General features: G+C 46.1%; 5 protein-coding genes and 1 long non-coding RNA gene across 13 annotated transcripts in view; 4 read left to right on the forward strand and 2 right to left on the reverse strand.

Annotated features, from left to right (window-relative positions):
- Positions 1-21,876: 21,876 nt before the first annotated feature.
- On the forward strand, positions 21,877-29,211 carry LOC105923060. The gene is made up of 5 exons (XM_036131104.1): positions 21,877-22,596; positions 25,769-26,092; positions 27,214-27,543; positions 27,630-27,962; positions 28,443-29,211. Exons 1-5 carry the CDS (start codon positions 22,248-22,250, stop codon positions 28,508-28,510), a joined length of 1,404 nt encoding a protein of 467 aa, XP_035986997.1. The 5' UTR covers positions 21,877-22,247; the 3' UTR covers positions 28,511-29,211.
- A 2-nt stretch (positions 29,212-29,213) lies between these two features.
- On the reverse strand, positions 29,214-36,033 carry zgc:153012 (uncharacterized protein LOC777626 homolog). Of its 3 annotated transcripts, none has more exons than XM_036131115.1 (5): positions 35,543-36,033; positions 32,251-33,109; positions 30,353-30,462; positions 29,763-29,808; positions 29,214-29,654 (listed from the first exon to the last, which is right to left on the reverse strand). In XM_036131115.1, exons 2-5 carry the CDS (start codon positions 32,863-32,865, stop codon positions 29,490-29,492), a joined length of 936 nt encoding a protein of 311 aa, XP_035987008.1. In that variant the 5' UTR covers positions 32,866-33,109; positions 35,543-36,033; the 3' UTR covers positions 29,214-29,489. The 3 variants fall into 3 exon arrangements, with proteins under 3 accessions (XP_035987008.1, XP_035987009.1, XP_035987010.1); XM_036131116.1 differs by lacking the exon at positions 35,543-36,033 and having other exon boundaries at positions 32,251-32,892; positions 32,959-33,291; XM_036131117.1 differs by lacking the exon at positions 35,543-36,033 and having other exon boundaries at positions 29,214-29,633; positions 32,251-33,291.
- Positions 36,034-40,572: 4,539 nt separating this feature from the next.
- si:ch1073-157b13.1 (7SK snRNA methylphosphate capping enzyme) lies at positions 40,573-56,644 on the reverse strand. 2 transcript variants are annotated; one of them, XM_036131080.1, is made up of 8 exons: positions 56,046-56,644; positions 53,383-53,771; positions 52,519-52,769; positions 50,238-50,484; positions 49,662-50,163; positions 42,886-43,098; positions 40,828-40,962; positions 40,573-40,623 (listed from the first exon to the last, which is right to left on the reverse strand). In XM_036131080.1, the coding sequence occupies exons 2-8, from the start codon at positions 53,739-53,741 to the stop codon at positions 40,588-40,590; spliced, it is 1,743 nt and encodes a 580-aa protein (XP_035986973.1). In that variant the 5' UTR covers positions 53,742-53,771; positions 56,046-56,644; the 3' UTR covers positions 40,573-40,587. The 2 variants fall into 2 exon arrangements, with proteins under 2 accessions (XP_035986973.1, XP_035986972.1); XM_036131079.1 differs by lacking the exons at positions 52,519-52,769; positions 53,383-53,771; positions 56,046-56,644 and adding an exon at positions 50,759-52,300 and having other exon boundaries at positions 50,238-50,515.
- A 2,233-nt stretch (positions 56,645-58,877) lies between these two features.
- LOC105924211 lies at positions 58,878-76,778 on the forward strand. Its single transcript, XM_036131099.1, has 9 exons — positions 58,878-58,988; positions 62,173-62,520; positions 62,610-62,720; positions 67,194-67,529; positions 67,657-67,995; positions 70,809-71,147; positions 71,230-71,568; positions 74,925-75,000; positions 76,255-76,778. Exons 1-9 carry the CDS (start codon positions 58,943-58,945, stop codon positions 76,271-76,273), a joined length of 1,953 nt encoding a protein of 650 aa, XP_035986992.1. The 5' UTR covers positions 58,878-58,942; the 3' UTR covers positions 76,274-76,778.
- A 10,838-nt stretch (positions 76,779-87,616) lies between these two features.
- dlg4b (discs, large homolog 4b (Drosophila)) overlaps positions 87,617-130,625 on the forward strand; it is a 61,822-nt gene continuing 18,813 nt past the window's right edge. Inside the window, exons 1-4 of one of the 5 annotated variants that reach the window (XM_036131087.1) lie at positions 87,617-87,674; positions 98,685-98,804; positions 103,272-103,342; positions 112,008-112,133. In XM_036131087.1, coding sequence (XP_035986980.1) covers positions 87,656-87,674; positions 98,685-98,804; positions 103,272-103,342; positions 112,008-112,133 — 336 coding nt within the window. In that variant the 5' untranslated portion in view covers positions 87,617-87,655. Of the gene's footprint in view, positions 87,675-98,684; positions 98,805-103,271; positions 103,343-103,516; positions 103,739-103,978; positions 104,152-104,194; positions 105,954-112,007; positions 112,134-117,544; positions 117,928-130,625 lie in introns of those variants that run through there. The other 4 variants (XM_036131088.1, XM_036131091.1, XM_036131089.1 and 1 more) reach the window with 4 other exon arrangements.
- Positions 110,306-112,001, forward strand: LOC118560236. The gene is made up of 3 exons (XR_004929194.1): positions 110,306-110,966; positions 111,119-111,308; positions 111,613-112,001. It is a non-coding gene; the product is annotated as an uncharacterized LOC118560236 (long non-coding RNA).

A 130,625-nucleotide genomic window follows, 5' to 3' on the forward strand; every position in this document is an offset into this window, starting at 1 on the left:
CTATTACCACTAGGGGTCGAGTCCGATGGGTGATCTAACTCATCCTTTAAAGCCTCATCTAGAGCCTGAAAAAATACTGCCTTTAACGGCTTAGGTTGCCAACCTGATGCAGCGGCAAACGTGCGAAACTCCACAGAGAAGTCAGATACGCGTCAGCCGCGCTGTTTCAAAGAAAGGAGATTACGAGACTGTTGAGCCGAATCTAACTCAGCTGAAAAAACCGTCTTGAACTCAATAACGAATTCCTGAAAGGAACACCCGAATGACTGGCAATCAGGGAAACGAGCCTCAGCCCATCTGAGAGCTCTACCCGTTAAAAGTCGTAAAACATGTGATATTTTAACTTGATCTGAGGCAAATGTCAAATGAGGGGAACGGTTAAACACGAGTTTGCACTGAAATAAGAACCCGCCGCAATCCCCGCTGTCACCAGAGAATTTCTCTGGACAAGGTGACGCGCTCTCAGGAGGTGGAGTCTGAACATGACTCTCAATTCTCTGAGCGGCAGGAGGCGGGGTATTAGGGTCTTGAGTGACAGGCGGAGTCATCGCGGAAGTGACTGCGTCCGTCAACTGGCTAAACTGAGCGGCTAATCTCTGAAGCTGTTCCTGTGTCGAATTAACAGCTAACCCAAGCGACTGCATCTGTTCCTGCTGTGCGGCTAGCTGCCGCCCGAACGTATCCGCTGGACTTTGGTGGCCAGAGCCTTCTTCTGTCATGGTTTTCAGATGACGAGTCCACATGCAGATACGATCGGGAAACAAGGCACAGTTTTAAGATGTTTATTTAGGAAACAGGCCGGTATAACGGACGGGACTACAGGCAACTTCGACAGGGTCAGAACGTCACGGCTGGAGAGACATAAAGCTGGGCGGACCTAACCGGGGAGAAGTAGCGCCGAGGGAACTCTGTGATCCTACTCTGTTGGTGTTAGGCGGCTAGTGGCAGAGGGCGGCAGATGTAACTGGTGAGGGATCCAGAGCGGGCCTCCTCGGCAGTGGGTGACAGATGGATTGACCAGAGTGCGAGAAGAGCCAGCAGAATCCGGGAGGGGGAATCTCAGGCCCCGCTGGGTAACATCCAGGGAGTATGAGGGGAGCGCCAGAGCAAAATCTGAGCAGGAGGATTCTGCACGTCTGTCTCTTCGGACAAGACGTCAAGACGGGTGAGTGCATCCAAGCACCAAAAACACGACTGGTTAAGGCTCTGGCGTCTTCCATCTGTCAGCGCTCTGCTTAAGAAGCCAGAGGAAGCCGCCTGCAACAAGCTGCAGGTGTGGGCCACGCCCCCTCAGCCAACTAGGCACACCTGAGGAGTAGAATTAGAGCAGAACAACACAGACAACCCTGACAAACTTAAAGATTTCTCTTTTAACTAATAATTAAATTGCAGAATTCTGGGAGCTAAATAACTGTGGACAGAAATATCTTGAATGTGAAAGTGCTTGGAGAATATACATATATGTTCTGTAATTCACTGCAATATATATATGTACTGTAATTCACTGCAAGGTATCCTGTAGAGTTACTGCAATATTTCTGAGCTGTGTGAAAACGAAATTTCATTCTGTATGCACTCTGTGTATACAAAATGACAATAAAGAAAGTCTAAGTCTAAGTCTAAGAATGTTTTAATAAATGACACATGAAAGGGGTTTTGATAAGAACACTAATTACACCTTGTTTCTGTTCTCCAGTGGAAACAAGGACTCGTGTCTGCAGACCATCTTCACAAAGTGTTTTATTAGAGAGAAATGCAAAATAAAATGCTCAGTTCCCATCCAGAACTGAACACTTATTACCATCCAGCTCAATCGTCCAGCCTGCGAGGGGGAACCAAGAAGAGGACTGGGGATGAAGAAGCCAGAGAACTCTGATTCCTTATTCTTCAACGGGAGGAGTTGCCTGAAGAGACCCTAAGCGCGATTAGATTATTTTCTGCCTGGTGCCTGAAAGGCCTGAAGGCTTCCTTAACTTTGCGTTCTTGACGTTTCAGACTCTTCTCATATTGTGTTATTGTTTGTTTAACTGCTCTGTTCCACTGACTTACATGTTTGATTTTTTTTTGTGTTATGACATCTACACTGTGATGTCGCATTATGTTCAATATGGTTTTATGGTAAAGGATGGAAACTGTTTGCTTCAGACACACAAAGATCTATGGTTGATGCACCTTTTTGATTTGATATAGGAAGAACCAGGGTCGGATTGGCTCTAAAGATCCTTTAATATTAGCTGGTAACGTTAACACTTAGATTCAATACAGGGTTTTCAGGCTCAGATTGGCCGAGAGCAGATCTCCCTGGGAGGGGGGCTTGCCAGTTTTTACTACCCCCTGGGGGTAGCTTTTTCTGTTGTTCCCCTGCCCGCACTGAACCTCTCCTGCCTTTGCTCCTGGTGTTGTAAGTTTGGAGTGGTGGATTATTGTCCATCGGAGGGGTGAGTGGAGAAAGGAGTTGGAGGGTATTCAGGGTGGGGAAGAGTAGACGGATTTGACCTCGGTTACTGAACAGTTTTAGCTTACCTAGTCTAATGTAAATTTAAAATAATGTGCGCATAGGGACCTAAAACAGGCCTTACTTAATTAGATGAACCCTAAATTGTAAATAAAAGCTAAACCTTTCTTCTTGTGTGATACAACTCTATGAAGCATTCATGTTGATCTGTACTAAAAGTTACAGCACTGCCCGGTTCCAACACGGGAACCTTCAATGTTGTGGAAAATATTATTCAGCTGTATGGAAGATCGCGGTTGAACCAAAGGACTCTATTAATAAGCTGCTACTTTTTAAAAGAAAGAAAACATCATGAACGATTGAAGTGAGATGAGAAAAAGAGTATATTAAATGATAACAGGGGGGAATGATAGAATTATTCTTACTATTTTATGTTATTTACTATTTTCATTGCATTTATCATATATATGACTCTTTACTACTAAGAGGTTTTAAGGTTTTAGATCTCTCTCTTATAGTTGCAGAAGGCCTGCAGAAAGCACAGAAATATGTTGTGACTATGTGTCGGTTCGTGGCCTTTCGAGGCTGGAGTTTCAGCAGGAATGATGACGAAGCCGCAGCATGTGGAAGCAGTAATCTATTTATTTGTTGGTGGCAGCATTCACTCTGACAACCAACTGACAACCAACTAACAACTTGTTTTACAGACACAATCACTGCCTTAAATACCCTCTGCTGATTAAGGGTTAAACCATTCTGCACTATTTACCTATAAAATACAATATTTACATAATACAAATACACATATACACATTCCCACCTATTTTTTACAAATATTTTATCTTTTAAACCCACACCTAAAAAACCCTTAAAACAAACGTGCAATTCTTTTCACAGAGCCCACACCATTTCCCAATGAGGAGCAGCTGTGCAGAGCCTGAACAAAAGGCTACATGCTAATTATTAAAATATCCAATAAATATTCAATAAATAGTTAAAACTTCTTGTGTGCAAATGGTTATTTCTGTGCAAAGTCATGCTTAAATTGCTGTGCTAAACAAAGTGCTAATTAAGGTGCAAGTTTACAGTGCAAAAGTATTCTTAAAGTGCAATACCAGTTACTTTTCCTAAAAACAGTCCCAGTAATGAAGACCTCTTCATTACACTATGATAAGTGTTTTTATGAACTCTATTCAACCATCTGGAGTGTTGCACTGTGTGAACTGCTTGGTTTTATCTCCAAGGTCACATTTATTTTGCTTATCCCTACCACTTAGCTTGACAATGGAACCAGGGATTCCCTTTCCTAATAAATAGAGAGGAGGTGACGGATTTGCTTCAGATCAGATTTGGACATCTGTATTAAGCATCTCCGTTCGATCTCCTTGCAAGATTATTTGAAAACCAATCTCATTGTTGTCTCTCCTTCTTGTGTTGTTAATGAGTGTTTGAACCTGACAACAAACATCTGGCAGGCAGGACGGCTGTCATCAGGCCTCCAGCTGAAGAACTTCAGGGATAAACCATTTCCTCACCTTCCTAAAACATGAACTACGTCATTTGTTCAGGTTTTTCAGAAAATACACTAAATAAATACGGCCTAGGTCACACATGGGCCTCAGCAACAGGGATTATCATGATCTCCTCAACGAGAGGTGGCCCGCATGCTGAGGAGATGATTCAGTGAACAGCAGCCAGTTTCTACATAAACCTGGAGAACGCATAGAACGCCAACAAAGGTAGAAAAGTAGAAGTGATCAGATGTTTTCTAACCTGATTTATCTCTGAAGAAGAAAGCCAACTTTGAGGAGAGTTTATGGGGACTAACCCTGACCAGAGAGACCGTTACGTCTATCTAACTGGTTGACTGTGTCAGAAGCTTCTGACAGGTCTGAGAAAAGCCTGCAGAGCATCCAGAGCTGCCAGGATGTGGCTGACCAGGTCAACAGCAGCGTTATCTACTGCAGTGTTAACGAACACCAGACTGGAGAGGACATCATCGTCCAAAACGTCGTTCTCTGACCCTAAAACTAGAACTGTAGGGAGAACACAGAATGGACCAATCAGACCCGCACAGAACGGACCAATCAGACCCGCACAGAACGGACCAATCAGAACCGCACAGAACGGACCAATCAGAACCGCACAGAGCGGACCAATCAGAGAAACGTCTTCAACTACGGAAAACAAGTCCAGTTGTTTTGTTTTTTACTTTTTGTGGAATGACCATGACCTGATGACTGAGAATCTTCACCAGCACACACAGACTTCCATTTTCTCAGAATTCCGTCTTCAGAAACTGTGAAATTAAAACATGACGCTGAGGTTCTGCTGTACAATAATAATAATTTTAGCCAAACATGACCCTGACCATGATTGTGCTGCCCTGAGCCTTTATTAAGAGGACCTGGGAGGTCTGAGGTTGTAGTTCCTCAGGAGTCCAGCAGGTGTCCCCCTCTCCTGCTTCTCAGCCCGTCACCAGGTGAGGCTCACAGAGGAAGAGCGTTTTATTTAGTGATGAAGACTCCTGTGAGTGTTCCTGATGCGTCTCATTCATGCAGAACCATTCAGAAGAATTCAGAACCATTCAGCGGGTCAGAGGACCCAGAGGAAGGTAAACCAGTTCACCTGAGGCCTGGTTCACCTGAGGCCCGGTTCACCTGAGGCCCGGTTCACCTGAGGCCTGGTTTACCTGAGGCCTGGTTCACCTGAGGCCTGGTCCACCTGAGGCCCGGTTCACCTGAGGCCCGGTTCACCTGAGGCCTGGTTCACCTGAGGCCTGGTCCACCTGAGGCCCGGTTCACCTGAGGCCCGGTTCACCTGAACCCTGGTCCACCTGAGGCCTGGTTCACCTGAACCATGGTTTACCTGAACCCTGGTTCACCTGAGGCCTGGTTCACCTGAGGCCTGGTTCACCTGAGGCCTGGTCCACCTGAGGCCCGGTTCACCTGAACCCTGGTCCACCTGAGGCCTGGTTCACCTGAACCCTGGTTTACCTGAGGCCTGGTTCGCCTGAGGCCTGGTTCACCTGAACCCTGGTCCACCTGAGGCCTGGTTCACCTGAACCCTGGTCCACCTGAGGCCTGGTTCACCTGAGGCCTGGTTCACCTGAGGCCCGGTTCACCTGAGGCCTGGTCCACCTGAGGCCTGGTTCCCCTGAGGCCCGGTTCACCTGAGGCCCAGTCGACCTGAGGCCTGGTCCACCTGAGGCCCGGTCCACCTGAACCCTGGTTCACCTGAGGCCTGGTCCACCTGAGGCCTGGTTCACCTGAGGCCCGGTTCACCTGAGGCCTGGTCCACCTGAGGCCTGGTTCACCTGAGGCCCGGTTCACCTGAGGCCTGGTTCACCTGAGGCCTGGTTCACCTGTTCAGACATCAGACAGAGGATGATGAGGACGAAGGGGACCATGAGGACAATGGGGACTGTGAGGATTGTGAGGACAATGAGGACAATGATGACGAAGAGGACAGTGAGGATGGTGAGGACGCTGAGGACAATGAGGATGGTGAGGATGAAGCAGATGGGGGACGTTGAGGATGGCGAATACAGTAAGGACATTGATGAGGGTGAGGATGGTGAGGACGATGATGACGAAGAGGACGGTGAGGACAGTGACAATGATGAGGATGGTGGGGACGATGATGACGAAGAAGATGGTGAGGACGATGATGACGAAGAGGACAGTAAGGACGATGATGATGAAGAGGACGGTGAGGACAGTGACAATGATGAGGACGGGAGTTTCTCTCTGTTGAAGCTTTTTTTTATTTAGTAAATGAGTGGAGAACAGAAAGCTGACATGGAGGACATTACTTCTATAGAATATATACTGCTACTACTAATAATAATTATAATACTGCTGTTATTAATAATAATTACTATTTTATGTGTTTCTTGTGTTTTTATGTGTGAAGTGTGAATGTTTATTATTACTACTGCACAAAAATTGCCCATATTGGGATAAATAAAAGTTACTACTACTACTATACTGTTCCTGATTCTAATAACAACAATAACAATGATGACAGTAGTAACAGGAATGATCCACCCTGGTCCTATCAGCAGGTATCGACTATTAACGGCTCCAGTGACGGAGCGATGCCATCAAACCAGATCAACAGGTGAGAATTAAACTGTTGGTTCCACTTCCTGGTTGCTTTCCTCAGAACTGATCAGGACTGATCCTACAGAACCGGTTTAACAGCATCTGAAAGCAGCAGATGTCTCCAGGTGTCCTCCAGGTGTTCACCAGGTGTCCACCAGGTGTCCTCCAGGTGTCCACCAGGTGTCCACCAGGTGTCCTATAGGTGTCCTCCAGGTGTCCACCAGGTGTCCACCGGCTCCTTCACTCTCCACCGCTGCCAGCTGCCATCAGACAGAACCCCAATGTTAAATTAAAGGTTCTTTATGCAGATGATCTAGTACTCTTCCTCCAGAACCCACAGCTACCATCACACTCATAAAAACGTCCTGAGCTCTTTCTGGTGAGTCCATGAACAGGTCCAAGTCCGTGGTTCTGTCCACCAGCTGCAGACGTCCCACCACTGCAGTCAGGAAACACATCTCTCTGCATAGAAGGTACACCTGGTCTGGCTGTGACATCATCTGCTCTGGTTCTGCTGGAGGTTCTCCTCCCTGTTAAAGGGGAGTTTTCCTCTCCACTGTCGCTTCATGCATGCTCAGTATGAGGGATTGCTGCAAAGCCATCAACAATGCAGACGACTGTCCACTGTGGCTCTACGCTCTTTCAGGAGGAGTGAATGCTGCTTGGAGAGACTTGATGCAACCTGCTGGGTTTCCTTAGAGAGGAAACTTTCTGACTAATCTGTCTGTATGATTTGATTTTAATTTTACTTTGTAAAGAGCCTTAAGATGATGTGATGTTAATTGGTGTTTTATAAATAAAATGTAATTGTACAAACTGGACTCCACTGACTGATAACCAACTGGACTGGATGTACCTGACTAGGCACCTGCCTGGATGATGTCACTGAACATTCAGGTATTTCCTCAGAACTGATCTGGACTGGATCCATCAGAACCGGTTAAGCAGCACCTGAAGCAGCAGGGGTTCTGGTGGTGCTGTCAGGAGGAGTTCTCCTTCCAGGTTCAGGAGCAGAGCAGTGTTCAGAACCACTGGGCTCCTTCCTCCTCCTCCTCTTCCTCCTCCCTGGGTGTGTCTGTGAGAGCTGCTGGTTCCTGGAGGTGAAGAGAAGCTGAAGTGTTGGCAGAGAGGTTCTGAAGGTTCTCTGAGGAGGTTCTGGTTGCTCTCTGACAGAAGATGAAGGTTCTGCTGCTGCTGGCTGGGATCCTGCTGCACGGTAAGATCACCTTCCTCTCTCCTCATCCTCACTTCAGCCTCCTTTCTCTCTGCTGACTCTGCTCAGCTCAGCTGGAAGATGTTGTTAAAAAAAAAAATCTAGATCCTGGTGTTTTCTATGGAGGGCTAAAAGGGACAAAATTAAATAAAATATATATATCATGAAATAATTTAATGATTTAATATACATTCATAAAAAGGAATTTGTTTAAATGTACAATCAATAAGTTCTCTACATTTATTTAGCTCATGATGTCCGTGCAGCAGATCCATCATAAAATATTTAAACCATCAACTTCCCTCATAGAACTCAGTGGGCGGGGCCAGAGTGACTCACAGACAGATACTGACCTCTGATTGGCTGCTTGACACAGGAGGAAATGACAACTTCCTCTACGTTCACTCTGACTCTGAGGCAGAAATCTGCTCATAGCTTCAAGAGCTTATTCCACTTTATTCACCACAGAATCTAGCTCAGAGGCACTAGGGCAGTGAGAGTCAACTGGTGGCCTGCGGGCCACATCCGGCCCACCAGAGCTTTCCATTCTGGTCCCCAGAATATTTCTCAGTTCAGGCATGGCGTAGTGAAAGAGGAGATGACCTGAATGGTTTTTATCATGGTCTGGTTCAGATCAGCAGCTTATAGGCAGGAATCAGGACCACAGAGATGTGAAGAACTAAGGAGCTGCAGCAGCTTTATGCTGCTGGGATGTTACAGTAAACCTGATCTAATGAATTATTGTCTCTGGTTGGGAACTTAATGAATGTGTGGAACATGGTTTAGAACAGCCTTTAAATTAACACGGTTAAAGTCCCCAGAGATTATCACAGCTTCCTCTGGGTTACTGTTCATTTGGCCGGGAACTAAGCAGTACAGTTCCTCCAGAGCTAGCTTAGCGTTAGCTTTAGGCTGGATGTGAACTGCAGTGATTATCACAGATCTGAGCCCTCTGGACAATTTAAAGGTCAGCACTAGACTACAAGGTATTCTAGGTCAGGTGAGCAGAAGGTTCTGACTATTTTTGTCAAAGTGCAACAGGAAGTGTGATTATAGATCTCCAGACCTCCTCTTCTGCTTTTATTAGCATCCGCTGTACGATCAGCCCTGAGCAGCGTACGTTCCTCCAGTCCCACTTCGTCAGAGATGCTGCCGTCTGACCACGATTCTGTGAAAATCTCTTCACAGCTGTCCATCTTACGCTCAGCGGTTCTTAACGGGATCTGGTTTGGTGGTGAGGGATCGTACGTTGGTCAGAGTGAGGCGAGGGAGTGTTGGTCTGTGTGGGGTAGCTTTAGCCAGGCTAGCTTTAGCCAGGCTAGCGTTAGCCAGGCTAGCTTTAGCCAGGTTAGCTGTAGCCAGGGTAGCTTTAGCCAGGCTAGCTTTAGCCAGGCTAGCTTTAGCCAGGCTAGCGTTAGCCAGGTTAGCTTTAGCCAGGTTAGCTGTAGCCAGGGTAGCTTTAGCCAGGTTAGCTCTAGCCAGGCTAGCTTTAGCCAGGCTAGCTTTAGCCAGGGTAGCTTTAGCCAGGTTAGCTTTAGCCAGGTTAGCTTTAGCCAGGTTAGCTTTAGCCAGGCTAGCTTTAGCCAGGCTAGCTTTAGCCAGGTTAGCTTTAGCCAGGCTAGCTTTAGCCAGGGTAGCTTTAGCCAGGTTAGCTCTAGCCAGGCTAGCTTTAGCCAGGTTAGCTTTAGCCAGGGTAGCTTTAGCCAGGGTAGTTTAAGCCAGGTTAGCTTTAGCCAGGCTAGCTTTAGCCAGGGTAGCTTTAACCAGGTTAGCTCTAGCCAGGGTAGCTTTAGCCAGGGTAGCTTTAGCCAGGTTAGCTTTAGCCAGGTTAGCTTTAGCCAGGCTAGCTTCAGCCAGGCTAGCTTCAGCCAGGTTAGCTTTAGCCAGGTTACCAGGCCCACCAATAGCCTCACTGTCTCCCTCTTTGCTTACTCCGATCTCTGGACCTCCAGGGTGGGTAGAAGGGAGACTGTGTTGTCTGTAGCAAGTCAGGATAAAGAAAGTTCTTCTCTACTACGCTGATCAGAACCTGAAGAGGTGATGACATGAGTAAAAACAGGGAGACAAAGAAGTCCCTGAGCCGCTGCAGAACCCTGTCAGAACCAAGATGTCTGACCATCCTGTTGGACCTTTCAGTTCTTTAATGCTGCTATCAGAACTCTAGGAGTGTTCTAGATCGGGTCAGAGCAGCCGCCCGGTCCTGTAGCGGTCCAGTCCACCTTGATCTTGGACTAAATGGAGGTTCTGTAGTGTTCTGCAGGGTTCCAGTGACCCACCTCTGTGATGAAGCCAAACTGAAGACGTTGTTGTTTTCTGGTTCTGTGGTTCTGATCCGTTCCAGCCTTGTTTCCTGTATAACTTAACTCAGCAGACCCCCGGTACCTTCAGACCTTCAGGTCCGGTTCTGGTTCTGTCTCTGCTGATTATCCACGTCTCATCAGTCCTACCAGCAGATACGCTCTTTGGGCTTCACGGTCCGGTTCTGCTGGTTTGCAGCTTGTTTGCAGATAAGGCGTCTCTGTTTGTCCTTCAGCAGTTATTTCAAACATGCTGAGACTCATTTATCCAGAACCATGCAGTCTAAAACCAGAACCTGAAACCCAACCCGGTCCAGTTATCTGGGCTCAGACCCACATCCACCTCTGGTAGAAACCTAGACCCAGTGGGTCCCACAGAGTCCATTACCCTGTTGTCTGTGTGTACTCAGTTTCCCAGCATGCCTCAGCCTTGGTGGTGGACGAGGGGACCGAGGCGGTCCTGCTGCCCTGCCTGGTCTCTCAGAACCTGAAGCTCCCAGTGACGTGGAGCAACACGGCCCTCAGTCCTCCAACGGTCCACCAGTACAGTTCATCAGGAGACAAACTGACGGACCAGAACCGGCGGTACCAGAACCGGACCTCCATGAACAGGGACGCTCTGCTGACAGGAAACTTCAGCCTGACTCTGAGGAGACCTCAGCTCTGTGACACAGGAACCTACACCTGCTCCACCAGGTCACCTGACAGCCAGCCGCAGACTGTGGAGCTGCAGGTCAGAGGTATGCGACTCAGCCCACTGCCTCCGTGTGCTTTAATAATAATAATAATAATGATAATAATAGTGATAATGTTATTGTCTATCTTAGTAGATAGAGAATAATAATAATAATAATAATAATAATAACAATAATAAAACTACTACTACTACTACTACTACTATTAATAATAATCATTACAACAACAATAATTATAATTATTATTACTATTCAGAATCAGAATCAGAAATACTTTAATAATCCCAGAGGGAAATTACTGTTTCAGTACCATCACCATAATATAAACATCACAAACATTTCAGGGGGGAGACGGTTCTCTGAGGCTGTGCTGCCAAGGACAATACTGTCCACAAGGCGCTGCCCTTGATCTGTTGAATTATAGTAATATTAACAATTATAATAATAACAACAAAATAACATTAACAACTAGAATCGTTCAACTTCTGAAGAAGTTGAAGAAGGCGCCCGCCTGGTGGTGGGCATGACCGTCAAAGGCAAAGCTTCCGAGTTCCTTGGTCGTAGGCTCTCATCGCTTGGGGATTTTAAATCAAACCTTCTGAGTGAAAAGGATTTGTCTTTATCAAAACCTGCCGACCGGGAAAACTCTGCGTCTGCAGAGCTGCAAACTGCGTATTTCGATCTGAGACGCAGCTAATGAGCTAATTGGCGACAGCCGACGGTCAACGTTTCCCATTCATTTGCTACGGTAGTCCTAAACCATTACTGACATAATACACTTTTTGGCCACAAGCGTCATTTTGGGGGCGTTGTTTCCACCTCTTCTCTTAGAGCCGTTTTTAATAGAAAGAAGAAAAGGCAAAAACGGTCCAAACAAAAGGTTGAAACGTTTACATTTGTAACCTCTGCCTTACATAAACAGTAGCATTAAATCTTAATAAATAAAAGTATAGACAATTATTTCAGTAACTCAATTCAGTAAGTGAAATACAATATATAAAGGGGTTGGACAATGAAACTGAAACACCTCTCATTTTAGTGTGGGAGGTTTCATGGCTAAATTGGACCAGCCTGGTGGCCAATCATCATCAATGGGGTACCGCACGCGAGCTATTTTTAGAAACGTAACGTCACGATGACGTCACATCACGTGGTAAGCAGTGGGGCAAACTCCTGAAACCTGCCGCTGCTTTGCTTTAAAAGAGACGTGCGTTAGCCTAGGTTTTACTCGGTAAACGACTGCTTTTTCCAAATCTAAGACCATGGTTTTTAAACATTGTTGCTATGGAACGTGCAACAGCGACTCGAGGTACGCTGATCGGCCGCATATGAAGGATGTTTTCTTCAAGACTGCCAAGGAGAAATGTGTACGCTTGGAACACCGGGGCGGTCGGCCTACACAACAGTTCAACCCGGAAAAAGTTACCAAATTCAAGTACATATGTAGCAAGCATTTTGTTGGAGGAAAGGGCCCAACCGAAGAACATCCTGACCCAATTCCAGCGACATCAAGTCAAGGTAAGAGTATTTTGGTGGCCGACATGTTAATAAAGTAGCGCCTGCTACCATGACAGCATATAGGCTATCATGGTAGCAGGCGCTAACATGATAGCCTGCTACCAGGATAGCTTACTCAAAAACATTTCAAATGAGACAAACATTAAACATATACCCATTCCTGGACGGTGATTGCAAACAACAAAAAAAAAAAACGGCCGACGCTGCCATGATCGCCGCGCAGGAAAAAAAAACAAAGCTTACCGTTCATCAACTCGGCCAGTTTTCCAGTTTTTTTAAGCCCTCGAACCTCAAGCCATCATTTGAGCTGAAGGTTGGTGTGTTCTTCGACAGTGCGACCAGTAATCCGTGCGCCTGGGACATCGTCTTGGGAAAGTTTAACGGCTGTAAAGTCGGTCAGATCGCTGGTTCTGTTGCGCTTATAATAGCTGAGTTATCCGTGTGCTTTCTCTCCTGTATGCCCTACCTAAGCGGCAAAAGGGGCGTTGCTCTTGAGACGGTGACGTCACGTGCGCGGTACCGCATTGCACATTGAACCAATAAGAGCAGAGCGTGAAGGTCCAATTAGCAGGGTAAGAGCACAGTTTTGCTCAAAATATTGCAATGCACACAACATTATGGGTGACATAACAGAGTTCAAAGGAGGACAAATTGTTGGTGCACATCTTGCTGGATGTGTCAAAACTTTCTTCAATTGAATAAAAACAAAACTGAAGTAATAATATTTGGACCAATAGAGGAAAGATTAAAAGTTAGCACACAGCTTCAGTCGCTTCAGCTAAAAACCACTAATCAGGCCCGCAACCTGGGTGTAGTGATGGACTCAGACCTGAACCTTCAAAAGCATCTAAAGACAGTTACAAGGTCGGCTTTCTATCACTTGAAGAACATTTCTAGGATTAAAGGACTGATGTCTCAGCAGGATCTAGAAAAACTAATCCATGCGTTTATTTTTAGTAGAATTGATTACTGCAACGGTGTTTTTACAGGTCTGCCTAAAAAGTGGATCAGACAGCTGCAGCTGATCCAGAACGCTGCTGCCCGCGTTCTCACTAAGACTAAGAAAGTAGAGCACATAACCCCAGTTCTAAAGTCCTTACACTGGCTCCCTGTATCTCAGAGAATAGACTTTAAAATACTTCTGTTAGTCTATAAATCTCTAAATGGCTTAGCACCTAAATACATCACAGACTTGTTATCAGTGTATCAACCCTCCAGACCACTAAGGTCTTCTGGCTCCAGCCTGCTCTGCATACCTAGAACCAGAACTAAACATGGAGAAGCAGCATTTAGTTCCTATGCTCCACTTATCTGGAACAAACTTCCAGAAAACTGTAAAAGTGCGGAAAGCCTGAGTTCTTTTAAATCAAGATTAAAAACACATTTGTTTAAAATTGCCTTTGACTGTTCTAGTTAAACTGTTTTACTGTTTTTAATGTTCTTCTTTGTTTCTACATTCTATCTGTACTTGCTTTTATTCTATTTTCTATCTACATTTTATTCCTACTTGCGTTTATTTTGCTATATTTTAATCATGTAAAGCACTTTGTATTGTCTATGTACTGAATTGTGCTGTATATATAAATTTCCCTTGCCTTGCCTTGCATCTGTGACCAAGACAGCAAGTGTTTGTGATGTATCAAGAGCCACGGGGTCCAGGGTAATGTGGACGAACCACATCCAACAGGATTAATTGTGGATGCACGAGAAAGCTGTCTGAAAGGGATGTTCGGGTGCTAACCCGGATTGTATCCAGAAAACAAAAAACCACACACACACAGAACCTCAAAATCCCAGTAAAAATGCAAGGATCAATTCTCACAACCTAAGGATAGCAGTTTAACTTATGAATATGAAGCTTCATGCATGCTCAGTATGAGGGATTGCTGCAAAGCCATCAACAATGCAGACGACTGTCCACTGTGGCTCTACGCTCTTTCAGGAGGAGTGAATGCTGCTTGGAGAGACTTGATGCAACCTGCTGGGTTTCCTTAGAGAGGAAAACTTTCAGACCAACCTGTCTGGTCAGCACATATAACAATTGGCTGCAGTGTTTGAAATCAATAAAACTTTTAATGTGAAGTCCAAATATTTTTTAAACATCCTATTCTAATAAAATTGTAATATATTTTTAAACCACTACTGATATAACACTTTTTGTATTATGTTATTACAATATATTAAAATATATATAAAATATATTACAATATTATATATTGTAATATATTTTGAAACTCCTCATACTGTTCTTTTTTTTTAAAGCGACACATCTTGTTTTCTTAATATGGTTCTTGGCTGAATTAAAATATAATTAGATCTGATCATTTTGGCAGTAACTTTATTCTGTGTTCATTTGATCACACTTGGAATCAGCTTTATATAATCCATTCATGCGGGTCTATCCACACAAAAAAAACGAACAAGTAGACAGCTGTGATGGACTCAGGAAGGTGGGTTTTTAGTTTCAGCAGACAGACATGCAACAATCTAATGACATAATACTTTCGTGACACATCTGGAGATGACCATAGAGCCATTTACTTTATCAGAACGTGTTATACTGAGTGATCAGACTAGTTTTAACCGACATAGCAATCCCTTACGATCGTACTAACAAGTGTTACGTTTTCAATTGTAACCCATTAACTGAACAATAATCTAACGGCACTATTCCTATATTTCGCTAAGAGAAATAAAACATCTTGATTTTCACGCCGAATTGTCTGGAAATGAGGCGGAGTTTACTGCGTTCAGCAAGCTGAATGCGCGCTCCCGACGCAGTGGATACAAATCCTGGCGGGGATACCTAGTTTGGCACAACTGTCGCCAGCTTACCTCAAGTTCTTTCTGTAAAACTGGCAGACCGTAGTAGTCATGTTTCCTCAGCCATGTCTTTCTCCAAATACGTCGTCGCCTTTTCTTTTTAGGGCTTTCTGCACACAAAATTGCACATATTGCCAAAGCAGCACGTTTCTCTCCGGTAATGTTTACAGTAGCCATCGACACTTCCGTCTTCTTCTTCTTCTTCTTCTACAGTATGAGCACTCCGGTCGCGTCCGAGCGTTGCGCCCATAGACATAATATAAGAGTAGACGCGTCGTTGGGCGGGTTCTGCCTATGCTGCGATGCGTCAGAGCGTCCACCATCTTAAATGTGGCAAATCTGCAGTTACTCAGTCACTTAAACAGTATCAGAGGGACTTGAATCTCTGAATATACTTTGTATTCATAGTATTTTTTTTTTGTAATATTACAAGTTTATTTTCGTATCCCTTTAGCTTCATTCTCCTGAATTTATTCTCCTAAAAAATAAAAATATTTAAAATAATCTAACCTGGCCCTATTACTCCAGGAGTAAAATAATTCTGCAAACTGTGTGTATTCTGGAAATGTTCCCCCTTAATTCTCATGATATGATGTTTTTATCATAACATTATCACTTTTGTGTTTGTGTGTTTATTTTTACTTTATTGACCTAGGACTTTTTTCTCTCATTTTATTAATTTTACCTCTTTAATACTCACCCAAAAAGTCTGTTCCTAAAGGTTCACAAGTGACACGGTTTTATGAAATAATGAAGACAACAATGTTTAGATTTAACAAATCGATCCTCATAACATATACACACACAAATATAAAAAAAAAAAAAAATATATATATATATATATATATATATATATATATATATATATATATATATATATATATATATATATGTGTGTGTGTGTGTGTGTGTGTGTGTGTGTATGTGTGTGTTTATTGCAGCACAGTAATGAGGCATCTTCTCTGATCCACGTTCACAATAACAGAACTCAACTTTTTTCTGCCACATACAATATGGCGGTGACGTTGACGTGCGAACCTGCGCCCTATGACGCGTCTACGTATATGATGTCTGTAGTTGCGCCGTACACAGATCGTGAGCGGTGAACTTTTAAACCCGCGGTTCCGTCGCACAGTTTGAGACGATATAAGTACCACGACTGAAAAACTTGTACAGTGTATGCCGGCTTAACACACTTACCATAACAGCTCCGCATCACCGTTTATGACCACTTCTTCTTCTTCTGTTTTAAAAGCGGTGCGCCCTTCTTCTTCGTGTTTTAATGGGTGCTGACCACATCCAAAAGGATTATTAGCGCCCCTCTAGTGGTGCGCTGTGTTCCTCATCTTTATATTATCAGCAGCGCAACCAGCTACCGTAACACCTGTTAAATGTATCACTGTTATAGCTCCGAAGGTCCAGAAACTCATGTGTGCTATAGCGCAGCAACGCGGTGCAGTTTTGAAAGAAAAGATAGCCAGTGTGGTGTTAGCTTTAGCCTAGCACGCACCACCCTCCGCGGTTCACAGGCTTTGTTTATGCCGGCTGAGTTGCACTTCCGCCCGGCCGGGAGAAGTCGGCAGGTTCCAGTGTTCTGAAGAACTATAGGATGACGGGAATATCGGCGATAAATGTATCACTGTTATAGCTCCGAAGGTCCAGAAATTCATGTGTGCTATTGCGCAGCATATCAGTTGTTCAAATTATTTATTTGTTACTTGTAAAGAAAAAAATAAATATTGGGTACCCCCCGGCGGGTTGCGAACCTGCGACCTTTGGTGCACCAGCCCAACACCTAAACCACTGTACCGAAAAAAAGTGCCATGCTGAGCTATGCATTTTTGTGAGGTCAACTGTGTGTAGGAAGTGGTTTTGAGAAGTGGTTTTTGGTTAATTTTGTCACCACGGTAACTTTAAATGGCGTCAAGTACAAATAGCACACTTCGCACCGTCAAGACGCACGTTTTGATATATAGTTTGTGGGGGTACAGCCTACGGTTCGGGCTGTATTCACGGTGACGGAAGAATAAAAAGCTATAATATTAAAGAAACCCTTATTAGGTGCATAACATAAGGCCTCCGCCATGCATTTTCAATGCATAGGCGAGCGCCTAATAATAAAACTACTACTACTACTATTAATAATAATAATAATAATAATAATAATAATAATAATAATAATGGTATTGTCTATCTTAGTAGATAGAGAATAATAATAATAATATTAATAATAACAATAATAAAACTACTACTACTATTACTACTACTACTACAAATAATAATAATCATTATAACAATTATTATTATTATTATTATTAATATTATTATTATTATTATTATTATTATTATTATTACTATTATAGTAATATTAACAATAATAATAATAATAACAAAATAACATTAACAATAACAACAATAATAAAACTACTAATAATAATCATAATAATAGTGATAATGGTATTGTCTACCTTAGTAGATAGAGAATAATAATAATAATATTAATAATAATAATAAAACTACTAATACTATTACTACTACTACTACAAATAATAATCATAACAACAATAATAATAATTATTAATATTATAGTAATATTAACAATAATAATAATAATAACAACAACAAAATAACATTAACAATAGTAATAATAATAAAAATACTACTACTACTACTACTACTAATAATAATAATAATAATAATAATATTAGTAATAACAACAACAATATTACTACTAACAATAATAATTATTATTATTACTATTAATAGTAAATAATAATTCAAACATCTAAACAAAGCCGTCAATATGATCCTCAAGTATAAAAGAAGCATCAAACATGATGTTCCAGACGGTTCAGAGACAGAAGTGGACCTTGGTACGTTTCTTAAAACATCCGAGATCAAATGAGACATCCAAGATGATTTCATCCGGCTAATCATGATCCGGCTAATTGGGTTCTTCCAACACACCTGTTGTTTATGATTAGTATGGCTGGATTGAGTTATCTGAGACAACTGCGCGTTCATGCGTTTGTTTAAAAGGGGAAATGTATCGATAGTAGAAACAATGATCAGCAGCGCTGCTATTGGCTGTTCAGCATGGCCAAAGAACGCCCACAGTTTTTCTCCCAAGCAGAACACGAGCTTTAATGGAAGGTTATGATGAATTTGAGTCATTAATTAAAACACCTCAAAATCTGTCAAAGCCAGGAGAGAGGGCTGCAAAAAGCAGCAGATAAATTAATGCGTAAATACTGTCCATGGTAGATGTTTCTATCACTTTCTACAGTATGAATTTTGGCATTTTAATAATCTCATATTTACTTTGTTATTTTATATCAGAGCCTCCACGGGACCCACTAGAACATGGGGACAAGTAAAAGTGAAATACAAGAATATTCTATAAAATGGTAGCCTTTAATTATTATACTTTATTTTAAAAAGCCACTTGTTATGTCAAGAGATCCAAATTTCAGTGTCATTCCTTAGAGACGGGAAGTAAAGGACGTGTGCAAACTGGGAATTTTAACAAAAAAAAATCTTTATCCATAAAAAATGAAAATCTTCCTTTTCCAAGTCATCCACAGTTTACACGGTAAAACTGTATTGCTCCGTGTCTAGATAATCCATCCATAGTTTTTTCTAATACAATATACGGCTCGACAGGAAGCAAGCCTTTCAAAGTAAAACTAAACTTCACAATAAAATGGCCCGAACAAATCTTCTTACTGAATATGATAAAAATAAAAAGCATATAACTTAAATATTTTAGATTTATGGCTCTAACACCACTTTTTCCTCTTTAAAAGCCACTGTTAAATGATGTGTTTGTCTGTTTATAACAGCCACCAAGAAAAATCTCTCTACAATTACACTGTCGCGCTGCGCTAAAGGATCCTGTCTATTGCGCAATACGTGATTAATTCATAAAACTCTGAAATTATTCTTGCACCTTCAGCAACAGGTTGCTGTCGTAAAAATGAACATGGCTACGGCAGACTTCCCATCTCCTCCGCTTATACAGCCGTGATCTAATCCTGTTTACATGAAATAAGCCTGTTAGCGAGCAGGTTTAAGCTGGCACACATGTTGCTATGACAACAAGTGCAGGATGAGTTTAGAAGAACCAAACGATCCAAGATCATGCCAAACGGTCAACAATCAGATCCTGCTAACTGAGTTAGCGACGTACGAAGAACGGACCCCTGGTCAAAGTGCTTCACAGCAGAACCACCCTGACCCAGGTGCTTCACATCCATACAGCCAGTGCCTTGCCCAGGGGCACGCTGCCATGTGGAAGGGGGAGCTGGAATCAAACTCACAACTTCCCATTTAAAAAAAGCATCAGAAAGTATCTCATCCAGCATCCTGCCCAGAACACAGAGGAACTAAAAGCTGTGGAATTATTTTAATGCCATTAACTGATCAGTAGAACCTGCTTTCTGCCTCGGTTTGACAGGAACACAGCAGAACCGCATCGGTTCTCCCTTCCTCCTCACAGAACCTCACACATATCCAGCTGTCGCCCTGGTTCTGCTGCTGGTCCTGGTTCTGGGTGTCAGTCTGGCTGTTGGACTGAGTCTGAGGAGAAGATGCAACAAAGGTAAAGCTCTGTGTTTTCTGCCTCCACCCAGTACCCAGAGACATTTCAGAACCAGTCCACCATGTTGGACCTTCATCCAATCAGAGCTGCTGCTGCTGTCCAGCTCATCCTGTCCTCCGTTGTCCTCTCAGTCCAGCAGGTGGTGGTGGATTCAGACGTGGACTCTGTCCTGCTGCCCTGCAGAACCAGAGCCAAGCTGCCTGGAGGTTCCACGGTGGAGTGGAGGGACGTGTTCAGCAGAACGGTCCACCTGTACGAGAGAGGTTCTGATCAGCCCAAAGAACAGTCCCAGCTGTACAGGAACAGAACCCAGATGAACGGAGAACCTCTGAGAACCGGAGACCTCAGCCTGACCCTGATGCAGCCCACAGACCGAGACAGGAACGTCTTCACCTGCAGCGTCTTCAGCAGGGAGGGACACACCCTGGTGACCAGACACGTGGAGCTGCAGGTCAAAGGTCAGCACCGTAGAGCTGATCCAGTCAGACGCCTCATGGCTTTGTTCTTTTCTACGGTGGAGCCTGCTGGATGCTCCTCGGTTTGACTCTGAGGCAGAGAACGTTTATTTCTCTTTTATCTGGGATCCCATCGTCTGGGTCACCATCCTGGAGTCTAGGTTAATATTTACTTCTATAACACCAATGTGTCGTCTCAACGCTCTATCCAGAGCTGATCCAGTCAGACGCTTCATGTCTTTGTTCTTTTCTACTGTGGAAGCTGCAGGAACCTCCTCGGTGTGACTCTGAGGCAGAGAACGTTTATTTCTCTTTTATCTGGGATCCCATCGTCTGGGTCACCATCCTGGAGTCTAGGTTAATATTTACTTCTATAACACCAATGTGTCGTCTCAACGCTCTATCCAGAGCTGATCCAGTCAGACGCCTCATGGCTTTGTTCTTTTCTACGGTGGAGCCTGCAGGAAGCAGACTCTTGGTTTGACTCTTTAACATTTACTTCTGTAGCACCATTGGTCGTCTCATGGCTCCATCCAGAACTGATCCAGATCCTCCAGTCTGATTGGTTCAGAGTTTCTCTCAGGAAACCCAGCAGGTAGCATCCAGTCACTGACCTGCAGCGTTAACTCCTCCTGGAGGAACATGGAGCCACAGAGGACAGCTGCTGGCATTGAGTCATTGACTCTGCAGCAATCCCTCATACTGAGCATGCATGTGGCGACAGTGGACAATAGACGATCCAGTAAATCAGCTCACCTTGAGTCTGGGCCTGTTCCTGCTTTCCTTTACCAGTTAGCGGGATATTTTTCCAGAACCTTCATGGAGTTTCTGATTTAAAACAGAAGCCCTGGTCCTTAAGGCCAGCCATCACCACACAGCTCTTCCATCAGTCCCCAGGCAGAGGATAAAGGCTTCCTTCTCCTGCCTTCAGCTTCCACCTCTGCTGTTCACCAACCCTCCGTTGTACCGGCAGCACTGAGCTTCAGGCCGCTGTTCCTGGCAGCCGTTCAGCTTCCAGCTTCTCTCTGAAGAAGAGACAAACGCTGCTGGAGACCTGAGTTCAAGACAGGATCCTCTGGAACAGGTTCCCAGTCCTCCGTTGCCTCTGGTGTTGTTTCCCAGGTTGGTGCAGGTCTCTCAGCAGTAGAACAACAGAACACCCTTAGGGAACCATATCTCCATCTCTTCAGCCTTCTCAGACCCCTGGCGGGGGGAATCTACCTTCTCACTCAGCCATGGCCTCCTCCTGGACAACTCTGGAGGAGGACAGAGTCCATCCCTAAGCAATCTGCTGCAGTGGACAAGCTGTAGAAGGTAGTCCAACCATATCTAGCTGGTAATGCTGGCTGTCCCCCACCAGTCCGGTCCTCATGTTCAGGTTCACCAGGTAATCCTGCCCAGTTTCATTAAAACCTTTGAGTGTCTGCTGGTCATAAAATTCACTTGATGTAAGCTGGAAGAACCACACTAGGCTCTGAACGCCATCAGTTCTGAGTAATGTGTCCTCAGACTGAAAACACCTCCACCTGGTAACACCTGAGGTGTTGTGCAAAGCTTCAGGTGAAGACAGAGCCGGTTGTTGTTAGCATTTATCAGCTTTAGCTCCATTCAGTTCCTCTCAGAGGACCCTAGGTGGACATGAAGGGAGGCAGAGAAGGTGTTCCTGGTCCTCTGCAGATGCTTGAAGGCAGACATGAAGGAGAAAATGCTGCCTGCTCCAGATGCTAAGCTACCTACTCCCTGCTAAGCATTAGCATTAGCATTAGCATTAGCATCACGCCTCCAGTCACTGAGACCATGTCAGTGTGACCCGATGGCTCTGCTGACATCTTCTTACCAAACAGACCCTGGTCTGCACTGAACGAGTGGAAATAAAGACATAAAATAAACAATAAATGCAAATAAATAAAGGTTTACCAGTTAAAACAGGTCATTACCATTAAAACTGTCTGATTTTCAGCCATTTATTCAGGAATCTCAGGGTAGATTGTTCCTTGCTGGCGTCAGTCAGAGGAACAGACCCATCAAATATTCAGGCTGGTTCTAGATCTGGAGGAATCCTTGTAGTCTCTGCTCAGTGGAGACATGTTGTCCTCTGTTGTCCTCTCAGTCCCACAGGTGGAGGTGGACTCAGGGGTGGAGTCTGTCCTGCTGCCCTGCAGAACCACAGCTCACCTGCCTAAAGACGCTACGGTGGAGTGGAAGGACAGAGGAGACAAAAAGGTCCATGTGTTCAAGAACGGTTCTGATCAGCCGGACCAACAGGACCAGAGATACAGAACCAGGACCAAGATGAAGAAGAACCCGGTGAAGACCGGAGACCTGAGTGTGACTCTGAAGCACCCCACAGACACCGACAGCAGAGCCTTCACCTGCACCGTCTACAGCCGCTGGAGACGGATCCACAAGACGGTCGTCACTCTGCGGGTCAAAGGTCAGTGCTAACACGTCTTTACCTCACAGAGATTCGATTTTATGTTATTTATATAGCAACAATTCATGAAACATGTCATCTCAAGGCTCTTTCCAAAGTCAGAATCAGTCAGATTATACAGATTGGTCAAAAATGTCCTATATAAGGAAACCAGTTATTATGCACCAGAACACAGACTAACATACAATATTTTATTAGACAATTTTCTAAAACACATTTTTTTCTAAAAACCCAGGGCTTCAGGCCTATTACTTGGTCCCTGAAAAAAGTGAGTAGATGAAATAGTTTCAATTATTCCAAAGAAAAAAAAAAATGAACACACAAAACATGCCATGCAAAAGAAAACAAGTTAGTAAATCAAAAGAAAGCAAACACATTAATAATTTCAATAATAAACTGTAAAACACTAAACGGTGAAAGGCCTTCCTACAGGGCCAGAGGAGTCACGCCCACTCAGCCGGTCAGAGCAGCCAGTAGTTTCAACCAGAGCGACCCAAACAAACCGGCAAAACAAGACAGCAGAGCATCCAAAGCGCTGCAACACCAAACAATCTGGTGCCTAAAACACAACACTCATTTATCCTGGCTCCAGGTGAGGTAAATTAAAATGTAAATAACAGGTAGCTTACCCAGGAGTGGGACACAGCTGACCAGAGAGGAAGTACATCAGCAGGTGAGGGCTAGCAGCAGCCGCTAACAGCAGCAGAGCAACACTGCAGGAACACACAGCAGGTGTAGCACCAGAAGCCAACCACAGATGGCACAAATGTCACTCATGACTTCAGATGAGTGGATCCAGCCCACGGCCACTTGGCCAGCCGACGTAGTAGAGAAACAACGACACATGCACCTCACAGCGGCTATAAATCCTCTAACCCCCCCACCAATCAACAGCACCACATTCTGCACTTGGTACCGAGTAGGGAGGGTGGAACACCATCCCACCACACAAGCATGGAGCGACAGTGGAGAGGAAAACTCCCCATTAACGGGAGATAGACGTTAAGTACTCTGAACCCAGGTGTGATTCTAGTTCTGGTTCCTTAGTGGGTCTCCTTCTGATCCACATGCCACTCTGCTGTTTTAGCTAAATGTAGCAATAAATACAAAACTAAACAGTTTATTTTTAGCTATTTATTTATATAATCATTCATTTGTGTGTGTGTCCTGTCTGGCAGTGCAGCAATAATTGTTTAATGCCAAAAGAGTCCAACAGGTTTTACCTTCACCAGTGGAGCCTTACTGCTGTCACCATAGAGCTGTTTAATTTATACATGAAAGAAGCTTTATTAGATTTTATCCTGGGACTATTTCATGTTCAATGGACAGAGAAACAGCACATAGGAGAGGAAAAAGGACAGAAACAGATGAGACAAAATGCTAAAAGGGAGAAAAGGTGAAGTGCCAACTGAGACCAACACCTCCTCCACCAGTCCACCCTCTGGCCTGTAGGGGGAAGAAACAAAAAGAAAAGTCCCACTGTGGTCAGCCAGCCCACCAGAACCATGTGGATCCTGTTCCCCAGACAGAACCAGCACTAAACCCCCCACCGAGCAAAGAAGAAATTAATTAAACCAGACTCAAATTGGTAAACTTAGGAAGCTACGATGTGTCGGGTACTTCTGGGCCGTGGTTACATTAGCTTGGTGAGTCAAACACCATTAAATCAACATTAATGTTATTAATGCCCTACTAACGCTCATAGCAGTATGAAACGCTGGTGGAGCGAACAAAAGCAACCATTATGTTTGAAACAAACCGTAGTTACGTTTACTAGGGTTACAATCTAGTTACTGGAGTCTTCCCCAGGTCGTCAAGACTAGTTAAAGCGCAATACAAGTAAAAGCCATTTACCATTTACTGGAGAGGCTAACAGCGGCTAATGCTAACTCGGGCTAACTTACAGACACTTTAAGCCATATTCTGTTGTAATGAACACAAACATTAATGTGCCATCAGTGTATAAAACCCTTTATGGAAGTAAAGTCTGCTATAAGCGTGAAACACACCAGCTAAGCCTGGTTTCTAGCCTGCTAGCAGGAGCTTAGCCTGTTAGCTGCAGGTCTGTTTCCAGCCTGTGTCATCATGGCGGTGGGATGCTCAGGTTAGCTGCTGATGAAGGCAGGATGTACTTAGCTTCAGTTCCAGCCTGAGTCCATGTGGTGAGCCTCTGAACTCCATCCAGGTCCACCACAGAGGAGGAGAACGTCGCCCTGTGCTCTACAAGCAGCGGGTGAAAACAGAACCATTGTTCTGGGCGGTTGGGTCTGGGTTGGTTGGTGCTGTGGTTAGCACTCCTTCCTCACAGCAAGAAGGTCCCGGGTTCAAATCCCAGGCTTGTGTGGAGGTTCATGTTCTCCCCGTGTCTGCATGTTTGCCCTACCACTACAGACATGCTGGTCAGGTCAGCCACTAGTGGCAGACATGCTGGTCAGGTCAGTGGCAGACATGCTGGTCAGGTCGGCCATTAGTGGCAGACATGCTGGTCAGGTCGGCCATTAGTGGCAGACATGCTGGTCAGGTCAGTGGCAGACATGCTGGTCAGGTCGGCCATTAGTGGCAGACATGCTGGTCAGGTCGGCCATTAGTGGCAGACATGCTGGTCAGGTCAGTGGCAGACATGCTGGTCAGCCACTAGTGGCAGACATGCTGGTCAGGTCAGTGGCAGACATGCTGGTCAGCCACTAGTGGCAGACATGCTGGTCAGGTCAGTGGCAGACATGCTGGTCAGGTCAGTGGCAGACATGCTGGTCAGCCACTAGTGGCAGACATGCTGGTCAGGTCGGCCATTAGTGGCAGACATGCTGGTCAGGTCAGTGGCAGACATGCTGGTCAGGTCAGCCACTAGTGGCAGACATGCTGGTCAGGTCAGCCACTAGTGGCAGACATGCTGGTCAGGTTGGCCATTAGTGGCCGCAGCGGCTCAGGCTAAGCCTCCATCTGATCATTGGCTGTGTGACTAATAAACCTGACTAATAACCCTGAGGCTGTGTGAACCGTGTATGTATAATAACTAATAAAGGTCCTTATCTATGCTGGGGCCGTTCCTCAGGGGAGGTTTTTGCTGCTTCTTGTATCACTAGAGACCAACTTACAGTCAGATTTTATATTCTTTCTGCTGATTTCACAACATGTCACCTGTTCTACATGTTGTCCTCTGTTGTCCTCTCAGTCCCACAGGTGGAGGTGGACTCAGGGGCGGAGTCGGTCCTGCTGCCCTGCAGAGCCACAGGTAAACTGCCTGAAGATGTTACGGTGGAATGGATGGACAGAGGGGACAGGACGGTCCATGAGTATGAGAACGGCTTTGATCATCCTGAAGAACAGGACCAGTTCTACAGAGACAGAACCAAGATGAACGAAGACCCACTGAGAACTGGAGACCTCAGCCTGACCCTGAAGCTCCCCACAGACAGAGACGCTAACAGCTACACCTGCATCGTCTCCAGGGAGGGAAACGTCCTGATTCAGAAACAAGTTCATCTCCATGTCAAAGGTCTGTAGCATTTCTCCAATCAGCTACTGATCAGAGGCTCGTTAGCAGCTGGATGTGAAACGCAGAGCTCAGAAATGTAGGGTAGCTAAAGTCCTCCTAGCCCCGTCCACGGTCCACACCAACCGCTCTGGGTCTGTCCCCAGAACCAGCCGACTTCTCAACTTTACAAGAAGGAAAGGTGTTTCTGTTAAATATCCAGCAGAAACGGCTTTTCTACGTTTCTGAGGACATTGTGGTGTTTGCAGATACTCAGAGTATCATTTAAGTCTCGTTAGACCAGCTAACAGAACGCCAGACCAGGTGTACCTTCTATGAAGAGAAAAATGACAGAGAACAAAAAGTTAAAAGCTGAAATAACAACAAACAATTCAGACTGGAGAGCAGTAGGAGAACTCAGCAGAGAGAGAGAAATAGACCCTGATGTCCTCCAGCAGCCTAAGCCTATAGCAGCATAACTATAGAGGTAGCTCAGGGTAACATGAGCCACTCTGACTAGAAGCTTTGTCACAAAGGAAAGTTTTAAGATTAGTCTTAAAAGTGGGTTCTTCAAACTGTGCAGATTTGTTTGGTGCCTAAAGAACCTACAAGCTGCTTAAAGCTGTAGCTGCAGATAGATGCAGCCATGCTGGTAGGAAAGGCAGGAAACCAGAGGAGCTTTGTTCAGGCAGCACCAACAGAACCAGATCCTCCGTCAACCAGAACATGATAGAACCGAGCTTTTTATACCCAGTGGCTCTTACAGTCATAACGAGAACTGCATCAGGCCACCAATCCTGTCCCATGAAGATTTTATTTTTGTAGTCTATAGTTCAGGTGGGTTACCAGTCACCAACATGTCCAGCCACTAAGGAGTGTCACCATCACTGAGAACGTTGATGAGAGCAGAACCAAGCAGGAGGGCTTCATGATCCATCTGAGCTGAGAGCTGGACCTAAATCAATGAGAAAATGTCCTGAAGGTCCTGTAGAAGGAAAATTAAGAACCAGGGACCTGCTAAAGTCTGGAATACCGTGTGAAACCCTCCAGGTGTGCTGGGAGGTTCTGTATCTCTGCACAGGTAAACATGTTGGACCTTCATCCAGTCAGAGACGTGTCCTCAGAGCTGCTGTCTGTCCTCGCAGTGACACATCAGGTGGAGGTGGACTCAGGGGCGGAGTCTGTCCTGCTGCCCTGCAGAACCACCCTTCACCTGCCTGGAGACGCTTCGGTGGAGTGGACGGACAGAGACAGCAGGAAGGTCCATGTGTACCAGAACGGTTCTGATCATCCTGGAGAACAGGACCAGTTCTACAGAGACAGGACCAAGATGGACGGAGACCTGCTGAGAACCGGAGACCTCAGTCTGACGCTGGGACACCCCACAGACGGAGACAGTGACATCTACACCTGCAGCGTCTTCAGCAGAGAGGGACACATCCTGATGAAGAAGCAGGTCCGGCTGCAGGTCAAAGGTCAGTGGCTGATGGGTGTGGCAGATCCCCTCTCTCAGGTGCTATAGCTGCTGCTGCCTCTACAGCTGATGCTTCTTTGCTCTCAGGCCAACAGGTAGAAGTGGAGGAGGGGGCGGAGTCGGTCCTGCTGCTGTTCAGGACAACACCTGACCTGCCAGGAGACGCCAAGGTGGCGTGGGGTTGCAACAAACCCGAACAAGTATTGTTGGCCCATCTGTATGAGAAAGGCTCAGATCAGCCAAGCAAACAGCACCAGCTCTACAGAAACAGAACCAGGGTGAACGAAGACCTGCTGAAGTCTGGAGACCTCAGTCTGACCCTGAGTTACCCCACACAGAGGGACAGCGGGGCGTACAGGTGTGGCGTCTGGAGGGAGGACCAACTGCTGAGAGGCAAAACTGTTCGGCTCAAAGTCAAAGGTTGGTTGTTCAGGTGATGTGGGGTTGGTTGTTTGTCCGGTGGTTGGCTGGTTGAGGGGTTGTTTGGTTAGTTGGTTCATTGGGAAGTGTTTGGTTGGCTAGTTGTTAGGTTAGTTGGGAATTGTTGGGTTGAGTGTTTGGTTGGCTAGTTGTTTGGTTAGTTGGGTGTTTGGATGGTCAGGTGTGTGGCTGGTTAGTTGTTTGATTGGTTATTTGGTTCATTGGGTGTTGGTTGGTTGAGTGTTTGGTTAGTTGGGTGTTTGGTTGGATGGTGGTAGTTGGCTGTTTGGTTAGTTGGCTAGTTGTTTGTCGGGTGTTTGGTGGGGGCTCGGTCAGTGGTCTGGTTGGTTGGTTTGCTGGTTTGGGGGTTGGCTCTTTGGTTGTTTGGGTGTCTGTTTGGTGTTTGGTCAGTGGTTTGGTTGGTTGTTTAGTTTTTAAGTATTTGTTTGCCGGTCTGACTGTCTTCTGCATTGTCTACAGGGAGCGTTCCAGACCAGGATCAGGAGAAATCAGAAACTGATGTAGCTCCATTGATCCAACTCCTCTGATGATTGATCAGTCAGTCTGATCGATTTGTTGAAAGATCATCACTAAAACTGGACTTTGAACTGGAGAGCAAACTTCAGCCAGGACTGATCAATATGGGTCAGAACTGAATTATTCTCAGGTGTAATAACTAGACTGAGAGTCAAGGGAGACGGTACCAAAGACCATAGAACCACCTTGACTTACCTTGATCCTTGGGTGCTTTGACTTCCTGGATCATGAAATCTTTGGTTAGTTTTTCTTCAGAGTGTCTATTGGTTCTTACTTTTATTGACTTTTTGTAAATTTTTGTCACTTTTTGTCAGATTTTCTCCCTGCTCCTCCTGGATTGCCCCCACTAACCAGGAGGAACAGGGAGGAACCCGTCAGTATTCCCTCAGCGCTCATTGATCTCAGCTGCTCCTTATCACCTGTACCTGCCTTCCTCCTCGTGTCTCACCTGTACATACCTGGTCCCTCCTTTTCCTCCTCCTTCAGTTCCTGTGCTTCTCCTCCTTTTAAAATCCATCATGTCTGACCTGCGTCTCCACCTGGGTCTGTCCACGCCTAAAGGACGGCTGGAGATTCGGTGGACAAAGCCTTTACCCATGACTTGCTGGTCGTTTGGGGACGGACGGTGCTGAGTTCCCAGGACCGGGTCAGAACCAATCGGATCACTGAGCCTGCTTATACTGCTATATACTCATCAACACCATGGAAGGAGCCTTGTGGGGCGACTTTTACTTTAATCCAGGAAACCAAAACATTTACAGACCCTGTGGGCAGAAACTTGTTAACCTTTGACCCCAGCTGACCCTGCTTACTGTCCGTTGCTTCAAATAAAGACAATCTGGCAGATAAAGCCTGAAATCTGTGTGGCCTCTTCTTCCACAGATGTTCTGGCTAAGGTCCAGTTGCTGCTGCAGCGGCTGGTTGCTTCGTCCTGCAGGTGTCCCGCAGGTGTCCCGCAGGTGTTCCACAGGTGATGTCCCCGCGGTTCCATCACTCTGCGGCGTAATGCCGCTGCTTCAGCGCTCGGTTCTCCGTCTCTAGCTGCTGGTTCTTCTCCTGAAGATCTCGGATTTGTTCCCTCAGAAGCTCCACCTCATCACGCACCGCTAGCATCAGGTGAGTCTTGGCCAGGTCCTGGAGGAACAAGGGAGACGGCTGGAGACCAAAGACCCAACATGAGGACAACGTCCCCACGGGGACTGGTTGTCCCACAGGTAGACGTTACAGGTAGACAGCAGCAGGTGGACCCAGGGACGGACTCACCATGGCTTGTTCTATCTTACTGTCGATGGCTGGAACAGCGGCAGCACTGCAGACACACAGGTGAGACACAGGTGAGACACAGGTGAGACACACAGGCGAGACACACAGGTGAGATACAGGGGAGACATACAGGTGAGACATAGAGGTGAGACACACAGGTGAGATACAGGTGAGACAAAGGTGAGACACACAGGTGAGACACACAGGTGAGATACAGGTGAGATACAGGTGAGACATACAGGTGAGACACACAGGTGAGACACACAGGTGAGATACAGGGGAGACATACAGGTGAGACATACAGGTGAGATACACAGGTGAGACATAGAAATGAGATACACAGGTGAGACAAACAGGTGAGATACAGGTGAGACATACAGGTGAGACATACAGGTGAGACACAGAGGTGAGATACAGGTGAGACATACTGGTGAGACATACAGGTGAGACATAGAGATGAGATACACAGGTGAGACAAACAGGTGAGACACAGGTGAGACATTTGGTGCTGAAACACAATATTTACAAGGTGATGGATGGATGATGGATTGATAAATTAATGATGGATGGATGGATGTGAACGTCCTCACCTGGTGTCCAGACTGTCCCCCAGGCCGAAGGCTGAGGAGTGGACAGGTGTCAGGGTGGGACGTCCAGAGGGGGGAGAGCTGGGCAGAGACTGGGACGTCCTGAAGACACGCTGGACAGGGAGAGGACAGGTGAGACAGACAGGAGAGACCGAGACAGAGAGACAGACAGGAGAGACAGACAGGAGAGACCGAGAGGTGAGACAGACAGAGAGAGAGACAGACAGGGAGACAGACAGGAGAGACCGAGACAGAGAGACAGACAGGAGAGACAGACAGGAGAGACCGAGAGGTGAGACAGACAGAGAGAGAGACAGACAGGGAGACAGACAGGGGAGACAGACAGAGAGACAGACAGGAGAGACAGACAGGAGAGACCGAGACAGACAGAGAGACAGACAGGAGAGACAGACAGGAGAGACAGACAGGAGAGACAGACAGGAGAGACCGAGACAGACAGAGAGACAGACAGGAGAGACAGAAAGGTGAGACAGACAGAGAGACAGACAGGAGAGACAGACAGGAGAGACCGAGACAGACAGAGAGACAGACAGGAGAGACAGAAAGGTGAGACAGACAGGAGAGACCGAGACAGACAGAGAGACAGACAGGAGAGACAGACAGAGAGACAGGTGAGACAGACAGAGATACAGACAGGAGAGACAGACAGGAGAGACCGAGACAGACAGAGAGACAGACAGGAGAGACAGACAGGAGAGACAGACAGGAGAGACCGAGACAGACAGAGAGACAGACAGGAGAGACAGACAGGAGAGACCGAGACAGACAGAGAGACAGACAGGAGAGACAGAAAGGTGAGACAGACAGGAGAGACCGAGACAGACAGAGAGACAGACAGGAGAGACAGACAGGAGAGACCGAGACAGACAGAGAGACAGACAGGAGAGACAGAAAGGTGAGACAGACAGGAGAGACCGAGACAGACAGAGAGACAGAAAGGTGAGACAGACAGGAGAGACCGAGAGGTGAGACACACAGGAGAGACAGACAGACAGAGAGACAGACAGGAGAGACAGAAAGGTGAGACAGACAGGAGAGACCGAGACAGACAGAGAGACAGACAGGAGAGACAGAAACTGAGAACCAGAAACACGTCCAGAACCGACAGGAACCTTTGAGAACATCGAGCCTTTGGTCTGATGTTAATATCAGACAAAGTGGACTTTAGTAAAATAAATAAAAATGTCTATTAAAGTATTTATTAAGGAGCAAACGTCACACCCTGACACTGCTGACTGGGTGGTTCTGATACCTGGTTCTGGGTCTGTATCTTCACTGTGGAGGAACTTGGACCCGCTCTGCCTTCAGAACCATGGAGGCCAGCATGAACCTTAATAAGGTCACAGCCTCAGACTTTGACTAGGCCACTCCAGCTCCTTCATCTTCTGAACCCTGCTGGTGTTGTTGGACCGCTGTTCTGCAGCAGAACCAGAATCTGAGAGCAGATTTTAGGGTTCTGCCCGTTACAGCGAGTGGACCCAGACCCGGTTCTGGTTCTTTCCAACCTTCTGACTGGGTCCACAGTGGTTCTGGTGCTGGATCTCTCTCATGGAGAACATCTTTTCCCAGACTTTGTTCAATCAGAGCCAGAACCGGACCTGGAACCCTGCTGCTGGGTGATCTGTTCTGGAGTCTGGACCTGAATGGATCCAGAACCAGAGGCAGCACCTCACTGTTGTTCAGAACCTGCTGTTCTCTGCTGCTCCAGCAGGGGGCAGCAGAGAGCAGTTCCCTGTTAGGTTAGCAGAGGGTAGGGATCCACAGACTGAGGATTAGAACCCGTGACCAGCAGGTCGACCCGCAGGTCGATGGAGGCAGAACCAGCACCTGGAACCAGGTGTTCTGGTCCGGGTCATCTCTGAGCTCTGATTGGTGCCTACCTGTGCAGGGGGGCCAGGCTGTAACGGCTGGGGGAAGTGTTGTGGGCGGCGTGGAGCAGGTGAGGGGGCGGAGTCTGAACGCTGTCCTCTGGTTGGCTCTTTCAGGCCGTGTGGTTCTTGGTGTGTCGGTGACGGTGGTCCACTTCTGGAAACAAGCCCCGCCCCCTCCATTCCTCTTAGTGGCAGAGCCGACGGGTGGGAGGTGTCCTGGGAGATGACTCCACCCCTTTCTCTGTCCCAGCCAATCATGTCCAGGGAGTCCAGAGAATGGGCGTTCCTCATGCTGTCCATGACCCATCTTAGCCCCGCCCCCTCCACCCGCTCCCTGAACTCCGTGCAGGTCCACCTGCCCCGCCGGTACGGCTGGCCCCGCCCACCGCCACCGACCCCGCCCTCCCTCAGCCTCACCACCCTGAACCTGGAGCCGGCCCGCTGGCCCAATGCATCCTGGGAGATGTATTTCTTCTGCAGAGACGGCGTGTTTGGCTGAGAGGAGCTTCCCAGGGGCCGGCCGGTGGACGGGTCGCCTGATTGGTCGGTCGGGGAGGTCAGGTGGAGCAAGTCGCAGGTGACGCTGGTGATCTGGAAGCCGCTTCTCCTTTTAGCTGCGCTCATGGTCCCTGAAGCCGCGCTGCAGACGCTCTGAGAGACAGACAGCAGGTTAGACGTCCTCCAGGAAACATTCCTGCAGACACACCTTCCTCCTACCTGAGAACAGGTGAGACGGTCATTCCCAGCTGATGTTTGTCCACAAACAGAGGCAGGACGTCTCCCAGCATGCGTCCTCGCCGTCCTGTGAGGCTGCAGCTGTACTTCCTGTTTCCTGTCCTCGCTGCGCCGCTTGCTTCAGTTCCTGTTGCTAAACAAACACACCAGCGTCTCAGAGACAGACGTCCAGGACCGGTTCTGCAGGGGGACGGCTCCACGGGCCGGGACACGCTGCACACAGGTGTGTCTCACAGAGCTGCAGGTGCTGAGCTCTGATTGGAGCGTGGAGGGAGCAGCGACAATCATCTGTGGACGTAGCAGTGACGTCCTCACCTGCTCAGAGGACATGAACTCTGAGGACGGAGACAAGTCCTCTGATCACAGGAAGAGGTCTGCTGACAACCTGTAGCTGTACTACAGGTATTACAGCAGTATATATATATATATATATATATATATATATATATATATATATATTGATAGCAGTATCATGGTAGTACTATAACATTAACATTTACTACAGGTATATACACTACCGTTCAAAAGTTTGGGGTCACCCAAACAATTTTGTGTTTTTCATGAAAAGTCACACTTATTCACCAGCATACGTTGTGAAATGAATAGAAAATAGAGTCAAGACATTGACAAGGTTAGAAATAATGATTAATATTTGAAATAAGATTTTTTTTTACATCAAACTTTGCGTTCGTCAAAGAATCCTCCATTTGCAGCGATTACAGCATTGCAGACCTTTGTTATTCTAGCTGTTAATTTGTGGAGGTAATCTGGATAAATTGCTCCCCACGCTTCCAGAAGCTGCTCCCACAGGTGTGATTGGTTGGATGGGCTCTTCCTGCGTACCGTACGGTCAGATGCTCCCATAACAGCTCCATGGGTTCAGATCTGGTGACTGCTGGCCTCTCCATCACCCACAGAATACCAGCTGCCTGCTTCTGCATAATCTGGAGGTGTTTAGGGTCCTTGTCCTGTTGTACGATGAAACTGGCTCCAATCCAGCGCCGTCCACTGGGTACGGCATGGCGTTGCAAAATGGACTGATAGCCTTCCTTTTACTCTGGACAAATGTCCCACCTTAGCAGCACCAAAGCAACCCCAGACCATCACACTACCTCCACCATGCTTAGCAGACAGCGTCAGGCATTCTTCCAGCATCTTTTCATTTGTTCTGCGTCTCACAAGCGTTCTTCTTTGTGATCCAAACACCTCAAACTTGGATTCATCCGTCCACAACACTTTTTACTTCCTCTGTCCAATGTCTCTGTTCTTTTGCTTATCTTAATCTTTTTCTTTTATTGGCCAGTCTCAGATCTGGCTTTTTCTTTGCCACTCTGCCCTGAAGCCCAGAACCCTGCAGCCGCCTCTTCACTGTAGATGTTGACGCTGGTGTGTTGTGGGTAATATTTAATGAAGATGCCAGCTGGGGACCTGTGAGGCGTTTGTTTCTCAGACTAGAGACTCTAATGTACTTATCTTCTTGCTCAGTTGTGCAACACAGCCTCCCACTTCTTTTTCTACTCTGTTAGAGCCTCTTTGTGCTGTCCTCTGAAGGGAGTAGTACACACCGTTGTAGGAAATCATGGAATATCCTTCATTTCTAAGAACAAGAATAGACTGTCGAGTTTCAGATGAAAGTTCTCTATTTCTGGCCATTTTCAGCGTTTAATTGACCCCACAAATGTGATGCTCCAGAAAGTCAATCTGCTCAAAGGAAGGTGAGTTTTGTAGCTTCTGTAACGAGCTAAACTGTTTTAAGATGTGTGAACATGATTGAACAAGTGTTTTCTAATCATTAATTAGCCTTCTGAGCCAATGAGCAAACACATTGTACCATTAGAACACTGGAGTGATAGTTGCTGAAAATGGGCCTCTATACACCTATGTAGATACAAAAACCAGACATTTGCAGCTAGAATAGTCATTTACCACATTAGCAATGTATAGAATGTATTTCTTTAAAGTTAAGACCAGTTTAAAGTTATCTTCATTGAAAAGTTCAGTGCTTTTCCTTCAAAAATAAGGACATTTCAGTGTGACCCCAAACTTTTGAACGGTAGTGTATGCAGTATATATATATATATATATATATATATATATATATATATATATATATATTCATATCAGTATAATGGTAGTACTATAACATTTACTACAGGCGTTACAGCAGTATATATATATATATATATATATATATATATATATATATATATATATATATATATATATATATATATATATATATATATATATATATTGACAGCAGTATCATTGTAGTACTATAACGTTTACTACAAGGATATATATGCAGTATATATATAGTCATAGCAGTATGATGGTAGTAGTATAACATTTACTGCAGGCGTTACAGCAGTCTAAATATATTGATATCATTATGATGGTAGTAGTAAAAGTTGTACTACAGGCGTTATATCAGTATATATATCAGTATAATGTAGTACTATAACTTGTACTACAGGCGTTATATCAATATATATATATATATATATATATATATATATATATTGATAGCAGAATGATGGTAGTAGTAAAAGTTGTCCCACAGTACCTGGCAGCAGCAGAGCAGCGGTTCTCTGGTTCTGATCATCAGCAGAACATCATGGAGGTCAAACTCTTCCTGGTTCTCCGGGCCCAGGCGGCTCCGGTTCCTGCGGTTCCTGCTGAGCCGTGACGTGGCAGCAGAACAACGGGTCCATTGTTGGAGGGCTGCTGGTGAGGAGGAGGAGGAGGGAGGAGAGCAGGAGCAGCACAGCCAGGGAGAGCTTCTCTGGTTCCATGGAGGAACGTCAGAAGAACTGTGTTCCTCTCAGCAGCAGCAGAACCAGGAGAACCTCCTATACCTCGACCCACTGCAGCAGTCAGACCCGTCCTCGGTTCTACGGGTCAGAGTTCACAGGCTGACGAGGAACCGGAGGTTCTGATCCCAGAAACCTGTTCTGGCCTCCTGTGTTCTCCAGAGTTGTTCCTCTGTGTGTGGGAACGGTTCTAAGAGCAGAGAAACGTCCCACATCACTGAATTAATGTATCAGACTTCTGGGTTTCCATTCTCTGCAGCCAGAACCAGCAGAACCACCAGAACCAGAGACTCTTTGCCAGCGGAACATGAGTAATCTTGATTGCAAATATGAATGTCTTTGTTTTTCTGCACCAGAGGTTCTGGTTCTGAAATAATTATGGATCTAAAACTAAACAGAACTTTAATAAAGTTCTAAAGGAAACTAAAACAGGGCAGAATTTAAGCTTCATATTTAGTACCTAAAGTCAAATAACTCCTTATTTTTTTAAATCTGTGCTTCCTGATGAGAAGGTCCGGTTTGGACCGACCCAGCCCAGCCAGTTCTGTGGTGCCAGGTTCCGGTTCTGGATCCTGGCCCAGTTTTCTTCCAGACAGCACCAGATCTCATCAGGAAGACCAGCAGGCCACATAGCCACCAGGTTCTGCAGAGGTTCTGCAGAGGTTCTGGACTCTCAGCCGGGCTCATCAAGCTTAGAAGGTTTTTGGAGATTTTCAGAGTAAACCATGTTTCTCCAGGTCCAAACACAGAACCCTGTCGTGCTCTGTAGTGAGAAAGGGACCGGTTCTGAACCGTGTACTATTAAACCTCAGCTATGACTGATCAGAACCAAGTGGACCCCCCCCCCCCCGTGGAACTCGTTAGAACAGCGTAAACCGGGTCAGAACAATAAAACGGACCAGCACCAAGCAGCAGCTCTCTTCACTTTATTATAAAAAAATAACAAGAATTGGGTTTTATTTTGAAAAGCTCAGTCACTTCCTGTCTGTGTTTCCTGTCCAATCAGAGCGCGGTCACGTGACGCTTTCAGCTGTTCTCAGGTTTATGAGGTCGCTCCCACTGAGCATGCTCAGTTCAGTCTGACATCACTTCCTGTTTTCAGTGGGTCGCAGGTCTCCTGCCGTCCAATCAGGTCCTGGAGTGATGTCACTTCCTGTGGGCGGGGCTCTTGTGGAACAGGTAGATGGGTCTCTGGTTACCTGGAAACGGATCAGAAACAGGTGAGGTCACATGACGTTCCACTGAGGATTCTGGGTAACAGGATGGATCCACAATCTGGGTCATACAGAGATCCGGTTTCACTAGACCCAACACTCCTGGTTCTGAGATCCAGAACCAGGAACCCTGGGTTCCCTGAGCTGCCAGAACCAGGACCGGTTATCAGGGTTTTCCATTTGGACCTCAGAGCAGCGATCCGTTCTGGATCCAGTCCAGTAGGCGGCGCTGTTGGAGAGGATCACACTGGGTTCTGGACTCCCTCACGTCAGAGAAACGGGTTCTGGTCTGTTAGTGATTGTAAACAGGGCCGGACCAGAACCCAAAGCCCGGTAGGAAGTGAAGCAGCTTAGTGGTACCGAGGTCCCTGAAGAAGGTTCTGGTCCGCTCCGTGTTCCTGAGAGGCCTCCAGGTGGTTCTGGTTAGGGTTTATGACTGCTTCATGACCTAGAGGAGGAACAAGTTCTGGTTCTGACCCGGCTGGGTTTAGAAGATTTTCCTGCCTGATGTTGGTTCAACCCAGGAGGAACCGGTTCTATTTGGTCCAAATAAAGTCCTGATTATTATCATTTTTATAATAAAGGTTCTGTCTGGATGAAGAACAGCATCGCCGACCCAGAGAGAACCCAGCAAATCCACCTCCAGGTTCCTGGTGCCTCTGAATCACTTCCTGTTTCTATTAGAGGGGCTGGAAAAGATCCACCTGAGCTGAATCTGTTCGTTCAGACAGTGGAACTGATTCATCAGAACTGAATCTATTCAGCCAGTTTAACTGATTCATTGGAACTCAATCTGTTCAGACAGTGGAACTGATTCATTGGAACTCAATCTGTTCAGACAGTGGAACTGATTCATTTGAACTGAATCTGTTCGTTCAGACAGTTGAACTGATTCATCAGAACTGAATCCGTTCGTTCAGTTGAACGGATATTTTCATCCTGAAATGAATCAGTTCAACTGACTGAACAAGCAGATTCAGTTCCGATGAATCAGTTTAACTGACTGAAGAAGCAGATTGCTCTAAACTGAATCTGTTCGTTCAGACAGTTGAACTGATTCACTGGAACTGAATCAGTTTAACTGACTGAAGAAGCAGATTGCTCTAAACTGAATCAGTTACACTGACTGAACAAGCAGATTCAGTTCCGGTGAATCAGTTTAACTTACTGAAGAAGCATATTTCTCTAAACTGAATCTGTCCGTTCAGACAGTTGAACGGATTCACTGGAACTGAATCAGTTTAACTGACTGAAGAAGCAGATTGCTCTAAACTGAATCTGTTCGTTCAGACTGTTGAACGGATTCACTGGAACTGAATCAGTTTAACTGACTGAACAAGCAGATTGCTCTAAACTGAATCTGTTCGTTCAGTGAGCTGAATCATGGTACGGCTCCCAGTGAGTTTTTGTTCCACTCAGACGTTTAGGACCGTCATTGATCACTAGGGATGCAGGTTATGGATTAAGGTGATCTAGAGTTGATTGATCTTATTGATCGACTAACGATTAATTGATAATTTTCCTAAAAAACTAGTTTTCTCTTGTATCTAGAGGGTCTTTCCATAACATAAAGGGTTCATTTATTTTACAATATGCTGACTTTAAAGAGAGGCCCATCATATGAAACAGTTTATTGAGCTGCTTGTAATAAATACAAAATGTGTGGTTTTCTCTCACACATCTATTTTATTCTATTAGTTGGTGAATAGAATAAAATAGATGAAGCTGATAATCAGCAGGGCTTCATGTCTCCATCATCATTAACAGCGTAATGTCCTCCATCAAGGCCATGCATAGTAGTAGTGTAATGTCATATTACAGCGTAATGTCCTCCACCGATGCCTCCAGCCATGCAGCTGTAACTTAAGGAGCTTGTTGAGCGTTTATGTTTAAAACAGAACCACATAAAGAGCATTTTTATTAAAATGTGGTAAATAATCCCAGACTGGACCTCTGCAGGATTCATGCTGCCTCCACTGTTTTTATCTACTGCTTGTCTGGCTCCACTTTAGAGGACCTGCAGCGCCCTCTGCTGGACGGCAGCCACACTACAACACTCAGACTGAATGGACATGGGTTACCTGTGTGTGGGGTTACCTGTGTGTCAGGTTACCTGTGTGTGGGGTTACCTGTGTGTGAGGTTACCTGTGTGTGGGGTTACCTGTGTGTGGGGTTACCTGTTAATCACACTTTGATCCAATTAAGCAAAAAACAAAAGTCAATTATGACCTGCATCCCTAAGTATGATCCAATGAACAGAGAGCTTCACTCTGGCTGACAGGATAAAGCTGATATGTGGAGCCAGATCACCTGTGTCAGTTTACCTGTGTGTCAGGTTACCTGTGTGTCAGGTTACCTGTGTGTGAGGTTACCTGTGTGTGAGGTTACCTGTGTGTGAGGTTACCTGTGTGTGAGGTTACCTGTGTGTGAGGTTACCTGTGTGTGAGGTTACCTGTGTGTGAGGTTACCTGTGTGTGAGGTTACCTGTGTGTCAGGTTACCTGTGTGTCAGGTTACCTGAGTGTGAGGTTACCTGTGTGTCAGTTTACCTGTGTGTCAGTTTACCTGTGTGTGAGGTTACCTGTGTGTGAGGTTACCTGTGTGTCAGTTTACCTGTGTGCGGGTTACCTGTGTGTGAGGTTACCTGTGTGTGAGGTTACCTGTGTGTCAGTTTACCTGTGTGTGAGGTTACCTGTTAATCACACTTTGATCCAATTAAACAAAAAAAGTCAATTATGGCCTGCCTCCCTAATTATGATCCAATGAACAGAGAGCTTCACTCTGGCTGTTGTGAAGGACTAGAGACTTCCACATGACCAGGTAGACTTTTTGCTGACTGTCTATGCTTCTGTGCGTGCAACCCTCGTGGCTACACCTGTGGAGTTAACTGGGGGTGCGAGTCCGAGGGCGCATGCGCATGAGCCAGTGGACGGAGAGACGGAGAGGCGGAAGGATACCTTGCGTGCTGTGGAGTTATCGTGCCTTTCAGATGCTGTTGTGCGTTCATAAACCGTAAGTTTAGCATTTCTTGTTTTGCGTTAAGCTGTTAATGCGAGTTTGTGGAATAGCGGCATGAATATCCACGTATGTTGCCGAAGATTGCGTTTATAGCGTGTAACGCGCTTACCGCGAGCACCGCGAGTACCGCAATTAAGTAAACAACGGAGTTGTTAACCCTTTCCTGCCATGTAAAACGGAGATGAAGCTTGTAATTGGATAATATGTTTACTTTACGGCGTAGAATATATTTGTAGTAGTGTCTATTTAGCCATTGCCCATGTGGTTCTTATATGATTAGCCATATTTTGCTGTTAATGTTGCAGTCACAATGCATATGTATCTAAGAGGCACTGTTATATTCTGTTTACTTATAGAAACCACAATTTCATAACTTCAATAAAACTCTGGACCGGTTCATCATGTCTGCATTTTAATCAGATGCTCCACGGTGGCTCCTGCATAATTAATACTAGGATCAACGAAACACTGGCTGACAGGATAAAGCTGATATGTGGAGCCAGATCACCTGTGTGCGGGTTACCTGTGTGTGAGGTTACCTGTGTGTGAGGTTACCTGTGTGTGAGGTTACCTGTGTGTGAGGTTACCTGTGTGTGAGGTTACCTGTGTGAATTTAACTGTATGTATGTTTTACCTGTATGTGTGTGTGTGTGTCTGTGTTTGGTGGGGGGGTTACCAGTGTGTGTTACCTGCGTGGTGTGTGAGTTTACCTGTGTGTGGGCGGGCCGTAGGTTACCTGTGTGTAGGTTACCTGTGTGTGTGTTACCTGTGTGTGGGCGGGGCATAGGTTACCTGTGTGTACGTTACCTGTGTGTGGGCGGGGCATAGGTTACCTGTGTGCGTGAGCAGCCTGTAGGAGGTGAAGCCCACGCTGTCGGTGAGGAACGAGGTGAACTGTTCGGGTCGGATCCTCAGGGTTCTGAAGTTACGGAACGTCGTCTCCTGGGATGAAAACCAGGAGAACCATCAGAACATCCAGATGTTCTGTAGCCAGACAGAACATCTGGTATGGGTTCATCGTAAGCAGGAACCAGCCTCTGTCAGCGGTCGGTTCTGTCTGAAATGGACCAGGATCCTGGGGAGGGAGGAAATCTGGGGAACAACAAGGGTTCTGGGCGGGTTCTACCCTGGTTCTGTTTTCTGGATCTCCTTGCTGCCCATTTTGGAGGTCCATGGGTTTGGAGCGGGTTAGAAGTTCTGAAAAGTTCTGCTTTCCATCCAAGATTAATAACCAAGAACAAACCCGGTAAAACACAGAAACACCAGAACCTTCCTGATGAACCTCTGCTGGACTGCAGCTTATCAGCACCGACCCAACAGAACCTCCATGTGAGCTGGGTTCATTTAGCGGTGGATTCAGCACCATGGGGACGTTTCTGTCATTTCAGGGAGAAAATGTTCTGAAGGTCCGTTTCTGAACCTGGTTAGAAGGTTCTGATGGATTCATCTGAAGCCCGGCAGAACCGTTAATTCCCTTTACAACGAACAACAGTCCTGTTTCCTGTCTGCTGCTGTCCAGATGGTTAATTAATGCTGATTAATGATATTATTAATCCTGTTAATAATGTTAATGTTAAGATTAATGATCTTCTAGGCTCCGCCCCCTTTTTCTCACCATGAGGAGGAATAATCCTGTTAATAATGTTATTAACTGGTCAATATCGTCTAAATTAACATAATTAATGCTGATTAATGGTCCTCTAGGCTCTGCCCCCTTCTCTCACCATGAGGACTAATAATCCTGTTAATAGTGTTATTAACTGGTTAATATTGTCTAAATTAACATAATTAATGCTGATTAATGATATTATTAACAGGATTATTCCACCATCAGGAGGAATAATCCTGTTAATAATGTTATTAACTGGTCAATATCGTCTAAATTAATATAATTAATGCTGATTAATGGTCTTCTAGGCTCCGCCCCCTTTTTTCTCACCATCAGGAAGAATAATCCTGTTAATAATGTTATTAACCGGTCAATATCGTCTAAATTAACCTAATTAATGCTGATTAATGGTATTCTAGGCTCCGCCCCCTTCTCCTCTCACCATCAGGAGAAATAATCCTGTAAATAATGTTATTAACTGGTCAATATCGTCTAAATTAATATAATTAATGCTGATTAATGGTCTTCTAGGCTCCGCCCCCTTTTTATCACCATGAGGAGGAATAATCCTGTTAATAATGTTATTAACCGGTCAATATCGTCTAAATTAACCTAATTATTGCTGATTAATGGTATTCTAGGCTCCGCCTACTTCTCCTCTCACCATCAGGAGAAATAATCCTGTAAATAATGTTATTAACTGGTCAATATCGTCTAAATGAACATAATTAATGCTGATTAATGGTCTTATAGGTTTCGCCCCCTTTTTTCTCACCATCAGGAGGAATAATCCTGTTAATAATGTTATTAACTGGTCAATATCGTCTAAATTAACATAATTAATGCTGATTAATGGTCTTCTAGGCTCCGCCCCCTTTTTATCACCATGAGGAGGAATAATCCTGTTAATAATGTTATTAACCGGTCAATATCGTCTAAATTAACCTAATTATTGCTGATTAATGGTATTCTAGGCTCCGCACCCTTCTCCTCTCACCATCAGGACTAATAATCTTGTTAATAATGTTATTAACTGGTTAATATCGTCTAAATTAACATAATTATTGCTGATTAATGGTATTCTAGGCTCCGCCCCCTTCTCCTCTCACCATCAGGAGGAATAATCTTGTTAATAGTGTTATTAACTGGTTATTGTTATGTTATTAAATCTAAATTCTGCCCTCTCAGCTCCTTCTCCCCAGGTATCTACTGATCCTCAGGTAACGTCTGGGTCCAGGTGTACAGGTGGGCTTTACCGAGGCTCTCTTGCTGTGGACGTAGCTGCTCCACGGCTGCGGCTCCAGGATCAGCACTCCGCCCGGCGACAGGCTCTGATAGGCCCGTCTGAACAGCCTGACCACGCCCCTGTCGCCTGACTGCAGCTGCACCCACTTGGTGACCCCCAGACACACGATGACGTCATACTGGCCCCGCCCAGGCCACGCCTCTCTGTCCGTCAGGTAGTCGCCCTGTGGGAGGAGTCAACAGGTGATGCGGTTACCATGAAGGACTAAAACGACATTTAATCTCCTGCTGCTAAATGAACCAACAGCCGTGTCAGGTATTCATCCATCAGGTTCATAAAGGTAGAGGTGTTCAGGTGTTTCAGGAAGTGCTGACCAATCACGTGGCTGCTTTAGGAATGTAAACAGGACACTGACTATAGCTCCTTCTCTTCCATTAAATAATGGGAATAATAAAACCTTACATTACTGCCTTACAGAGCGTTTTCTGTTAATAGACGTTTCTAAATCTGACAACTACTTAGTGCAACATAGCAGAGCGCAATGCAACAGTGTCTAATTAATCAACAGTAACTGATTAACCAATAGTGTCTAATTAACCAACAGTGTCTAATTAACCCGCAGTGTCTAATTAACCAACAGTGTCTAAATAACCAACAGTGTCTAATTAACCAACAGTGTCTAAATAACCAACAGTGTCTAATTAACCAACAGTGTCTAATTAACCCACAGTGTCTAATTAACCCGCAGTGTCTAATTAACCAACAGTGTCTAAATAACCAACAGTGTCTAATTAACCAACAGTGTCTAAATAACCAACAGTGTCTAATTAACCAACAGTGTCTAATTAACCCACAGTGTCTAATTAACCCACAGTGTTTAAATAACCAACAGTGTCTAAATAACCAACAGTGCCTAAATAACCAACAGTGTCTAATTAACCCACAGTGTCTAATTAACCCACAGTGTCTAATTAACCCGCAGTGTCTAATTAACCAACAGTGTCTAAATAACCAACAGTGTCTAATTAACCAACAGTGTCTAAATAACCAACAGTGTCTAATTAACCAACAGTGTCTAATTAACCCACAGTGTCTAATTAACCCACAGTGTCTAAATAACCAACAGTGTCTAAATAACCAACAGTGTCTAATTAACCAACAGTGTCTAATTAACCAACAGTGTCTAATTAACCCACAGTGTCTAATTAACCAACAGTGTCTAAATAACCAACAGTGTCTAATTAACCAACAGTGTTTAAATAACCAACAGTGTTTAAATAACCAACAGTGTCTAATTAACCCACAGTGTTTAAATAACCAACAGTGTTTAAATAACCAACAGTGTCTAATTAACCCACAGTGTCTAAATAACCAACAGTGTCTAAATAACCAACAGTGTCTAAATAACCAACAGTGTCTAATTAACCAACAGTGTCTAATTAACCAACAGTGTCTAATTAACCAACAGTGTCTAATTAACCAACAGTGTCTAAATAACCAACAGTGTCTAATTAACCAACAGTGTCTAAATAACCAACAGTGTCTAAATAACCAACAGTGTCTAAATAACCAACAGTGTCTAATTAACCAACAGTGTCTAATTAACCCACTTTCTCTGTTAGAACATCATTAAATGGTTCTGAATTATTTTATAGGTACTGCCTGAGTCCTGTCGGTACTAAACGCATCACTGTGACACTGAGGGAGTGGAAGAGAGGGCGATTTTCCATGCTGGACCTGAACGCAGCATTGCAGAGCGTGATGACATCAGCAGCCGCTGGTCCAGTCAGCTAGCATAGCTGATAGAAAGTCTGCCTCAGCTTTTCTAAATGTGCCGATTACGCTGCAGTGATATCTGTGAGGCGAAGGCCAAGACCAGGGGTGTGAATACTTTTAATCTGAGGAAGCTCCTGGTCACTGCTGCCAGGTTAGTGAATTTCTCTCCATATTTAGCTCCGTTTCCTCTCTGCTGACGTTCACCGTGATGATTTACTAACTGGATAAAATTTGTTCTTAATCGCTTTTCATCTCTGAAACTGTAGGACTAAAACTATGCCCTGAATTTTATTCCCTTCATTCATTAATTCACCTCGTTCACTCTGTGGTTCTGATAACTGGAGTTCTGGTAAAATGGGCTTTATGTTCAGGCAACGTATTAAAATTAATAAACTGTTCAATAAGGTTCATTTCTAGATCAAAGCAACCTTATATGCTGAGAAATTAATGTGTTAAACTGAAAAATTTAGAGATTTTATTAATAAACTAACTTTTATCACTACATAAACACACATGTACTGAAAATAGGTACCGTTAAGTACCGGCTTCGGTTCCCATAGGTACCGTTAAGTACCGGCTTTGGTTCTCAGGTACCGTTAACACTGCAGCGCCATGTTGTCCTGATTTTATACTAAAACTGGATATTTTAGGTGGCCGTTGACACTAATATTAAATGTGAGCGCCATGTTGTCCTGATTTTATGCTAAAACTGGATATTTTAGGTGGTCGTTGACACTAATAATAAATGTGAGCGCCATGTTCTCCTGATTTTATGCTGAAATCAGATATTTTAGGTGGCCGTTGACACTAATATTAAATGTGAGCGCCATGTTGTCCTGATTTTATGCTGAAATCAGATATTTTAGGTGGTCGTTGACACTAATATTAAATGTGAGCGCCATGTTGTCCTGATTTTATGCTAAAACTGGATATTTTAGGTGGTCGTTGACACTAATAATAAATGTGAGCGCCATGTTCTCCTGATTTTATGCTGAAATCAGATATTTTAGGTGGCCGTTGACACTAATATTAAATGTGAGCGCCATGTTGTCCTGATTTTATGCTGAAATCAGATATTTTAGGTGGTCGTTGACACTAATATTAAATGTGAGCGCCATGTTGTCCTGATTTTATGCTGAAATCAGATATTTTAGGTGGTCGTTGACACTAATATTAAATGTGAGCGCCATCATCCTGCTATCTGGACGGTTCTGGACCTCAAAGCGACCCACATGATAACAGAAGAGGTCACCCATCAGCAGTGGCGTGCACAGACATTTTGGGGGGCAGGTGCTCAGGAGGGGGGGGGCACTTTTTAGCGCACGTGGAACACTTAATTATAAAAAAAATAATAATAAAATACACACGCATGTTGAATGAAATTTGACTTTTATTTGTAACATTCACTAAATGTGAGTTTTCAATGGAAAAAAGTCACACCACCAACAGAACAGACTAAAGTGTACTACTTTAAAGCAGCATCCTCCTTGGTGCCATGTCTTTAAAGATGTTGATGACCTCGCTGTGGTTTACCTCAATGTCTTTTTCAATGGTAAGCAGAAGAAGGTCAGAGAGCCTTTCTTCTCCACACAGGCTTCTTAGTTTAGTTTTGATGATTTTCAGCTTGGAAAATGATCTTTCAACTGAAACTGTCGTCATTGGTAATGTTGCATATATTTGGATCATTTTGACAAAGGCAGGAAAGATCAGCTGGCCATTGTTTTCCCTCAGTATTGAACATATTTCTTATAGGTTCTTTGAAGTAAAGCTGGAGTGGAAGACCTTTAGTTCTGTCTTAAGCTGCTCCTCATCTTCTCCATAGAAGATGCGGGCGACCGCGCGAGTTCACGTGACAAAGGAAGAGAGATAGGCTGGTCGGGTGTGCGCAAGGAGGTGGCTCATTTCGGGGCATTGTTTCAGTCGTTTTTAATGGCTCAGGTTTTCAAAAGATAATTTCAAAACCGACCTCAGTAAGATCTTAATAATATTCAGGGCAGTCAAACTTTTTTTACAGTAGCAGGCTACACACTACCAGGTAGGAGGGTGCACTTATATATATATATATATATATATATATATATATATATATATATATATATATATATATATATATATATATATATATATATATATATATATATATATATATATATATATATATACATACATACACACACACTTCAGACTGATCAGTGGCTCTGTGACTACTGTAACAAACAAATAGCAATAGTGTAGTCGGTGTTGCCAAATTAGGCAGGTTTCCAACCAATTAGGCTTTTGAACAAAAAAATTGCTTATGGGCAGATTGTAAAAAATTTCGGAAGCTTTTCATAACATTTGTTGGGCTTTTAGAAAGAATTACTAACAAAATATATCAAAATAGTCATTATTTATTTTTTAAATATGTTGAATCTGTCGATCTAACATCGTCAATGAAAATTAGCTATAATGAATAATATTGATTGTTATAATAAAACAAGAAAAGAATAATGGTTAATCAAGTGTTTGGTCAATGTAAACGCCCAAGAGGGGTTGAGTTCTACTTATCAACTTAAAAATATTTCATGACTGCGTGTAAGAGAAATGTTTGATTGAGCTATACTGAGAGAAATTAAGTTCATATTAAAGGTAGATTTACAACTCATGTTGGGAAGCTATTTATAATTTATTTTTTCTGGGTGAAATATCCTGATTGTTAAAGAGATCTTGTGTTATTTGGTTGTCTGATTGTACATTTTGTTTGGAGCCCATATGCACAGTTTTTTTTTTCTTTGCTTCAGCTCAGTTGTGTGCTAATGGCATGTTCTTATGTGTTTAATAGTTTTTTTCTTTTAACATGAGAGAGTTTGAGATTTGGCCTTGTTTTTTCTTTTAAGTTGGGCAGGTTTTATGCTGGTTTGGGTTACTGGAAACTAACAGTGACATAGGGTAACCTGTAGCGCTGTGTCTTAACTCAAAAGTCCAGCATAAGCTACACGCTAATAAACATGAGTGCTGGTGTCAGGCTGAACACTGACTGAAGTAACAATTCTGACTAGAACAGGTTCTGTAATTACAGCAGCTATGAGAACAAGGATCAGAACAAAGCAGAGTTCCCTTCTACCTGCAAGGAACTCAAATCTCTTCAGTTTGGCAGTTTTAGTGCTTGGTTCTGCTCCTTGTGCTGCTAGCTGTCCCCTAGCTAACCCTCCTAGCTGTCCTAGCTAACCCTCCTAGCGTGAATGTTTACTCCAGTTTAGACTTCAGTGCTGGCATTTCAAACAGTAATTAATCGCGCTGCTTCCAGCTCGCTCTCTGCTTTGTTGTCACTTCTTGTAATTGTTTGGTAATCAGACCAAATTTCCATCCCGCTCTACCGACACCATCGGTGACCACAGCTGAACTGCGGCGGCGACTGAAGGCTATGATTCAGTGTCCCGCCCCTCTCCAGCTGTGATTGGCTAGCATGTTGCCTTCAGTCGTTGATTTGATTGGTTAAATTGTATGATTGACACATCAAAGATAGTACTAAAAGGACGATGGCCACTCCGAGGTAAAAAAAAAAGAAAAAAAAAAACGAGTTTCAAAAGGGCATTTTCGTTGATAAAGGGCAAACTTCCTAGTGCTTTAGCGCCACCTAGTGTCTATGTATGCACGCCCCTGCCTATCAGGGTGCTGTTTATGGAGTTAATGGTGATTGTAATGTTCCTGTTAAATAAAGGTCGGTGCTCCACAGCAGAGGTGAGAATAACAGCAGGTTCCCCTACAGGCCTGTAGGGGAACAGGCCCGGTTCTGGTTTCTTTCATTAGTGCAACAAAAACAGGGGACTAAAATATGACATGTTTCTGGAAATTAACTGCTGCATTCTTCATTTTATCTGAATAGTGTTTATCTTCTATTAATAATCAGTTTTATCCTGTTTCTGATGAACCTTCTGCTGACCAGCGTAACTTTAAAAGCAGCTTTTTTCTCATTAATTACCTAGATTATTAGTCATCTGTCTACATGAAGACATTTCTATTCTACTCTATTTAACAATAATTAAGTTAAAATGCTGGATGTATCCAGTCTGGACTTAAATGAGGCGTTCTGATGAATGTGGAGTTATTTATTCTGTTTTAGATTAAAGCATCTAAAATGCTGTTTAATGTGAATTAATGCAGAACAGGAGACAGAAGCTTTATGTGTTTGTAGTTAGAACGTTTCCAGAGGCAGCAGAACCAGCCGGGTTCTAATAGGATGCTGGTAGAACCTTATTTAGCTGCACATGCAGCGCTATATTCTTCAGGAAAGGAATTATTTTCAGTTATTTCTATAACTCAGAACCTTTAACTAATGATTACTAAATAAGTCATCTGAATAAATCAATAGATTAATATATTACTAAAACAATCAAGGCGGCAGCTGAAGGTCCAGTTGGACCTGAGGAAGACTCTCAGCTCTTCATCATCGCTCAGCTCCACCTGGTCAGACCAGAACCCATCAGAGCAGAACCTCCCCTCCACCACCAGAACGTCACGTTTGGACCGAGCTGAGCGGCTGGTGGACAGAACCTCTAACTGGATCTGGTTCCCTGACAGAACCAAAGTGTGATGTCAGAAACGTTCTGATCCACTTAGGGTTCTACAGGACGACCCGCTCAGGTCCCTCATGATGCCATAAGGATGTTATCCTGAGGCTCTGGAGGTGGAACTGGACCAGAACCGGGTCCAGAACCGGGTCCAGAACCGGACCAGAGCCGGACCAGAGCCGGGCCAGAACCGGGTCCAGAACAGGACCAGAACCGGACCAGAACAGGACCAGAACCGGACCAGGACCAGACCAGGACCAGACCAGGACCAGACCAGAACCGGACCAGAACCAGACCAGAACCGGACCAGAACAGGACCAGAACCGGACCCGGACCGGAACCGGACCAGAGCCGGACCAGAACAGGACCAGAACCGGACCAGAACCGGGTCCAGTTCAGATGTAACATGGAGCATTGCCTGCATTCAGGTAGCGCTGGTTGTGGAGCACCTGGGACTCACCTGGATGAAGGTGACGTTGCTGGGGAACCTGGAGGAGGAGGAGGATGGAGGCAGGAGGGGAGGAGCAGACAGAGGACCCCGACTCACCCTGAAGGAGAGGGGGAGGGGGGTCAACAGCTGCAGCATCGCCTCCTCCCCCCTCCCCCCCCGCTCCTCCTCCACCAGGTCATGTGACAGGAAGTGTCTGATGTTCTGCCTGGCGGCGTGGACCAGTCGCCCGTCTAGCTCCACCCCCAGGATGTGGGAGGGGTCAAACCTCCTGGCGATGAACAGGGTCACGTGACCGGCGCCGCAGCCAATGTCCAGCACCGTCTTGTCTCTGAACCAATCAGCTTCTAGGAGGCGGAGCCGGGGGTCCTCCTCCGCTCCGACCCGCCCCTCGTGTTTGTCGCCATAGAAACCCTGGTAGCCGTAGTACTGGCAGTGGTTCCCGTACTGGTACCGCTGCTTGTCCTTCTTCTTCTCTGCAGGCAGGGCGGAGCCGAGCGTGGGACCTCCACACCTGCAGGGGGAGACACACAGGTACCATGACCCACCTGGCCCACCAGAACCCAGCGCTCTACCTAAAGCACCCACCTGCCGGCTTTAGCCCCTCCCACTAGTGGCGTCTGGAATTTAGTGGGCAGAGGCGTGGTTCTCACGGTGACGGCCCCGTCAGCGGACTGGGTGGAGGAGGTGCGCCGGCCCCGACGGTGGTGCCCGGGTTTGTGGGCGGGGCCAGGCAGGGGGTGGGTGTGTCTACGTGGCAGGATGGGGGGCGGAGCTACATCGTCTCGGCAAGTGATGGCGGTGTTGAGCTCACAGGACAGAGGAGACGCAGGAACTACAAGAGAAACAAAGTGAGACAACAGCACCCCCTGTGGAGGACACAGAAACTGCAGGAGACAACAGCACCCCCTGTGGAGGACACAAGAACCGCAGCAGGAGACAACAGCACCCCCTGTGGAGGACACAGAAACTGCAGGAGACAACAGCACCCCCTGTGGAGGACACAGAAAATGCAAGAGACAACAGCACCCCCTGTGGAGGACACAGAAAATGCAAGAGACAACAGCACCCCCTGTGGAGGACACAAGAACTGCAGCAGACAACAGCACCCCCTGTGGAGGACACAAGAACTGCAGGAGACAACAGCACCCCCTGTGGAGGACACAGAAACTGCAGCAGACAACAGCACCCCCTGTGGAGGACACAAGAACTGCAGGAGACAACAGCACCCCCTGTGGAGGACACAAGAACTGCAGGAGACAACAGCACCCCCTGTGGAGGACACAGAAACTGCAGGAGACAACAGCACCCCCTGTGGAGGACACAGAAACTGCAGGAGACAACAGCACCCCCTGTGGAGGACACAGAAACTGCAGGAGACAACAGCACCCCCTGTGGAGGACACAGAAACTGCAGCAGGAGACAACAGCACCCCCTGTGGAGGACACAGAATCTGCAGTAGGAGACAACAGCACCCCCTGTGGAGGACATAGAAACTGCAGGAGACAACAGCACCCCCTGTGGAGGACACAGAATCTGCAGTAGGAGACAACAGCACCCCCTGTGGAGGACACAGAAACTGCAGGAGACAACAGCACCCCCTGTGGAGGACACAAGAACCGCAGCAGGAGACAACAGCACCCCCTGTGGAGGACACAAGAACTGCAGGAGAAAACAGCACCCCCTGTGGAGGACACAGAAACTGCAGGAGACAACAGCACCCCCTGTGGAGGACACAAGAACTGCAGCAGGAGACAACAGCACCCCCTGTGGAGGACACAAGAACTGCAGGAGACAACAGCACCCCCTGTGGAGGACACAGAAACTGCAGGAGACAACAGCACCCCCTGTGGAGGACACAGAAACTGCAGGAGACAACAGCACCCCCTGTGGAGGACACAAGAACTGCAGGAGACAACAGCACCCCCTGTGGAGGACACAATAACTGCAGGAGAAAACAGCACCCCCTGTGGAGGACACAGAAACTGCAGGAGACAACAGCACCCCCTGTGGAGGACACAGAAACTGCAGGAGACAACAGCACCCCCTGTGGAGGACACAAGAACTGCAGCATGAGACAACAGCACCCCCTGTGGAGGACACAAGAACCGCAGCAGGAGACAACAGCACCCCCTGTGGAGGACACAAGAACTGCAGGAGAAAACAGCACCCCCTGTGGAGGACACAGAAACTGCAGGAGACAACAGCACCCCCTGTGGAGGACACAAGAACTGCAGCAGGAGACAACAGCACCCCCTGTGGAGGACACAAGAACTGCAGGAGACAACAGCACCCCCTGTGGAGGACACAGAAACTGCAGGAGACAACAGCACCCCCTGTGGAGGACACAAGAACTGCAGGAGACAACAGCACCCCCTGTGGAGGACACAGAAACTGCAGGAGACAACAGCACCCCCTGTGGAGGACACAAGAACTGCAGGAGACAACAGCACCCCCTGTGGAGGACACAAGAACCGCAGCAGGAGACAACAGCACCCCCTGTGGAGGACACAAGAACTGCAGGAGAAAACAGCACCCCCTGTGGAGGACACAGAAACTGCAGGAGACAACAGCACCCCCTGTGGAGGACACAAGAACTGCAGCATGAGACAACAGCACCCCCTGTGGAGGACAGAGAAACTGCAGCAGACAACAGCACCCCCTGTGGAGGACAGAGAAACTGCAGCAGACAACAGCACCCCCTGTGGAGGACACAAGAACTGCAGGAGGAGACAACAGCACCCCCTGTGGAGGACACAAGAACTGCAGCAGACAACAGCACCCCCTGTGGAGGACACAAGAACTGCAGCAGACAACAGCACCCCCTGTGGAGGACACAGAAACTGCAGCAGAGAACCAAGAGGCTCACCTGAAAGTCCAGTTGAGGTGGGGAACAGGCGGGCGGGGATCCCCTCCTTGTCTCCTCCTCCTCCATGGTGTCTGTAGCGGTGCCTCCTCCTGGATTTCAGGGGGGACACCAGTACTGGTGCTGCGTCCCCGTCCTCCCCCCCCGCCTTCAGGTTCAGAGGGTCCGTGATGTCCCGGGGGACCAGGATCTCCACGGCGTCTCTGCTGCGTGACGGCAGGGGGGAGCTCCTGGGTGTCTCCTGATTGGTCACCCTGAGGAGGGGAGGGGACAACACCGTTTCAGGAGGTTGTGACCCTCAGGTCTCAGTGGAGCTCTGTTCGTGCCTGACTTAGATAATCAGCTATAACGAGGGCTCTATGACGGAATCACAGGGTTTAGCAAATAAGATGGAATCTATTACAAAACGTAGAATCTCAGGGAACTCGCTGATTTGGGCGAGACGTAGTATGTGAGGTATGTTGTCCACTGCCTACTAGGGCTGCCACGGTTCCTCAAATGATTCGAGGACCTTGAATCATGAAATTCATCAAGGCTAAATTATGTGCCAGGCGGCTAACGCTAATGCTAGCCTAGCCTGATACAGAGAGGCTGAGTGTGGAAGTCTCTATGGCCCCCACCTGTCCTCTCTCACCTGAGCTCGTTTTGATTGGTCAACATGTGGTCAGCAGTGAGGGTGAGTTTGTTAGGCGGTCCTGTAAACGAACAATGAGGGACAGGAGAAACCAAAGCCTCTGGCTGCCGTTTAAAGATGTTGGAGAGAACAAAGCAGAGCTGCTGCTCTGCAGAAGGAAGATAACTTTAAGAAGAGCTTCCTCCACATACCTGCAGAGACAGTTTGGTTCTGTTGACTGGTGGGGGACTCACCTGTTGACGTCTTCGTCCAGCAGGGAGTTCAGGTTCAGGGGGTCAAAGATGTTCCCCCCCAACAGGAAGTGGCTCGGCAGCACCGGCTCCGCCTGGCTGTCGCTGTTGGCCCGGCGCCGACGCTTGGCCACGCCTTTGAAACCCACGCCCACCGAGAAACGTCTCTTCCCCACCCTCTGATTGGCCGGAGGAGGTGGAGGAGGCGGGGGCAGGTGGGGCTGGTGGCCATTTTTAGGGTGGATGGGAGGGCGGGGCTTATCCAGCTGGGAGGGATCTGATTGGCTGACAGGCGGAGAGGGGGTGTGGCTTAGCTTGACGGGCAGCTCAGGGGGAAGGACAGGATCTGTTTCCAGAGACATCCTGATGAGGGCTCAGCCAATCACAGAGCTCTGGGGAGAGAAGGGGCGGAGTCAGAGGAGGAGAGCCAATCAGAGACAACGTGAGGACAGTAAGCTGGTACCGTGAGCAGGTGTCCATTATTAATAATGTGTTGGTCTGGGTCCACATTAATGAGCTCTGACTGTACAGACTGAACACTGCAATACAGCCTCTGGTCAGCTGCTTCAACCACAGAGAGACTGCAGGGGTAAACTGATCTATGTTCTGATGTAAACTGATCTAGGTTCTGATGTAAACAATCTATGTTCTGATGTAAACTGGATCTATGTTCTGATGTAAACTGAATCTATGTTCTGATGTAAACTGAATCTATGTTCTGATGTAAACTGGATCTATGTTCTGATGTAAACTGAATCTATGTTCTGATGTAAACTGATCTATGTTCTAATGTAAACTGATCTAGGTTATGATATAAACTGATCTATGTTCTGATGTAAACTGATCTATGTTCTGATGTAAACTGATCTAGGTTATGATATAAACTGATCTATGTTCTGGTTTAAACTGATCTATGTTCTGATGTAAACTGATCTATGTTCTAATGTAAACTGATCTATGTTCTGATATAAACTGGATCTATGTTCTGATGTAAACTGAATCTATGTTCTGATGTAAACTGAATCTATGTTCTGATGTAAACTGATCTATGTTCTGATGTAAACTGATCTATGTTCTGATGTAAACTGATCTAGGTTCTGATGTAAACAATCTATGTTCTGATATAAACTGGATCTATGTTCTGATGTAAACTGAATCTATGTTCTGATGTAAACTGATCTATGTTCTGATGTAAACTGATCTATGTTCTGATGTAAACTGAATCTATGTTCTGATGGGAACTGATCTATGTTTTGATGTAAACTGATCTAGGTTCTGATGTAAACTGATCTATGTTCTGATGTAAACTGATCTATGTTCTGATGTAAACTGATCTATGTTCTGATGTAAACTGATCTATGTTCTGATGTAAACTGAATCTATGTTCTGATGTAAACTGAATCTATGTTCTGATGGGAACTGATCTATGTTTTGATGTAAACTGATCTAGGTTCTGATGTAAACTGATCTATGTTCTGATGTAAACTGATCTATGTTCTAAAGTAAACTGGATCTATGTTCTGATATAAACTGATCTATGTTCTGATGTAAACTGGATCTATGTTCTGATGTAAACTGGATCTATGTTCTGATGTAAACTGATCTAGGTTCTGATGTAAACTGATCTATGTTCTGATGTAAACTGGATCTATGTTCTGATGTAAACTGATCTATTTTCTGATGTAAACTGGATCTATGTTCTGAAGTAAACTGGATCTATGTTCTGAAGTAAACTGGATCTATGTTCTGATGTAAACAGAACATAACAGTTATTAGTGTTACTAACATGTTACTAATAACTAATGTGCTGGTCTGGATCCACGTTAATGAGCTCTGACTGTACAGACTTACAGACTGTACAGACTTAATTCATGTTTAGAAGCAGTAGAGCTTTCTGAGCTAAAATTTTAGCTTCATCTAAACCTTCTACCTGTATGTTAGACCCAATCCCAACCAAGTTGTTTAAGGACATATTCCCTCTGATCAGTGGTCCTATTTTAGACATGATTAATCTATCCTTAGTAAATGGATATGTAGCACAGGCTTTTAAAGTAGCTGTTATTAAACCTTTACTTAAGAAACCTTCTCTTGATCAAGATGAGTTAGTAAATTACAGACTGATCTAGGTTCTGATGTAAACTGGATCCATATTCGGAAGTAAACTGGATCTATGTTCTGATGTAAACTGGATCCATGTTCTGATGTAAACTGGATCTAGGTTCTGATGTAAACTGGATCCATGTTCTGATGTAAACTGGATCCATGTTCTGATGTAAACTGGATCCATGTTCTGAAGTAAACTGGATCTAGGTTCTGATGTAAACTGGATCTAGGTTCTGATGTAAACTGATCTAGGTTCTGATGTAAACTGGATCCATGTTCTGAAGTAAACTGGATCTAGGTTCTGATGGAAACTGGATCCATGTTCTAAAGTAAACTGATCTATGTTCTGATGTAAACTGGATCTAGGTTCTGGTGTAAACTGATCTAGGTTCTGATGTAAACTGGATCTAGGTTCTGATGTAAACTGGATCTATGTTCTGGTGTAAATTGATCTATGTTCTAAACTAAACTGATCTAGGTTCTGATGTAAACTGGACCTCGGTTCCGACGGGAACTCGGCTCGTCTACCGGTCTGGAAATGATGCTGATTGGATCAAACTCACCGTCTCTCCTCCTCTTCTTGGTTTGTTTGCGAGTTTTAGCCGCTTAAACAAGCCCCGCCCCTCCGCTCCTTCCGCCAATAGCAGCGCGCCGTCATGAATTATTAATGAGCCCAGTGGAAACAAACACTTAGCCGCAGCAGCTAGCCTCCTGTAGCTAACACACGCCCCTTCAGAGAAAAGCCCCTCAAACTGCTCGGGTCTGACCGGAAATGTAACCCAGCACGGCTCAGCGCGTGTCCGCCTGCGTGCCCGTGTCTGCGCGCGCAGCAAACTGAGTCGTGACTTTATCCACACTGAAGGAATTTAACCACAACACTCCGTTATTTGTTAGCTGCTCTATCGAAGGCTGGACGGACCCCGCCGATTTATAGGCCAGCGTCTGAGTCCCGCCTCCACCAAGGTCTAGCCAATCAAATGCTCAGCTGCCTCTGAGGGCGGGAGATTGGACCGTAAAATAAGGTGTCCCACTATATGCCTGCTTAAAATCAATCAATCTGTTTATAGTTTTAAAACGCGGGTTAAGTATGTTTTAATCACTACAAGGTGTGAGCATTAGCAGTTAAAGAGGCTGCTGAAATTAGAACATGATTGGACATCTAGAAAGTCTTATTTTAAACATTTAAACACGAAGATAGACACCTCTGAATGTTTGTAGTTTATATCATGAGCTGCTCAAAATGTATGATCGTGAAACTGTTGTAAACTAATATACTATATCTACTGCAGTTGTTTTTTTTTAAACGCGATTATAACAGCTATCTCCCCCTATCACTAAAAAAAGATATGAGGTTAAATCAGAAATAAACCGCCTGACAGGTAACTGTGAATAGAGAGAAGCGAGATTCTGGCCCAGATAGGGGAGCGAGTCTCTCCATAGACCACATGGACTGACGCTGCCTACTGGACCTGACGTGTCATCGCCGCCATGTTGGATGGGTCTCTCACGCGTCCCCGGTGCATTTATTTGTACTCAGGAAGCTGTTTGGCCAAATAAAATAAATCACAACTCCCCTGGAATTACAACAGATATTCACACGGTTTGGTCTGTTACAAAAGGCAGAGACGTGGTTATGATACAGGACACCGTTACACATAAAAAACATGTTTTAATGCTGAAATACGTTGTTTAAATAACACATTTAATAATTGTATGCTCTTTAACAGACTGACGTGGTAGATTAATGTATAAATACGTGATTTCATAGTGAAATACTTTGTTCTATGCCATTAACAGATAGACACGTGGTATGGCATATTATTAAATACTACATATGTCATGCTGAAATACTGCTTTGTGTTCTTAAAGAGACGTGTAGTATTACAAGTCAATACATGTATGAATTAATACATTTTATATTTTGGTAAAGGAACAAGTTGGATTGTTAATTTAAATGTATTTCACTCTCTCATATGTACAACCCTGAGTCTTCTCTTCACATGCACAATATTTTCTTGATATTTCTGTGTGCTATGCATGCATACAGTATTTAAATGCCTGGAAAATGTTCTTTAACATTTCCAGGTGATTCCTTACTCCACGCTGCTTGCAACTAGACGGTACTCTGTAACTCCCGAGTTCCTAATTTTGGCAACGTGATTCAGCCTTAATCTGTGAAATATGGCGATAACAGATAGAAAAGCATCAAATGACGGTCCATCTGCTGGGTTTCTGCATTGTTCTCTCCAAGTAAAACTCATCTTCAGAACCAATTCCAGCCCAGAATGGCCATCTGCACCATGTGATCTACCTTCAGAATCAGAATCAAACATACTTTAATAATCCCAGAGGGAAATTATTTTCGGTACACGCTGCAGATATACAAACAACATAATAATATATATACAACATTGAGCAACTCTCCCTCTGCTGAGAAGATTGTGTCTGTTACTCGTTGCAACGACTGCTGGTAACACCTATTTGCTCACTCTAGTTTCTCAGAATGTCTTATTGCTCAGTTCTGTGTATGAAGAATCTACTGCAGGCATGAGCGCATCACTGGAGGACCACTGAGGGATTAATTCATGCAACAACACAGTAAATCATGTCTTTCACAGAGGGAGAGATGTCAGACTTTTGTAACTCAGGGTAAAACACTGTCTGTTGTGTCTGGGTGTTTATATGGGTTAGAGCCGCCATCTGTCTAAAAAACTCACCGTGCTAACACGTGGTGACACTAAAGGTTATTTTATTACTGATGGGATGCACCATGAGGATAAAATAGACAGACAGTGATGGAACATCATTACCAAAAAGCTCAGGTCAGGTTCAGTTCCAGCAGAGGAGGTCCAGCTGCAGTCATCCTGCAAACGCTGCAGCATGCAGAAGCTGCTTGGTGCCTGCAACAATAATAACAATCCTTAAAGTATCCTAAAAAAGGGCTTTAAATATTTATTATGTAAGTTAATGTGTAATTTATAGGTTTGGATGCTGCTGCAAACAGTTTAATTTCAGACTCCTGCTCTACCATCCAGTCTGTGGAAGCCCCGCTTCCAGTGTAACAAAAGTAATTTCCCTGATTCTGATTTAATTTTAACCATGCTATGTTTCACATTATTTATCTTTTATCTCCCCCTAACTTTATTCGTCGGTTATTAATTTATTTCCATAATTTATTGTCTTATTTCAGTCGTGCTGTGTCTGATTTTATTCTTTAATTTAATCATGAAGGCAGACGTGACTGCCGCTGGTGTCCACCAGGGGGCAGCAGACTCTGTCCCGTTCTATGGACAGATGGACAGAGTCCACAGAACGGGAGTCCTGTCCCACCCGTGGGAGGGACCCGAAGAATGCGGAGATGTGACGTCACACCAAAGTTAGAAAGTGAAACTTGAATCAGAGCCGGAGCTGCCGGCCGGATTCTGGTTCTGATCGTGGAGTTAAAGGAACCTGAAGAAGGATGGAAGGTTCTGGGATGGTTCTGCTGCTGGTGCCGGTCCTGCTCGGTAAGTGAACCCAGACACACCAGAACCAGAACCAGAACCAGGATCAGGATCTGCCCGGTAGGGTGGAGTCCAGAGGCAGCCAGGGTGTGTGACTGCAGCCGAACCAGGAAAGAGTCCTGGAGTTGGAAATATTCCAGATGCTGGAGAAGATTCTCTGTCCTCCAGGTCATGGTGATTCCTAAACAGTTAAAAAACAAAACAACTGGACTTTTCCCGAAGTTTGAAGACGTTTCGCCTTCTATCCAGAAATATCTTTGAATTCAGAAAGCTTTCTGGATCAGAAGCGAAACGTCTTCAAACTTCGGGAAAAAGTCCAGTTGTTTTGTTTTTTTGGAATCAGAAAAAAAATACAGAATTTCAAAATAAAAGCACGGCTGGGACAATTCAGCACCTTCCCGTCAGTAGAAAATATTTTATGCCATAATTTACTCTAAACCCCTGATGCTGCTTGTTGTTGTTGGAATATGAAGTTTCACCAATAAAGCAATAAATGTTTCCTTCATTTAAAATCAGATCCCATTGATGCTGACCCATGCAAACACCGGGTCACAGAGCAGAACCTGTTAACGATTAAACATTAAAATTATAACAATTAGTTATATTCAGATGAGGAGCTGCAGCTGATTGGTTGGTTCCCACAGGGCAGCAGAGAGCAGCATCCCCACAGCGCTAACAGGAGGACACACATTTTCAGGAACATGACCGCAGCAGCACAGATTGACGAGGTTACAGAACACCTTTGGGCTACAGAGGACTGATGGTCACTTGCTTATATACTTTACATTTGGCTCAGTGGACAGTCGTCTGCATTGCTGATGGCTTTGCAGCAATCCCTCATACTGAGCATGCATGAAGCGACAGTGGAGAGGAAAACTCCCCTTTAACAGGGAGGAGAACCTCCAGCAGAACCAGAACCAGGCTCAGTGTGAACGCTCATCTGCCTCCACCCACTGGGGCTCAGAGAAGACAGAGCAGAGACACAGAAAGCACAGAAGCTCACATTGACCCAGGAGTACTTTCTATGGTAGAGAAGACAGAGCAGAGACACAGAAAGCACAGAAGCTCACATTGACCCAGGAGTACTTTCTATGTTAGAGAAGACAGAGCAGAGACACAGAAAGCACAGAAGCTCACATTGACCCAGGAGTACTTTCTATGTTAGAGAAGACAGAGCAGAGACACAGAAAGCACAGAAGCTCACATTGACCCAGGAGTACTTTCTATGGTAGATGGTAATAGAGGATGATCTGCCTCCCCTGATGATGTCACAGCTAACAGAACGTTAGACCAGGTGTACCTTCCATGAAGAGAAAAATAACAGAGAACAAAAAGTTAAAAGATGAAATAACAACAAACAATGCAGAATGGAGAGCAGTAGGAGAACTCAGCAGAGAGAGAGAAATAGACCCTGATGTCCTCCAGCAGCCTAAGCCTATAGCAGCATAACTATAGAGATAGCTCAGGGTAACATGAGCCACTCTGAGCCCCAGTTTATGTTGCCCATGTCTATGATGAAATCGTCTTTACAAAATTATCTATAAGCTCTTTTGGTATATAATCATTTGCTCTTGCCTAGAAATCTGACATTTTAAAGTTTAAGCAACAATATTGTGGTCACTAAAACCTACTTTAGAACATGTATCCGCACTGTTAGAGGTGGTCAATGCATGTAGGTAACTGATCCCTCAGAGATTAAGCAGACTGTTGTTGGAACATTTACGACTGGCATAAATTGCAGATGTTTGCTACTGTATGTCCCTTGACTTATTTTTCATGTAGCATTGATTGTATAGCCAGTCTACACTCATACTCCCAAGAAAAAGCACTATGCTGCTGGAGTCGGTAGCCTGCTGTAACATTGAGCAAATACCATTTAGATACTCACTGTTAGCACTGGGAGGTCTGCAACAACAGCCATGAGGGATAGAATCAGACAGTAAGCTGGAAACAACATGAAACATGGGACCTTACAGTAACCAGAGGACCGTTCTCCCAGCAGGGGTGACTGCATAAACCCTCCTGTTCACGGACAAACGCTGTCTTTTCCTCCACTGCCCTAGCAGCATTGGGGAGAACACTCTGATTTTCCTCTGCGGAGGATCTGACTGGAGGTTGGAGAACCGCCACACATGCTGGTTGGATTGAAGCTAAGTGCAACATCTGAACCTGACTGACCGTGGAACCTTCATCCCAGAATGAACCTTCATTTTGGCCCAACGTCTTCCAACCGGAGGGCCAAAGTCAACCGGAGTGACACCAAGGCTGAGGTCTGACAGGGTTAGGCAGGGAAAGACAAATGCTTTATTTAAAATGGTTTTTACCATGTTTTTGTTTTAAGCTTTGACCAAAGTTAAAAGACCTGGAGCTAACAGGCATAGCGTATGTTAGCATTCATGAAAGCTTTGCGGGTGTGGTTTGAGTGTGTTTTTGCGGTTATAACAAACTTTATTTCCTAACTGTTTTTTATACATTGATGGGATATTAATATTTGTGTTGCCCGGTTCGATCATTCCCAACAAATAGAGCGTAAAAGTCTTTTAATTTAACGCCAAATATCTGCTAGCGTTAGCCGCTACTAGCTTCCGGATAACTTACCCACAGCTCTAGAAAACACAACTCCGGTTCGTTTTTAAACATAATGTTTGTTTGTTTGGCTCCGCCATCGTTTGATAGCGCTATGATAGTTATTACAGTATTAATAGGGAAGATTAATGTTGATTTAATGGTGTTTGTGTAACTTTAGGATCACCCCTCAAGCTAATGACGTCCCCTACAGCTTCTAGCTTTCCAAGTTATTGATTCAACTCTAAGTATTTCCCAGAGAAATAATTACATTACTACAATCAAGTGTCCTAAATGTTATTGATTTTACTGAGCCAATCATTCTTTAAAATGTTATTTGATCAAATAATGTTTTTGTTTAACTCAGGATTTTTGCATTGTGAATGGGTTTAAACACATCCTGAATGTGGTTCTAGATTAGTTTAGCTAATTTAACCAAAGAGGCTCCAGACCTCTTTACTTTCCTTCCAATGCAGCGTCACTTCTTCTGGATGTCGTACTCAGCAAAGACAATGGCACAGTCTGCCCTCTGCTGGTAACTCATGACATTCAGCTGCCCAGTTCCCAGCTGAAGAGGGGAACGAATCACGTGGTCAGAACTTGATCTTGTCTTTGTTCTCAGTTTCCCAGCATGCCGCAGGGCTCCAGGTGGAGGTGTTTGAGGGGGAGGAGTCTGTCCTGCTGCCCTGTTGGGTACCGGTTAACGTGTCCAGAGGTTCCACGTCAGTTTGGGATCGAGACGACTTCCGGATCCCCACAGTCCATGTCCGTGAGCCAGATGGTGATTATCTGAAGGACCAGAACCAGCGCTACGCTGGTCGGACATCAATGATGGAGGACGCACTGCAGACCGGAGACCTCAGCCTGACCCTGAGCAGACCCACCTTCACCGACAGCGGAACCTTCACTTGCACCGTCCGCCGGTTGGGAGAAGATCTGCACAGTGTAAATGTGGACCTGCAGGTCAAAGGTCAGAGATGCAGGTTCTCTGGATGTTCTCAAGGCATTTAGACATGTTGGGAGATGTTCAATTTCTGTCTGTCTTTATGTTGTCTCCAGAACCTCCATCAAGCTGGCCCTGGGTTCTGTTGGGGCTGGTGGTTCTCCTGATTCTCCTGGTTGTTCCAGCTGTTATTTGGTACCGCCTACGGAAAAAGAAGCTCACTGCAGGTTTGTTCACTAGTTAAAGGATAAAGCTGAGGTCTGACAATAAAAGGTGCAGAACCCACCAGAAGTATTCACACCCCCGTACCTTTAATTCTGGTGCAGTCCAGTCCAGAGGGTTTAAAACAGGTCAAGCCTCATGATCAAAGGTCCAAATGTGGCTTCTGTGTACAATGAACGGTCCAGAACAACCATTGGCTAGATAGTTCTGAAGGGCCGAGATGTTCTGATTGGGGCAGCAAGGAGAAGTTCATGTTTATTTTGAGGACTCTTCCTGCTTAAACCAGGAGATGGTGCAGAAGCTCAGACAGATGATTTCAGTTCAACTCAAATTCATGAAACATGTCATCTCAAGGTTCTTTCCAAAGTCAGACTCCATCAGATCCTCCAGGTTGGTGAGAAAGTTTCCTCTCTAAGGAAACCCAGCAGGTTGCATCAAGTCTCTCCAAGCAGCATTCACTCCTCCTGAAAGAGCGTAGAGCCACAGTGGACAGTCGTCTGCATTGTTGATGGCTTTGCAGCAATCCCTCATACTGAGCATGCATGAAGCGACAGTGGAGAGGAAAACTCCCCTTTAACAGGGAGGAGAACCTCCAGCAGAACCAGAACCAGGCTCAGTGTGAACGCTCATCTGCCTCCACCCACTGGGGCTTAGAGAAGACAGAGCAGAGACACAGAAAGCTCAGAAGCTCACATTGACCCAGGAGTACTTTCTATGTTAGAGAAGACAGAGCAGAGACACAGAAAGCTCAGAAGCTCACATTGACCCAGGAGTACTTTTTATGTTAGAGAAGACAGAGCAGAGACACAGAAAGCACAGAAGCTCACATTGACCCAGGAGTACTTTCTATGTCAGATGGTAATAGTGGGTCATCCAGCTTTTGATGTTATCAAGACATGACTGCAGTCAAAGTAACTGATTGGATTCATCAGGATTTATGGATAAATATAGCTGAGTGTCATCAGCATAACAGTGGAAATTAATCCCATGCTGTCTGATAATTTTGCCAATCGGAAGCATATATATAGTAAAGAGAATTGGTCCAAGGACTGAACCCTGTGGTACTCCACAGGTGACCCTAGAGTTTGAGGAAGATTTATTATTAACATGAACAAACTGGAATCTGTCTGACTGATAAGATTTAAACCAGCCTAATGCTTTTCCCTTAATCCCTACAGTATGCTCAAGTCTTTGTAGGAGAATATTGTGATCAACTGTATCAAATGCAGCACTGAGATCTAACAGGACAAGTATAGACACAAGTCCATTATCTGAGGCCATGAGAATATCATTAGTGACCTTCACCAGAGCTGTTTCAGTGCTATGATGAGCTCTGAAGCCTGACTGAAACTCCTCAAGTAGGTCATTGCTTTGTAAATGTTCACGAAGTTGATTAGCAACTACTTTCTTAAGAATTTTAGATAAGAAAAGAAGATTAGATATAGGTCTGTAATTTACTAACTCATCTTGATTAAGAGATGGTTTCTTAAGTAAAGGTTTCATAACAGCTACTTTAAAAGCCTGTGGTACATATAAATTTACTAAGGATAGATTAATCATGTCTAAAATAGTGCCACTGATCAAAGGGAATACCTCCTTAAACAACTTGGTTGGGATTGGGTCTAACATACAGGTAGAAGGTTTAGATGAAGCTAAAATTATAGATAGCTCAGAAAACTCTACTGTTTCTAAACAGTTCAGACACTGCGCAGGTTCTAAAGATTCCTCCAACGCTGCCTCACTTACTGAGAACGAGGTAATCATGTTTGGGAGGATACCAATTATTTTATTTTTAATGGAATCAATTTTATTTATGAAGAATCCCATAAAATCATTACTGCTAAGAGCTAAGGGAATGGATGGGTACAACAGAGCTGCGGCTCTGGGTAAGTTTGGCAACTGCACTAAAGAGAAATCTTGGATTATTTTTATTCTCTTCAATTAATGATGAAAAATATGCTGCTCTAACTCTGCGAAGGGTCTTGTTATACAACAATAGACTGTCCCTCCAGATTAGGTAGGATTCATCTTGGTGTGTAGAGTGCCATTTTCTCTCCAATTTCCTAACATTGTGCTTCAAGGAACACAGCTCTGAATTAAACCAGGGAGCCAGCTTCCTGTGAATAATCACCTTCTTTTTCAAGGGAGCTACATTGTCTAATGCAGAACGCAATGACGAAGTCATACCGTTTACAAAGACATTTATTTGTGAATGGGAAGAAACAACTTTGCTGCCATCTACTGGGCATTTCTGCAATACTGAGGATATTAAGAGGGGGACAGAGACTTTAAAGTTTTAATACAGCATTGTCCGATAAAGATCTACTATAATGGAACTCTCTATTGGGGGTGGAGAACTCAGTTAGATTAAACTCAAATGTTATTAAAAAATGATCAGATAGGACAGGGATGTAAGGAAATACTGTTAATTCTTCACAATCAATGCCATGTGTCAGAACAAGGTCTAAAGTATGGAGCCAAGAGTGCGTTGGTTTATGCACATTTTGAGCAAAACCAATTGAATCTAGGATAGTTTTAAAGGCTACACTAAGGTTATCACATTCTGTGTCAACATAAATGTTAAAATCACCCACTATAATAACCTTGTCAGTATTTAACACCAAATCAGATAAGAAGTCTGACAGCTGATCCAAAAACTGAGAGTAAGGGCCTGGTGGACGATACAAAACAACAAACAGAAGAGGTTTTATTGGTTTGCAGTTTGGATGAGGGAAACTGAGGGTTAAATGTTCAAAAGAACTGTAGTTATTAATTGGCCTGGGACTAATTAATAAATCAGACTGAAAGATGGTGGCCATTCCTCCTCCTCTTCCCACAGAGCTGGGAATGTGGAAATTTGAATAACTGGAGGGAGTTGACTCATTTATACTAACGTAGTCCTCTTGTAGCCAGGTTTCTGTGAGACAAAATAAATCAATCTGTTTATCAGAAATCAATTCGTTAACTAACAAAGTCTTTAAAGGGAGAGACCTTATATTTAATAGACCACATTTAATTGTTTTATTTTTAGGTTCAAGGTGAACCGTATTGATTTTTATTAGATTTTTATGATTTGTTCCTTTTAGATAAGTTTTTGATCTGTTAAGTTTTGGCCGTGGGAAAGACACCGTCTCAATAGGATAATGGGTGGGTAACAGTACAGAAGCTGCAGAGAGGTGTGTTAAACTACGGCTCTGCTTCCTGGTCTGGACCCTGGATTGTCAGCATTTAGGAGAACTAATAAATCCGGCCAGATTCCTAGAAAGAAGAGCTGCACCATCCAAAGTAGGATGGATGCCGTCTCTCCGGATCAGACCAGGTTTTCCCCAGAAAGTTCTCCAGTTATCAATGTAGCCCACGTCGTTTTCTGGACACCACCTAGACAACCAGCGGTTGAATGATGACATGCGGCTAAACATGTCATCACTGGTCAGATCAGGCAGGGGACCAGAGAAAATTACGGAGTCCGACATTGCTTTAGCAAACTCACACATCGAGGCAACACCAACTTTAGTGACCTCCGATCGGCGTGATCGGGTGTCATTACCGCCAGCGTGAATAACAATTTTGCGGTATTTACGCTTATCCTTAGCCAGCAGTTTTAGGTAAGATTCTATGTCACCCGTTCTGGCCCCTGGCAGGCATTTAACTATGGTCCCTGGTTTCTTTAGTGCCACGTTTCTGACTATGGAGCTGCCAATAATCAGGGTCGGCTTCTCAGCGGGTGTGTCGCTGAGTGGGGAAAATTTGTTAGAAACGCAGATGGGTTGGTGGTGAACTGGGGGCTGAAATCTAGAGCTATGCTTCCTACGAACTGTCACCCAGCCGGCCTGCTTACCCGGCTGCTCGGGTGCTTCTGGAGGACCACTAAGTGAACTAACGCTAGGTCTATGTGGCTCCGCGCTAGCAGAGGAGCGGCTATCAGCTGGTCTTTCCATAGCACGGAGCCGGGTCTCCAATTCTGACACCCTCGCCTCCAAAGCTACAAAAACACTACATTTATTACAAGTACCATTATCACTAAAGGAGGCAGAGGAATAACTGAACATCTGACACAGAGAGCAGGAGATAGGCGGAGACTTAGAGATGGAGAAGCTGATGGAAGAGTAGGGGAAGAAGCCATTGTGGAGCTAAAGCTAGGCTAGGCTAAAGCTAGGCTAGGCTAAAGCTAGGCTAGGCTAAAGCTAGGCTAACAACCTGCTACCATGCCGAAAAACAAACCGTGTGAAACAGGAGGAGCACCGACAGTTTCTCAGGAAGAGCTGTTGGTACCGTTTAAAGTTCTCTAGGTTCTATAAACTGTGATGTTCTCATCCCCTCTGGGTTATTTGGGTTCTGCAGGCCCTGGAACTCTGATGTTCTCCGTCCTACTGGGGTTCATGGGGTTCTGAAACATCTAGAACTGTGAGGTTCTTTCTTTTGAGGTTATCTGCACTCTTCTCACTCTAGAACTGTGATGATCTCCTGTTTTATCTCAGTGGTTCCACCTGAGACCGTGGAGATCCGAGAGGGGGTGAAGTCTGTTCTGCTGCCCTTTAAAACCAGCAGAGGTCTCCCCCAGGACGTCAAAGTGGAGTGGACCCGTCTGGACCCGTCTCGAGGGAACATCACAATCCATGTGTTTGAGAACGGCCGGTCTGAACACCAGGAGAACATTCCTGAAGGCCAAACCAAGATGAAAGCAGACCTGCTGAGTAGCGGAGACCTCAGTCTGACTCTGAGGACCCCCCAGCTGAAGGACAGTGGGGACTACCAGTGTGTTGTCTCCAGAGGAGGAGACCTGCTGAGGAAGACTGTGACCCTCAAGGTCAAAGGTCAGTGTCACTCCTCAGCTGCATGGCTTCCTTGCTCTGGTTTCTTTTCTGTGTCAGTATAGATATGCACCCTTTAGATGAAACATGTTAATATGACCTGGACCTGCTCCGGTTCTCCTCCTGACAGAGAGCCTGATGGAGGAGGTGGAGGTCGCAGACAGAGAAGAGAACGTCCGGCTGCCCTTTAATACGGCAGCTCACCTGCCCCAAGATGCCAAAGTGGTGTGGAAGCGCACTGACAGAACCGGCACTGTGTACGAGTTCCAGAACGGTCAGAACCAGTCAGACGGACAGAACCCTGAGTATCGGGACCGGACAGAGATGAATCCTGATGCTCTGGGGACACGAGACCTCACCCTCACCCTGAAAGATCCCAGCCAGAGAGACAGCGGCGTCTTCATCTGTACCGTCTACAGCACCGACGGGAAAATACTGGGACGGAAAGTAGTGACGCTCACCGTGAAAGGTTAGTAGAGTTAACACACCACTGAGGTCAGTGAACGCATCACTGGAGTCTGTGAACGCATCACTAGAGTCAGTGAACACATCACTGGAGTCCCTTAACGCATCACTGGAGTCAGTGAAAACATCACAGAGGTCAGTGAACGAATCACTGGAGTCACTTAAGGCACCACTTGAGTCTGTGAACCATTCACTGGAGTCAGTGAACAAATCACTAGGGTCAGTTAACATATCACAGAGGTCAGTGAACACATCACAGTGGTCAGTGAACACATCACAGAGGTCAGTGAACACATCACAGAGGTCAGTTAACACATCACTGAGGTCAGTGAACATAACCCAGAGGTCAGTGAACACATCACAGAGGTCAGTGAACACACCACAGTGGTCAGTGAACACATCACAGAGGTCAGTGAACACATCACAGAGGTCAGTGAACACACCACAGTGGTCAGTGAACACATCACAGTGGTCAGTGAACACACCACAGTGGTCAGTGAACACATCACAGAGGTCAGTGAACACACCACAGTGGTCAGTGAACACATCACAGAGGTCAGTGAACACATCACAGAGGTCAGTTAACATATCACTGAGGTCAGTGAACATAACCCAGAGGTCGGTGGACACACCACAGAGGTCAGTGAACACATCACTGAGGTCAGTGAACACACCACAGAGGTCAGTGAACACACCACAGAGGTCAGTGAACACACCACAGTGGTCAGTGAACACATCACAGAGGTCAGTGAACACATCACAGAGGTCAGTGAACACATCACAGACGTCAGTAAACACACCACAGAGGTCAGTGAACACACCACAGTGGTCAGTAAACACACCACAGAGGTCAGTAAACATAACCCAGGGGTCAGTGAACACATCACAGAGGTCAGTGAACATAACCCAGGGGTCAGTGAACACATCACAGAGTTCGGTGAACACATCACAGAGGTCAGTGAACACACCACAGAGGTCAGTGAACACATCACAGAGGTCAGTGAACACGTCACAGTGGTCAGTGAACACATCACAGTGGTCAGTGAACATAACCCAGAGGTCAGTGAACACATCACAGAGGTCAGTGAACATATCACAGAGGTCAGTGAACACATCACTGAGGTCAGTGAACACACCACAGTGGTCAGTGAACACATCACTGAGGTCAGTGAACACATCACAGAGGTCAGTGAACACATCACTGAGGTCAGTGAACACACCACAGAGGTCAGTGAACACACCACAGAGGTCGGTGAACACACCACAGAGGTCGGTGAACACATCACAGAGGTCGGTGAACACATCACAGAGGTCAGTGAACACACCACAGAGGTCAGTGAACACACCACAGTGGTCGGTGAACACATCACAGAGGTCGGTGAACACGTCACTGAGGTCAGTGAACACATCACAGAGGTCAGTGAACACACCACAGAGGTCAGTGAACACATCACAGTGGTCAGTGAACACATCACAGAGGTCAGTGAACATATCACAGAGGTCAGTGAACACATCACTGAGGTCAGTGAACACACCACAGAGGTTAGTGAACACATCACTGAGGTCAGTGAACACATCACAGTGGTCAGTGAACACATCACAGAGGTCAGTGAACACATCACAGAGGTCAGTGAACACATCACAGAGGTCAGTGAACACAACCCAGGGGTCAGTGAACACACCACAGAGGTCAGTGAACACACCACAGAGGTCAGTGAACACATCACTGAGGTCAGTGAACACATCACAGAGGTCAGTGAACACACCACAGAGGTCAGTGAACACATCACAGAGGTCAGTGAACACATCACAGAGGTCAGTGAACATAACCCAGGGGTCAGTGAACACACCACAGAGGTCAGTGAACACATCACAGTGGTCAGTGAACACATCACAGAGGTCAGTGAACACATCACAGAGGTCAGTGAACACACCACAGAGGTCAGTGAACATAACCCAGTGGTCAGTGAACACACCACAGAGGTCAGTGAACACATCACAGAGGTCAGTGAACACATCACAGAGGTCAGTGAACACACCACAGTGGTCAGTGAACACACCACAGAGGTCAGTGAACATATCACAGAGGTCAGTGAACACATCACAGAGGTCAGTGAACACACCACAGTGGTCAGTGAACACACCACAGAGGTCAGTGAACACACCACAGAGGTCAGTGAACACACCACAGAGGTCAGTGAACATATCACAGAGGTCAGTGAACACAACCCAGAGGTCAGTGAACACACCACAGAGGTCAGTGAACATATCACAGAGGTCAGTGAACACATCACAGAGGTCAGTGAACACACCACAGTGGTCAGTGAACACACCACAGAGGTCAGTGAACACACCACAGAGGTCAGTGAACACATCACAGAGGTCAGTGAACACACCACAGTGGTCAGTGAACACATCACAGAGGTCAGTAAACGCATCACAGAGGTCAGTGAACACAACACAGAGGTCAGTGAACACACCACAGAGGTCAGTGAACACATCACAGAGGTCAGTGAACACATCACAGAGGTCAGTGAACATAACCCAGAGGTCAGTGAACATAACCCAGAGGTCAGTGAACACATCACAGAGGTCAGTGAACACACCACAGAGGTCAGTGAACACACCACAGTGGTCAGTGAACACATCACAGAGGTCGGTGAACACGTCACTGAGGTCAGTGAACACACCACAGAGGTCAGTGAACACATCACAGAGGTCAGTGAACACAACACAGTGGTCAGTGAACACACCACAGTGGTCAGTGAACACATCACAGATGATTATCTCCTGGGTGATCCATGCTCTCCTCTTAAGTCTACAAGGTGGAAAAGGTCTCTGTGGAGGAGGGGACACGGTCGGTTGTTCTGCCGTTTAGGACAGCGCCTCGCCTGCTGTCTGGGAAAGTCACCGTGGAGTGGAGACTGGCAGACGTAGACGACATGATGCTCTACACTTATGACAGAGGCCATCACAGACCAACACAGGACCAGACTTATGGAGGCCACACCAAGATGAATGAAGATCTATTAACAACTGGAGACCTCAGTCTGACCCTCAGTGACCTCCGTCTGACTCAGAGCGTTTATACGTGCAGCATCCACAATGAGGGTGAAGAGATCCTGCAGCAGAAGGTGGTGGTGCTCATAGTCAGAGGTCAGTGAAAGCAGCTGCTCCACCCTCCACAGAACCAGTCTTTGGTTCTTCTGGACTGCTGACGTTCTGCTCTGATCCTCAGCTTTACAGGTAGAGGTGGTGGAGGTGACAAAGGGGGAACCATCTGTGTCACTTCCTTTTAAAATCCCTCTTCCTGTGGACGAGGACATCAAGGTGGAGTGGACCCACCCTGGCTCCAGACAGCCTGAGGTCATCACCTTTGAGAACGGAGAGGTTCAGGTGTCCAAATGGAACCGGGTTTACCGCCGTCGCACAAAGATGGATGGAGACCTGCTGAGAACCGGAGACCTCAGCTTGGTTCTGAAGCGTCCCTGTGTCGCTGACAACGGCCTCTACAAATGCATGGTCTACAAGAGCCAGGAGGTCCAGCAGCAGAAGATGGTGACGCTCAGTGTTAGAGGTGAGTGAGAACACCAGAGATCAGGTAGAACAGGTGGAACAGGTGGAACATAGTCTCTACAAATGCATGGTCTACAAGAGCCAGGAGGTCCAGCAGCAGAAGATGGTGACGCTCAGCGTTAGAGGTGAGTGAGAACATCAGAGATCAGGTAGAACAGGTGGAACAGGTGGAACATAGTCTCTACAAATGCATGGTCTACAAGAGCCAGGAGGTCCAGCAGCAGAAGACGGTGACGCTCAGCGTTAGAGGTCAGTGAGAACATCAGAGGTCAGGTAGAACAGGTGGAACAGGTGGAACATAGCCTCTACAAATGCATGGTCTACAGGAACAGGTGGAACAGGTGGAACATAGTCTCTACAAATGCATGGTCTACAAGGGCCAGGAGGTCATCCAGCAGAAGATGGTGACGCTCAGCGTTAGAGGTCAGTGAGAACATCAGAGAACAGGTAGAACAGGTGGAACATAGTCTCTATAAATGCATGGTCTACAAGGGCCAGGAGGTCCAGCAGCAGAAGATGGTGACGCTCAGTGTTAGAGGTGAGTGAGAACACCAGAGATCAGGTAGAACAGGTGGAACAGGTGGAACATAGCCTCTACAAATGCATGGTCTACAAGGGCCAGGAGGTCCAGCAGCAGAAGATGGTGACGCTCAGCGTTAGAGGTGAGTGAGAACACCAGAGATCAGGTGGAACAGGTGGAACATAGTCTCTATAAATGCATGGTCTACAGGAACAGGTGGAACAGGTGGAACATAGTCTCTATAAATGCATGGTCTACAGCAGGGGTCACTAATTAAAAATCAGCGGGGTCCGAATAAAGAAAATCAACAACCAGTAAAGGTCGGGACACATTTTTTATTACAATCCGTTACTTTAAACAGTATTTAACACGGAAATAAAATGTTTATGCATCCACCTTTTACATTGACTTTTTAAACAAAAAAATAACATAATTCAATTCAATTCAATTAAAATAAAACTAGAACTTTTTCTATTTTAAAATCCAAAGTGCTTTTTGAAATAGAGAACCACAATCTTTCACAGTTTGGTATATAGACAATTTCTTGACTGTCACATCTTTTATAAAACAACTGAACTTTTTTTAATTTCTTTTTTTATGGCTTAATGAGAGAAGTGAGCTTTAGGCTGCCCTGTAAGGATTTTACACCTGGGTTTGATTGGCAACAAAGCCAACCTCAGGCACATATTGAGGTGCTCATTCGTTCTGCGCCTTTAAATCAGCTATTTTCTCCGTATGTATGAGCAAGCGGATATGTTTGGGAACGCTCCAGAGGGCTTTGCCATATTAACAAGTGAAGTTAGCACAGGGGTTGAAGCAAAAATAATGTTTGACTGAAAACATTTTCTCGCCAGCCCATATATTACCAGGGTGTGGACATCATACCGCATTAGTTGGCTCACTTACTTAGTGTGCAAAGTCAACTAAATCTGATACTTTTAAAATATCCATTGAAAATTCCTGTATCTCTGCCACCTTTCAGCTTTGAAGCCTTTGTGTCATCCTGGACAGCCTCTCCATCACTTTCCACATCCACATCATCATCTGGGTTACTTTCATCTCTGCAGCATCAAGTTCTTCCTTCACACTGTTGACAAACTGGTCCACAGTCCACTTTACAATCCCAGCTCCCTGTCCTCAGGAAAACCTCCATAAACTGCTGCTGGTTCAGAGGACAGCAGCTTCATCATCATCTCCTTCACACCTGTACATTAACTCCACTGGCTCCCTGTCACATTCAATATAAACCAATATTATGATCATACAAGGCAAACACAGCCTTGGACAATGCAGGACACATCACCAACACTATCATGATATAATACATTTTAATTTGACACAGATTGCAGAGGACAATAATCAGTCTCTGCTTTGCCCGTTATTGTTCACCAATTAACTATTACAGTTTATAAAAAGGCATGATTTAACTTGTTTGAAGTTTAATAAAATGGTTATATTTTAGCCCAGTGACTGGAGACCTGTCCAGGATGAACCGTGTGTCCGCGATCCACTTTAACTTCATAAAAAAACTCTCTGAGAATCTCCTTTCTCTGGCCTCACCCAGTTAGAACCCGTTCTGCAGTCCATGTTGTAGCTGCAGTTTATTTATTTTATCTTTTTGATGTAGTTTTCTTAACAATTCTGTAAAAATCAAAATCCTTGTCATTTTATTTAGTGTCCTGGAGCGCAGCTGCTCATCAGGTGATCACTGCTGCATACTGACAGCAGATGCAGCTCTGCCTTCTTTGTTTCAGAACAGCGCAGTTTTTTTTTTTTTACTTTTTTCCGAATGGGACCCAGTCAAATGAGGCACATTGTTTCAGAGTCCAACTCTTCTACTTCAAGGGTCATAAATTAGCCTGAGCTAGCGCGTTACTCTTCTTTGTGTTTAAATAAAACATAATAGCGAATCATGAGGAGATCCCTGGTTGGTCGCCGCGTTTATCAGCGAGGGAATAAACGCTGACAGACGACATGGCCACAGGTGGAAATAATTCATTAATTAACTGCCGGAGCAGATTGACGCTTACCGAGGGAAGTTGTTGTCAGCTGCTGAACTTTCTGACCTGCTGGTTCGCATAAATCCAAAGAAAACCTTTGACCACTGCTACTTTCATTCATACCATCTGTGGCCAGTTTAAAATTCTCTCCCAAAAGTTAAAATGATGAACACCGATAAACCTCAGACTGGCCATGTCCGCTTTGGAAAGACCCGCCCTGCTCTCATTCTGATTGGCTAATGTCCCGGCTCTGCCAGGTTTGATTGGTTAAGAGCAGCTTCAGTGCAAAACCTTGAATAAAAAGTCTAGACGGAATTTTTTGCGCTCAATTTCCAAATGACGGAAATCCGTCGCAGCGACGGAGAACTTGAGTTAGACACTGTCGTTGGACAACATGCAGTAATATATAAATTTTTTAAATGAGGTTGGGTCCGGATTAGGTAGCAGCTGGGTCCGGATCCGGACCGTGGTCCGCTAATCCGTGACCTCTGGTCTACAGGAACAGGTGGAACATAGCCTCTACAAATGCATGGTCTACAGGAACAGGTGGAACAGGTGGAACATAGACGTACCAATGAGACCATGACAGCCTGCTATCAGAAAGTAGCAACATCAAGAAGAACCTATGACTTGTTCTGTGTTCTGTTACATCTCTTTAACATGTTCTATGACGTGTTCTGTGCCTGGTTCTGTGACTTGTTCTATGACTTGTTCTGTGAGCTGTTCTTTGAGCCTGATGGGTTTTCATGGGTTTGTGCTGAGATGTTCTTCAGTCTGAGATGTTCTTCAGTCTACAATGTTCTTCAGCCTGAGACGTTCCCTCTGTTTTATCTGCAGAACATATGGAGAGCAGCTTCAATGATCGAATCCCGTCATTCAAGAGGAGAAGAACAGCGAGCGGTTCACCTCATGAGTAAATGTTCTTCTGTTCTTCCTGATTGTGATCATGTGATAAATGCTGAGCAGTAAACCTGGTCTCAGAGGAGCAGCTCCAGGCAGACCTGATGAAACCGTCCATCTAGGAGACCAAACAGGAAGCCAGACTAAAACAACCTGGCAGATGCCAAACAGGAAGTGACTCAGATTGTCACTTCCTGTTTGCAGTAAGACGTATTGTGTCACTTCCTGTTGTCACGGTGTGAATCACTGCTGCTCCAGACTCCTAGATCAACAGTGATCAACCCATCAATGGGTTGAGTAGTCGTCTGGCAATCAGAAGGTTGTGGGTTCGATTCCAGTTTCCCCTTGCCACATGTCGATGTGTCCATGGGCAAGGCACTTAACCCCAAATTACTTACCGAGCTGCGTCTCTGTGTATGGGGAGTGGTGTACTAGTGGTTAGAGCAGCGTGCTTGCAGTCAGAGAAGGATGCAAGTACCCGGTTCGATCCCCACTGCCTGCACTCTGGGTCCCTGAGCAAGACCCTTAACCCCAGATTGCTCCCCGGGCGCCACACATGGCAGCTCACTGCTCCCCAAGGGATGGGTTAAGATGCAGAGAACACATTTCATTGTAATGTATGTTTCAATGACAATAAAGATTATGTTATTATTATTATATTACTCTCGTTTTTATCTTTAATCTCTTTGCTGTAACATCTGTTTCTAACACATAAGCACTTTTAAAACATTCTCTGTTGTCTCACTTCACATTTGGGAACTCCTCATGTTTCACACGGTTTGCTTTTTTGGCATGGTAAAAGGGCGCTAGCCTAGCTTTAGCCTAGCCTAGCTTTAGCTTAGCCTAGCTTTAGCCTAGCCTAGCTTTAGCCTAGCTTTAGCCTAGCCTAGCTTTAGCTTAGCCTAGCTTTAGCTCCACAATGGCTCCTTCTCCTATTACATCAGCTTCTCTGTCTCTGACTAAGTCTCCCCTTATCTCCTGCTCTCTGTGTCAGATGTTTAGCTATTCCTCTGCCTCCTTTAGTGATAATGGTACTTGTAATAAATATAGTGTTTTTGTAGCTTTAGAGGCGAGGGTGTCAGAACTGGAAACCCGGCTCCGTGCTGTTGAAAAACCAGCTGATAGCCCCTTTGCTAGCGTGGAGCCGCATAGAGTAACTTCATATAGCGGCCCACCAGCATGTAAATAACATCCTGAGGTTTTCTGGTACTGTGCAGAGTCCAGTTTGGGTCCATGTATCTCTGACTTAATGTTTCCTGTGTTTCAGGCACAGTCTGCTGGCCTAGGGTTTGGACTCATCAATTAACCAGGACTGATCTCTGGATGAACCTCTGAAGCCCTGGGCCCCGAGTAGAGCTGCAAGTGACTTTAGAAAAAACAGCCCAAAGTGGCCAATAACAAGCAGACTATGCAACTCTGATTAGGATCAGGATGACGTGACGTTATAAATCTGGGCTGATTCTGTGAGACATTGGTTTGGTTCTGGAGAACCCATAAATCTTCATTGTAGGGTCCAGTGAAACTGAAAGTTGCCGTTGACTTACTGATTAGTTAAAGAATAGAAACTAAACATAGATCTACAATGAATGTAGACGTGTCAGTTGTTCTGTCTCCACTCCTCTGGTGGACCTGAGTCCTTCCACCCTGTGGGAACCACAGAACGCTGCCATCTAGCAGCTGTTTCTAACTGTGTGGTATGGGACCTGCACAGTCCAGGAGAGGAAGGACCTAGCAGTGGTGGTGAGGACAGAGCAGGGGATTGTGGGATGCCGTCTGCAGGATCTAGACTTAATTTATGCAGAACGAGTCCAAAGAAGGTCCAGATCCATTTCCACTGACCCCCCCCCCCCCTCCCCAGGCTATGCTCTGTTTGCTCTCTGCCATCAGGTAAACTCTGCAGAATCTCAGAGCCAGAACTAATAAACTCAGAAACAGCTTCTTCCCCAGAGCTGTGAGGGCAATCGCCCCCTGATGGGGGTCCAATGCGCTAAAATTACCCCACTGTTACTAACGTCATACGTTATAATTACCTTAATGGTACCCCCTACTGCACACTGTCATGTCTGAATATCTAAACGCACTTTGCTGTAAATAAAGCCTCAATCATCGTTATTCAATAAGCACCTTATTACCTCGTTCTCAGTTATCTGTCACCTTCCTGAATGCTAAAAAATGTAACCCTTGTTCATTGTCTGTCAGCTTTCTTTCCTTCATCATGTCAGATGTGAACCAGAGTGGCCAAAGAGAAGCTTCACTGTCGCTGTGACAAATAAAATATTTCTAAGGCGGTGTGTCCTGCTTTTCACTGATCCGGATCTGCCGTCTCACATACTTTTTGTGACATCAGGAGGTGTAGAGTTGTTCCAGGATGGGGATGATGCAGTCAGTTGGTATCTCCTGATGACCCTTCGGAGGGCTTTCCATCCTTCCTGAGGAAGTGAAGCTGATCTTCATGTGAAGCTGGTCCTCATGTACTGACTGTAAGTGAACCTCTCCCAGTGGTACGGTGAGAGAGGCCAGGCATCAGATGGAGGAAGACGGTTCTTTCTGTGTTCTCAGAGGGAATCACCTCCTTCAGCAGCACCTTGGTGTCGGTTCTCCAGGTCAGGTCATCCTGCAGCTTGGTGCCCAGAGACCAGAACACTGGTTCCCTCTGTAATGTATTGGTGTGCCTCTAGGGGCGCTGCATGTTCTATGTACCTGTTGGTTAGTAGCTGTCACCAACAAAGAAGTTCATGTCCGGTGTTTGGCAGTAAAGGAGTTACCGAGCAGCCACCGTTGCTGTCTTTATTCTTGTCTCCAATATCTTACATGGTGTCAGAAGTGTAGCATGGCTACCCCGCAGTTTGAGCACCCAACAATTGACTGGGAAGCTGCTGATCTATATCAGGAATTTGACCGCTTTCGGAGCCACGTTAATTTCGTTTTTGATGGACCTTTATCCGACCTGACAGCGAAGCAGCAAGCCGGCTGGCTGGGTACGTGGATAGGCGGACAAGGCAGAGAAATTTACAAAACGCTCTCCTGGACTGACGGAGAGAAAGAGGATCCAGGAAAAGTACTGGAAAAGTTTGAGAAGTATATCAGGCCGAGGAAGAACAAGAGGATAGCTCGCCATCGCTTCAAGCAAAGGAAACAAGGCGTAAGTGAAAGCTTTGACCATTTCGTTAAAGATTTGCGGCTACTGTTAATGGATTGTGCCTATGCCGATCCTGACGACATGCTGATTGATGCAATTATCGCGGGAGTGTGTGAAAAACGAGTGCAAGAAAGACTACTGGACAAAGGAGAGGAATTAACGCTAGCCAAGGCCATTGAGATTCCACAACAATATGAGATGTCTCAGAAACAGCTGAAAATAGTTCGAGATGATGTTACATGTTCTCAAGTGTCCACTGTAGCACAAAGTGTTCAGCCTAAGCATTCTGGCCAAAGTAGGAAAACTCGTTACCCAGATCGCAAGTTCACTCAGTCCAAGCCCCCTGCTTTCTGTAGTAGCTGTGGCAAGCATCCTGATCACAAATGGAACGAGGGCAAGTGCCCAGCCAAGGGCTCTACATGCTCTTACTGCCACAGACCCAACCACTGGATGGCAGTGTGCCGTAAACGTGCTGCTCACACACTAAATGTGGAGGCACTGGAGGAGACTGATGATGAAATACTGAACATTAGCCTAACGGATGTTGTGCTTCCGACAGCTGCATTAACTGTGGATAAATGGTCGGTGCATTTGATGATTCTTTCACAAAGAGTCCAGTTCAAAATAGATACAGGTGCCAGGTGCAACACATTGACTCTTGACAGTTACCAAAAGCTCGTGCACACTGGTGAATTGAAGCGTTCTAACAAGCTGTTGCGCTCCTACTCTAATCATAAGCTCAAGCCAGTAGCTGCTGTAGATTTATCAGTGCAGTACAAACAGCGTGCCACGGAGGCTGAGTTTGAGATTGTGGATATTGCACAGGAAAGCGTGCTCAGCGGAGCCACGGCTGAAGCTTTAGGTTTGATAGCAAGGCTGAACTCCTTACAAAATATGGCGGAAGCTGAAGCGAACACGACTGTGGAGGGCGTTAGCCGACAAGACATTGTTCCTGCAGGCCTACGTGACTTTCCTGAGCTTGTACGCACCACAGGGACTCTACCAGGGAAGTACACAATCAAAATAGAGCCCAATGCTAAAGGTGTTGTCCACCCCGTGCGCAGACAGCCCGCTGCACTCAAGGGACAGATTATCCAGAAATTGCATGAAATGGAAGAAAATGGCTATATCAAAAAGGTCAAGCAGCCCACTGAGTGGGTCAGTTCAATGGTGGCGGTCTCTCGGGGTGAAAAGTTAAGAATTTGCATAGACCCCAGTGACCTAAATAAAGTAATCAAAAGAGAACATTACCCCATGCGCACCATTGAAGAGGTCGTGTCATCTGTGCCTGGAGCACAAATATTCTCAGTCCTCGATGCCAAGTCGGGGTACCTACAGATTGAGTTAGATGAAGAATCATCATTCCTGACAACTTTCAACACGCCCATTGGTAGGTTTAGGTGGTTGAGGCTACCGTTTGGAATAAAATGTGCCCCCGAAATCTATCAGAGGATCATGGATGACATGCTAGAGGGCATTACAGGAGCAGTGGCCATTATGGATGACATCTTGATTGCGGCCCCCACTGTTGAGATACACGATGAGATCTTGCACAAAGTCATCGAGAGAGCAACAAGCTACAACTTAAAGCTTAATTTCGATAAGTGTCGCATTCGGCAGAGCCAAGTCCCCTATATTGGCCATTTACTGACTGCTGATGGCCTGAAGCCTGATCCAGCCAAGATCCAAGCAGTAAGAGACATGCCAGAACCTACAGACAAGGAAGGAGTTCGTCGCTTTTTGGGGTTTGTGACTTATTTGTCAAAATTCATACCAAATCTCAGTGAGGAAGATGCATCACTGCGTCAGCTTCTGAAAGGCAATGTGGAGTTTGCGTGGCAACCGGCTCAGAAAAGAGCTTTTGCAAGGCTCAAAGAACTGTGCTCACACCCCCCTGTCCTTAAGTACTACGACCCATCAGAACCAGTTGAGATCTTCTGTGATGCAAGCAGCAGTGGATTAGGTGCTGTGCTCTTGCAGGACGGTCACCCAGTTGCATTCTCCTCAAGGTCTCTGACCGATGCGGAAACCCGCTATGCACAAATAGAAAAGGAGATGCTTTCTATTGTCCATGCATGCACAAAATTTCATCACTATATCTTTGGAAAGTCAGTCACAGTGTATAATGACCATAAACCACTTGAGGACATTTTTAAAAAATCTCTGCTTTCCACCCCCATGCGCATACAGAAGATGCGCCTGCGAATCCAGTGGTATGATGTGACTGTGAGGTACAGGAAAGGAAAAGATATGGAACTGCCTGACACATTGTCCAGAGCACAACTGACACACAATACTCCAGAATTGGAACAGTTGGAATGTGTTTCCATGCTGAACTTTGTGGCTGTAAGTGAAGAAAAGTACGCTGAGCTACAAGAATACACAAAAAAAGAACTGAGCTCCCTACAACACATCATTCAACAAGGCTGGCCGGAGCACAGGAGAGAGGCCCCAATGACTGTTCAGCCATATTGGGACTCAAGAAGTCAACTGACCATATGTGACGGAGTAGTGTACAAAGGGATGCGTATAGTAATACCACCCACTATGAGGCAGCACATGTTAAAACTCATACACCAGTCGCATTTAGGAATTGTGAAAAGCAAGCAGAGAGCACGGGAAGTGCTCTACTGGCCGGGCATGAGTGCAGAGATAGAGGAGGTAGTGAAGAATTGCAGCAAATGTGCCGAGTTTCAAAACAAACTACCAAAGTTGCCTCTAAAGCCAACGGAAACCCCAGAATTACCATTTGAGCTAGTAGCTTCTGATATCTTTGAGTTTGAGGGCAAGCACTTCATTATTTTAGTGGATTACTTTTCCAAATTCATTGAAGTGGATGAGCTCAAGGATCAGCGAAGCTGTACCACCATCGAAATACTGAAGTCACAGTTCAGTCGACATGGGATTCCTACTGTCTTACGAACTGACAACGGCCCCCAGTATGTGTCAGAGGAGTTTAAAGTCTTTTGTGAGAACTATGGCATATCACACCTCACATCATCACCTCACACACCTCACTCAAATGGAGAGGCCGAACGAGCAGTACAAACAGTTAAAAGACTGTGGAACAAAGCTTCAGACAAACATCTGGCATTGCTTGACTATAGAACAACTCCACTAGAGACAGTGGAGTTGTCCCCAGCGCAGCTGCTCATGGGCAGAAGACCCAGAAACAAACTCCCTGCAGCTTAACAACTGCTTGTCCCAAAGGCCTACAATTCTTTGAAAGTCAGACACCTACTCAATAAGTCCAAAGCGTCCCAGAAGTACTACTATGACAAAGGCAGGACAATGGACGCTCGCTCTGCGCTGGTACCAGGAGAAGAAGTCAGAATGCAGCCCTACCCTGGCCACTCCAAGTGGTCTCCAGCTGTTGTCATCCAGCAACACAGCAGCACACCCAGGTCTTACATTGTCAATTCTGGTGGCAAAGAGTTCCTCCGGAACTGTCAGCACCTTCGCAAAAGCACTGAAAAAGCGAATCAGTCACGTCACCTCGTGCCAGATGAGCCCTGGGAAGAGTTCCCCGATGTCCTACCAGAACAAAAGGAATTGAGTCCTTCCCTAGTTGAGTCTTCAGCATCACCTGCCAAGGAACCTTTGTATGTGGGTCAACCACAGCCCTCTCGGCTCTACACCACTAAGCTTGGCAGAGTGGTTAAACCTCCCGAGAGACTGGATTTGTAGTTGCTGATTGTTATGAGTTAGATGAGTTCAGTAGTGGAATGAACCTGTAGGCTCAACTGTTTGTTGATAGCTTTCAATATTTGGTAATAGACTCAAGTTACTCCTGAATAGTTAAAGGAAATGTCAATTGTAGTGTTTTTCTTTTTTTTGTTTTGACTTGACACTAATAAGTTAGAAGGGTCTTGAATATTGTTTATTTTTGATTTTAAAAGTTGTGTAAGAAACCTTCAGTTATTTAATCTGCTATGGAGTCCCCACAAATAAGCTGAAGAAGGGGAGATGTAATGTATTGGTGTGCCTCTAGGGGCGCTGCATGTTCTATGTACCTGTTGGTTAGCAGCTGTCACCAACAAAGAAGTTCATGTCCGGTGTTTGGCAGTAAAGGAGTTACCGAGCAGCCACCGTTGCTGTCTTTATTCTTGTCTCCAATATCTTACACCCTCTCCAGTGAGAGGAAAAGAGGAGGAACACATTGTCCTGGCACCAAAGGAGGTCCAGAACTGGATCAGAGCTGAATGATAGCAGCAGCTCTCTGATTGGTCCTTGCTGCTCCAGGAAACAGGTCAGACGCTACAAGCTAGCGTTAGCGCCTCCAACAGGGAACCAGATGCACAGCCGACACCTGGGGCAGGTTTTCAGATGAAAGGGGGCGGAGCTAGACATTTTGTGGCCCCCCACCTGGAAATGAACAATGATTCAACATTTTTCAAGCTACTTCTCTTTATGTCCAAAATAACTTCTCAACAATGTTCTGAAAACAGTTTTAATAAACAGTAATATAATTAAAACGTGATTAAACACTAAAGTCATTTTACTTTCACGGTGGTGCCTGTACCTCCTCACCAGATAACTGTGTTTACCCCTAATGGAGGAAAACTAACAAAGACAACAGAGTTTAAGTGTTATTAATACAATGAAAGTACAATAAATCAAATGAACAATAGAGGGTGTAATACAGAACCAGAACCTATCCTATAAAGTGCTGTTAGAAGGATTACTGTGCTGTTTTCTACATGGTTTTGGGTTTATTTCTGGACTTAATTGTTTCATTCCTCTACACCAAACCTTTTTGGTCAAATGACTTATTTAGGGGGATGTCATTATGATAAACCCACCCTAACCCCTAAACCCCAACACTAACCCTTGGAACACCAATTTCACTTCATAAATTAATTCATTAATCTTTCATTCAATTATTTCATTAATTCATGATTTTAATTTTATGCCAACATTTGAAGAATTTGCTATGCAACACATTTCATAAAAACTAAACATAAAAAATCAGCTAAAACAGAGTTAAATCTGAGTAAGCTACAAAAAAACCCTTTTCAATACTTATTAGTAAGGGTGTTTATTAGAAGATATAACCTGTTAAGTTTCTATCAGTCAGAACATTGAACAAAGTAAGTGAAAAAGGAGAAGAGAGGCTTTACTTCTCTGGTCTCTTGAATCTTTCTCTGAGGAGTCAATCCCTGCAGAGAAAAGAAACACAACTTTTAAGACTAATCTTTAAACTCTCCTTTTTTAAAAAGCTTGTAGTCAGAGTGGCTCATGTTACCCTGAGCTACCTCTGTAGTCATGATTGAAGAAGGAAGACTGAATGAGAGCGACTACGGCGGCAGGCAGTCCAGTTAAAGCGTTTATGGTGGATCTGTACAGGAAATGGTGTTGACTGGTCAGGTTCTTCTGGGCTCTGCTGGGAAAATAAGGAGACTGGTGAATAAATGGAGGTGATTCCTGGGAAGAGTGCAGGGCTGATGAACTCACGGAGAAGGTGGCTTGGGTCCGGTCTTGGGAGGGTGGTGTCCAGTGGTCCGGGTGAAAGGCTTGAAAAGTATTTTATCTCGCTGATCTGATCTGGGATTTGTAGTTCTTAAAGTAGAATCAGAATTAGAATTGATCTGATCTCTGATCATTTAGAAAAACACCCAGAGATGGAACCACTTAACAGCAACATCAGCATCTGGTTCTGCAGTGAGACTTGCTGCTGTTGCCATACTCTGACCATTGACTGCATGCTGATGCTGAAGCTCTGGTGTTACTACCTCTAACCTCTGACCTCTAACCTCTGGCTCCATGGTGATTCAGGGATGATCATTGATCTGGGTTAGGCTTTTCTTTTAGAAAACATAACACCAGGGCGCCCTCTGGTGGCCACAGGTGGGACACACAGATGCTCCACTGGAGGTTTTCTGTCTCCAATAATGTTTTTATAGAATTATGTCTATTAATTAGATAATTGCTCCCTCTTTCAATCATCAGTCAGTATCTTCAGGCCACTCCCTTTAATTTTAGTTCTGGATGTTTATAAAATAGCAATATTTAAATAAAAAGCATTGTATGCTACAATACAGAACTTTATTCTTTGTAAAACAAACAAAGACATTTATTCTGGATTAAATATTCACAGGTCAGTGTAACTACTTTATCTAGAAAGGGCCTTTGACTTAAATCTCTTTTGGAAACACCTTTTAATAATGAAGTTATTATAAAACTCGTTGAGCTCTCAGAAGAAATGACCTGTTTTCACATAACAGACTAATATAGAACAATGCAAGACTCTCTATAATATAGCATCACAGTGTTTAAAATGTTAATAGAAACACAGTTATAACCATAAAGCACTGACTGTTTCTGACTGGAAGGATGGCAGACAGAGTTTAACTCGATCTCTGCAGCTTTAAATCTTGTGTTTCAGCACATCTGGATGCTGCCATGGAGCATCCAGATGTGTTATTGACCTGAAGGAAAATGTTCATTACCTTTCACAGGCTGGTGTAGAGATGAGAAGCAGCAGTTTTTTGCTATTTTTTGCTTGCAGCATCTGTAAAGCTGGCTGACTGATGTCACTGAGGCTCATTTCACAGCGTTTACAAAGTCAGATTTGCTTCGATTGATGCCAAACCGTTTCTGGCTGAATCCAGGAACCTAGAACATCACACCTGAAATAAAGTGTGTAAAGGGTTCCTGCTGGATTTTAAGAACCTCAGAAACAAGTGAAGTTCTTATGAAAGCTTAGATTTACAGGTTGGAGCAATAACCTATAAAACCATGTTAACCTTTAAAGGTTAGCAGAGAAATCCTAGAAGTAACAAAACTAGACATGCTAGCAAAGCAAATCTGCTAAAACTGGAGTGGTTTGAAATGTCTTTTCAGGCCAAGGTAGTCAAACCCAGATCATGATTTAGTCTTCAGAGCTCTTTAACAATTAAAACCTGAACCTTGACCACATTTTCCACTTCTAAAGAAAAGTCTGAAAGCGTTCAGACATGGTTTTATTCAGCAGTGATGCAGGATGGAGCAGGAAACATGGTCATGATGTATAGAAGGTGACAGAGAAAACATAAAAGCTCCCAGAGAACATCCTTCATGATGTTACCCCCCTAAGAGCAAAGGAGCTCAGTCAAACGGAGCAGAGCCTCCGCTCCGCCGCATTGAAAGGACTCAGCTGGAGGCTTCATGTATCTGATGGGGGGGTTCCTGGCTCGGTCCAATGGGCAGAGACCCCCCAGTAGCCCCAGACCTAACAGCAGACCCTGCACCACTGAGAGGTTAACGCCTTTAGAGCCTCCAGAAAGGACCAAGTCTCCTCCTGATACCCTGACAGACCAGAGCTCAGCTGAGAAGATCAACGGGTCCAAAACACTCCTGGAGTTAAAACTCAGGAAGAACAATAGTACGAAGAGGCGTTAGTTAAAGAGATATGGTCTCCATACAGGATTTAATTCCCGCTGGTAGAAAATACTGAGTTAATATAATAATAATTTAAAACCCTGTAAGCCATTAACCAGACGCTGCAGACAGAGAACATTAACTTAGATATCAATGGTGGAACAATGACAAGAATCCAGTGAAAGCTGCTAAATAATTTTAGTTTTTTTTGGGCTCTAGTTGCTTCCTTTTTATCACAGTAGGCTGACAGGAATAGGTGGAAGAGGGCGAGAGACATGAGGCAAAGGACCACAGGTCTGAGTGGAAAGCTGCTAGATAAAAGCAAATTAGGACCTAAAACATGGAGAACACCACATGTAGAAGCTGGAGAAGACAAGAAAAAATTTAATTCAAACTTAAACCTCAGCATCAAATAACAAAATGTGTTTTATTTAGTCATAAATCTTCAAACTGTTGTTGCTCCTGCAAATAAAAACCTGAAGAAGAAAACATGAAAGCTGTCCTGAAACATGAAAGGCTGACCAGTGGTAACGTTTTATTTGTTCCTCAGCAGCGTTTTACAGACAAGGATGGATTTTAAATCAAACTAACTCGCTGTAATCCAGGACTAAAGTCGTAGGGAGTTCTCGTGTCCACAGCTTTTTAACCATGCTGCTGTTGACCAATCAGGAGCCAGTTTTAGAAGAACCTGGTTCTGCCCGGTCCAGCAGCAGCAGGCTGATGTTCTGCTGGTCCAGAGAGAACCGGCAGATATGGAGGCCGGAGGAGAACCAGAAAGGTTGGTGCCAGCAGGACTTTAAACACAGTTACTCCAGTGCATGGTTCAGGTCTGCAGAATGACCAGATTTAGGTTGGTTCTAAACGTCATGCTCATGTAACAGTGGAACGCTTTAAAACATGTTCATGTGTCAGAGTGGCCTAGTCAAAGTCCAGACATAAACCCAACAGAGGATCTGAGGCGACATCAGAAACTCTCTCCCTCTGATGTGACTGAGCTGGAGATGTTTAGTGAAGAGGTACAGAGCCTTCAGTAACCGGACGCTGGTGGAGACAAACCCTAGAACAAGGTGTCTCCACACAGGGTTGACTTTGACTTTGTCCTTTTCAGTTTGTTATGTATACAGAATGTTTTAAATCATGTTTAATTGTCTTTCTACTTCACAATGTAAACCACTTAGTGTTGGTCTCTCACAGAGATTCAAACTAAATCTATTCATGTTTGTGGGTGAAATGGGACAAAATGTGAAATGCTGTGAATATTTTTGGAAGTCCCCCTAATTATCAGATGGTGTAACGCCCAGTGGTAGAGCCCAGGCCAGGACCCATTTAACCTGGACGATGCTGCATCAAGGCGACTAACGTGAAGCTCAGCCTGGCAGGACAGACGCCTTTCTGGATGGCAAAGAAGTTTAAATAAAATAAAACATAAAAGCTTTTCTTCTATTCTACCTGCTTCAGAGGACAGGAAAATGACTGGATGATGAATAGCAGTTCAGAAAATGTTTGATTCAATCTAAGATGCTGCCTGTTGGGAGCGGATAAAAGTAAAATCACACCTGTCCTAAAGACACACACCTTTCTGCTGACATGGACTCAGCCAGACTCTGGTTGAGTTTTTGGAGGTAAATTCTTGATGTCTGGAGGGACGGATGTCCTGACAGCAGAAAGCAGATCAACAGCCGCTCCACCTAATGGACCTTTAATTTAATCAACAATTCCACCAGATTTTATCTGTGATCAGGATAAACTACCTGCTCAGGTCAGGAGAGGAGCAAAGGAAGGGAAACGTGTTGAATAAATGACTAAAACAAAGAGTTTTAGGCCAGGATGGAGCCAGGAGCTGACAGGCTGAGCTGCTGGTGTCCGCCACCAGGGGGCGGTGTGGGCCCAGCAGCAGGAGGATGCAGAGTGGCTGCAGGCAGGTAGAGCAGCAGCTGCTCAGGTGGAACCAGAACCAGAACTGTTCCTCTCACCAGTTTACCTTCAGTTCTGGGTTCCTGGTCAGGGTTCTAGCCTCTGGTTCTGATCCAGTTCCACCAGGAGGATGAAGTCAGCACCTTCAGAGCCCTGTGGGCTGGCAGGAGCTCAGGATTAGGACTGCGTTTCCCAGCATGCAGTGCGGGAGTGGGTAAAATCCCTAAAGAGGATTTGTGTGGATCAGAGAGGCAACATGCCGCTGAAGAAGGAAGGTGAGACGCTGCTCCATGTTTGCTTGTTTCTGTCCTGTTTCTGTCTGTGAGCTCGTTAACCCGCTTCTCCTCGTTAGCTCCTGGTTCTGAAGTTAGGCTCTCTGCTGCTGGCACACCCTGACCTCTGACCTCTGACAGCCTCCTGCGTGGTACTGGGTAGGATGGTGGACCCGGCCCAGCAGGGCGTCCTGCTGCTCTGACCTCTCAGAGTTTCTAGGAGAGTTGAGGAGCCGGGTCACATGACCTGACCACGGCGAGCTGATGGTTCTCTGGGTCAGAGGACGATGATGGACACACGTCCATGTTGTTCAGGTTATTTACATAGAGCCGGTCACTACAGGGTGGGATCAGTGGAATAAACAGACTTCACTCATCCCAGCTGGTCCCAGTCACCATGAGGTCAGAGTGGCTTTATGGTCCAGGTTGGTTCAGAACCTCCAGGTTGGTGAGAAAGTTTCCTCTCTAAGGAAACCCAGCAGGTTGCATCAAGTCTCTCCAAGCAGCATTCACTCCTCCTGAAAGAGCGTAGAGCCACAGTGGACAGTCGTCTGCATTGTTGATGGCTTTGCAGCAATCCCTCATACTGAGCATGCATGAAGCGACAGTGGAGAGGAAAACTCCCCTTTAACAGGGAGGAGAACCTCCAGCAGAACCAGAACCAGGCTCAGTGTGACAGTAAATCTTGGTTCCATGCTGGGCTGGCTGTGGACCACAGGGGGTGAGCTTTGGTTTAGGGAAGTTATGGATTAATGAGCTAATCTGTGGGCCTGCCTCTGTGTCACAGGTAAGGCAGGAGGGGGAGGGGGGGGGGTCTCCACCTCACACTCATGATCAGAGGCCTGGAGGTTAAACACAGGAAGTTAAATACGGGTTGTATTTCAGCACTGCAGCCTGTCCGTTAATGCTGAACCTGGTTTCATAAGGACAGGGTGGACACCATGGACACCAGCTTCTATATGGGACACCTGAGACAGAGAGACAGGACATCAGAGGAGAAGAAGAAACAGATTTACTTCCTAAGAAAGAAGTCCCAGTGGCTTTAGAACAGATTAGAACAGAGACTGGTTCACCGCCAGAGCCCTGATGATGGTTGGTAGGCTGATGGTCCTCTTTTACATCTGAGCAACCATTTATTTCTGTGTCCTGTCTGGTGATGTAGCATCAAGAATTATTGTTTTAATGCCACAAGCAGCCCCACAGGTTTAACTTTCACCAGTGGAGCCTTTCTGCTTTCACCACAGAGCTCTGCTTGGTTTATACATGCGACTGCAGAGAGATATATATAAAGAACAGCAGAACCAGCTGGTAAAGTATTACAGGAACAAACAACCACACCTTGATACCATCACTGAAGAATATACAGGATTAATGAATACGACATGTAGAAAGTGACAGCTGAAGATAATAACAGGATTAATTAATACGACATGTAGAAAGTGACAGCTGGAGATAATAACAGGATTAATTAATACAACATGTAGAAAGTGACAGCTGGAGATAATAACAGGATTAATTAATACGACATGTAGAAAGTGACAGTTGAAGATAATAACAAGATTAATTAATACGACGTGTAGAAAGTGACAGCTGAAGATAATAACAGAATTAATTAATATTACACGTAGAAAGTGACAGCTGAATGTAATAACAGGATTAATTAATACGACATGTAGAAAGTGACTGCTGAAGATAATAACAAGATTAATTAATACGACGTGTAGAAAGTGACAGCTGAAGATAATAACAGGATTAATTAATATTACACGTAGAAAGTGACAGCTGAATGTAATAACAGGATTAATTAATACGACATGTAGAAAGTGACTGCTGAAGATAATAACAAGATTAATTAATACGACGTGTAGAAAGTGACAGCTGAAGATAATAACAGAATTAATTAATACAACATGTAGAAAGTGACAGCTGGAGATAATAACAGGATTAATTAATACGACATGTAGAAAGTGACAGTTGAAGATAATAACAGGATTAATTAATACAACATGTAGAAAGTGACAGCTGAAGATAATAACAGGATTAATTAATACAACATGTAGAAAGTGACAGCTGAAGATAATAACAGGATTAATTAATACATGTAGAAAGTGACAGCTGAAGATAATAACAGAATGAAATAATACATGTAGAAAGTGACAGCTGAAGATAATAACAGGATTAATTAATACCACATGTAGAAAGTGACAGCTGAAGGTAATAACAGGATTAATTAATACCACATGTAGAAAGTGACAGCTGGAGATAATAACAGGATTAATTAATACAACATGTAGAAAGTGACAGCTTAAGGTAATAACAGGATTAATTAATACGACATGTAGAAAGTGACAGCTGGAGATAATAACAGGATTAATTAATACGACATGTAGAAAGTGACAGCTGAAGATAATAACAGGATTAATTAATACCACATGTAGAAAGTGACATCTGAAGATAATAACAGGATTAATTAATACGACATGTAGAAAGTGACAGTTGAGATAATAACAGGATTAATTAATACGACATGTAAAAAGTGACAGCTGAAGATAATAACATGATTAATTAATAGCACATGTAGAAAGTGACAGCTGGAGATAATAACAGGATTAATTAATACGACATGTAAAAAGTGACATCTGAAGATAATAACAGGATTAATTAATACGACATGTAGAAAGTGACAGTTGAGATAATAACAGGATTAATTAATACGACATGTAAAAAGTGACATCTGAAGATAATAACAGGATTAATTAATATGACATGTAGAAAGTGACAGCTGGAGATAATAACAGGATTAAGTAATACGACATGTAGAAAGTGACAGCTGAAGATAATAACAGGATTAATTAATACGACATGTAGAAAGTGACAGTTGAGATAATAACAGGATTAATTAATACGACATGTAAAAAGTGACAGCTGAAGATAATAACAGGATTAATTAATACGACATGTAGAAAGTGACATCTGAAGATAATAACAGGATTAATTAATACGACATGTAGAAAGTGACAGCTGGAGATAATAACAGGATTAATTAATACGACATGTAGAAAGTGACAGCTGAAGGTAATAACAGGATTAATTAATATGACATGTAGAAAGTGACAGCTGGAGATAATAACAGGATTAATTAATACAACATGTAGAAAGTGACAGCTGAAGGTAATAACAGGATTAATTAATACGACATGTAGAAAGTGACAGCTGAAGATAATAACAGGATTAATTAATATTACATGTAGAAAGTGACAGCTGAAGGTAATAACAGGATTAATTAATACGACATGTAGAAAGTGACAGCTGAAGGTAATAACAGGATTAATTAATACATGTAGAAAGTGACAGTTGAGATAATAACAGGATTAATTAATACAACATGTAGAAAGTGACAGCTGGAGATAATAACAGGATTAATTAATAGCACATGTAGAAAGTGACAGCTGGAGATAATAACAGGATTAATTAATACGACATGTAGAAAGTGACAGTTGAGATAATAACAGGATTAATTAATACGACATGTAAAAAGTGACAGCTGAAGATAATAACAGGATTAATTAATACGACATGTAGAAAGTGACATCTGAAGATAATAACAGGATTAATTAATACGACATGTAGAAAGTGACAGCTGGAGATAATAACAGGATTAATTAATACAACATGTAGAAAGTGACAGCTGAAGGTAATAACAGGATTAATTAATACGACATGTAGAAAGTGACAGCTGAAGATAATAACAGGATTAATTAATATTACATGTAGAAAGTGACAGCTGAAGGTAATAACAGGATTAATTAATACGACATGTAGAAAGTGACAGCTGAAGGTAATAACAGGATTAATTAATACATGTAGAAAGTGACAGTTGAGATAATAACAGGATTAATTAATACAACATGTAGAAAGTGACAGCTGGAGATAATAACAGGATTAATTAATAGCACATGTAGAAAGTGACAGCTGGAGATAATAACAGGATTAATTAATACGACATGTAGAAAGTGACAGTTGAGATAATAACAGGATTAATTAATACGACATGTAAAAAGTGACAGCTGAAGATAATAACAGGATTAATTAATACGACATGTAGAAAGTGACATCTGAAGATAATAACAGGATTAATTAATACGACATGTAGAAAGTGACAGCTGAAGGTAATAACAGGATTAATTAATACATGTAGAAAGTGACAGCTGAAGGTAATAACAGGATTAATTAATACGACATGTAGAAAGTGACAGCTGAAGATAATAACAGGATTAATTAATATTACATGTAGAAAGTGACAGCTGAAGGTAATAACAGGATTAATTAATACGACATGTAGAAAGTGACAGCTGAAGGTAATAACAGGATTAATTAATACATGTAGAAAGTGACAGTTGAGATAATAACAGGATTAATTAATACAACATGTAGAAAGTGACAGCTGGAGATAATAACAGGATTAATTAATACCACATGTAGAAAGTGACAGCTGAAGATAATAACAGGATTAATTAATACGACATGTAGAATCATATTCTACATGTTCAATCATATTATACAGATTGGGTCAGATTATACAGATTGGTCAAAAATGTCCTATATAAGGAAACCAGTTGATTGCATCAAAGTCACGACAAGCAGCATTCACTCCTGGGGAACCGTAGAGCCACAGGGAGAGTCATCTGCATTGTACATGGCTTTGCTGCAATCCCTCATACTGAGCAAGCATGAAGCGACAGTGGGAAGAAAAACCACCCATTAGCTGGAAGGAAAAACCTCCGGCAGAACCGGGCTCAGTATGAACGGTCATCTGCCTCGACCGACTGGGGTTACAGAAGACAGAGCAGAGACACAACAAGAGAAACAAAAAAGCACAGAAGCACACATTGATCTAGTAATCTGTTCTACATTAGATGGTAGTAGCGGGTGAGTCGTCTTCTCTGGATGATGTCACAGTTAACAGAACGCCAGACCAGGTGTACCTACTATGAAGAAAAAAGAGAGAGAGCAAAAAGTTAAAAGCTGAAATGACAACACATAATGCATAATTGAAGAACAGTAGAACTCAATATAGTGAGAAAATTAGATCCTGATATACTCCAGTAACCTAAGCCTATAGCAGTAAAACTATAAAGGTAGCTGAGAGTAAGATAAGATAAGATAGTCTTTATTGATCTCACAATGGAGAAATTCACTCATCACTTCGGTTCATACAAGAAGGTGCAGAGTAGGGAAGGTGCATTCAGTTATATACAGTGAATCTTCATATATACAATGGATCAGAAAGAATACCAAAAAAATACAAAAAAAAGGAAATAGGAATGGACATATGATGTCTCATTTACATTCTTAGTGGTCTATATATATATATATATATATAAACATATCTATATACTTAAATATATACATATATCTATGCGCCTACTTACATACGCACCTACGCGTATGTACGAGCATATACATTGTATACATTTGTACATACATACATGTGGGCTGACTTATGTTCAGGTGGTGATAGCAGCAGAAGTCACTACATCAGGATTATTGCACGGGTTGTAGGACAGTGTATTAAATAGATTATTGCACCTTGGTTATTGCACATTAATTGTTACAGTTACAGTTACAGTGCAGCATTGTATAATCTGGTAGCAGCAGGAATGAATGACCTGCGGTAGCGCTCCTTTCTACAGACAGGATGTCTAAGTCTGGCACTAAAGGAGCTGCTCAGTTCCTCTACAGTCTGGTGCAGGGGGTGGAAGGTGTTGTCCATGATGGATGTGAACTTGGACAACACCCTCCTCTAAGCCACTTCCTCCACCGAGTCCAGAGAGCAGCCCAGGACAGAAGTGGCCTTCCTCACCAGCTTATTCAGCCTCTTTCTGTCTCGCTCTGTGCTGCCAGGAGCCCAGCAGACGACAGCGTAGAGGAGGGCTGAGGCCACCACAGAGTCATAGAAGGTCTTTAGCAGAGGCCTGCTCACTCCAAAGGACCTCAGCCTCCTCAGGAGGTGGAGGCGGCTCTGGCCCTTCTTATACAGAGCGTCGGTGTTATGTGTCCAGTCCAGTTTATTGTTGACGTGAACACCCAGGTATCTGAAACTCTCCACAGTTTCTATGTCCTGCCCCTGGATGTTCACAGGTGAGTGAGGTGGGGGTCTTCTCCTGAAGTCGATCATCATCTCCTTGGTCTTACTGGTGTTTAAGCACAGATGGTTCTTCTCACACCAGTCCACAAAGTCCATGATGACCGACCGGTACTCCAGCTCGTTCCCCTCAGACACACAGCCCACAATGGCCGAGTCATCAGAGAACTTCTGAAGGTGGCAGCTGTCCGTGTTGTAGGTGAAGTCCGAGGTGTAGAGGGTGAAAAGAAACGGAGACAGAACGGTGCCCTGGGGGGCCCCGGTGCTGCAGAGTGCCACCTCTGACTGACAGCCGTGCAGCCGCACGTACTGAGGGCGGTCAGTGAGGTAGTCCATGGTCAGTGAGGTAGTCCATGGTCAGTGAGGTAGTCTATGGTTAGTGAGGTAGTCCATGGTCAGTGGGGTAGTCCATGGTCAGTGGGGTAGTGGATGGTCAGTGAGGTAGTCGATGGTCATTGAGGTAGTCGATGGTCAGTGAGGTAGTTGATGGTCAGTGAGGTAGTGGATGGTCAGTGAGGTAGTCCATGGCCAGTGAGGTAGTGCATGGTCAGTGAGGTAGTCTATGGTCAGTGAGGTAGTCTATGGTCAGTGAGGTAGTCCATGGTCAGTGAGGTAGTCTATGGTTAGTGAGGTAGTCCATGGTCAGTGGGGTAGTCGATGGTCAGTGGGGTAGTGGATGGTCAGTGAGGTAGTCGATGGTCATTGAGGTAGTCGATGGTCAGTGAGGTAGTCAATGGTCAGTGAGGTAGTCCATGGTCAGTGAGGTAGTCCATGGTCAGTGAGGTAGTCTATGGTTAGTGAGGTAGTCCATGGTCAGTGAGGTAGTCTATGGTTAGTGAGGTAGTCCATGGTTAGTGAGGTAGTCCATGGTCAGTGAGGTAGTCTATGGTTAGTGAGGTAGTCCATGGTCAGTGAGGTAGTCTATGGTTAGTGAGGTAGTCCATGGTCAGTGAGGTAGTCCATGGTCAGTGAGGTAGTCTATGGTTAGTGAGGTAGTCCATGGTCCAGTCAGCCAGATGTTTGTCCACCCCAGCGTCCTCCAGCTTCCCCCTCAGCAGCACCGGTCTGATGGTGTTGAAAGCGCTGGAGAAGTCAAAGAACATGACTCTCACAGCGCTCCCGGTGGTCTCCAGGTGGGTGAGCGCCCGCTGCAGCAGGTAGATGATGGCATCCTCTACTCCGATGTTGGGCTGGTAGGCAAACTGCAGCGGGTCCAGGGTGGGGCTCACCACAGTGCGCAGGTGAGCTAGGATGAGGCGCTCCATGGTCTTCATCAGAGGATGAGGCGCTCCATGGTCTTCATCAGAGGATGAGGCGCTCCATGGTCTTCATCAGTGGATGAGGCGCTCCATGGTCTTCATCAGGTGGGAGGTCAGGGAGACTGGTCTGAAGTCGGCCGGTTCCCTGGCGTGCGACGTTTTGGGAACCGGTAGCACACAGGAGGTCTTCCACAGGGTGGGGACCACCCCCAGGCTGAGGCTCAGGTTGTAGATGTAGCTGAGGACTTCACAGAGCTCATCTGCACAGGTCCTCAGCAGCCTGGGGGGGATGCCGTCCGGTCCTGAGGCTTTCCTTTGTTTCAGCCTCGTCAGCTGTCCTCTCACCTGCATTGGTGTGACTGTGAGGGGGGAGGAAGGTAGGGCTGAAGGTGTGGATGGGTCAGTCGTTGATAGGAGTGGCGGTGGGGGGGATGGTAGGTCTCTGGAGCGCTGGTGGTTGGAGACGTGTGGAGAGTTGAGGGCAAGGAGGGGGCCAGTGTGGGGGGAGTCGAACCGGGTGAAGAATGAGTTCAACTCATCTGCAGTCTTGGTGTCTCCATCTGCAGCCCTGCTGGTCCTCTGCCCGAAGCCGGAGATGTTCTTCAGACCTCTCCACACATCCCTGACGTTGTTCTGTGCCAGCTGCTCCTCCATCTTCTTCCCATAATCCTTCTTTGCTGCCCTGATCTTCCACTGGAGCTCCCGCTGGACTCTACGCTGCTCCTCTCTGTGCCCTAAGATGAGCCACTAGTTATAATTTTTGTCAAAAAGAAAAGTTTTAAGCCTAGTCTTAAAAGTAGACAGGGTGTCTGCCTCACGGACCAAAACTGGGAGTTGGTTCCACAGGAGAGGAGCCTGATAGCTAAAGGATCTGCCTCCCATTCTACTTTTAGAGACTCTAGGAACCACCAGCAGACCTGCAGTCTGAGAGCGAAGTGCTCTGTTAGGAACATACGGGGTAATCAGAGCTCTGATATATGATGGAGCTTGATTATTAAGGGCTTTATACGTTAGAAGAAGAATTTTAAATTCTATTCTTGATTTAACAGGAAGCCAGTGAAGGGAAGCTAAAATTGGAGAAATATGATCCCTCTGGTTGATTTTCATCAGAACTCTTGCTGCAGCATTTTGGATCAGCTGAAGGCTTTGAACTGCATTTTGTGGACTTCCTGATAGTAAAGAATTACAATAGTCCAGCCTTGAAGTAACAAATGCATGGACCAGTTTTTCAGCATCACTCCTGGACAGAATGTTTCTAATTTTGGTGATATTCCTGAGGTGAAAAAAGGAAACTCTGGAAACCTGTTTAATATGGGATTTAAATGATATGTCTTGGTCAAAAATAACACCAAGATTTAATATATATATATATATAAATAACAGGATTAATAAATACGACACGAAGAAAGTGACAGCTTGAGATAATTACAGGATTAATTAATACGACATGTAGAAAGTGACAGCTTGAGATAATAACAGGGTTTTCTGAAGTCAGTGTAGTACCTGGATTCACCTGTAGGTGTTGGTGAGAGTAAACTTGTGTCTGTGAGGTTCATCAATGAGAGAAATGCTCAGTAGTGGTTAGAGAGCCAAAGACCCCCAGAGCACCGAGGCAGACGCTGGGGAACCAGAACCCCAGATGCTGAAGGGGGCCCCAGAGCAAGGGGCCCCAGGAAGGGCCAACAGAGGGAAAGCTGAGTTAGCTCTGTAAAGGGTTGGTATTAGTTGTAAATTTGGGGTTCCAATCATTCTGAAAGTTCTTAAACATTTCTGAGCCCAGATGTTTCTAGTAGAATGATGGTTTGTTGGGGATCATTGAGTAATTAACTCTGGGTAGAACCATCATTTTAACTGAAGCTAGCCTACCTATAAGGGAGATTGGTAGAGATTTCCACCTGTCAGGTTTTCTATAATAGAGGGATGTGGTTAAGTTTAGTTAAATCTGCTAATATAGACGATCCAGTACTACCCAGATATTTAAACTGCCTGACTGTAAATCTAGAGGTTCTGTAAAGAACTGTTAACGGGCAGTACTGTAGATTTAGACCAATTAACAGAGTAATCTGAGACAGAGTCTAGTAATCTGATTACTGGATCGGTGCTGGAGAACCAGTTCTGGTGCTTTAACCTGTGGATCCACTAATCCACTGAAGGTTCTGCTGGTACGGCTCAGTTTAGTTGGAGCTCCTCAGACTGAAGACGTCTCCTGGAGAAGAGAGGGAACCTTTCAGCTAGAAGAACCGTCCAGAGATCAGAACCAGGTCCATAAACGTGGCATCAGAACCAGGTCCAGACTCAGATCTGGACCTGGTTCTATAACTTCTAGAGATCTTACCTGACCTTTAACGACAGTCTAGTCAGAACCCTGCCATCAGAACCATCAGAACCAGGTCCAGACTCAGATCTGGACCTGGTTCTATAACTTCTAGAGATCTTACCTGACCTTTAACGACAGTCTAGTCAGAACCCTGCCATCAGAACCATCAGAACCAGGTCCAGACTCAGATCTGGACCTGGTTCTATAACTTCTAGAGATCTTACCTGACCTTTAACGACAGTCTAGTCAGAACCCTGCCATCAGAACCATCAGAACCAGGTCCAGACTCAGATCTGGACCTGGTTCTATAACTTCTAAAGATCTTACCTGACCTTTAACGACAGTCTAGTCAGAACCCTGCCATCAGAACCATCAGAACCAGGTCCAGACTCAGATCTGGACCTGGTTCTATAACTTCTAGAGATCTTACCTGACCTTTATCGACAGTCTAGTCAGAACCTTGCCATCAGAACCATCAGAACCAGGCCCAGACTCAGATCTGGACCTGGTTCTATAACTTCTAGAGATCTTACCTGACCTTTATCGACAGTCTAGTCAGAACCTTGCCATCAGAACCATCAGAACCAGGCCCAGACTCAGAGTGTAGCACCATCAGAACCAGGTCCATAAACGTTGTGGCATCAGAACCAGGTCCAGACTCAGATCTGGACCTGGTTCTATAACTTCTAGAGATCTTACCTGACCTTTAACGACAGTCTAGTCAGAACCTTGCCATCAGAACCATCAGAACCAGGCCCAGACTCAGAGTGTAGCACCATCAGAACCAGGTCCATAAACGTTGTGGCATCAGAACCAGGTCCAGATTCAGATCTGGACCTGGTTCTATAACTTCTAGAGATCTTACCTGACCTTTATCGACAGTCTAGTCAGAACCTTGCCATCAGAACCATCAGAACCAGGCCCAGACTCAGAGTGTAGCACCATCAGAACCAGGTCCATAAACGTTGTGGCATCAGAACCAGGTCCAGACTCAGATCTGGACCTGGTTCTATAACTTCTAGAGATCTTACCTGACCTTTAACGACAGTCTAGTCAGAACCCTGTCATCAGAACCATCAGAATCAGGTCCAGACTCAGAGTGTAGCACCATCAGAACCAGGTCCATAAACGTGTGGCAGTATCAGAACCAGGTCCAGACTCAGATCTGGACCCTGGAGAGTGAATCCATAATGTCTAGAGATCTTACCTGACCTTTAACGACAGTCTAGTCAGAACCCTAACCCATCAGAACCATCAGAACCGGTCACTGTGAGCTGGTTGTGTCTCCTCAGATACCGAGCGCGCTCTGCAGGCCATGGAGGCCTGCCAGGCGGACGCTGCTGACGGCGTCAAAGGACGAGCTGAGAAACTACTCAACATCTTCCAGAGCGACCTGTTTCAGGCTCTGCTAGGTAACTCACCACACTTTACCTGGTCGACCCGGTCCGATCCAACAGGGACTACAGCGGACCCGTCCTCAGGGAGCGGTGTCTGGGGTCAGAGCGAGGGGAACCGGGGACCTTTGAGGTCTCTCTAGACTACTATCACCACTATGCCAACACTGCCATTGGTTAACCTGGTTTAACAGAACAAAGCAGCCCAGGAAACACAGTTAGCAGGTCTGAGGAGACATCAGGAACAAAGAGAACCTGGAGAGACATCTCAGTCCAGTCCTGAGGAACAGCTGAGATCCTAAGAAGAATCCTGAAGCTCTAAGGCCTCTGGTAGAGGAAACACCAGACATCTCAGTCCAGAAGATCTGAGGAACAGCTCAGATCCCAAGAAGAACCCTGAAGCTCCCAGACCTCTGGTAGAGGAAACACCAGACCAGAGCCAGATGTCACTGTAAACTCTCTGAAGGAGAAGTTCTGATGTTCTAAAGCTGCTGGCTGTGTTCTCCTGGTCTTAGTGTGCTCCAGCTGAGTGGACCAGCAGAGGCTCGGTTCTGAATAGTTCTGATCTGGGTCTGACCACCTCTGCAGAACAGACCAGCAGGTTATGAAGGACTCACCTGAGCTCAGGTAAGCTCCGCCTCCTCACCACGTGCGGACACACTGGATCAGATTATAGCCTAATCTGCTTTAGTGAAGGCCCCGCCCCCTGGCCTTTACCTCAGGATTAGCTCAGCTCTGATTGGCTGAGAGGTCCACTGTGGTACACCTGAGAAAGGTTCAGTTAGCGAATCACTGACCAGTAAAACCTGGCCGTAACCAGGTCAGGTAACCTGAGTTTACCTGTCTTCATTCCATAACAGGATAAATCAGTCACTGAACCAACGCTGACTGCTGCAGGTGGTGGAGCACTGCGCTGGTCTCCCAGAGGTTCTGGGTTCAACTCCCACAGACTGCCCCTCTGGGTTCATGAGCAAGACCTTAACCCCAGACTGAGCCCCTGGTGCTCCATGGTGGCAGCCCACTGCTCCCCAGAGAGGTTAGGGTTACATGCAGAGAACCTGCAGAGAACATGCAGAGAACATGCAGAGAACATGCAGAGAACCTGCAGAGAACATGCAGAGAACCTGCAGAGAACATGCAGAGAACATGCAGAGAACCTGCAGAGAACATGCAGAGAACATGCAGAGAACATACAGAGAACCTGCAGAGAACATGCAGAGAACATGCAGAGAACATACAGAGAACCTGCAGAGAACATGCAGAGAACATGCAGAGAACCTGCAGAGAACATGCAGAGAACATGCAGAGAACATGCAGAGAACATGCAGAGAACCTGCAGAGAACATGCAGAGAACATGCAGAGAACCTGCAGAGAACATGCAGAGAACATGCAGAGAACATGCAGAGAACCTGCAGAGAACATGCAGAGAACATGCAGAGAACATACAGAGAACCTGCAGAGAACATGCAGAGAACATGCAGAGAACATACAGAGAACCTGCAGAGAACATGCAGAGAACATGCAGAGAACATGCAGAGAACCTGCAGAGAACATGCAGAGAACATGCAGAGAACATACAGAGAACCTGCAGAGAACATGCAGAGAACATGCAGAGAACATACAGAGAACCTGCAGAGAACATGCTGAGAACATGCAGAGAACATGTTTCATAGGAACGTTATAATGACAATAAAGATTATTATCATCATCAGCTGCTAGAACCTCTTGGAGCAGAGATTACTTTAGAGAACCTTGGTCTGCCTCTAAGAGTTTAGGTTTTACTGAGCAGTAAGAGGAAATAAACCTGACTGTCATCTGCGTAAAGATTAAAGCTACTATGGTTAGAAGAGAGAACCCAGTGGAAGAGGAGCAACAAAAGGAGGACCAAGATCAGAGCCCTGAGGTTCTCATGGCCAGAGGTCCTCATGACCAGAGGTCCTCATGGCCTGAGGTCCTCATGGCCAGAGGTCCTCATGACCAGATGTCCTCATGACCAGAGGTCCTCATGGCCAGAGGTCCTCATGACCAGAGGTCCTCATGGCCAGAGGTCCTCATGACCAGATGTCCTCATGACCAGAGGTCCTCATGGCCAGAGGTCCTGATGACCAGATGTCCTCATGACCAGAGGTCCTCATGGCCAGAGGTCCTCATGACCAGATGTCCTCATGACCAGAGGTCCTCATGGCCAGATGTCCTCATGACCAGATGTCCTCATGACCAGAGGTCCTGATGACCAGATGTCCTCATGACCAGAGGTCCTCATGGCCAGAGCTCCTGATGACCAGATGTCCTCATGACCAGAGGTCCTCATGACCAGATGTCCTCATGACCAGAGGTCCTGATGACCAGATGTCCTCATGACCAGAGGTCCTCATGACCAGATGTCCTCATGACCAGAGGTCCTCATGGCCAGAGGTCCTCATGACCAGAGGTCCTCATGGCCAGAGGTCCTCATGGCCAGATGTCCTCATGACCAGAGGTCCTCATGACCAGAGGTCCTCATGGCCAGAGGTCCTCATGACCAGATGTCCTCATGACCAGAGGTCCTCATGGCCAGAGGTCCTCATGGCCAGAGGTCCTCATGGCCAGAGGTCCTCATGACCAGAGGTCCTCATGGCCAGAGGTCCTCATGACCAGAGGTCCTCATGACCAGATGTCCTCATGACCAGAGGTCCTCATGACCAGAGGTCCTCATGGCCAGAGGTCCTCATGACCAGAGGTCCTCATGGCCAGAGGTCCTCATGACCAGATGTCCTCATGGCCAGAGGTCCTCATGACCAGATGTCCTCATGACCAGAGGTCCTCATGACCAGATGTCCTCATGACCAGAGGTCCTCATGACCAGAGGTCCTCATGGCCAGAGGTCCTCATGACCAGATGTCCTCATGACCAGAGGTCCTCATGACCAGATGTCCTCATGGCCAGAGGTCCTCATGACCAGATGTCCTCATGACCAGAGGTCCTCATGGCCAGAGGTCCTCATGGCCAGAGGTCCTCATGGCCAGAGGTCCTCATGACCAGAGGTCCTCATGACCAGAGGTCCTCATGGCCAGAGGCCCTCATGACCAGATGTCCTCATGGCCAGAGGCCCTCATGACCAGATGTCCTCATGGCCAGATGTCCTCATGGCCAGAGGTCCTCATGGCCAGAGGTCCTCATGGCCAGAGGTCCTCATGACCAGAGGTCCTCATGGCCAGAGGTCCTCATGACCAGAGGTCCTCATGACCAGATGTCCTCATGACCAGAGGTCCTCATGACCAGAGGTCCTCATGGCCAGAGGTCCTCATGACCAGAGGTCCTCATGGCCAGACGTCCTCATGACCAGATGTCCTCATGGCCAGAGGTCCTCATGACCAGATGTCCTCATGACCAGAGGTCCTCATGACCAGAGGTCCTCATGGCCAGAGGTCCTCATGACCAGAGGTCCTCATGGCCAGAGGTCCTCATGGCCAGAGGTCCTCATGACCAGAGGTCCTCATGGCCAGAGGTCCTCATGACCAGAGGTCCTCATGACCAGATGTCCTCATGACCAGAGGTCCTCATGACCAGAGGTCCTCATGGCCAGAGGTCCTCATGACCAGAGGTCCTCATGGCCAGAGGTCCTCATGACCAGATGTCCTCATGGCCAGAGGTCCTCATGACCAGAGGTCCTCATGACCAGAGGTCCTCATGGCCAGAGGTCCTCATGACCAGAGGTCCTCATGGCCAGAGGTCCTCATGGCCAGAGGTCCTCATGACCAGAGGTCCTCATGACCAGAGGTCCTCATGACCAGAGGTCCTCATGGCCAGAGGTCCTCATGACCAGAGGTCCTCATGACCAGATGTCCTCATGACCAGAGGTCCTCATGGCCAGAGGTCCTCATGACCAGAGGTCCTCATGGCCAGAGGTCCTCATGACCAGAGGTCCTCATGACCAGATGTCCTCATGACCAGAGGTCCTCATGACCAGAGGTCCTCATGACCAGAGGTCCTCATGGCCAGAGGTCCTCATGACCAGATGTCCTCATGGCCAGAGGTCCTCATGACCAGAGGTCCTCATGACCAGAGGTCCTCATGGCCAGAGGTCCTCATGGCCAGAGGTCCTCATGGCCAGAGGTCCTCATGACCAGAGCTCCTCATGACCAGAGGTCCTCATGACCAGAGGTCCTAACTGGGCCCATCCTGGATCTCACCTGCTGACATGAGTTCACCTGGTGTCTCACCTGGTGTCTTACCTGGTGTCTCACCTGGTGTCTCACCTGGTGTCTCACCTGGTGTCTCACCTGGTGTCTTACCTGGTGTCTCACCTGGTGTCTCACCTGGTATCTTACCTGGTATCTCACCTGGTGTCTTACCTAGTGTCTCACCTGGTGTCTCACCTGGTGTCTCACCTGGTGTCTCACCTGGTGTCTCACCTGGTGGACTCACATCAGGACGCTGTACCGACCTGAAGCATCATGTGACCGAGGTGCAGCCCTGTGATTGGTCCAAACTGTGTGTTGCAGACATTCAGGAGTTTTATGAGCTGACGGTGTGTGAGAGCCAGACGCCGAGCCGACCTCAAACACCTGGACAGGTGAGAACCCCCCCACACACACTCAGACCCACGTAGCAACACCTTCCCCTGTTACCTAGCAACAGCTGCTGCAGCATCGCCGGGGCAACAGCTGCATAACGCCATGGCAACAGGAGCCCAGCCCCCACCTCCTCCTCTCTCCCTGATTCTGAGAGGATGTGTCTCGACCTCTTTCCTCCTCGTCTCAATGAGGGACCCCCCCACTAACGGTGGTCCTCCTCTTCATCCCTCCTCCTCCTCCTCCTCCTCCTCTCAGCCGACAGACAGAGGGACACAAGGGGCGAGCGAGCCTGTACTCAGAGAGAGAGAGAGCTGGGCATGAGTGTGTGAGGGAGTGATGGGGGAGATGAGTGTGTGAGGGGGGGGATGGACTGCCTCTGCATTGTCACCACCAAGGTAAGAGCTGAGCGCCGCATGCAGCACCGACACACGGAGAGCACACGCGTGTGCTGCTCCAACATGTGTCCCCGTCCTGATGAGGAGTTTCTGTGTGTCGCCTTCATCACTCAGAGTCATTCAGAGTCACTCATTCATTCAGTCAGAATCATTCAGTCATTCAGAATCATCCCAGCATCCCGCCTCCCACCACCTCCCACCGCCTCCATCACGCCGCCTTCACATGTGTGTCTCTGTGTGTGTGTGTGTGTTAGCGTAGCCCCGTTAGCACGGGCTGCTGCAGCTAGCTGTTAGCGGGCAGCAGCCAGCAGCCAGATGTGGGAGCAACATGTGGATGGTGTTGCTGGGTTCTGCAACAGGTCGGGTCCTGGTTGGTTCTGAAACAGGTCGGGTACTGGTTGGTTCTGCAACAGGTCGGGTACTGGTTGGTTCGGGTACTGGTTGGTTCTGCAACAGGTCGGGTACTGGTTGGTTCTGAAACAGGTCAGGTACTGGTTGGTTCTGAAACAGGTCAGGTACTGGTTGGTTCTGAAACAGGTCGGGTACTGGTTGGTTCTGCAACAGGTCGGGTACTGGTTGGTTCTGAAACAGGTCAGGTACTGGTTGGTTCTGCAACAGGTCAGGTACTGGTTGGTTCTGCAACAGGTCGGGTACTGGTTGGTTCTGCAACAGGTCAGGTACTGGTTGGTTCTGAAACAGGTCAGGTACTGGTTGGTTCTGAAACAGGTCAGGTACTGGTAGGTTCTGAAACAGGTCGGGTACTGGTTGGTTCTGCAACAGGTCGGGTACTGGTTGGTTCTGAAACAGGTCGGGTACTGGTTGGTTCTGCAACAGGTCAGGTACTGGTTGGTTCTGAAACAGGTTTGGTACTGGTTGGTTCTGCAACAGGTCGGGTACTGGTTGGTTCTGAAACAGGTCGGGTACTGGTTGGTTCTGAAACAGGTCGGGTACTGGTTGGTTCTGTAACAGGTCGGGTACTGGTTGGTTCTGCAACAGGTCAGGTACTGGTTGGTTCTGCAACAGGTCGGGTACTGGTTGGTTCTGAAACAGGTCGGGTACTGGTTGGTTCTGCAACAGGTCAGGTACTGGTTGGTTCTGAAACAGGTTTGGTACTGGTTGGTTCTGCAACAGGTCGGGTACTGGTTGGTTCTGAAACAGGTCGGGTACTGGTTGGTTCTGCAACAGGTCGGGTACTGGTTGGTTCTGCAACAGGTCTGGTACTGGTTGGTTCTGAAACAGGTTTGGTACTGGTTGGTTCTGAAACAGGTCGGGTACTGGTTGGTTCTGAAACAGGTCAGGTACTGGTTGGTTCTGAAACAGGTTGGGTACTGGTTGGTTCTGTAACAGGTCGGGTACTGGTTGGTTCTGAAACAGGTTTGGTACTGGTTGGTTCTGCAACAGGTCAGGTACTGGTTGGTTCTGAAACAGGTCGGGTACTGGTTGGTTCTGAAACAGGTCGGGTACTGGTTGGTTCTGAAACAGGTTTGGTACTGGTTGGTTCTGCAACAGGTCAGGTACTGGTTGGTTCTGTAACAGGTCGGGTACTGGTTGGTTCTGCAACAGGTCGGGTACTGGTTGGTTCTGAAACAGGTTTGGTACTAGTTGGTTCTGCAACAGGTCGGGTACTGGTTGGTTCTGAAACAGGTTTGGTACTGGTTGGTTCTGCAACAGGTCGGGTACTGGTTGGTTCTGCAATAGGTCGGGTACTGGTTGGTTCTGCAACAGGTCTGGTACTGGTTGGTTCTGAAACAGGTCGGGTACTGGTTGGTTCTGCAACAGGTCGGGTACTGGTTGGTTCTGAAACAGGTCTGGTACTGGTTGGTTCTGAAACAGGTCGGGTACTGGTTGGTTCTGCAACAGGTCGGGTACTGGTTGGTTCTGAAACAGGTCGGGTACTGGTTGGTTCTGCAACAGGTCTGGTACTGGTTGGTTCTGAAACAGGTCGGGTACTGGTTGGTTCTGCAACAGGTCGGGTACTGGTTGGTTCTGCAACAGGTCGGGTACTGGTTGGTTCTGCAACAGGTCTGGTACTGGTTGGTTCTGAAACAGGTCAGGTACTGGTTGGTTCTGAAACAGGTCGGGTACTGGTTGGTTCTGAAACAGGTCGGGTACTGGTTGGTTCTGAAACAGGTCAGGTACTAGTTTGTTCTGAAACAGGTCGGGTACTGGTTGGTTCTGACCACCAAGACGTTCTGGCAGCCCAGCAGAATTAAAGGTTGGTATAAATCAAAGGTCCGGTCCGGTTCTGGTGAGCTGGTGCTGCAGGCTCTCACCTTAGAGGCAGCGTGGTCCGTTAAAGCTAAGCGGGTCAAACAGAACCTGCCAGGATCACCATAGAACCCAACGGGTCCTGGTGTGTCGGGTCCTGCAGCTGTTCACCAGGATCCAGATGTGGTTCTGGTACCATTTGTCCTGCTGATGTTTTATCAAAGGTTCTACAGATGGTAGAGTTCTGTTCGGTAAAATGACCCGGTTCTGATTGGACCCGTCCTGATGTGGACCTGCAGGTCCGACTGTCCGTCTGCTGGGTCAGCTGACTGCACAAAGATAAATATGGGTCATGTAATGCTTCAGGTTCTGGCTGTCAGAGTCATGTGACCGGGGTCAAAGTTCAGCCCAGTTGACCAGTGGGTCTCTGCTGCTGCAGCTTGTAGCAACAGAACAGAAAACCCACTAACTGGTTCTGGGCGGTCCAGTAGAAGGTGAGAAGACATTGTTCCAGCAGCTGTAGAAGAACAGAACAGACGTGATGGTTCTGATGGTGGTTCTGGTTCAGGATCCACAGACGATGCTCTGTTTTCAGTGATGTGTTGGTGAAGATCATCAGTCATCGAATCACGATGGATCCAGGAATGATGGATCAACTGGACTTCTGTTCTGAGGCTGAAGACGGTTCTGATCCATCCAGGAAGCTTCTCAGGTCTAAATGTCTGCAGCAGTGAGGAGTTCCTGCTTTATGGACCTGCAGGCCTCCTTAGAGCTTAGACTCACCTGGAGACTCACCTGGAGACTCACCTGGAGACTCACCTGTAGATTCACCTGGAGACTCACCTGGAGACTCACCTGTAGATTCACCTGGAGACTCACCTGGAGACTCACCTGTAGACTTACCTGGAGCTGATCGCTCCAACAATGGAGAGTCGTTAGGCTCCTCGTTAGGCTCCTCGTCAGGCTCCTCGTCAGCCTGCTCGTTAGGCTCCTCGTTAGGCTCCTCGTCAGGCTCCTCGTTAAGCTCCTCGTTAGCCTGACTCCCAGGAGGAATGTTGTGGTCACATCATGGAGGTGTGAATCAGGGAGGAACCTGGCAGGAATCAAACCATCAGCTGTGCTGTAAGTTTCTGAAAGTTGAAACCTGAGTCGTCCTCTGGTTATACAGAGACTAACGAGACACATTTTAAACACACTGTTGTGTTTTACGCACTGTGGCTGCATCCTGACAAGCCCTGTGTTCCCTAGGTTCTTTGGTTCCCCTGTGTTCCCTAGTCTCTTTGGTTCCCCTGTGTTTCCTATAGTCTCTGTAGTCTCCCTGTGTTCCCTAGGTTCTTTGGTTCCCCTGTGTTCCCTAGTCTCTGTAGTCTCCCTGTGTTCCCTAGGCTCTTTGGTTCCCCTGTGTTCCCTAGGCTCTTTGGTTCCCCTGTGTTCCCTAGGCTCTTTGGTTCCCTGTGTTCTCTAGTCTCTGTAGTCTCCCTGTGTTCCCTAGGCTCTTTGGTTCCCCTGTGTTCTCTAGTCTCTGTAGTCTCCCTGTGTTCCCTAGGCTCTTTGGTTCCCCTGTGTTCTCTAGTCTCTGTAGTCTCCCTGTGTTCCCTAGGCTCTTTGGTTCCCCTGTGTTCTCTAGTCTCTGTAGTCTCCCTGTGTTCTCTAGTCTCTGTAGTCTCCCTGTGTTCCCTAGGCTCTTTGGTTCCCCTGTGTTCTCTAGTCTCTGTAGTCTCCCTGTGTTCTCTAGTCTCTGTAGTCTCCCTGTGTTCCCTAGTCTCTTTGGTTCCCCTGTGTTCCCTAGTCTCTGTAGTCTCCCTGTGTTCCCTAGGCTCTTTGGTTCCCCTTGTATGTTCTGGTTTTGTTTGACTCTTGCCCACCATCCTGGGACCCCCTCCACCCACCCAGGGTAGGAGGTTCTGGGCCGACCAGTGTCCGGTCTTGAGGAGAACAGGTGATGTTCAGGCTGCATCCTGAGCATCACCTGTTCTCCTCCCTTCCCTCTGCAGTCCTGATTGGCAGCACCTGTCAGGCTGCAGTCACCCCAGAAGTGTTTCCACCTGCTCACACCTCTTTATGAACTCACCTTTGTTCTTTTTCACCGGCTCGTAATGCTCAGCAACCCCAACACCATGCCTGTCTGCTCCTGTCCTCCCGTCTTGGTTCTCATCTGGTCAGTTTAGTTTCTGCTGCTGCGCTGCTGGTTCCTGTGTTCCTGTGTTCCTGTGTTCCCGTGTTCCTGTGTTCCTGTGTTCCTGTGTTCCCGTGTTCCTGTGTTCCTGTGTTCCTGTGTTCCTGTGTTCCTGTGTTCCTGTGTTCCTGTGTTCCCGTGTTCCTGTGTTCCTGGTCTCTGGTCTCTGGTCTCTGGTCTCTGGTCTCTGGTCTCTGGTCCTCACTCCCGGTCCTGCAGCAGCAGCTCCTCCGTTTCATGGACAATCACTCTGTACCTGTCAGCTCCTGCATCCTTCATCTCCACCTGGTAACAGACTCTGGTTCTTCATGTCATCATCATCCACTCTTAAAATAAACGTTCTAAAGACCAGCTCTGTGTGTGTGCTGTGTCTGGGTTCCTCCAAAGACACATCCTGACAGTACAGACCGGCCAGAGGAGGAACCAGAACACACACAGAACGTGATGCAGGAGCTGGCAGGACTCGCTCCCCCTCAGACCAAGATCTCCTTCATCTCTGGTTCATCTGCAGGGACCGTTGTCCCAGAACCAGAACCAGTTATTTACCAGAGTCTGGCTGGTTTACTGGTTAAATAACAGCTGATGTTTCCTCCCAGTGGGTCCCAGATCAGAACCAGGAAGCAGAACCAGTCCATCCTCAGCACCCACGCTGAGTGGTGGGGGGTTCTGGTACCAACCTCCAGAGGTCCTCCAGGGTCTCAGTCCATCACAGGTCCATCCTCAGCAGAGTGGTAATAAAGTCACAGACAGAGAGCAGCACCGGGAGAGTCACACTCAGACCGGGTCAGGAACCGGGTCAGGAACCGAGTCAGGAACCGGGTCAGGGACCGGGTCTGGGTCTGGGACCGGGACTGGGTCTGGAGCCAGGTCAGGAACCAGGTCAGGAACCAGGTCAGGAACCGGGTCTGGGACCGGGTCTGGAACCAGGTCAGGAACCGGGTGTGGAAGCGGGTCAGGAACCGGGTCAGGAACCGGGTCTGGGTCTGGGACCGGGACTGGGTCTGGAGCCAGGTCAGGAACCAGGTCAGGAACCAGGTCAGGAACCGGGTCTGGGACCGGGTCTGGAACCAGGTCAGGAACCGGGTGTGGAAGCGGGTCAGGAACCGGGTCAGGAACCGGGTCTGGAAGCAGGTGTTGGACCTGGTCTGGGTCTGGGTCAGGGAGCGGGTCTGGGACCGGGTCAGGGACCAGGTCAGGGACCAGGTCAGGGACCGGATGTGGGTCCGGGTCTGGAACCGGGTTAGGGACCAGGTCTCGGACCGGGTCTGGGACCGGGTCTGAGACCAGGTCAGGAACCAGGTCAGGAACCAGGTCAGGAACCAGGTCAGGAACCGGGTGTGGAAGCGGGTCAGGAACCGGGTCAGGAACCGGGTCTGGAAGCAGGTGTTGGACCTGGTCTGGGTCTGGGTCAGGGAGCGGGTCTGGGACCGGGTCAGGGACCAGGTCAGGGACCAGGTCAGGGACCGGATGTGGGTCCGGGTCTGGAACCGGGTTAGGGACCAGGTCTCGGACCGGGTCTGGGACCGGGTCTGAGACCAGGTCAGGAACCAGGTCAGGGACCGGGTCTGGGACCGGGTCAGGAACCGGGTCTGGGACCGGGTCAGGGACCGGGTCTGGGACCGGGTCAGAAACCAGGTCAGGAACCGGGTCTGGAGCCAGGTCAGGAACCAGGTCAGGAACCGGGTCTGGGACCGGGTCAGGGACCGGGTCTGGGACCGGGTCAGGGACCGGGTCAGGAACCGGGTCAGGGACCGGGTCTGGGACCGGGTCAGGAACCGGGTCTTACTGGTACTGCTGTTCAGGCAGAGGAACCAAGTGTTCCTGGATCCAAACTGTGGTCATCCTCCTCCAACAGGTTCTGATCTCAGACCAAAGCTGGAACTGGGTCTCAGTTCTGGGTCAGAACCGGGTCAGTACCTGATACACAGGTGAAGGAAGGCTGACTGGGCTACCGATGGTTAACAGTGACACAGTCTCTGTTTTTATGAATGGACTCTGGCTCCGCCCCCTCTCAGTGATGTCATCACAGCCTACTGTTACCATGGCAACCCTCCTCTTTCCTCCCTCCTTCCTTTCTCCTCAAACCTCGTTTTCTCTTTCCTTCCTTCCTTCCTTCCTTCCTTCCTTCCTTCCTTCCTTCCTTCCTTCCTTCCTTCCTTCCTTCCTTCCTTCATTCTTTCCTTCCTTCCTTCCTTCCTTCCTTCCTTCCTTCCTTCCTTCCTTCCTTCCTCTCCTCCACTTCCCTCCATCAGAAGCCAGTGTGGACCTGAAGTCACCGTGTTGGTGTCAGAGTTCTGACAGAACAGAACCGACTCTGAGGTTCCGTTTAAGGCTGAATCAGGGACCTTCTCAGGTGGTCCGGTTGTTCTGGGTCGGTTCTAAAGGGTTCTTTGTGGTTCTGAAGGTTGTTGGAGAATAATATTGCATGTTCTGCTAAGTCTGCAGGTTATGAATGAGACTGCGGGTTCTATGTGAGGTGGAAGGTTCTGTTTCAGCCTGAGGGTTCTATTTAAGGCTGTTGGTTCTATTAAAACCAGGAGGTTCTGTTTAAGGCTGGAGGTTCTATTAAAACCAGCAGGTTCTGTTTAAAGCTGAAGGTTCTATATAATTCTGTAGGTTCTGTTTAAAGCTGGAGGTTCTATATAATTCTGTAGGTTCTGTTTAAAGCTGGAGGTTCTATATAACTCTGCAAGTTCTGTTTAAGGCTGTTGGTTCTATTAAAACCAGGAGGTTCTGTTTAAGGCTGGAGGTTCTATTAAAACCAGGAGGTTCTGTTTAAGGCTGGAGGTTCTATATAATTCTGCAGGTTCTGTTTAAGACTGGAGGTTCTATATAATTCTGTAGGTTATGTTTAAGGCTGGAGGTTCTATATAATTCTGTAGGTTATGTTTAAAGCTGGAGGTTTTATATAATTCTCTAGGTTCTGTTTTAAGCTGGAGGTTCTATATAATTCTGCAGGTTCTGCTTAAGGCTGTTGGCTCTATTAAAACCAGCAGGTTCCGTTTAAAGCTGGAGGTTCTATATAATTCTGTAGGTTCTGTTTAAAGCTGGAGGTTCTATATAACTCTGTAGGTTCCTTTTAAAGCTGGAGGTTTTATATAATTCTGCAGGTTCTGTTTAAGGCTGTTGGTTCTATTAAAACCAGCAGGTTCTGTTTAAAGCTGGAGGTTCTCTATAATTCTGTAGGTTCCTTTTAAAGCTGGAGGTTCTATATAATTCTGCAGGTTCTCTTTAAAGTTGCAGGTTCTATATAACTCTGTAGGTTCTCTTTAAAGTTGCAGGTTCTATATAATTCTGTAGGTTCTGTTTAAAGCTGGAGGTTCTATATTATTCTGTAGGTTCTGTTTAAGGCTGTTGGTTCTATTAAAACCAGCAGGTTCTGTTTAAAGTTGCAGGTTCTATATAACTCTGTAGGTTCCTTTTAAATCTGGAGGTTCTAAATAATTCTGTAGGTTCTGTTTAAAGCTGGAGGTTCTATATAATTTAGCAGGTTCTGTTTAAAGCTGGAGGTTCTATATAATTCTGTAGGTTCTGTTTAAGGCTGGAGGTTCTATATTACTCTGTAGGTTCTGTTTAAAGCTGGAGGTTCTACATAATTCTGCAGGTCCTGTTTAAAGCTGGAGGTTCTATATTACTCTGCAGGTTCTGTTTAAGGCTGTTGGCTCTATTAAAACCAGCAGGTTCTGTTGAAAGCTGGAGGTTCTATATAACTCTGTAGGTTCCTTTTAAGGCTGGAGGTTCTAAATAATTCTGCAGGTTCTGTATAAATCACATGTTCCGGTACCATCCAGCTGAGCTGTTAGCGTGTCTTTAGAACCTCCTCCAGCGCTGGTCCAGGACACACAGAACCTGCCTTAACAGCTGGACTCACCTGTGTCTCTGCAGAAGTACCGTTACCAAGACGATGAGACTCCACCTGTGGACCCCAGCCCCGGTCACATGACCCACGGACGCAGCGCCGACCTGAGCCACGCACACCTGGACGGATTCACACACCCTGCAGCACTCACCGTAGGTCCACACACACAGGGCAGCAGGGGGCTGAACTACACTTCCCACAATGCAGCAGTCTGGACCCTGGTTCTGGTAGCAGAGTGAAGGCCAGACTCATTGAGGTTGTTAGAATCTGACTGCAGTTCCCTGTGTGGCCAACAGGTGGCAGCAGAACTTACATTAGCCCAAAGACTTAGAGTGAAGACAGATTTAAACGTTTAAATGTCCAGTCCTGCCTGGAGTCTGTTAAAGGAGCTCCAGAACCTCCCTTTAGGAACCTTACTGACTTATTTAGTTCCAGAACATACAGTCAACGTTCCGCTTGTTTTAGAAAGGTGGACAGGTTCTGACCTTTTAAAGGATCAGTCTGTTACAGGAAAAAGGGTTTAGGTTCTGCTAAGTTGGGAGGTTTGATGAGATGTTTCACAGATCTGTGAAGATCTCCTTCAGAACCTTTAAGGGACTCATGACAGTTCCTTTTTATTTATGAGGTTTTCTGGTGAAACATGACATGAGAAGTCATTTAAGATCTTCTCCAGGCTGGTTTGTGCTGATGTTCCACAGGAGGTGTGATGGGGACTTTAGGAACATTCCCTTCAGCAGCCTAAGCCTATAGCAGCATAACTACAGAGGTAGCTCAGGGTAACATGAGCCACTCTGACTAGAAGCTTTGTCACAAAGGAAAGTTTTAAGATTAGTCTTAAAAGTAGACGGGGTGTCTGCCTCACGGACCAAAACTGGGAGTTGGTTCCACAGGAGAGGAGCCTGATAGCTAAAGGATCTGCCTCCCATTCTACTTTTAGAGACTCTAGGAACCACCAGCAGACCTGCAGTCTGAGAGCAAAGTGCTCTGTTAGGAACATACGGGATAATCAGAGCTCTGATATATGATGGAGCTTGATTATTAAGGGCTTTATACGTTAGAAGAAGAATTTTAAATTCTATTCTTGATTTAACAGGAAGCCAATGAAGGGAAGCTAAAATTGGAGAAATATGATCCCTCTGGTTGATTTTCATCAGAACTCTTGCTGCAGCATTTTGGATCAGCTGAAGGCTTTGAAGTGCATTTTGTGGACTTCCTGATAGTAAAGAATTACAATAGTCCAGCCTTGAAGTAACAAATGCATGGACTAGTTTTTCAGCATCACTCCTGGACAGAATGTTTCTAATTTTGGCGATATTCCTGAGGTGAAAAAAGGAAACTCTGGAAACCTGTTTAATATGTGATTTAAATGACATGTCTTGGTCAAAAATAACACCAAGATTTTTAACTTTATTACCAGAGGCCAAGTTAATGCCATCCAGATTAAGTGATTGATTAAGAAGTTTATTTTTTGAGGACTCTGGCCCAAAGATTACAACTTCGGTCTTGTCAGAATTTAGATGCAGGAAATTTAAAGTCATTTAGCTTTTGATGTCATCAAGACATGACTGCAGTCGAAGTAATTGATTGGATTCATCAGGATTTATGGATAAATATAGCTGAGTGTCATCAGCATAACAGTGGAAATTAATCCCATGTTTTACCTAGTACATGCAGGGATGTGGTCCAAGGACTGAACCCTGTGGTACTCCACAGGTTATTCTATTCCAGAGTACAAGACCAAATCAACATGACCTTACACGGTCAAGGAGCCTCCTCAGAGAGGACTGAAATACCCTAAATTAATTAAAAATGAAGCGTGTAATAACTAGTATGGAAGCCACGGAGAGTGCCGCCTCCAGAAACCTTTCATGGGGGCCAGATAGAGCCTCTTAAACTTTTGGGGTGGCACTGAAATTAAAGTCATAATTTCAGGATTTTATTCTATTGTTGTAGTAAAGCTGCCTGTAGAAAACTATCAGAAAGACTTAAGTAAACGCCTACTAACATCTTTTGCTTTATTGTTTGATTTTTAATGTTACTAATGATATAATATGCATAAACCAATAACATTTTGAGTCAAACAACAATTTTTCTTTTAATGTAATTATATTAGGAATAAGGTGTACAGTTATTCATTTATTGAAAAACAAAACATTTACTAGGGGAAAGTAGAAACTGGCAGATAGAAATAAAAGCGTGATAGAAGCGATAGAAGCAGAGCGGCTGCCTTGCTGGCTGTGCATCATGGGATGAAATGCTAAACTGATGCTACTATAATTTACACTGGTCAGAGTGGGGGGGCAGGACATGGCATGGGGGCGGGGGGGGGGGGGGGGGGGGGGGGGGGGTGCTACTGGCCATGGAGTGTCATAAATGTTACATTATAATCATGTCCTCCATGTTTTTGGTACCAAGCCACTGCTAATAGCTATTTAGCTATTAGCTATTAGCTAATAGCTAATAGCTATATTAGCTATTAGCTATTAGCTGCGGCCATTGTGTGGAATGGTTCTGTTGTCATATCTGCTCATTAAAAGCGACTAGATTGGGCTAGATTTTTCTAAGTCGCCTGGAAATTCTTTTAATCAAATATTTTGGTTGTTTCTGATTGTGAAGTTGTTAATTTGGGCCGTAAAAAAGGGACTATAAACACGAGTAAAGAGACACGCTGTCTACGCTGCTGTACCGTGGACACTGTGGACACTCTGTGCTGTGGACACTGTTAACAGGCCGGCTGATATTCCTCCGCGTACACATCCTCTTTAACTTTACTGTCATATTGAATTAATTTAGCTGCTGTCCAGCAGAAAGCTGCATAATCTGACATCTATTTTAAATCCCCGCCCCTCATGATTTAGCAGTTCTGCTCTGTCTTCTCTAACATAGAAAGTACTCCTGGGCCAATGTGAGCTTCTGTGCTTTCTGTGTCTCTGCTCTGTCTTCTCTACCATAGAAAGTACTCCTGGGTCAATGTGAGCTTCTGTGCTTTCTGTGTCTCTGCTCTGTCTTCTCTAACATAGAAAGTACTCCTGGGCCAATGTGAGCTTCTGTGCTTTCTGTGTCTCTGCTCTGTCTTCTCTAGCATAGAAAGTACTCCTGGGCCAATGTGAGCTTCTGTGCTTTCTGTGTCTCTGCTCTGTCTTCTCTACCATAGAAAGTACTCCTGGGTCAATGTGAGCTTCTGAGCTTTCTGTGTCTCTGCTCTGTCTTCTCTAAGCCCCAGTGGGTGGAGGCAGATGAGCGTTCACACTGAGCCTGGTTCTGGTTCTGCTGGAGGTTCTCCTCCCTGTTAAAGGGGAGTTTTCCTCTCCACTGTCGCTTCATGCATGCTCAGTATGAGGGATTGCTGCAAAGCCATCAACAATGCAGACGACTGTCCACTGTGGCTCTACGCTCTTTCAGGAGGAGTGAATGCTGCTTGGAGAGACTTGATGCAACCTGCTGGGTTTCCTTAGAGAGGAAACTTTCTCACCAACCTGGAGGATCTGATGGAAGCTGACTTTGGAAAGTGCCATGTTTCTAACAGCCATGTTGACATGTTTCATGAATTATATAAATAAAATTGAATTGAATTAATAATAGCTGCACTGATATAGACTCTAGGGCGACTGTGGCTTGATGGGTTCAGTAGTTGTCTGTCAATCAGAAGGTTGTCGGTTTGATTCCAGCTTTCCCTTGCCACATGTTGATGTACCCCTTGGCAAGGCACTTAACCCTAAGTTGCCTTCTGAGCTGCGTCTCTGTGAATGTGTTAGTGAGAGTGACTGGGTGAAAGTAGCTCTAGTGGTGGTCAGTATAACTGGAAAAGCTCTATATGGATTCACTCCATTTACCATCTAGTTCCTCCTGGTTATCACTTCTTTTCCTTTCTTGGTTTCTCTCCCCTCTCACTGGGCAGAGAGTAAGGATGCTCCATTTCTGCAGAAAACAGCAAATAGATGATCTACAGTCTTTGTTTCTAGCAGGTCTTCATACAGAACACAGATAGAGAAAAGGCCTCTGACTGACAGTTTGTCCCTGTTCAGCCACCGTACTCAGAAATAACAAGGCACCATGGCGCCTCCCAGTGGAGTATGACAATGTATTTAAGTTATGAGAACGCTTTCATTTGTCATGTTGGACTTTACCAGAATATGTGTAAAAGTAATACTTGATTTTTACTTAAAAGCCAGATTAATAGGAGACTGTTCCTTTAAAGAACGTCTTGGTGTTAGCTGACATGTGTTCAGAGCAAAAGGAGCTTCCTGAAGCCTCCAGATGGTCCTCCGTCCTGGGAGACGTTCTGATGGAACTCTGTAGAGAGAAAGTAGATCCGTCCTGGGAGACGTTCTGATGGAACTCTGTAGAGAGAAAGTAGATCCGTCCTGGGAGACGTTCTGATGGAACTCTGTAGAGAGAAAGTAGATCCATGATGGGAGACGTTCTGATGGAACTCTGTAGAGAGAAAGTAGATCCGTCCTGGGAGACGTTCTGATGGAACTCTGTAGAGAGAAAGTAGATCCGTCCTGGGAGACGTTCTGATGGAACTCTGTAGAGAGAAAGTAGATCCGTCCTGGGAGACGTTCTGATGGAACTCTGTAGAGAGAAAGTAGATCCGTCCTGGGAGACGTTCTGATGGAACTCTGTAGAGAGAAAGTAGATCTGTCCTGGGAGACGTTCTGATGGAACTCTGTAGAGAGAAAGTAGATCCGTCCTGGGAGACGTTCTGATGGAACTCTGTAGAGAGAAAGTAGATCCGTCCTGGGAGACGTTCTGATGGAACTCTGTAGAGAGAAAGTAGATCCGTCCTGGGAGACGTTCTAGGGTCCATCTGGGGATGTGGTGGGTTCTGTCTGGTTCTGATCAGATGGCTGAAGCGTTTATTAAATAACTAAACCAGTGATGGAGAACAGTTCTGGTGTCAGATGGCTCACATGGAGCGGTGCAGTGATCTGAGCAGCAGCAGGTCTGAGGTCAGCTCTTCTGCTGTTATTAATATTCACAGAGCTGAGCTCAGAGCTGCAGCCACAGGCCTCTGCAGCCGCACTCTCACTGAGAAACACACAGAAACACAGAAACGCACACTATAACACACAAACACTCACTATAACACACACAAACACACAGACTAATACAGAAGCATTCATACACACACTATAACACAGAAACACAAAAAACACACACACTAGCACTCTGACAGACTCTCTCTCCCTCTCTCTCTCTCTCTCTTCTCTCTCTCTCTCTCTCTCCCTCCCCCCCCCCTCTCTCTCTCCCCCCCCCCCCCCTCTCATGGAGGCGTGGGCCGTCGTGCCCACTCTGGATGCATCTTTCGTCCTTTCGCTCAGCCGTCTCCATGGCAACGCGGCGAACGGCAGGAGGAGGAGAGACAATGGGGGGTTGCCATGGCAACAGCGTTAGCGGACGTGTGTGTGTGTTTCCTAAAAGCTTTCTGTAAGCATTCTCTCTCACCCTGTGTGTCTGCCTCGCTCGCCCCGGGTGAGTGACATCACAGAGGGGAGGGGATTCCTTCAGAGAGCGAGGAGGGGGGGGATGGTAGAGAGACATCAGCGCTCAGAGAGAGAGAGAGAGAGAGACGCACCGCCTCTCTCCTTCCTCCCTGGTTCAGTCGTCTCTCTGCAGGACTCCTGTCGCTGCTCCTCTTCCTCCTGCAGGAGTCTTCACCTCCTCCTCCTCCTCCTCCTCCTCTCTGAAGGAGTGGACAGAGCGCGTCCTCAGGCATGTGTCTTGGTCAGCGGGTCCAGGGAAGCAGCGAGCTGAAGGTCCCTCTCCTGGTCCCCTGGTGAATTATTCATCGGTCCCTCCTTCAGCGTCTTTATGTAAGCGCCGTCCTCCTGGAGAACGCTGAGGCAGGGAGGCATGTTTGTGTCCGTGTGGTACGCCAAGAAGATGGGAAGAAGATTCATCAACAACGTCAGGAGAGCTAAGAGGCACAGGCAGAGGATGATGGTAGGACACCCTTCCTTTGGTCCAGCTGCTCTGATGGCTCTGCTTGGCCTGTGATTGGCCTTCAGGGAGGGGGGGGGGGGGGACCAATCATGTTAAAACGTTCTGGGATCTCTCTGGTTCCAGAGGCTTGAAGGTAAACCTGGGTCCAGCTTCAGGACCTTCTCCTCTGTTTGTGAAGAGGTGGAGATGTTCCCACTGAGATGGTCCAGGAACCACAGAGAGATGGAACTGGTCCATGGATGGATGGATGGATGGATGGATGGATGGATGGATGGATGGATGGATGATGGATGGATGGGTGGATGGGTGGATGATGGATGGATGATGGGTGAATGGATGGATGGCTGGATGGATGGATGGATGGATGGATGATGGATGGATGGGGGATGATGGGTGGATGGATGGATGGATGGATGGATGAATGGGTGGATGGATGGATGGATGGATGTTTAATGGATGGATGGATGGATGGATGGATGGATGGATGGATGGACGGATGATGGGTGGATGGATGGACGGATGGATGGACGGATGGATGGATGGATGGATGGATGGATGGATGGATGAATGGGTGGATGGATGGATGGATGGATGTTTAATGGATGGATGGATGGATGGATGGATGGATGGATGGATGATGGATGGATGGGGGATGATGGGTGGATGGATGGATGGATGGATGGATGAATGGGTGGATGGATGGATGGATGGATGTTTAATGGATGGATGGATGGATGGATGGATGGATGGATGGATGGACGGATGATGGGTGGATGGATGGACGGATGGATGGACGGATGGATGGATGGATGGATGGATGGATGGATGAATGGGTGGATGGATGGATGGATGGATGTTTAATGGATGGATGGATGGATGGATGGATGGATGGATGGACGGATGATGGATGGATGGATGGACGGATGGATGGAAGGATGGCTGGATGGATGGATGGATGATGGGTGGATGGATGGAAGGATGTATGTTTAATAGATGGATGGATGGGTGGATGCATAGATGGATGGATGTTTAATAGATGGATGGATGGGTGGATGCATAGATGGATGGATGTTTAATGGATGGATGAAGGATGGATGGATGTTTAATGGATGAGTGGATGGATGGGTGGATGATGGTGGATGGACTCTGTTAGAGAACAAAGCCTTGATGTTGATTGATGACAGTGATCTGTCATTAAATGCAGAACCGCCAGGTGGTCCAGGTTCTCAGAACTACAACCACCAGGTTCTGGTTCTGAGAACCTGGACCTTCTGGTCCTGGTCTCAGAACCTGGACCTTCTGGTTCTGGTTGTGAGAACTAGGACCAGAACCCAGATTTATCCTCCAAACAGCAGGTGATCAAAGCTCCTCCTCTCATCTAGACCTTCAACATCTACTTAACCAAGTCTGACTGGTAGGACCAGCAGAAGCTGGGTTGGAGAACCGTTCTAGGTGGAACCTGAGAGCAGTGTTATAACCGCCTCCATCCAGAAGGTCTTCCACATCAGCACCGGGCCAGACATGTTCTACTGGGTCAGCTGATGTAGAACCGTGGTCTACAGGAGGAACTGATGATTGACCTTGGCGAGGAACCAGGTCTCCTCCGGTGTCGCTGAGAACATCAGGAGACATCTAGCAGTCGGTAGAGGTTCTGAAATCTAGGAACTCCACCCTGTTCTTCTAGAACTCTCAGATGGAGGGAACCAGGTCTTTGGCCTTCACTGGTACCTTCAGGTGGTACCTTCTGAGACCTTCCTGAGAGCTTCCATGCCTGATGTTGCTTGATTCTTAGAGTTCCTCTAGGAACCATGAATAGGGTTCTCCAGCCTGAGCTGTTCAGTCTGAACATGGTCTGAACCCAGACTAGATCAGAACCAGGACTAGATCAGAACCAGGACTAGATCAGAACCAGGACTAGATATGGGCTTAATGAGGAGATGTTTCTCCACAGGCTGGTCTGAGATGAACTGAATCTGGTGATGAAGGCTCCAGGTCCTCCAGGGATGGCTTGGTGTGATGGTTTTAATGTTCCTCAGAGAGGAACGTTCTGTTTGCCTCTACCTCCTGGTCAGTCTGAAGGCTGGAGAAGAAACATCTACAAAGATCTACAGGTCCCGGGTTCCTCTGATGACCAAGTGGAGATGTTTCCTCACCGCAGCTGGAGGAGGCAGCAGGACCAGCTTCACTCTTCATCCATGGAGCTTCAGGTTGTCCAGAACCTTCAAACATGGACCAGAGAAGTGGAGATGTTCCAGCAGATGTTCCTCAGACTGAGGACCTTCATCCGTCTGGTGGTGATGGACCCGTATGTTCTGAAGCAGTTTGACAGGCTGCTACTGCGTGGACTTCTCTGACCTGTGGTTCTACAGGTTCTGCTGGAATCGGGTCTGGGTTCAGTCACATTGAACAGCGACTGAACCCAGACCCGGTTCCAGCAGAACCCGTTCAGTCACATTGAACAGTGACTGAACGGGTTCTGCTGGGTTTGGACCCATTCATTAGAACAGCTGTGGTACCAGCAGAAATGTGACGGTGTCAGTGCTTTTCACTGCTCTGCCTCAGAGCAGAGGGAAGGTTCTCTGACTCAGGAACATGTGGATCCTCAGAACCAGCTGGTCTCTGCTGGCGCCTAAACTGACAGAAGGTCCCACCTCTGACCCGGTTCTCTGACCCGGTTCTCTGACCCGGTTCTGGATGTGAACGTGCCACGTCTGATGGTCCATATGGAGCTCTAGTCTCTTGTCTCTGTTGGTTCTGATCCAGTCCAACCGGCCCACTCCAGATGTTCTATGGTGTCTCTGTTGGTTCTGATCCGGTCCAACTTGACCTCTGCAGATGTTCCAACTAGAACTTCTCAGTGTTGGTCCATTGTTCTAACTGAGGACTTTGTTGTAGGAAGGCCCAGTTGGAACGGATCAGAACCAAATGGACCTTTGTGCGTTGTCCATCTAGCAGGTTCTGGTCCCTCAGCATCATGCTGCCACCTCCATGTTTCACTGTTGGTTCCACCTTTATCTGATGACTGCAGCTTCTACTGAAGCAAGATGGATGGAACAGAACTCTAGAACACATTAAGGGCTCAGTATGTTGTTTTAGAACCTGATCCACGATGCTGATGGTTCTGTAAGGTTCTCTAAGGAACCTATGAGGCCAGGAACAGAACTCTGGAACACATTCAGGGCTCAGTATGTTGTTTTAGAACCTGATCCGTGATGCTGATAGTTCTATAAGGTTCTCTAAGGAACCTCTGAGGTCAGAAACAGAACTCTGGAACACATTCAGGGCTCAGTATGTTGGTTTAGAACCTGATCTGTGATGCTGATGGTTCTATAAGGTTCTCTAAGGAACCTCTGAGGTCAGAAACAGAACTCTGGAACACATTCAGGGCTCAGTATGTTGGTTTAGAACCTGATCTGTGATGCTGATAGTTCTGTAAGGTTCTCTAAGGAACCTCTTAGGCCAGAAATAGAACTCTAGAACACGTTCAGGGCTCTGTATATTGTTTTAGAACCTGATCTGTGATGCTGATGGTTCTATAAGGTTCTCTAAGGAACCTCTGAGGCCAGAAACAGAACTCTGGAACACGTTCAGGGCTCGGTACGTTGTTTTAGAACCTGATCCGTGATGCTGATAGTTCTATAAGGTTCTCTAAGGAACCTCTGAGGTCAGAAACAGAACTCTGGAACACATTCAGGGCTCAGTATGTTGGTTTAGAACCTGATCTGTGATGCTGATGGTTCTATAAGGTTCTCTAAGGAACCTCTGAGGTCAGAAACAGAACTCTGGAACACATTCAGGGCTCAGTATGTTGGTTTAGAACCTGATCTGTGATGCTGATAGTTCTGTAAGGTTCTCTAAGGAACCTCTTAGGCCAGAAATAGAACTCTAGAACACGTTCAGGGCTCTGTATATTGTTTTAGAACCTGATCTGTGATGCTGATGGTTCTATAAGGTTCTCTAAGGAACCTCTGAGGCCAGAAACAGAACTCTGGAACACGTTCAGGGCTCGGTACGTTGTTTTAGAACCTGATCAATGATGCTGATGGTTCTGTAAGGTTCTCTAAGGAACCTCTGAGACCAGGAACAGAACTCTGGAACACGTTCATGGCTCGGTATGTTGTTTTAGAACCTGATCTGTGATGCTGATGGTTCTATAAGGTTCCCTCAGGGACCTCTGAGGCCAGGAACAGAACTCTGGAACACGTTCAGGGCTCGGTACATTGTTTTAGAACCTAATCAATGATGCTGATGGTTCTGTAAGGTTCTCTAAGGAACATCTGAGGCCAGAAACAGAACTTAGGAACATGTTCAGGACTGAGTATATTGTTTTAGAACCTGATCTGTGATGCTGATGGTTCTATAAGGTTCTCTAAGGAACCTCTGAGGCCAGAAACAGAATTCTGGAACATTTTCAGAACTCAGTACGTTGGTTTAGAACCTGATCTGTGATGCTGATAGTTCTGTAAGGTTCTCTAAGGAACCTCTGAGGCCAGAAACAGAATTCTGGAACATTTTCAGAACTCAGTACGTTGGTTTAGAACCTGATCTGTGATGCTGATGGTTCTGTAAGGTTCTCTAAGGAACCTATGAGGCCAGAAACAGAACTCTGGAACACGTTCAGGGCTCGGTATGTTGGTTTAGAACCTGATCTGTGATGCTGATGGTTCTGTAAGGTTCTCTAAGGAACCTCTGAGGCCAGGAACAGAACTCTAGAACACATTAAGGGCTCAGTACGTTGGTTTAGAACCTGATCTGTGATGCTGATGGTTCTGTAAGGTTCTCTAAGGAACCTCTGAGGCCAGGAACAGAACTCTAGAACACATTAAGGGCTCAGTAAGTTGGTTTAGAACCTGATCTGTGATGCTGATGGTTCTGTAAGGTTCTCTCAGGAACCTCTTAGGCCAGGAACAGAACTCTGGAACACGTTCAGGGCTCAGTATGTTGGTTTAGAACCTGATCTGTGATGCTGATGGTTCTATAAGGTTCTCTCAGGAACCTCTGAGGCCAGGAACAGAACTCTGGAACACGTTCAGGGCTCGGTATGTTGTTTTAGTACCTGATCTGTGATGCTGATGGTTCTATAAGGTTCTCTAAGGAACCTCTGAGGTCAGAAACAGAACTCTGGAACACGTTCAGGGCTCAGTACGTTGGTTTAGAACCTGGTCCATGATGCTGATGGTTCTGTAAGGTTCTCTAAGGAACCTCTTAGGCCAGAAACAGAACTCTGGAACACGTTCAGGGCTCGGTATGTTGTTTTAGTACCTGATCTGTGATGCTGATGGTTCTATAAGGTTCTCTAAGGAACCTCTGAGGCCAGGAACAGAACTCTGGAACATGTTCAGGGCTCGGTATGTTGTTTCAGAACCTGATCTGTGATGCTGATGGTTCTATAAGGTTCTCTAAGGAACCTCTGAGGCCAGGAACAGAACTCTGGAACACGTTCAGGGCTCGGTATGTTGGTTTAGAACCTGATCTGTGATGCCGATGGTTCTATAAGGTTCTCTAAGGAACCTCTGAGGTCAGAAACAGAACTCTGGAACACGTTCAGGGCTCAGTAAGTTGGTTTAGAACCTGGTCCATGATGCTGATGGTTCTGTAAGGTTCTCTAAGGAACCTCTGAGGCCAGGAACAGAACTCTGGAACACGTTCAGGGCTCAGTATGTTGTTTTAGAACCTGATCTGTGATGCCGATGGTTCTATAAGGTTCTCTAAGGAACCTCTGAGGTCAGAAACAGAACTCTGGAACACGTTCAGGGCTCAGTACGTTGGTTTAGAACCTGGTCCATGATGCTGATGGTTCTGTAAGGTTCTCTAAGGAACCTCTGAGGCCAGGAACAGAACTCTGGAACATGTTCAGGGCTCAGTATGTTGGTTTAGAACCTGATCTGTGATGCTGATGGTTCTATAAGGTTCTCTAAGGAACCTCTGAGGCCAGGAACAGAACTCTGGAACACGTTCAGGGCTCAGTATGTTGTTTTAGAACCTGATCTGTGATGCTGATGGTTCAGTAAGGTTCTCTCAGGAACCTCTTAGGCCAGAAACAGAACTCTGGAACATGTTCAGGGCTCGGTATGTTGTTTTAGAACCTGATCTGTGATACTGATGGTTCTATAAGGTTCTCTAAGGAACCTCTGAGGCCAGGAACAGAACTCTGGAACATGTTCAGGGCTCGGTATGTTGTTTCAGAACCTGATCTGTGATGCTGATGGTTCTATAAGGTTCTCTAAGGAACCTCTGAGGCCAGGAACAGAACTCTGGAACATGTTCAGGGCTCTGTATGTTGGTTTAGAACCTGATCTGTGATGCTGATGGTTCTGTAAGGTTCTCTAAGGAACCTCTGAGGCCAGGAACAGAACTCTAGAACACATTAAGGGCTCAGTAAGTTGGTTTAGAACCTGATCTGTGATGCTGATGGTTCTATAAGGTTCTCTAAGGAACCTCTGTGGTCAGAAACAGAACTCTGGAACACGTTCAGGGCTCAGTAAGGTGGTTTAGAACCTGGTCCATGATGCTGATGGTTCTGTAAGGTTCTCTAAGGAACCTCTGAGGTCAGAAACAGAACTCTGGAACACGTTCAGGGCTCAGTACGTTGGTTTACAACCTGGTCCATGATGCTGATGGTTCTGTAAGGTTCTCTAAGGAACCTCTGAGGCCAGGAACAGAACTCTGGAACATGTTCAGGGCTCAGTATGTTGGTTTAGAACCTGATCTGTGATGCCGATGGTTCTATAAGGTTCTCTAAGGAACCTCTGAGGTCAGAAACAGAACTCTGGAACACGTTCAGGGCTCAGTAAGTTGGTTTAGAACCTGGTCCATGATGCTGATGGTTCTATAAGGTTCTCTAAGGAACCTCTGAGGCCAGGAACAGAACTCTGGAACACAGTCAGGGCTCGGTATGTTGGTTTAGAACCTGATCTGTGATGCCGATGGTTCTATAAGGTTCTCTAAGGAACCTCTGAGGTCAGAAACAGAACTCTGGAACACGTTCAGGGCTCAGTAAGTTGGTTTAGAACCTGGTCCATGATGCTGATGGTTCTGTAAGGTTCTCTAAGGAACCTCTGAGGCCAGGAACAGAACTCTGGAACACGTTCAGGGCTCAGTATGTTGTTTTAGAACCTGATCTGTGATGCCGATGGTTCTATAAGGTTCTCTAAGGAACCTCTGAGGTCAGAAACAGAACTCTGGAACACGTTCAGGGCTCAGTACGTTGGTTTAGAACCTGGTCCATGATGCTGATGGTTCTGTAAGGTTCTCTAAGGAACCTCTGAGGCCAGGAACAGAACTCTGGAACATGTTCAGGGCTCAGTATGTTGGTTTAGAACCTGATCTGTGATGCTGATGGTTCTATAAGGTTCTCTAAGGAACCTCTGAGGCCAGGAACAGAACTCTGGAACACGTTCAGGGCTCAGTATGTTGTTTTAGAACCTGATCTGTGATGCTGATGGTTCAGTAAGGTTCTCTCAGGAACCTCTTAGGCCAGAAACAGAACTCTGGAACATGTTCAGGGCTCGGTATGTTGTTTTAGAACCTGATCTGTGATACTGATGGTTCTATAAGGTTCTCTAAGGAACCTCTGAGGCCAGGAACAGAACTCTGGAACATGTTCAGGGCTCGGTATGTTGTTTCAGAACCTGATCTGTGATGCTGATGGTTCTATAAGGTTCTCTAAGGAACCTCTGAGGCCAGGAACAGAACTCTGGAACACGTTCAGGGCTCTGTATGTTGGTTTAGAACCTGATCTGTGATGCTGATGGTTCTGTAAGGTTCTCTAAGGAACCTCTGAGGCCAGGAACAGAACTCTAGAACACGTTCAGGGCTCAGTAAGTTGGTTTAGAACCTGATCTGTGATGCTGATGGTTCTATAAGGTTCTCTAAGGAACCTCTGTGGTCAGAAACAGAACTCTGGAACACGTTCAGGGCTCAGTAAGGTGGTTTAGAACCTGGTCCATGATGCTGATGGTTCTGTAAGGTTCTCTAAGGAACCTCTGAGGTCAGAAACAGAACTCTGGAACACGTTCAGGGCTCAGTACGTTGGTTTACAACCTGGTCCATGATGCTGATGGTTCTGTAAGGTTCTCTAAGGAACCTCTGAGGCCAGGAACAGAACTCTGGAACATGTTCAGGGCTCAGTATGTTGGTTTAGAACCTGATCTGTGATGCCGATGGTTCTATAAGGTTCTCTAAGGAACCTCTGAGGTCAGAAACAGAACTCTGGAACACGTTCAGGGCTCAGTAAGTTGGTTTAGAACCTGGTCCATGATGCTGATGGTTCTGTAAGGTTCTCTAAGGAACCTCTGAGGCCAGGAACAGAACTCTGGAACACGTTCAGGGCTCAGTATGTTGTTTTAGAACCTGATCTGTGATGCCGATGGTTCTATAAGGTTCTCTAAGGAACCTCTGAGGCCAGGAACAGAACTCTGGAACATGTTCAGGACTCAGTATGTTGTTTTAGAACCTGATCTGTGATACTGATGGTTCTATAAAGTTCTCTACGGAACCTCTGAGGCCAGGAACAGAACTCTGGAACATGTTCAGGGCTCGGTAAGTTGGTTTAGAACCTGATCTGTGATGCCGATGGTTCTATAAAGTTCTCTAAGGAACCTCTGAGGTCAGAAACAGAACTCTGGAACACGTTCAGGGCTCAGTAAGTTGGTTTAGAACCTGGTCCATGATGCTGATGGTTCTGTAAGGTTCTCTAAGGAACCTCTGAGGCCAGGAACAGAACTCTGGAACACGTTCAGGGCTCAGTATGTTGTTTTAGAACCTGATCTGTGATGCTGATGGTTCTATAAGGTTCTCTAAGGAACCTCTGAGGCCAGAAACAGAATTCTGGAACATTTTCAGAACTCAGTACGTTGGTTTAGAACCTGATCTGTGATGCTGATGGTTCTGTAAGGTTCTGTAAGGAACCTCTGAGGCCAGGAACAGAACTCTAGAACACATTAAGGGCTCAGTAAGTTGGTTTAGAACCTGATCCGTGATGCTGATAGTTCTATAAGGTTCTCTCGGGAACCTCTGAGGCCAGAAACAGAACTCTGGAACATTTTCAGGGCTCAGTATGTTGGTTTAGAACCTGATCTGTGATGCTGATAGTTCTGTAAGGTTCTCTCGGGAACCTCTGAGGCCAGTAACAGAACTCTGGAACACATTAAGGGCTCAGTAAGTTGGTTTAGAACCTGATCTGTGATGCTGATGGTTCTATAAGGTTCTCTAAGGAACCTCTGAGGCCAGGAACAGAACTCTGGAACATTTTCAGAACTCAGTATGTTGTTTTAGAACCTGATCCATGAAGCTGTTGGTTTGATAACGTTCTGCTCCATTTGTTGAGGTTCTTTTGAATTAAAAATGTGTGTTTGGACCAGAACATGGTGTGGCGTTATGGGTAGGATTAGGGTTCTATAGCTGGGCTCCTGGATGGGTCAGTTTGGGTTTGAAGGAACTGAAACTCTTATCAGAGAACCAGAGGTGTTCTGGTTCTGGTTCTCTTTCAACAGAACCAGACCCAGCAGCTGCTGACGTTGATGGAGATGCATGTTGTCAGAGTTTACAGCTCTTGGAGAACGGATGACCCGGTCCAGCCCGGCGGCGCTGATGGACGGTTCTGACGTTCTGCGGTCCAGACCGGCGGCGCTGATGGACGGTTCTGACGTTCTGCGGTTCTGCAGTGAGAGCAGCAGAAGCAGCGAGCTGTCAGGATGGATGAGGAGCAGCTGGACCTAATTCACCCTGAATCCGTTACATAACCCAGAACCTCCAGCACAGAGGGAGCTGCACGGGCCTGCAGGCTTCAGAACCAGAACTGTTTCATAACCAGCAGTACCTCCAGAACCAGCAGTACATCCAGAACCAGCAGTACATCCAGAACCGGTTCTAAACCCGTTACATAACCCAGAACCTCCAGCACAGAGGGAGCTGCACGGGCCTGCAGGCTTCAGAACCAGAACTGTTTCAGAACCAGCAGAACATCCAGAACCAGCAGTACATCCAGAACCAGCAGAACATCCAGAACCGGTTCTAAACCTTTTACATAACCCAGAACCTCCAGCACAGAGGGAGCTGCACGGGCCTGCAGGCTTCAGAACCAGAACTGTTTCAGAACCAGCAGTACATCCAGAACCAGCAGTACATCCAGAACCAGCAGTACATCCAGAACCAGCAGAACATCCAGAACCGGTTCTAAACCCGTTACATAACCCAGAACCTCCAGCACAGAGGGAGCTGCACGGGCCTGCTGGCTTCAGAACCAGAACTGTTTCAGAACCAGCAGTACATCCAGAACCAGCAGTACATCCAGAACCGGTTCTAAACCTTTTACATAACCCAGAACCTCCAGCACAGAGGGAGCTGCACGGGCCTGCAGGCTTCAGAACCAGAACTGTTTCAGAACCAGCAGTACATCCAGAACCAGCAGTACATCCAGAACCAGCAGAACATCCAGAACCGGTTCTAAACCTTTTACATAACCCAGAACCTCCAGCACAGAGGGAGGTGCACGGGCCTGCAGGCTTCAGAACCAGAACTGTTTCAGAACCAGCAGAACATCCAGAACCGGTTCTAAACCTTTTACATAACCCAGAACCTCCAGCACAGAGGGAGGTGCACGGGCCTGCAGGCTTCAGAACCAGAACTGTTTCAGAACCAGCAGTACATCCAGAACCGGTTCTAAAGCCGTTACATAACCCAGAACCTCCAGCGCAGAGGGAGCTGACAGCTGCACGGGCCTCCAGGTTCTTTAGTTCTGTCTGGTTTCACAACTGGAGCCTTACTGTGTTCACCATAGAGCTATACATGCTAGAAGCTTCATTAGATTTTATTCTGGGACTGTTTCATGTTCAAAGGACACAGAACCAGGTAACCAGCCACAGAACCAGCTAACCAGGTAACCAGCTACAGAACCAGCTAACCAGCCCCAGAACCAGCTAACCAGCCACAGAACCAGGTAACCAGGTAACCAGCCACAGAACCAGGTAACCAGCCACAGAACCAGCTAACCAGCCACAGAACCAGGTAACCGGACCCAGCAGACCCCCGTCACCAAACACCCATCCCCCGCTAAGACCCCTACCAGGTGCCCCTCCTCTTCCAGGCCCCGGACTCCTGGTGGCAATCGGAGAACCGGGGTGTGAGAAAGACCCCGAGCCTCAGCGTGCTCAAATCTGTGTTTTTGCAGGTTTCAGAACCAGCAGAACATCCAGAACCGGTTCTAAACCCGTTATATAACCCATATCCATTTCTCAGCCTGTAGAACCACAGCCAACAGATCCATAACATAAACACCATCATTGTTTTATTGACCACAGCGTTCTGGTTCTCCCTGAGGTTCTGTTTGAGCAGCAGAGGAAGAGGTTCTGGATCATTTCACAGGAACGTCCTCATCAGGGTTTCATCATGAATTATCTGCAGCAGAACCGTTGGAGCAGAACCCAGCAGAACCCTGCTGGGGTTCTGATGTTAGCCTGTAGGATAATAATCTGCCATGAGTAGAACCATCAGAACCAGTAACCAAGATGGACCTCCTGCATAGCAACATGACTGTTACCGTGGCAACCGTAAAAAGAGGGAAACAACATAGAACTGTAGCTCATAGAATGTAAGCCGTAGATCATCAACACCTTGACCTTTTGTGATGATGTCATCAGTGATGACATAAGTGATGATGTCATCAGTCAGCTGTTCCTAACACCTCACATGTCTCCAGTTCTGATCAGCCATCAGAACCTCCTCCAGTTCTGATCAGCCATCAGAACCAGTCCCAGTGTCTGATCAGCCATCAGAACCAGTCCCAGTTCTGATCAGCCATCAGAACCAGTCCCAGTTCTGATCAGCCATCAGAATCTCCTCCAGTTCTGATCAGCCATCAGAACCAGTCCCAGTTCTGATCAGCCATCAGAACCAGTCCCAGTTCTGATCAGCCATCAGAACCATTCCAGTTCTGATCAGCCATCAGAACCACCCCCAGTTCTAATCAGCCATCAGAACCTCCTCCAGGTCTGATCAGCCATCAGAACCTCCTCCAGTTCTGATCAGCCATCAGAACCTCCTCCAGTTCTGATCAGCCATCAGAACCTCCTCCAGGTCTGATCAGCCATCAGAACCTCCTCCAGTTCTAATCAGCCATCAGAACCTCCTCCAGGTCTGATCAGCCATCAGAACCTCCTCCAGTGTCTGATCAGCCATCAGAACCTCCCCCAGTTCTGATCAGCCATCAGAACCTCCTCCAGTGTCTGATCAGCCATCAGAACCTCCCCCAGTTCTGATCAGCCATCAGAACCTCCTCCAGTTCTGCTGCTACATGATTGGATCAGCATGCTGGAGACCAAAGAGCAGAGACTGTGGTAGGGGACCCATCAGAGGCCAGGGGCCTTCCTCACAGCTCTGTCTCAGATGGCTCCCACGGGGTCGCTCAGTGTGGGCAGCCCTCTGCTCCCTGAGGGACGGTTAGACACAGAGACAGAACCACCCCCCCCCCCCCCTTTGTTTCTTAGACATCTTCAGTCCATTTCTGGAGCAGAACCAGGCTCCTTTCTCTCTGCTGCAGCAGCGGTTCTGAAGACGACCCAGAACCACAGGCAGAGATCCTGTGGACTCATTATATTTAAGCATATATAAAACCCCTGAGGTTCTAAACAAAGAAATATAATAAAATAAGTACCCCTCCCCCATTGACAGCTGGAGATAAGCACCATCACCCCTCAGGA

Source organism: Fundulus heteroclitus, unplaced genomic scaffold, assembly GCF_011125445.2.
Source record: "Fundulus heteroclitus isolate FHET01 unplaced genomic scaffold, MU-UCD_Fhet_4.1 scaffold_41, whole genome shotgun sequence".
NCBI lineage: Eukaryota > Metazoa > Chordata > Actinopteri > Cyprinodontiformes > Fundulidae > Fundulus > Fundulus heteroclitus.

What these genes read in the sequence shown, in the direction of transcription:
- si:ch1073-157b13.1 (XM_036131079.1), bottom strand. Translation starts at nt 52,255, where the DNA reads ATGCTGCAGTTCTTGTGTCCTCCACAGGGGGTGCTGTTGTCTCCTGCA. An exon ending in GGAGGGGCTAAAGCCGGCAG is followed by an intron (nt 50,164 to 50,237) that starts GTGGGTGCTTTA and finishes CTCCCCCTGCAG; the next exon opens with GTGTGGAGGTCCCACGCTCG. An exon ending in GCAACGTCACCTTCATCCAG is followed by an intron (nt 43,099 to 49,661) that starts GTGAGTCCCAGG and finishes CTCCTCCCACAG; the next exon opens with GGCGACTACCTGACGGACAG.
- zgc:153012 (XM_036131115.1), bottom strand. Translation starts at nt 32,865, where the DNA reads ATGAGCGCAGCTAAAAGGAGAAGCGGCTTCCAGATCACCAGCGTCACC. An exon ending in AGCCTGGCCCCCCTGCACAG is followed by an intron (nt 30,463 to 32,250) that starts GTAGGCACCAAT and finishes CTCCCTGTCCAG; the next exon opens with CGTGTCTTCAGGACGTCCCA. An exon ending in GGGGACAGTCTGGACACCAG is followed by an intron (nt 29,809 to 30,352) that starts GTGAGGACGTTC and finishes GTGTGTCTGCAG; the next exon opens with TGCTGCCGCTGTTCCAGCCA.
- LOC105923060 (XM_036131104.1), top strand. Translation starts at nt 22,248, where the DNA reads ATGTTGTCCTCTGTTGTCCTCTCAGTCCCACAGGTGGAGGTGGACTCA. An exon ending in GGTCCGGCTGCAGGTCAAAG is followed by an intron (nt 27,544 to 27,629) that starts GTCAGTGGCTGA and finishes CTTTGCTCTCAG; the next exon opens with GCCAACAGGTAGAAGTGGAG. An exon ending in TGTTCGGCTCAAAGTCAAAG is followed by an intron (nt 27,963 to 28,442) that starts GTTGGTTGTTCA and finishes CATTGTCTACAG; the next exon opens with GGAGCGTTCCAGACCAGGAT.
- LOC105924211 (XM_036131099.1), top strand. Translation starts at nt 58,943, where the DNA reads ATGGAAGGTTCTGGGATGGTTCTGCTGCTGGTGCCGGTCCTGCTCG. An exon ending in GCTGGTGCCGGTCCTGCTCG is followed by an intron (nt 58,989 to 62,172) that starts GTAAGTGAACCC and finishes CTTTGTTCTCAG; the next exon opens with TTTCCCAGCATGCCGCAGGG. An exon ending in AGTGACGCTCACCGTGAAAG is followed by an intron (nt 67,996 to 70,808) that starts GTTAGTAGAGTT and finishes TCTCCTCTTAAG; the next exon opens with TCTACAAGGTGGAAAAGGTC.